The sequence below is a fragment of the Dipodomys merriami genome, unplaced genomic scaffold (assembly GCF_024711535.1).
Source record: "Dipodomys merriami isolate MVZ:Mamm:240054 unplaced genomic scaffold, mDipMer1.0.p SCAF_10, whole genome shotgun sequence".
Taxonomy (NCBI): domain Eukaryota; kingdom Metazoa; phylum Chordata; class Mammalia; order Rodentia; family Heteromyidae; genus Dipodomys; species Dipodomys merriami.
This window is the reverse complement of record NW_027202271.1, coordinates 48,265,097-48,409,275: the sequence shown is the minus strand read 5'-3', so window position 1 is coordinate 48,409,275 and position 144,179 is coordinate 48,265,097. Positions and strand designations below refer to the sequence as shown.

The 144,179-nt window shown below is 37.3% G+C and overlaps 1 long non-coding RNA gene across 3 annotated transcripts; it reads left to right on the top strand.

Moving 5' to 3' along the window:
• Positions 1-46,399: 46,399 nt before the first annotated feature.
• On the top strand, positions 46,400-125,028 carry LOC138838046 (uncharacterized). Of its 3 annotated transcripts, none has more exons than XR_011375547.1 (4): positions 46,400-46,619; positions 100,846-100,907; positions 110,540-110,651; positions 124,810-125,028. It is a non-coding gene; the product is annotated as an uncharacterized lncRNA (long non-coding RNA). The 3 variants fall into 3 exon arrangements; XR_011375545.1 differs by having other exon boundaries at positions 124,763-125,028; XR_011375546.1 differs by lacking the exon at positions 46,400-46,619 and adding an exon at positions 81,810-81,867 and having other exon boundaries at positions 124,763-125,028.
• The last annotated feature ends 19,151 nt before the right edge of the window (positions 125,029-144,179 follow it).

The following is a 144,179-nucleotide window of genomic DNA, read 5'->3' as shown; positions in this document are numbered from 1 at the left end:
AAACTCATTGAATCCTCTTGGTTCACTTATCAATTCTGTTATCTATTATAAATGAGGAAACTGAAACAATGAGGGATTAGTAATTTGCCAAGGTTGCAGGGCTAGTCAGTGTCAGAGATAAGAGTTGAAGACAAGCTTATAGTCGGCAAAACTTCTTCATAGTCCATATTGGGTCTCCACAAATTTCTACTGAGTGTATGTGTAGGTCATGGCATGAAACCAGGCTCTAAGTACGCAATGTTAATTTTTTTTTTTGGAAACCAGAGGGTTTATTTTAAATTTATTGCTTTCTCCTTTGTCACTGCTTTTTTTTTAAATTTAATTTTATTTTATTTGTGAACATACTGTACAGAGGGGTTACAATTACATGGGCAGGATAATGCATACATTTCTTACCAAGCATTGCAGCCTCCTCCTTTGTTTACCCTTCAAATTGCAATGTTAATTTTAAAAAAGCTCTCTGAAGGATTTCATAGGACAAGAGTGGAAATAGCTTCATGAATGGTTTCGGTAATTCTACATTCTTTTGGTGTATATAACACACACTTTGAGAGGGACCATAGTTCATCCATTACAAAAAAATATTAAGGGTAAATCAGGATGGAGGCACAGATGAAGGAAGAAATTACTCGATGAAAGGAGGAGTCCACACGTCTCATGGGAAGCAGCAGTTCTTGGCTCCCAGGAACCAAGGCTGTTTAGGATTTTGCTAGCATTTGAACAAATAGAAGAGCTATTTAGGGATGCTTTATTTTTTTTCTCAAGTATGTACAACCCGAAGCCCTTTCTCTTCTGACTCTGAACATTTTGTTTCTACAGAAATGATCATCATTCTAGTTATTTTAGGAGCAAGGACAGAAAACAATTAAAAAGTCCATCAATTACTGTAAATAAACTTGACAGTCAATATCCCTTATGATACTATAAACCCATAAAACTATTGACTTACTAACAGGTGAATAATTCTCTAGGATCAATGATGACAATAATGCTTCGCTATATTTAGAACCATCAAAATAAACATACAAGTACATAGGGTCAAAGCTATTCCTCATATCCACAAGGGAAATTTTCATCAAGTTAATGTGCCATGATAAAGCAAAAACAAGTGGAAAAAAATCTACTTCACCTTGAAATGTACCTTTTCTTTTCCTATAGAGAATTCTAGAATTGTTTCCTTTGTCCCTAAACTTTATGATATTTTGTACAACAATGATATTAGCTACAAAAAATGATGACTAGTCAGCATCAATACAGAGTTGCTTCATTTAAGACATTCGAGAAGGAGTTCAATAACCTTTAGCATTGCATGATTTCAGCTTAGTTATTGCAGCAATTATTTATATTCCTTAGGTTTTGTTGTTTTCCTTGTGTTATCAGTTATGTCTGCAGTTTTGATATTCTGCCCCTGAAATGTACAAGGTTTTGGAAACTTCTTTTATAGCTTGAGATTTCCAGTTTGCTAGATTCTGTTTGACCTTACATAACTATACATGTTTTTATCCTTCTGAAAGAAGAGCTGGTGTGAGGAGCAATACATTTGTGCAGCTTTGTAGATACTACAGAAATATATAAGTGCCTGGTAGAACAGAGAGAGATTTTTATTTTTACTTCTTAATTGGATAGGGTTTCTTAAAGTCAACCACGAATAAACAATGACTCCAGTGGGATGTGCTTGAGACAGACACTATTAAAACATTTAATTCTGACAGAAGGTATACATCTATGGTGATTAAAAACTTCATCCAGCAGAACATTACAATTTAGCCAAGAAAGTATAATGGAGAAATAAAATTTGAAAGGAAATTTCAGTCTGGGATGGCCTTTCCATGGGCTTTTCCCTTTAGATGTTACTAGTGACATATTCCCGCAAAATCCTACCAATGAATAAGACTGTTCTCAGCTAGGGTAATGCATTAGCCTTGCTAGACTTTCTCTCTCATGAACTCTTCATTGAAAAGGACAAACTCCGTCGGTTAAATCAATTGTCACTTCTTCTAGGACCCAGAAACATACTTCCCATAATCTTTTAGGAAAACAAATCTATCCACCAAACAAAGCAACTACCGCCTAATCTCATTACATTACTAGTGTTGGTTAGACTTTTTAGAAGCTATAGACATCAGTACTTCACATCCTTTTAGCATCCTTTTGGCTCAGTTCAAATGACCTATGAAATGTACTGACCGATCTTTAATGGAATAGTCAATTCACCTTTTCATTCTGACACCTAAAAACTTTTCCACTTGGTATTTATAAAAATTACTGTGGTAAATCATGTTGAGTTTCAGTTCCATTTCACTTCTTATTAGATGCAATGCCAAAACCTTGTTCACCCCACATTCAATCTGTTTGCACATAAAGAAACCTTATGCATCTAAGAAGGGAAAGTAGCCTTTATTTTTCTGATGGTTAAAAAAAAAGAATTGTTCCTTTGCACTTGCATCAGGGGAAGCAGCTTGCCTTCCAAATCCTGCAAATCCTCTGTAAGAAGGTGGTTTATATCCCTGCTGATAAGTGACAGAACAAGCAATTCAGTAACTATAGTTTTGGGAAGTCACAGCACAATTACTTTCAACATTTGGGTTTCTTAGGCAGTTAAATGCATTTTTAAAAAAAATAATAGGCTCAAGAAATATACCGCTTATTAAGTCAAGACTAGGGGCAAGCAACATGCTCAGGACTTACGAGATTTATCTCATTTAATCTTCCCAACGTTATGTGGTGTTTTAAAGATACTAAATAACTTCTCCAAAGCCATGCATTTACCAAGTAGTAGCTCTGGCTTCGAATTCCAGGTCTCGTAGATTTCAAAGCCCAAATTATTTTTATCCTCCTCTACCAACTCTCTCTAACAACAGAAAGTTGTTGATGCAATCAGGCTTGCATCAGACATTTCTGTATCTATCCTACTGTTTTCTTCATGGCTCTGTATTATTAAATGCCTTGATAATTGATGGTAAATCAATTGCTAAGTTCAGGCTCTGCACCATGCCAACTGTGTGACCTCAATTAAGCCTCTTAGATACTCAAATTCTTCCCCTTCTTCCTCCTCCTCCTCTTCCTCTTCCCCCCTCCTCCTCCTCCCCTTCCTCTTCTTCTACCTCCTCCTCCTCCTCTTCCTCCTCCTCCTCTACCTCCATCTTCATCTCTACCTCCACCCCTTCTTTCTTTGGTCTGTGAAATGGGATAGTAATATCTGCCTCACACTATTGTAAATTTGTAAATAATAGATGTCACTCACCCTACAGAATGTCTAATAAATTGTTCAACAAAAGGCAGTATTTCTTGTGATACAGAGTGGATATTTACCTGGCCACCTAGAAAACAGTTACAACAATTGATGCCAGTATTTTGAACCAGAAAATTTGAATGTCTCCTTCATAATGGATCAGGAGAAGGAAATGGATGAGAAATTGTTTCTTCATTCGTATAACCAGGAGCAATTTTAGTGGATGTTGAAGAATTACTAATGCAACATGCAAGGCAAATAGGCCTGTAAAAGGCTGAAATAACAAATGCATTCCTTTTCTTTCTTGAGCTTAAAATGGTTAGCTTAAGGTGAATGCTTAGGGTGAAAATAAATTTGGAGTTTTCCACTGAGACTTTTTGCTTTTTTTTCTCTTAATTTAAAAAGCCATGCTGTAAATTTAACAGGTCCTAAACTATAAGTTAGAATAGTTCTGAAAGGATAGGCCAAATTATATGCATGGCATCTAGTAGCACTTTACAGAAAAACACTAATATTACTCTAAGTAGTGTTAAAATGGGCAATTTCTGAAAAAAGCAGAAAAGAAATTGTTGCAAGGATTGTATTATAGATTTTGATAGATTGCTGGCTGAAGACTTTCAAGTTAGGATTATTCTGGGTAGTAAGAATAAATATAAGTAAATAAGCTTCACCTTGTGGATGGTACCTCTCTCTTCTCTTATTACTTGCTAGCCTAACAAGAAGATGCTGACAATTTCAACCTTAGACTTTTATTGAGGTAGAGTGTGCCTATGAAAATAATCACACTGTCCATCTAGTGGAAATCAAAACATCAAATAGTCTGACCTTGAATTTCAGAACTTCTTGCAGTGCTCAGAAGTGTATGTGCATACAATGTAGCCTGATAAAATTCACCCTCTCCATGACTCTCTCCTCCTCCTCCTCTCTTCCTTCCCAAACCAAAGGGAGCAATCTTTCTTGCTTTGTTTTCACCTCTGTACATTAAAGCATTTTGACCCAGTAGTCACCCTCCTTCACCTTTACTGTCCACCCCCTCCCCCAACTATATGCACACCATAGACAGCGCATGACTCACCCTTCCAATGGTCATTTTTGTTAACATGGTTGCTCAAAGTGGCTTTGAGGCTTCATTGTGGTTTCTCACATGCACATACCCGTATTTTAATCATATTGATCACACACATACACATGTACATGTGTTTATATATACAGGAGCAAAGTATTTGTATTGTTTATCTTTCATATCTAGCACCCACATTATGTGAGAATGCATGTGACCTTTGTACTTCTGAACATGGCTTATGCTTATAGTACTTCATATGATGGTCTCTAGCTGCACCCGTTTCCCTGAAAGCAAAATAATTTTATTCTTCTTGATGAATAATACTCCATTGTGTGTGTATGTGGGATATATATATATATATATATATACATATATGTACATATATATACACATGTGTGTGTCTGTGTGTCCCACATTTTCTTGGTTCCTTCATTACTTATAGATTATATGGGCTGTTCCCATAGCTTATTTATTGTGAATAGTGCTGCATTGAACCTCAATATGCAGATATCTCTACTATATCTGACTTTCACTCCTTTAGATAAATATCCAAGAAGAGTATTGCTAGATCATTTGATAGTTCTATTTTTTAATCTATTGAAAAAAATCTTTGTATTCATTTCCATTGTGGTTGCACTGAAATATATTTCCACCAACAGTATATAATGGTTCACTTATTTCCTACATCCTTGTCAGCATTTGTTGAACAGCCACTCTGCCTAGAATGAGATGAAATCTCAATATGGTTTTGATTTGCATTTCCCTTAAGCCCTTTTATGCAACTGATTAGTACTAATAAAAAGTAGAAAATGTAAACAAAAAGAAAGAAAAAATATGTTCCCTTACATTCTTCTATAATAGCACTGCAGGGCCAGGATAGGAGGTAGGGAAAGAGGGTAATTCCTATGGTTCTTTCTGCTTTTTACTATTATTATCATCATCATCATCATCATTATCATTATCTTTAAGTAGTTGTATAAAGGAGTTGCCATTTAACAAAGCAGTTTATGAATACAATATATATTGAACAGTGTCACCCCTTTCAACATTCCCACTTACCCATATCCCTTCTTACCCATCCCTTCCCTCACTCTTCTTAATTTTGAAGGATAAACAATGAATTTTTGACTACATTTCCCCCCCCTCTTGTGAGGTGAAATCTCCATATTATTTTGATTTGCATTTTTTATGCCCCAAGGTGTTGAGTATTTCTTCATGTTTCTATTGGCTATTTTTACTTCTTCTTCTGAGTAAAGCCCCTTTAGATTATTAGCCCAATTATTGATTAGGTTGTTGGTTTCTTGAGGGTTTAATTTGTTAAGTTCTCTGTATATTCTGGATATTACACCATTGTCTGATGTGTAGCTGGCAAAAATCTCCCATTTTTTAGGCTGTTGGCCATGTCCTTTGTTATGCAGAAGCTCCTTTTTTGATGCAGTATCATGTGTCCAGACTTTCTTTCATTTGCTATGCTTCTGGATATTTGCTCAGAAAGTTTGTACCTGTGCCCAGGGATCTTTGTCACTGCAAGAGGAAAGTAATTTTGTCATTATCATTTGCCATAGTTAAACAACATTTATTCGGTGACTTAATGAATGGCCATTTTTCCTACATCTCCTTTCATTCACCTGCCTTTCTCTCTTTCTCATTGGCCAAAATTACTATACCACTTGTTGAGGAGGAGAATTGGGAGGGAAAATCTGGGAAAAAATGAGGGAGGAAGTCACACTGTTCAAAAAGAAAGGTACTCATTACCTGACTTATATAACTGTAACCCCTCTGTATAACACCTTTACAATAATTTTTTTTAAAGAGAAAAACATTACAAGAAGCTCTGAATGAGCTGGATTGTGCATTAACCTTAGGATTTAATGACGTAACTCTCAAAGCTATACAACATTGAAGAGAGCAGAATTTAATTCAAGGATTTTGACATTCCATCCACTGCCTTTCCTTTCATGAGAACCTAAAAAGAGTCTTTTAATAAAGGACAAGTAGAAAGAGCAAGAATACTGGGTCCCTAAGGAGGCACAAGCAGAGAAAGGACAAGATAAAATGACTCCATTTTTGCCCCAGCTTAGCCTGAGCAGCTCAAACTCTAGACAAATAAGATATGAGGTATGACTTCTGTGGAGACAGCTAGATAAGATGGTGCCTTTGGAGGATCAAATTCCCACCCTTTGCTCTGGTGCAGCTGAAGAAACTTATAGAGACAGCTGACCCCTGAATGTTTGTTTTTGTTTTACCTCCTCACACCCTTTCACAGGACTGTATGGATTAATTGACTCATATAAATTGCTTCGAACAGAGCCTGGTATGGTATGATCTTAATGAATTAGACATGATAATCTTTGCTTTTTAAAATCAAATGTCCATTACTTCTCATGATGAACACACATATTCATAGTTATAGAACTCCAGATTTCCTAATTCTAGTTCATTGCTCCTAAGGGCGTCCCTAGATCTCACTCCCTTTCTGTTCTTCACTCTTCTATAATATTTCAAATGACAAAGACTTTGGTCCTTTTTAATTACAAGGAATTTGGTCTTCTTTTTTTAAAACCATTTGTGAATGACAATGAGTCACTTTTTCTTTGCTGATTTGTTCTTTAGCATCCCCTCTTGCAATGTGTCAGGCTGTCTCTCTGTTTGCCAGAGATTTCATATCTCTGTGGTTCCTCATGACTCTTTCCATCTCCACAAATCCCTCAAGATTTCAAAGCATCTTTCTGGTGAGACCCAATCTACTAACTCAGAGGGAAGTGAATTTTGGGCTGAACAAAATGGATTTAGGAGGATATCTGTAATTATTTGAAATCAATGGAGATTTAAAATAAAGACAATAGGCATGCTTAAGCACAGATAATAGGAGACACATAGAAGCTTGTCAGATTCAGGAGACACTGAAACAGATATGTGACATCTGACCGATAATGTTGAGAAGACAGAAAATGTATTGTAAAAAACAATTATTAAAAAAAACATTTTACAAAACAACATACAATATGAATGGCCTAGAGGCAGACTCTAATGACCATGCGTGTAATCCTAGCTACTCAAGGAGCAGAGATCCGAGGATTCTGATTGGAAGCTAGAATAGTCAGAAGTCTGAGGGACTCCATTTGTAATTAACCAGCAAAAGAACTAGACTGGAGGCATGGCTCCTAGTGGCAAAGCACCTTGAGGGAGAAAGCCAAAAGGAAGTACAAAGCTCCAAGTTAAAGCCCTGAGGCCGGTACGAAAAAGAAGATTAAAGAAAGTAGGCATGAACAGAGATAGAATAGCAATAATGATGATAACAAATTGTGGTAGGTAGGCCCTATGCTAAGGAACCATCGCTATATTATAACCATCTCAGATACAATCACATTATGATGAGGAAAATGAGTTTATGTAATTAACAGCTTCAGTAACTTACAGTTTATAAGCTATAAGCCTTTATAGTTTATAAGTGACAGAGCTGCAGAGGTACATTAAATTTATTTTTCTCTTGAACAAAAGCTACATGAAAAATAGATTTTTTTTTTCTGTTTAATTCACTGTGGTGTCCTATTGCCTGGCACTCAGCATGAAGCATGAGTTTACAATTAACTAGCCCTTGCAGTTCAGGTTCTGTCACTCATCAGACTTAACTGGGCCATGGCACATAATTTTTGTTTGCTGTATAGTTTGAAGGATGGTGTGGTTACCCAGCTCTTAAATCAAAATGATCAAGAGCTCCCACTCCTAGCAACAAGTTGAAGGAAGAGATAAAACTCTTAACGAGGATATATTATCCAGACAAAGCCAAACATCCAGTGAGACTGTGCGTATATCTTCTGATATTAGTGGGGTAAACCAAATGTGGTGTAGGCAGGTCAGTATGAGGAGAGGATGGCTGCCACCACACATCAGAGGAGTGACTACAGAACGTAGCTGCATTTGCGCGGCATAGTCCTGTGAGAGGCCAATCCTGTACAAATTGCTTTTATGGAGATAATAAGGATAATGGGAAAACATCTCTCTTATACGCTGTTTCCAGGATGTAAGATAATAGTAATTGCATGCAAAATATTTTAGAAGGCTATGTATTGCCATTCTGCCAAATGGGATTCCTCTACCCTGTGACTTCTGTGGCACATCTAAATGGGCAGAAATCACGGCCTCTGGTGGAAATAGGTTGCATATTTCATCAATCTCCTAGACCTTGAGACCTTGAACTTGTGCAAATACGTGTCTGAATTTTTCTGTTGAACCTGTGACTAGTATAAGAGAGAATTACTGGCATGGCAGCTAGTAGAATTTTGGGCCCATAGAAGGAGAAAGTTTGAACAATGCAGAGTGCTGACAGAAGTACGATCGTTGGCTAACAAAAGTGAGGATAGAGCTTGGTTGTGACCTTGTCTCTTAGCTATGGAGTTTCATAACACAGTAGGATAAATTCAAAATTTATATGGCCACACTGTGGTAACACATCTAATTTGTTTATTTAGAGCTATATTTACAATGTCTTATGGAATTCCATATGCACACAATTTAATATATGCAGTAAAATGCTCTTTTATTACCAAGAAAAATATACTCTACATGGAACTATATTTAATTTTGTTTTAAGGTACTGATATTAAAGATGAGGATCAAAGGAGGTTATAGTGGTTTTTACATTTTGTTTGTACATTTTGTTTCCCAATTAGATAATCATATCAACTATTTAAAAATCTATTAAAATTAAGAAAAACAAATAACAATTGGGGCTATGTTTTTTTTCCTGCGGGATTTTTCTTTTCAATATTACTACTACAAGTAATTCTTTAGAGTGCATATGTATCTAAAGTGTTCCCAAATCATCACACTTTATTTTAATGGTTGTTTTGCATGGGACTTTTACCATATTATAAACCACTGGGAGGCAAGGTAGACTACATTCATCTCTGAGACTGTGGTGCCATTTGTTTATGGACATGTTGTTGAGTAACTGTCAAATGCTAATCACTGGCCAATCTTTGGACATAGTTTCCAGTTGGTAATGCAGCTTCAGTGTTCCTTAGTTGTTGGTTGAATTCAGTTACATTCTTCCGTGGAGGTAGGAGAAGGAAGACATTGAATGAGTATACCACTTTTCCCCTGTAACAAATGTTTAAAATGTTTTTTAAACACATGCTGTAATATCTCTCCACTTATAATCTGATTTATTGTACAATTTGGTTTTGTAATTTGAGTATGGAAAAGGGGACTCGAGAAATGGTACATTACCTAAAAAGTCCAATTTAAAATTGTTTTTGAAAGAAGCCATATGTTCTACATCTGCTGTTCACCATTCCCTCCCACATCCTTAAGACTATACTTTAAGACCATAAATCATAAACTTAGTGAAAATGCAGATTACCTACTTCAGAACCCTTCACATTTGGGCAAAAGTTAACCGTACAAACCTATTAGTTTCCAGCTGGAAGAAGTCTAACTCATATAAGCCACTGTGCAAGAATCAAGTTCTGTCCTTGAGAGTGGACATATCTCTTTCCACTTCCACAGACCGAGAAGCCCTGACAAGGCTGGAATCCTATTCCCAGCTGCCACTGTCTCTACCTCCAACCGCAACTTCTTAAATGGCATGCATTTCCAAAGCAAAAATTCATCACTTCTCACACCCCATCTCTCCCAAATGCATACTAGCACAGCATTTAAGTATATGTTCCAGAATTTGCTTGGTTTCATAGTCCAAGCTCTACTATTTGCTGTCACTGAGCCCTTGGGTGAATTTAATACCAATATATCTCAGTATCCATACTGTTAATGAAGAATAATGAAAGCATCCACCAAATAGGATTAACAGATCAACAGTTGTAAATTTTCTTAAATGATCCTTGATCATGAGATGCATTTGACAAAGGAAAAAAAATCAAATACTACTGTGCCTAGAAAGCCAGCTGTCTGTACCATTTTCTCTCTGCTAGTGAGCATTTTAGGAAGGCAGGAATGTGGGAGGGGCTGGGAGCCAATTGCACTTTGGCCCCACTTAGTCTTGATATTTTTATTCCCTCACTTGTAATCAGACCTGAAGCGCTGACTGGAGAAACTTCTAAATGAAAATGTTCAGAAGGAAACATAAATGTGTCTACCCCATGCCAGAATTCTTCGTTCTAGGATTCTGGGGCTGGGACTTTGTCACAAATTTGAGCAATGGTGTTATAAAACAGACTGACAAGGCTGTGAATTGCAACGCTACATCAAGCTGGAGTCCTAAGCTGTTAGACTTTTTTTTTTTTTTTTTTGCTTTGGGATTTTACCCCACCCATATGCTTAGCATTCCAGCAGACATACTTTTAATGTGCTGAAATGTCTATTTCCAGTGGATGGGTAGCGAGGGAACTACTGTGGTTTAAATTAGTCAGGATGTTGTTGCTCTTAGGGCAAGGGGATTTTGACACTCGGGAAATAGGGAGAACACCAGGATGAAGATGTTCATCTCTTTCTGCTTCATTCCTCCCCATGTCATGGCATTATTCAAGTGTGTTTCAGGTTTTGCATTATGTCATAAGTCTTCATAGGTGAGAGCTATGTCATGTTTGGTGTTCTTTTTAAAAAATTATTATTGTGAAAATACCGTACAGAGGGGTCAAGCATCGTAGCCTCCTCCTTTGTTTCCCCTTCCCATCCCTTCCTATCCCCTCCCCCACCACCCCCTGCACCGACATTGTAAAGTTGGTTTTTCAACATAACGTCTTGTGCATCTTGTGTATCCCTATTTAAACAATTTGTTTTTTCCCTTCCCCTCCACAAATTATACCAACATCAAATACAGTGAGAACAGGCAAAGCAACAAAGAAATAACTTATAAATATGTTAGAAACAGTCACATGAAAGAAAAAAAACATTTGAGTCCTTAACTTGGGGTTCATTTCACCTAACATTTTCAACAAGTGGTAACTCTAATCTTTACAATATGCCAGATTTTTGCTGAGTCCTTTGCAGGTATTGTTTTATTTAATCATCACAGTAACACTAGCTGCTGCTTTTTCCATTTAACAGGTGGGGAAGTTGAGGCTTAAAATGGAAAATTAGCCAGCTCAACGTCAGTCACATGGCTAAGTGGTGTGGTCAGGTTTGGATCCAGGTTTTATCCAGCTTCCAAGTGCATACCTTTGGCTGGTAGATCCTCTAGGATTTTTAATCCCATAAATTACACAGATTAGTGTTGGGAAGCCAACTGAGTGAACCCAAAAATGGGTAACCTTAGCAATTTGTGAGGCTGAGAACAAGAGATGGTGGTTTTAGGCCAGAGGGGGAATGTAAGTTTCAAGTCTCTAACCCAACCCTTTACTTCAGCTATTTGGAAGCACAATGGTTGCGTACAGTGACACACCCTTGCCATCTCCAGTGACATGGATCATAGCTTTCCCAGGTCAGCCTGGACATAAAGCAGGACTGTATCTCATAAAAAACAACAAAAAAAAACAGGGCCCAAAGTAGCTGCAAACCTCTCTCAAGGGTAGAATTCCTATAAGACGTTGAGTTCAACCCACAATACCACAAAATAAGTAAGTAAATAAGTAGTTCCTCCTTGAAGGCAAGTAGATATAGAAAGGGCATTATGGAAAGAAGCATGTGTTGGGAGCTCTAAGTAGCTTCGTTTGTGTCCTTCATTCTTACAGAAAAAAAGTATATGTATACATTTCTGTTTATTGCTTCTTACACTTATTAGATTTTATGTTGAAGAAGCATTTCAGAGTAATAGGGCAACAGAATATTTATTGCACCACAATTGCATAGTATGTGAAGAAAGCATTTTGAAATCATGTTGGGCTGGGCTTGCTGTCTACTGGACACAGGGTCCAAAGAGATTGGGTTTATCTTCTTTCTGCTGATTTTGTTTTTTAATCTTAATTTTATTTTTGAATTACCATACATGAAAAGTATGAAGAGCTTTTGTTGTGATAATTACACGTATACACACACACATAATACTTCAAACATGTTCACTCTTTCTATTGTACTCCCATTTCTCCCTTCACCTTCTTTTGCAAACAGTGCATGGTGAGTTTCATTACGATGTCTATATATGCTATATAATATGTATATATCTCATATGATATATACTTTGATCATTTTCACTCCTCAGTATCCTTTCTTTCCTCCACACAAAAAGATTTTGCCCTCTACCTGTAAAAGATTTGATGTTCAAAAAGACAACTTCCATTGTAACATCAAAACACTGATATGAATAGAACTAGCTAATGGCATTTTCACCTTTGGAATTAATGATGAAACAATCTTTCTCTGGCTTGAAAACAGTTTGTCTCTCAATTTAAAAAAAGGTTATTAGTGATGTATCTATTCTGAAGACCCTCGTATTCGTTTCAGACCAATTAAACTATCAAAGTAAAGCGCTGGTGAGGTATATCAGAATCAACAAGGATAGTCATGAAGAAGGCGTTTCATTGTAGGTCATAAATTTGCTTCCCCTGTGTCTTTCTTCCAGTGAATTAAAAAAAAAATCAAGTGACTGTGTGTCAGAATCTCAGGAGTGCGGGAAAAAAGCAGGCGTCAACTGAAATGTCCAGCGCAGCTCTTGTGATAAGTTACTTCTGGCAGGTTGACACCACTGATTGATCATGGCTTCAGCACCACCTTCTTCTTGCCTGGAAACTTAACCTTCAGATTTTGGTAGCAATGAAGATTGACTTTGTGCTTCTTGTTGTACAGTCAGAGTAATTCAAAGAGGAAAATTACAGATTTCTCTCCCGTTGTGTGAGTGAGGAAACTGATTTAGAAACCTGTTTGCAGAAAGCCATTTTAACCATATTATGGCCCAAAATTGGACGTTCTTTTTGAGACAGGATGAAATTTGATCCCTTTGTCAATGACAATAGGTGGTTCATTGCCCACACAATAGAAGCTTATAGGTGGTAGGTGATTCTTCAAAATTTCTCAGCAGTGATACAGCAAACAAAATCAACTCCAAGGTAATGTGATTGTGTGGAAACTCATGACCATGTGCAGCGCACACCTTTTTCTTCAACAAAGAGCTTGACTTTACCATCACAGAGAGATTCCATTTTCCCCAATGTCTGTAATAAGACATCTTTTTGTATTGTGCAACTCAAGTTTGTCCTGGAGAGCTGGACTCCAGAAGCTGTCTAATTGACCACATTGGTTTTTATCTGAGTACAATTTAAGCCCAATGCGCTCTGTCTGTCTGTCTGTCTGTCTGTCTGTCTGTCTGTCTGTCTGTCTGTCTGTCTGTCTCTCTGCATATACTTTACTGTGGAAGACAAATAGCTTTTCCTATATTATAAATCCCCTTGGCCACAGGCAATTTTGCAAGTAGCTTCATTGTTTTCACTTCTTCAGGATGAGGAATACTAAATTCAGTAGGTGTTTTTTCACTTGAGCTCTGCTTTCTGTATCATCATTCCACTGTGATTATCTGTGTTTTTTCCAAGATTTTTCTGGAGCTTTGGATGGGCCTCACCAAACACAACCATGATGGATGTGTACCCACAATGAATGGAAGCATTGTTTGTCCAGGAGACTGTCTATCTAGCGGGATTTCATAGGCTTCACACTCTCTCAATCATTAAAATGGCACTATCTCCCACAGCAGCCTCTGCTGACATGCATAAGGTAACTGGTTGTTGTTCATGGGGATCTATGTTGCAGATGAATCTTTAAATATTAACTGGCTGACAGCATGTGTAGGAGGAGATGGCACGTGTCAGCAAGCAGGATGGCATTTTTTACTCTTGCTGATCATGAGCCAGGTGATACAGGCATGTGTCTAAGCCTTGAGTCTCTTGTCTGTATCAAGAAGATGGAGGAATGATATTTACAATCATTACAATTGTACTCAACTTTGAAATTTGGATTTCCACAACTAGTAACAGGGACCTTAGAGGGCATAATATAAATGATGTTTTCCACAACAGGAGATGCTGTATGTTTTGGGGAAAGGCTACAGTAGATAAGATCTGTAAATATTGTGGTAGAGAATGAAAATACTGGGGGCTTAGGAGCTGAGGAGATGTGAGAGGGGTGGCTTCCCATTTGTTTTAAAGCTTTAGACAGTGTTGAAGATAATGTCTAAACTTTTCTGCATTTCCTTTCATAAGTCCAGCTGCTGGGGACATTTCATGTTCACCTAATATATTCCTTTGAGGAAAATATTAGTTGTTGCATGCAAAATTATATCTCTTCTTCTACACTTGACCAGATGACAAATTTCCTAGCAGAAACTTTGATGACTCTCTATGAAGTTCTATAGTAAACCAAGAGACGGGATTTTTCTATCTTTTAATTTCAAAGCACCTGTCTCCAAAGAATTCAGCAACCAGAGGGCTTCTTACTTTAATCATTTGTTAGTGATTTTAAGGAATTATTGTAGAGCATCAGACATGAAAAAGAAAAGTCCCTTAAGCTTCTTAGACCAAGTAAGTTTGGGTATGGGTTTTTGTTTTGTTTTGCTTCAATAGAGCTTTGATTCTCCCGCTTGATAAGAATAAAATCTTGAGTATGGCTGAATCTTTTCAGTTTCTGTCTAGAAAAGCCATTTTACATTTGTAAAATGGAGGTCATACTAAAAGCTAGCACATGAGGTTGTCATATTGATTAGATAGTAAAATGTGCTTAGTCCAATGCCCTGGTACATGATAAGCATCCGATAAATAATGATGATGGCAGGGATCCTAACACATGCAAAGAATGCCTTTATGGACAAAAAAGTGCTGGATTCCAGTTTGCTTCCCATTTCTGGCTGCTAAATATAGTTCTTGGAAATAAGCTGGAATGTGGCAAATGTGAATTTTACAGAAATAGGCAGAGAACTGCTAGATTCCCAAGCCAGGCCAGTGTCTGTTATTAAACTTTCCCTGCAGTCATATTGAAGCATTATTACTCTATATTGCTTTGAAAACAAAAGCTGAAACTAGTGTCCTGAAAGTATCTTTAGGCTATGTTGGTTGGGCCAACCAATCTCTTTGTTTTCTGGTGGAATCACTGTTTTGATTATTGTGAGGCAAACGGCTAAGAATAGATAAAGGACCAACTTGCCTATTTGCATTGCCTTCATCAATGGAATAATAATCATTAAAAAAATCACAGTCCTCTATAAATACAGCCCTTTAAATTTTAAGAACCTATAAGGATGTTAAAGAATATTACACTTGGTATTAGCTTATAACAAAATTAAATTGTTTTATGTAGTGAAGGTTAGTGATAGTTGAAAATAGTGTATTGTTGAATTAAAAATGAACAGGTAAAAAACTTATCATGGGCGTTTCATTCTTACTAATATTTTTTCTTTCCACTCAAAATGGATATTTATATTTTTACTTTTAAAATTTTGTGTACTTAAACAAGTTCAAGCTGTAAAAATGACATCTGTGTTTGTACAAGACAACAGACATCATTTGAATTTATTAATATAAAGTATTTTACACCTAGAAGAATTTCAAATAACCAGTGCAGCAAACAGATGGGAAAATATAATAAATAATATGCCTTTCAATGACATTTATATCTTTTTTTCTCATTCAGCAATAGCACACTAAATAGGCAAATGGACTTTTTATAGTTATAGTCTAGAAGAGCTTCTCAGGCACTGCTTTTATCAGAAGCTCTTTTTAAATATATTGCATTGCATATCAACTAATAAAGTGATTTGTACTTTATGATGCAAAAGTTTTAAGCAATTTTAGAAAAAAATATTTAATTTACAAGGGTGTTTAAATATAAATAAAAATTCAAAATGTGTTTTTCTGAAATGGAGAACATTTTACTAAGACTGCTTCAAACTAAGGCATTTAAATCTATATTTTGCTTTCAGATCCACTCATTCTAATACGCAAAGAAAAGACATAAGAGGAGAAATCTAAATGGGCCAGAAGTTTTCAGCTTGAACGAAATAACATCATAGACAATTTTGCTTAAAAATCTTCAGTTTTGGAAAGAGATCTTTTTTTTCTTAGTCTTCTTTTTCTTTAGGAAATTAGAGTTTTGACTGAGAAATTGGAGGCATTGTTCTTTGTCTTCATTTACTTCAGAATACTTGGAAATTGAAAAACATAAAGAGTGCATGAAATTACCATCTGGGAATCTTCTTTGGAGCCTGGGCACCATTTACTGTTGGTGAGAGTTTTTAACATAGATTAGAGAATCTGCAGGAATTTGAAATAGTTTTTGTGAAATCTTTTAAAAACATGACATAATTCTTTCCTTGTAAGTGGGCTGAGTTACTCAAGAAAGACCCCTATCTATTTCCATCCTCTTTCAAGCTCAATTTGCTTTTGGCAAGGTATAAGAATTTTTCCCCCCAAATGTGGTTTCAGCAGTGTATTTAGGAGAGAGTTGGTTATCATACCGTTCTTCCTAATCTTTAATGTCTACTTGAGTGAGAGCAAATGCTGATTGTCCTGCCTGTGTCTTTCAGTTGTTTTTAGAAATATATATCACAATAAAAATGACACATTACAAAGTGATTTTTTTCTGGTTACATTGTACACTTTTGGGGGTCTATCTCATGCTAATGTTTCTTTCATTTGTTATGCCTTTAGTTTGCATGTAGGACATGATGCAGACTTGGTAACATTGAGAATCAGATCCAATGACTTGCTTAGAGTATTAGATCATCCAGATTCCATGCCAATCTTCTTTTAATTAGGTACTAAAAGAAACAACTTCATATAAGTTGTTCAAATGTTGTTTGATTCACAACAGAAGGCAACCTAAGCTTGAGTAGGCTTTCTCTGCAAGTCAATGAGTGTCCAACTTGGACCCTGCTCCTCTCAGGGAATGTCCATGTGCTTTAGAACCAGTGTTCATGGTACAGGCATTATGCATCTTGCCTTTGGGAAATTTGTTTCCTTCACGTTGTAGTGAATACGAGAAGGTAGGATAGATGACAGAGAAGGGTCTGAACTTTGTTCACTACCAATTATGAGTAAGTAAAATTATACTTTAGAACTGGTGCTTGAGACGGGCAGAAAGTGGCAGGAATTGGGTTAAGAGTCTGGTGAGAACCACGCTTCATTTAATAATCACAATTAATAATCACAAATTGAGTGGTCATTGGAAAGAGATTAAAGTATTCTTTACAATGCATAGATTTTTTGTTTGTTTGTTTTTGCAACCAGGCCAAACTACATAGTACTTCTAAAACTCATGGAGAAAATGAGGAGTTTGCGATAAGACTGCCAGTTGCTTAGTAAATTATTGACCCTTTCTATGTTTAATTTTTACTGTGAAAATAACATATAGAGGGGTTACAATTACATGGGTAAGATAATGAGTACATTTCTTATCAAGCATTGTTGCCTCCTCCTTTGTTTCCTCTTCCTATCCCTTCCCATCTCCCTACCCCCTGCCAAAGTTGTAAAGTTTGTTTTTTGACATAACGACTTGTACATCTCATTGTTGCAATGGGTCCACCTGTATCCCTATTTAAACGATTTGTTTTTTCCTTCCCCTCCACAAATTATACCAACATCAAATACAGTGAAAGCAGGGGTTATACCGTGGGGGAGGGACATAGAAAGCAACAAAGAAATCATCTTATAAATATGTTAGAAACAGTCACATGGAAGGAAAAACATTTTAATACTTATCTTGGGGTTCATTTCACCTAACACCAACTTATCTGACCTTTTCTGCTTGTCTCAGACATATAGTAGTTATTGCAAATAAGGGAAACCATGGGACCTATGTTTCTTTGGGCCTGGATTACTTTACTTAATATAATTTTTTAAAATAATTTTTCCAAGTCTTTCCATTTCCTAACAAATGGGGCAATGTCATTCTTTCTGATGGAGGCATAGAATTCTATTGTGTATATATACCACATTTTCTTGATCCATTCATCCACTGAGGGGCATCTGGGTTGGTTCCATATCTTAGCTATGGTAAATAATGCTGCAATAAACATAGTTGGGTAGCTTTAGTATGGTCTTGTTTGTGATCTTTTGGGTAAATGCCCAAAAGTGGGACTGCTGGGTCATAGGGGAGCTCTATGTGGAGTCTTTTGAGGAACCTCCATACTACTTTCCAAAGTGGTTGAACAAGTTTACACTCCTACCAACAATGCAGTAAGGTTCCCTTCTGCCCACAACCCCTCCAGCATCTGTTGTTATTAGAGTTCTTGATTCTAGCCATTCTAACTGGGTTGAGGTAGTATCTCAATGTTGTTTTGATTTGTATTTCTTTTATGGCTAGAGAGGTTGAGCATTTCTATGTTTAATTTCTATGTGGCAACACGAAGATCATTAAATGTCATAATGTATGTAAATACTAATGTGGCACCATTATTATACTGTAAATATAATTTAATGAAGAAGAAACTGTAGACATAAACCTAAAACAGAGTGTCTGTAATGGTCCAAATAAAATGGATAAAAGTGTGCAGCTTGTATAGTTTTAGTTTGGTCAAAGTCAAGTAATCAGAAGATATATATTATGAAATATTTTTAAAGATGAGGTTATATAAAATCACACCTAAGGGTGCTGGTGGCTCATGCTTGTAATCTTAGCTACTCAGGTGGCTAAGATCTGAGGATTGTGGTTCAAAGCCAGCACAGGCAGGAAAGTCCATGAAACTCTTATCTCCAATTAACCACCAGAAAACCAGAAGTGGCACTGTGGCTCAAGTGGTAGAGTCCTAGCCTTGAGCTGAAGAGCTCAGAGAGAGTGTCCAGGCCCAGAGTTCAAGCCCCACAACCAACTTTAAAAAAATCACTTCTAACATTTTCTCACTAGTACTTAGTATTACAGTAATACTATCATCATAATTTATATATGTGTGGTAATATAAATGCTTAGTGAGTCCACTATCCTGTTCCTATCACTTAGAATTTCAGGAGTCTAACTGTTGTTGTAGTTGGAATGGGAAGTCACACATTTGAAAGGCTTAACAGTAGTTCATTCTAAATGCCACCTTCTGGGCTAGAGATGTATGTCAGTGATAGCGCACTTGCCTAGCATGGTCAATCCTTAGCATCATTAAAAAAAAATCAAATTCCACCCTCTTAAAAGGACCTCAGATATCCTAAGAAGAAAAGACATGACAGATCTTCAATCTACACATAAAGTAGGTGTGTATTTGTATATGTGTATGTGTGTGTGTGTATGAGAGAGAGAAAGAGAGAAAGAGAGAGAGAAAGAGAGAGAGAAAGAGAGACAGAGAGAGAGAAGAGGGAGTTATGAAAATGTGAACTAGAATTGTCATGTGGGTGGCAAATTTGGAGCAGATGTGCTAAGTAGGTTACCATTATTTCATCATAGCAATTTTTGGTGAAAATCTAATTAAAACATCTTTTACACACTTAATTAACTGATAGAGGATTTCATTTTGACTTGGCTTCAACATCAACTAAAATTTTATTGAATTGCAAGTCAAGTCCGAACTCCAACCGAGCTTCTTTACGAATATAAATCATTTCCTAATTTCTATGACAACCAACTTATACTACTTTTGATTTTCTGTGAAACTTGAAATGACACTGACCCCAAATCAGATCCATCTTTAACAACTATAATTTAAATTGTTCACACTCCCTTGTGTGGCTTGAGTATTAATTTATCTTTAAAATTATTTTTAGGTCCACAAACTGAGGTCACTGATTATGAAGACAAAAAATCTCACAGGGCAGAGATTCCAATTTTACGGGGCTTTATTCAAGTGTTTCCATTCGTCTTTATTCTTGGCCTCGCCATGCATCTACTCAGCAGGTCCTCTTCCCTTTAAGCTGTGATAACTCAAATGATTCAATGCAGTACAATTTATTGAGTACCTACTATACACCACGCTTTATGGAAATTTTTGTGAGTGGAAAGACAAAAAGAGTTCTAGCCCTCACAGTACTTAGGAGGTGGGTGAAAACCAAAATGGGAGGAATTGCAGTTTAGTATCATGGCAGGCAGTGCTATCAAGTCTCCTGATGAGGGGATCACATACTGGGTAGAAAGACCTCCCCTCTTGTTACCTTAGAATCATAACACATGCGCACTATTCTCTCTGACTAGTGGATGTCAAGACTACGGGTGATAATCTTAAGATGAATAGTAGGTAGTGAGATGGGACTGTCATAAGAAACCATCTTACTTCCACAATGATAACAGTTCTACATGTTGAATAACTTGCCAAAAAGCTTTACTTTTTTTCTTTTTAAAAAAATCCTACTTGTCAGAACTTCTCATACTTACCAAAAAAGTTATCAACCTTCCTCAACATTCATATCCTGTGAAGAGAACTGGGGAAAAATGTGAAGTTAACTCTCCTTCCTTCCTTCCTTCTTTCCTTCTATCTTTCCTGCCTCCCTCCCTTCCTCCCCAACCTTCTCTCTTTCTTCTTTTAATGCTGTTTCTGGTAAAGTATAGGGTAATCAGCTAACACAAATAAACCTGGAAATTTACCTATGAATCTGTTTGAAAGCTTCCAGTGGGACTCAGAAGTAGCCTAGCAAGTATAAATTTCAATTTCCAGCACTACAGAAGAAAAATAAAATAAAAATCAAAGAAAAGGTTGTATTCCAGCGGCTTATTCCTGTAATCCTATCTAATTAAGAGATTGAAATCTGAGGATAGCAGTTCAAAACCAGCCTGGGCAGGAAAGACTGTGAGACTCTTATCTCTAATAAATTATCAAAATAACCAGGAGTGGAGCTATGGCTCAAATGGTAGAGTGTTAGCCTTGAGCAAAAGAAGTTCAGGGACTGTGCCTAAGCCCTGAGTTTAAGCTCCAGTAGAGAAAAGGTTCTGTGTAACACACACACACACACACACACACACACACACACATACACACACACACACACACACACACACACACACACACACACGTAAGTAAATACATAATACAGCACATAACCTATCCGATTAACAGAAGAGTGTCTAGAACTAGACAGATTCCAAGAGTCAGATATGAGTATTTTAAAAGTCCTTTGGCCCAAACCATATAAATTCACAAACTCACAGTTTCTTGGCTTCTAATTTCTCCTGATCTTCTTCCTCTTTATCTCTGTCTAAAGAACATACTGTATTTCTTTTTCCCTCTACATAGCTCTGTCTATGAAACACCAGTAGGAACAGCAACACAACAGCATGACAGAAGATTTCGTGGTATGCTTGATAGAACCCCAAACCCAAAGGTATAGCCTTCATTTTGACACACCATATATTTTCTTTCTTTTTAAAAATATTTTATTAATTGTAAAGATGCTGTACAAAGGGGTTAGAGTTACATGAGTAAGGCAATGAGTACATTTCTTGTCGAGCATTGTTACCCCTTCCCTGTTGTTCTCCCACTATCCCTCCCCCACCCCGAAGTTGTAAAGTTTATTTCCCTTGTTGTCACTGCACTTGATTTTGGTACCCTGAATCTTGTATATACATTTGTCTAATTTGGGGAGGGGAAGGGGAATAACAAAATGCTGAAACAAGTACAGGTATACAGGATGACCCATTGCAACAATGATACCCACAAGACAGTATATTGGAAATGAACTCCATGTATTTTTGACGTCATTTTCTACACACTATTTCACATGCAACTCAACTGTAGCCCCCTCCAGGTAGTAGCTTTTCCTTGGCCATGCTTTCATTATTATTCACATTACCTGTAATGGATTGAATGCTGGCTCCTTAATATGAATGACAATATCCTGGAATTTGTGAGTACAATCTTATTTGGACAGGATCTTGGAAGATGCAATGCAGTTCCAAGTTCATGCGATTATCCTAGAATATCTGAGTGAGCTCTAAGTGCAGTGTTCCTAGTGGAGAAGAGGAAAAGAAAGAGGTGGAGATTAGAGAGAAGCAGCCACAAACCAGTGATGCCTGGAGCCATAACAGTGAACAAACATGCTCCCCTAGAACCACTGGAGAAGTGCAACCCTGCTCACATCCTGGTTTCAGACTTCTAACCTCTAGAAGTGATAGAAAATGAATCTGTGTGTGTGTGTGTGTGTGTGTGTGAGAGAGAGAGAGAGAGAGAGAGAGAGAGAGAGAGAGAGAGAGAGAGAGAGAGAGAGAGAGAGAGAGAGAGAGAGAGAGAGAGAGAGAGTATCCTGGGGCAGTTTGAACTCAGGGCCTGGGTGCTGACCTTGAACTTTTTAATTCATGGCTGGTGTTCTACCTCTAGAGTCACAGCTCCACTTCTAGTTCTTTGGTGGTTAATTAGAGATAAGGGTCTTGAAGACTTTTCTGGTTTTGAAGCATGACCCTCATATTTCATCTTCCTCAGTGGCTATGATTACAAGTGTGGGTCACTGGCACCCAGCTAAAAATGAATCTATGATGTTTTTAGACAGTGCATTTGTTTGAAGAACACTAGGAAACAAGGCATTTGGAATTACACAAGAACATTGTTTCACAATCCAACTATTGTTGCTAACTGTTCTAGTTCATTCAGGCTGCTCTAACAAAAATACCATAGTCAAGACAGGTTGTCACAACAGAAATTGGTCACACTTCTGGAGGCTGGGTAATCCTAGATCTCAGTGCTGACAGGTCCAATCTGGTTTGTAAATGTTCCTTCTCGGTATGTCCTCATGTGGTAGAAGGTCAGAGTAGCAACTTGCGGGCTCTTTTATAATGGTACAAAGCCCCTCAATGAAGACTTCACTTTGATGACTCAATCTCCTCTTGAAAGGCTCTTTTAACACCATCACTTTGGGGTTAGGATTTCAGCAGAAGAATTTTGAGACATCACACACATTCAACCTGTCTTTTCCACACAATAGGGTAAGCTCTTTGAGCTTCTGTCTTGATTTTCCATTACATTCTCCACCTAGCTCTGCATACTGGATGGTGTTTTGTGTTTGTTAAGATAAAGGAGAGAACGAATAAACAGAAAAGAGCTTGACATTTCAATGTCGTGACTCCAGAGTGCTAAATGAAACTGAGATTTAGAAATGTTTGTTGACTTCACACCCTCCCTCCTCAGCCCCTCACTGTCAGTGTTGTCCTGAGTACTGTGGCACTTGCTGGGTTTTATTTAGCATCATACCAAATCAAAAGAAATTAGATGTTCATGCCTTCCCGTGCTTCCTGGGGTTCAACCTTCCTTTTGTGAGACTCTTTCCTGGCTCTCACAGCATGGAAGTGCCCACCTACCTACAACCTAAAAGTATTCTCATGGTGGGAGACCATTCTGGACACCTCCTCTTCCCTTCCCCATTTTTTTTCTTTGTCATTTTGTAAATTTTATGCTTTAAAAGCTAAACGCAAATGCTTGGTGCTGGCACTGATTCAGTATGGACATGGATGTACATTCACTCTACTGTCATTTTCCAGTTGTGTGGCATGTTCACTGCTTAATGAAAGGGACCTTGAATCCATAATCTGGGAGCCCAGCCATGGGTTTGGTAATTAGGCTTCTCACCTGTAGAATCTAAATGGCTTAGACCAACCAACTGGCTTTGGCATTTGCTTAGGTTTGATGTTCTCTGAAACTCAGTTTCACCCCATTGACTGACCAGACACAAAGTTGGGGGATCAAGAGAACTTCTGTTCTTTGTTCATCAGGATGAGTCCTTAAAGAGCAGGGAGAGATGAGGCAAGCCAGCTCTCTGTCAGTGCTGCCTGTGTTCCCATGGTGTCACTCTGGCCGTGCTTTGACGCTGTCTGCTTTCTAGATAATCTTCAGAACTCATCTGGTCAGCTATTGATTGAACACCTACTAGATGATCAGGCACCAGATGGAATGCTGAGATTCTAACAGTGAGCAAAGCAAGCGATTTCTGCAGTTCTGGAGTTTGCTTCCAGTAGGAGGAGATGGAAAAAGACATACTGATTTACCCTGGTGTTCTCTTAGAGTCTGTAAAGCTTTGCCATAAGAGTTTTATATGCCAATTTGCTTTGCAAATCACAAAACTAGTTTAAAAAATGGAACTAATGGCTATATTTCCATGTTCTGTTCAGGCATGGGAAACCCACTATGACTTCTATAGTGCCATAAGGGATGGGAGAGAAGCCCAAACTAAACATCTGCCTTCATCCTTGGGTTTTCTGGACCTGCTGTTCTAATAGCAGGGTGTATTTGGCAGCTGTAGTTTCCAGTGTGGTATGCCTGTAATACGAACGGGTGCCCACAGCTTCCCTTCTTACCTGCTTATCTTAATCAAAGCAGTGGGAGAGACAAAATTAGAAGAGTAGTGGGAAGGTTCATTGTTGAGTTTGTGTACTTTCTACTTATGACAAGCTTAGCTAAAACTTACTAAGCCTATTTTTTTATTGTGAAAATGCTGTACAGAGGGGTTACAATTACCTGGGCAAGATAATGAGTACATTTCTTATCAAGCATTGCAGCCTCCTCCTTTGTTTCCCCTTCCCATCACTTCCCATCCTCCTCCCACCCTCCCCCACGCAATCCTCCTCCCCGCCCCACCAAAGTTGGAAAGTTCATTTTAGACATAACGACTTGTACATCTTATTGTTGCAGTGGGTCCACCTGTATCCCTATTTAAACGATTTGTTTTTTCCCTTCCCCTCCACAAATTATACCGACATCAAATACAGTGAAAGCAGGGGTTATACTGTGGGGGAGGGACATACAAAGCAACAAAGAAATCATAAATATGTTAGAAACAATCGCATGAAAGAAAAAAACATTTGAATACATATCGTAGGGTTCATTTCCCTAACATCAACTTATCTGACCTTTTCTGCTTGACTCAGACGTATGCTAGTTATTGCAAACAAGGGAAACCATGGGACCTATGTTTCTTTGGGCCTTAATATAATTTTTTCCAAGCCTTTCCATTTCCTAACAAATGGGGCAATGTCATTCTTTCTGATGGAGGCATAGAATTCCATTGTGTGTATAATACCACATTTTCTTGATCCATTCATCTACTGAGGGACATCTGAGTTGGTTCCATATCTTAGCTATGGTAAATAATGCTGCAATAAACATAGTCATGCTGGAGCTTTAGTGTGGTCTTGTTTGTGAAGATTTGGGTAAATGCCCAAAGGTGGGATTGCTGGGTCATAGGGGAGCTCTATGTGGAGTCTTGAGGAACCTCCATACTGCTTTCCAAAGTGGTTGAACAAGTTTACACTCCACCAACAATACAGTAAGGTTCCTTTCTGTCCATATCCCCTCCAGAATCTGTTGTTATTAGAGTTCTTGATTCTAGCTATTCTAACTGGGATGAGGTGGTATCTCAATGTTGTTTTGATTTGCATTTCTTTTATGGCTAGGGAGGTTGAGCATTTCTTCATGTGTCTATTGGCCATCCTTCTTTCCTCTTCAGAGAAGTTTCTCTTTAAGTCTTTAGCCCACTTATTTATTGGGCAGTTGTTTCTTTGAAGATTTGTTGTTGGGGGATTTAATTTTTTGAGATCCAGGTATATTTTAGATATGAGACCCTTGTCTGTTGTATGGCTAGTGAAGATCTTCTCCCAATCCATGGGCTTTCTATTAATCTTACTAGCTATGTCCTTTTCAATGCAGATGCTCTGCAATTTCATGCAATCCCATTTGTCCAACCTTTCTTTGATTTGTTGTGTTTCTGGGTCTCTATTAAGAAAATTTTGGCCTGTGCCAAGGAGACGTAGAGTTTCTCCTATTCCATCCTGTAATGTTTTCAGAGTGACTGCTTTGACTCTGAGGTCTTTGATCCATTTGGAGTTGATTCTGGTGCAGGGTGATATATATAAAGATCTGGCTTTAGTTTTCTGCAAATAGTTAACCAATTTTGCCAGCACCATTTACTGAAGAGGCTGTCTTTCTTCCATTCTATTTTTTAGCTCCCTTATCGAAGATTAAATGGCTATAGGTCTGTTGGTTCATTTCTGGGTTTTCAATTCTATTCCATTGGTCCTGAGGTCTGTTCTTGTGCCAGTACCAAGCTGTTTTGATTACTATGGCTTTGTCGTAGAGTTTGAAATTTGGTATTGATATTCCTCCAGCACTGTTCTTTCTGTTGAGGATCGTTTTTGCTATTCAGGGTCTTTTATTGTTCCATATGAGTTTTTGGATTGCCTCTTCTATTTCCTTGAAGAATGAAGTTGGAATATTGATAGGTATCACATTGAATTTGTAGATAGTCTTGGGAAGTATTGCCATTTTCATGATGTTGATCTTTCCAATCCAGGAGCATGGGAGTTTTTTGCCACTTTCTAAGTTCTGTTTTGATTTCCTTTTTCAAGTTTATAAAGTTTTCATCATAGAGGTCCTTCACTTCTTTGGTTAAGTTAATTCAAGGTATTTTATTTTTTGTGGGGCTTTTACGAATGGAGTTGCTTTCCTAATTTCAGCCATACTTTTCTTATTGTTGGCATACAGAAAAGCCATTGATTTTTTAGGGTTAATTTTATACCCTGCTACTTTGTCAAAGTTTTGAATCAGCTTGAGTAATTTGGGAGTGGAGTCTGTGGGATTCTTTAAATACAAGATCATGTCATCTGCAAAGAGGGAGAGTTTAAACCTATTTCTTGATGATAGAAAATAGGGATAAACTGGGTGCCGTTGCCTCATGCCTGTAATCCTAGCTACTCAGGGGCTGAGATCTGAGGATCATGTTTCAAAGCCAGCCCAGGAAGGAAAGTCCATGGGACTCTTATCTCCAATAAACTACTAGAAAACCAGAAGTGGCAGTGTGGCTCAAGTGGTAGAGCGCTAGCCTTGAGCTAAAGAGCTAAGGGACAGTGCCCAGGCCAAGAGTTCAAGCCCCATGACTAACAAAAAGAAAAGAAAAAAAAGAAAAGCCAAGAAAATAAGGATAAAAGGTATGGTTAATGCTTCCCTTTGTAAATTTAAGGGAAAACATTTTTTTAATTGTATTTTATTTTATTTGAGAACATACTGTACAGAGGGGCTACAATTACATGGGCAGGATAATGCATACATTTCTTACCAAGCATTGCAGCCTCCTCCTTTGTTTACCCTTCACTTCCCTTCCCCGCCTCCCCCCTCCCCCCACCCAATTTAACCCCCCTCCCCCCACCCAATTATACCCCCCTCCCCCACCCACACCGACATTGTAAAGCTGGTTTTGACATGACATTTTGTACTTCTCATTGTTGCAACAGGTCCACCTGAATCCTTAAACGACTTGTTTGTCCCCATCTCCTCCACATGTTATACTGACATCAAATATAGTGAAAGCGGGGGTTACACTGTGGGGGAGGGACATACAAAGCAACAAAGAAATAATCTTATAAATGCATTAGAAACACATGCATGAAAGAAACGAAAACATTAAAATACATATTTAAGGGTTCATTTTCCTAACATCACATTATCTGACCTTTTCCGCTTGACTCATACCTATACTAGATATTGCAAATAAGGGAAACCATGGGACCTATGCTTCTTTGGGCCTGGCTTACTTCACTTAATATAATTTTTTCCAAACCTTTCCATTTCCTAACAAATGGGGAAATGTCATTCTTTCTGATGGAGGCATAGAATTCCATTGTGTATATATACCACATTTTCTTGATCCATTCATCTACTGAGGGGCATCTGGGTTGGTTCCATGTCTTAGCTATGGTAAATAATGCTGCAATAAACATAGTTGTGCTGGTAGCTTTAGTGTGGTCTTGTTTGTAAACATTTGGGTAAATGCCCAAAAGTGGGATTGCTGGATCATAGGGGAGATCTATGTGAAGTCTTTTGAGGAACCTCCATACTGCTTTCCAAAGTGGTTGAACAAGTTTACATTCCCACCAACAATGAAGTAAGGTTCCTTTCTGTCCACATCCCCTCCAGCATCTGTTGTTGTTAGAGTTCTTGATTTTTGCTGTTCTAACTGGAGTGAGGTGATATCTCAATGTTGTTTTGATTTGCATTTCTTTTATGGCTAGGAATGTTGAGCATTTCTTCATGTGTCTATTGGCCATCCTTCTTTCTTCTTCAGAGAAGCTTCTCTTTAAGTCTTTCGCCCACTTATTTATTGGACAGTTGTTTCTTTGAGGATTTGTTGTTGGGTGGTTTAATTTTTTGAGTTCCAAGTATATTTTAGATATGAGACCCTTGTCCGTTGTATGTCTAGTAAAGATCTTCTCCCAATCGGTGGGCTTTCTATTGATCTTGCCAGCTATGTCATTTGCCCTGCAGAAGCTCTGCAATCTTATGCAATCCCATTTGTCCAACCTTTCTTTGATTTGTTGTGCTTCCGGGTCTCTATTCAGAAAATTTCGGCCTGAGCCAAGGAGACCTAGGGTTTCTCCTATTCCATCCTGTAATGTTTTCAGAGTGTCTGCTTTGAGTTCAAGGTCTTTGATCCATTTGGAGTTGATTCTGGTGCAGGGTGATATATAAGGATCTAGCTTTAGTTTTCTACATGTAGTTAACCAATTTTGCCAGCACCATTTACTGAAGAGGCTGTCTTTCTTCCATTCTATTGTTTTAGCTTCCTTATCGAAGATTAGATGGCTATAGGTCTGTAGGTTCATTTCTGGGTTTTCAATTCTATTCCATTGGTCCTGAGGTCTGTTCTTATGCCAATACCAAGCTGTTTTGATTACTATGGCTTTATAGAAGAGTTTGAAATTTGGTATTGATATTCCTCCAGCAGTGTTCTTTCCGTTGAGGAGCGTTTTTGCTATTCGGGGTCTTTTATTGTTCCATATGAATTTTTGGATTGCCTCCTCTATTTCCTTGAAGAATGAGGGTGGAATTTTGATAGGTATCGCGTTGAATTTGTAGATAGCCTTGGGAAGTATTGCCATTTTCACGATGTTAATCTTTCCAATCCAGGAGCATGGGAGGTTTTGCCATTTTTTAAGTTCTGTGTTGATTTCCTTTTTCAAGATTTTAAAGTTTTCATCATAGAGGTCCTTCACTTCTTTGGTTAAGTTAATTCCTAGGTATTTTATTTTTTGTGGGGCTATTACAAATGGAGTTGCTTTCCTAATTTCAGCCACACTTTTCTCATTGTTGGCATATAGAAAAGCCATTGATTTTGGGGGGTTAATTTTATAACCTGCTACTTTGCCAAAGTTTTGAATCAGCTTGAGTAATTTGGGAGTGGAGTCTATGGGATTCTTTAAATACAAGATCATGTCATCTGCAAAGAGGGAGAGTTTTATTTCTTCTTTCCCTATTTGGATCCCCTTTATGTCTGCATCTTGTCTTATTGCTGTAGCTAGGCATTCTAATACTAGATTGAAGAGAAGTGGGGAGAGTGGGCATCCTTGTCTTGTTCCTGAGTTAAGAGGAAATGGCTTTAGTTTTTCACCATTGAGTATAATGCTGGCTGTAGGTTTGTCATATACAGCCTTTATTGTATTGAGGAATGTTCCATGGATTCCTAATTTTTCCAGAACCTTCATCATAAAGGGGTGTTGGATCTTGTCAAATGCTTTTTCTGCATCTATTGAGATAACCATGTGGTTCTTATTCTTGCTCCTGTTGATGTGATGAATAATATTAATTGATTTGTGTATATTGAACCAGCTTTGCATCCCTGAAATGAATCCTGTTTGATCATGATGTATGATTTTTTGGATGAATTGTTGAAGTTGATTGGCCAAAATTTTGTTGAGAAGTTTTGCATCAATGTTCATCAAAGAAATGGGTCTATAGTTCTCTTTCTTTGATGAGTCCCTGCCTGGTTTTGGGATGAGGGTTATGATGGCTTCATAGAATGTGTTCGGTAGTGAGCTTTCTCTTTCAATTTCATTGAAGAGTTGGAGGAGTATTGGTGTGAGCTCTGCTTTGAAGGCCTTGTAAAATTCCGCTGTAAAACCATCTGGTCCTGGACTTTTCTTAGCTGGGAGGTCTCTTATTGCTGTTTCTATTTCAATGCTTGATATGGGCCTGTTAAGCTGGTTTAACTCATCTTGGTTTAGTTTTGGCATGCCAATATTTGCTAGGAAAAGGTCCATTTCTGTCAAGTTCTCAAACTTATTAGCATAAAGTTTTGAGAAGTATTCCCTTATAATGTTCTGAATCTTGGTTGTTTCCGTGGTGATGTTTTCATTCTCATCTCTGAGTTTATTAATTTGGGTGTGTTCTCTCCTTTTTCTGATAAGGTTTGCTAAGGGTCTGTCAATTTTGTTAAGTTTTTCAAAGAACCAACTCTTTGTTTTGTTGATTCTTTCTATAGTTTTTTTGGATTCTAATTCATTTAATTCTGATTTAATTTTGATTATTTCTTTCCGTCTACTGGATTGGGGTTTATCTTGCTGCTCTTTTTCAAGGAGGTTTAGATGTGTCATTAAATTGCTAGTTTCCGATCTCTCCAATTTGTTGATGTAGGAGCTCAGAGCTATAAACTTGCCTCTGAGTACTGCCTTTGCTGTGTCCCAGAGGAGCTGGTAATTTGTGTGTTCATTTTTGTTGAATAGCATGAACATTTGAATTTCCTTTCTAATCTCTTCCATGACCCACTCATGATTCAGCAGTGTGTTGTTCAGCCTCCATGTGATACCAGACTTTCTTTGGTGGCTTTTGGTGTTGAGTTCTAATTTTATTCCCTTGTGGTCAGAGAGAATGCAAGGTATAACTTCAATGTTTCTGAATTTAGACAAGTTTGCTTTGTGGCCTAAAATGTGGTCTATTTTAGAAAACGTTCCATGTGCTGCTGAGAAGAACGTGTATTCTGTTGCTGCTGGGTGAAATGTTCGGTAAATGTCTGTTAAGTCTAGTTGATCTATGCAGCTGTTTAGATCTGCGGTTTCTCTGTTGAGTTTTTGCCGAGTTGATCTATCTAGTGGGGAGAGTGGTGTGTTAAAATCCCCAACAATTAATGTCTTTGGATCTATATGGGATTTGAGGGAAAGTAGTGTTTCTTTGATAAATTTGGGTGCTCCATTGTTTGGCGAATAGATATTTAGAATTGTAATATCCTCCTGAAGGAGAGATCCTTTAATTAGTATGTAGCGACCTTCTTTATCTCTTCTCACGAATTTTAATTTGAAGTCTATTTTATCTGATATTAGGATTGCAACTCCCGCCTGTTTATGAGGGCCGTTTGCTTGGTAGATTTTGTTCCAGCCTTTAACCTTGAGAATATGTTTGTTTTTACGGGCAAGATGTGACTCCTGCAGGCAGCAGATAGAAGGGTCTTGTTTTTTAATCCAATTAGACAGTCTATGTCGCTTAATTGGAGAGTTCAGTCCGTTAACGTTAAGAGATAGGACTGAGAGGTATTTGGGAGTTCCTGCCATGTTATCCACCTTCTTGGGGGCTGTGAAAGCTGGGTTCTTCCTAAGGTTCTTGGATTCTCAGTTTGGGTGCAGTTTCTTGGCCTTTGTTGCGTTCTTGTTGGTTTTCTATGTGTAGGACATCTTTAAGAATCTTTTGTAGGGCTGGTTTGGTGGAGATGTATTGTTTCAATTTTTCTTTGCTATGGAAGGTTTTTATTTGGCCTTCAGTTATGAAGGAGAGTTTAGCTGGGTACAGTATTCTGGGTTGATAGTTGTTTGTTTTTAGGGCATGGCATACGTCATTCCAGGCTCTTCTTGCTTTGATTGTCTCTGCTGAGAAATCTGAGGTGATTCTAATTGGTTTCCCTTTATAGGTGATTACCCTTTTCTCCTTGACAGCTTTAAGGATCTTTTCCTTGGTCTGGGTTGATCCTGTGTGGATTATAATGTGACAGTGGGATGTCCTATTCTGGTCTGGTCTATTTGGGGTTCTAAAAGCTTCTTGTATCTGAATAGGCCTATCTTTTTGTATGTTTGGGAAGTTCTCTGCTAGGATCCTGTTAAACAAATTTCCTAGACCATTAACTTCTGTTTCTAGGTGCTCCTCTACACCCATTATCCTTAGATTGGGCCTTCTGATGGTGTCTTCCAGGTGTTGGATAGACCTATCATATTTCTTGGACTTGTCTTGGATGGTTGTATGTTCTTTCTCTATAATATCTAGGCTGTCTTCAATCCCTGAGATTCGATCTTCTGCATGGTCTAACCTGCTGTCAAGACTCTCTACTTTGTTTTTTATCTCTTTTCCTTCTAATTGGTCAGCTTTGATGGCTTCAAGTTCTTTGTTGAAGCTCTGTTTTAGGTCTTGTATGAATTTCTTTACTTCCTTAATTTGGTGTTAAGTGTTTGTTCTCAAATCACTTAGTTGATTGGTTATGGTTTCTTTGGACTCCCATTCCTTCTGTTGGGTTCCATTCAGCATTCCCTTTGTGGTCTCCCTGACTTCCTTCAGCTCTTTGTTAATGGATTCCATGAATGCCTTTAGTGATCTTTGTGTATTCTCTACCTGGTCTCTTAATTCGTGAATTACTCTTTGATTAGTTTCCTCCCTTCTGTGGGATTCCTGCAGTTCTCTTTGAGTGTTCTCTGCCTGCTCACGCCATTCCTCCCTTTCTCTTAGAGTATTCTCAAGTTGTTCACGCAAATCCTGTATCAGTTTTTGAGAAGCTTCCTCACGCTTATGATATTCCTGTATAAACTTCTGGGATGCCTCCTCTCTCTCCCTATCACGCTCATACAGAGTCCTTTGTACATTGTCAAACTTCTCATTTATCATGTTTGCTATTAGTCTTTGTAGAGCTATTTGGGAACTCTCCTCTGGATTATCCTTTATCTGTTCTAATCCCTGATTATCAAGGTTGGGAATTGAGATACCCGAATTTGCCATTTTTCTTGTGTTTTTCCGGCTTACTCGGCCCATTTGAGATAAAGATTGCACCAGTTTTGTGCTAGAACACTATCTTAAGGCAACCATCAACCAAAGTTTGCATTTGTACAGTCAATAGTCTACAGATACAATCTAGTTCAACAGATACATCTATTCAACATCAAATGACTATATGTTAAAGGACTTCGAACCGCAGAAAAGAATTTGGAAAACCAGAAATTATTAGGATTAGGGAGAGATGTGGGTAAAAAATGGGAATAGATTGGTGTGGGGAGGCACAGGGAGAGTTAACTATGTCCTAATCACAGTGCAGGAAATGGGTTGGGTAGGATGCAAGTAGAGAGAGAGAGAAAAAGAAGAGACGGAAAGGGGAATAAAGAGAGACCAGAAAAAGAATAGAAACGTAAAAATTAATGTTATTATAGAGGTTAAAAGATCGTCTATTTAGAGAGGAATGTGAATATGATCAGAGAAGGGGAGGGACATAGAGGAGATGTGAAAATCTTTAAGGATGGGAAAGGGAGAAGAAAAGATCAGAAGTTCAGTAGAGCTAGATAAAAAACAAAAAGATAATTAAGAAAGAAAGAAAAAGAGAAAGAAGACAAGAAAAGAAAGGAAAACTCTCATTCACGTATTCCTAAAATAAAAATTATAAGATGAGAAAAAAAAAGTTACTGGAAATCAATTATTTTTTCAGAAGAGGCAAAAATTAAAGATTAATAAAAGTTTTAGAAGGGAAAAAAATTATATATATATATATATATATATATAAGGTAACAAAAAACAAAAAACAAGCAAAAAAAAGAAAAGAAGAAGAAGAAGAAGAAAAAAAAAAAGAAAAAAAAGAAAAAAAAGTCTTTTGATTTTTTTTTTTGGGGGGGGAGGAGTGGGAAGAATCCTGTATCTCCCTTTTGTCTGCAACCAGTCTCTTGTTGGAGTGTCTGGTCAGCTTGAGGTCCTGTGGCTTGATTGGTTTCTTAAGTCGGTTGGTTGGAAGAGGCAGAAAAATGCTCTGCTTTACCCAAGATTTTGAGATCCCCCTCCCAGGTTAGTTTTCTGGGAGGGTGGTCTGCTTTGAGAGTCACAAAAGAGGGGGATGTGGTGATGAGGCTAGGTTCTGGGTAGAGTTGAGGCCTTTCAACAAACAGTAGCTTTTCCCTGGGGCTATTTTGTGATAAAGCTCACAGCGCCCAGCCTGGAGCCATTCTCAGGGTTTCTGTTTTTCAATTGATTGTTGAGGCTGCTAGAGGGAGGGGCAGCCTCTGGCTCTGGTTACCCAGTGAGGCAAGGCACTCCGATGGCTGGCGCCTGAGCTGGGTGACTTTTCCCTGGATGGAGCTGAGTCTGGCAGGTCACTTCGCTGTTAAGTTCTTGTGACCTGCTAAATGACTCATTTTATTCCAAGGCCTGAGCTGGAGCTAGCAGCTCCTCCGAGCTTTGTCGGTATCCAAGATGGAGATCACCGGTGCTGGGGGGGGAGGGGTGGCCTTCCCTCCTCTGCTCCCTGAGGAGTGAGGATGTCGGGCTTGTACTCACGCCGAGTCTTGGATCCTGGGTCGTCTCTGGTCTGCAAACAGCAGGATGAAGATGTTCGCTCCTTGTCGGTTCTTGTTGGTGTTGAGTAGAATCCGCTCGTCCGCTGCATCTGGCTCCTTCGTCCCCGACTCTCTGTGTCTCAGGTATGAGTCCGCGGCGGTGGTCGCCGCCGCGACCCCGCCGCTGGAGCGGCAGCTGATGCGTTTCCTTGGCTTCCCCTCTCTTGTCGAACTCTCTGTCCTGTGATGGCACACTTGGTGTGATTCTCTGGCTTAGGACTGTTCACTGGAATTCTAAAACTACTTTCTATGCGAGAGCTTGTTCAGATTCCAGCTTCTCCTCCGCCATCTTCCCGGACAGGCAGAAATTTTTGAGATCAAGGGAAAACATTTTGACCAAAGATTAATTTGGGGATTAGTATTGGAGGGAGAACTGGCCACATATATAAAATAACCAGAAAGGTCAAGAAAAGAGAGTAGAGAATATGATACATATACAAAACAAACCACATTGGATAAGGCACATAGGTTCATGGCAATTTACATGCTAAGTATACTGAAGTGGGAGGCAGCTTGCTTGAGTGACAACAGATTTTCTGGGGTACCATAGCATAGTAGCATTGCATTTTCCTCATCTAAGAACCATTTTCTCAGTTTCAGGGTTGGGAACAGTCACAAAGCATAAGATGGATTGTGTGATTACATGAGAAAAGAGGTAAAAAGCTTCTATGAAAGTCCATCATATGTTTAATTAAAATACTAGTTACATAACAGAACTTTTCTTGAACCTTTTCTGGTTGCATCTGAGCCAGGTGGCTCAAGGGACCTGTTGCTGAATCTTTGTACACTCCACTTATATCTCTATCATAATGTGTCTATATTATCCAACAAATTAACACAGGAAAGAGTCTAGAAAAAAATTTATGGAGCATGGAAGGGATACTGAAGTCAGTTCCTCTGCCTCAGTGTGTGCAAAATGTGCATAAAAATTAGTGAGGTATTTATCTTTCCATGCTCCCAGTTACTCTAGAGAAGAGCTGTCCAATAAAAATATAATTAGCATAATATATAATTTAAAATTTGGGTGGCTATATTAGCAAAGTAAACAAGCATATTTTATTTAATCAAATTTATCCCAAAAATCATTTCATTGGCAACTCCACCTGAATTCACTGACAAAATAGTTTACATCCTTACTGTTAAGTTCTTGAAATCCCATGTATTCCAAACTCACTGCACAACTCCATGTGGATGTTACATTTTCATCAGACATACTTGATCTGTGTTTGCATTTCATGAAATTAACCAAAGGTATTGGAAAGTCACATAACAACGATGTTCATGAACAGTTTTCCCATTACCAAATTGTGTCATCTTAACATGGTTACGGATTTCTATTTTCAATAAAAATGAACATTTGAGCTCTTCAGGATGAGGTATGAGGGGTGTCGTGTGGTTGGGGCACTTTGAACCTCCTTGTACAATCAGCTGAGGCTAGGAGCACTGTAGGAGTCCCCCCTGCCTCTCGGAGTCCCTGGATCAATCTTCAGTCCAGAGCTACAGATGTTGCTGAGAATGTAAAAGGGAGAATATCAAAATAATGCCCTTTTTTGTGAGGTTCTTGATACTATAGCTGATGTTGGAAATATTTCTCCATCTCACAGATGAGTGGTGTTAGGGAGCTCCAGGTTGGAGCTGATGGGAATTCAAGAGATTCGATTGGAAACAGATGGACTCAGTTATTCAGCCACCTGAACCACAGTTCTTTGGCTAAACTGTTTCCCATATATTTGATTGGTGAGAATAAGGGAATAGCCATAGACCTAAAATAGACAATAACAAGAAGAAATAAATTTTGAGTATCATTTTTTCTTGAAATCTTGTGCTCAGATAGAAAATGAAAACCTAGAAAGCTTTGGAGACATATGGTGAAGCCACTGACTCAGGGAGTGCAGCAAGACTTGCTCTCTGGGATAGGGGGAGATGTTATGAAATACTAATCTGTATTTATCCCTTCTTGCACTAACTAGTGGGCAGAGTATCAAAGAGAAAGATACATAAGAGGAAGATTTTTGGCAAGGATAAATGAAAAGCCAGGCAAGTTGGAAGAAAGAAGTTATAATTCTCAGGCAGTTTCATGATGAGTGTCATCAGGCAAGTGATATACATACTTGACAGGAAAGATGCATTGTGATTTAAAGGAATGCTATTTAGTGTTCTAGTTTGACCCAATGGAAGGTACAATGTTAATAAACCTTATCAATTAGTAATGAAGTTTAATAGACAAAAGAAGTCATGATTATTCCACCTTTTGATCCCTTTAAAATAGAAAGAAAATGGCAGATGCTACATCTATATGTCACGAGATACAGAATTTAGTCCACATCTAGCCATCAAACTAGAATCTCCCTCTTAGACATTTTCTTGTTGATTCAAAGGCAACAGAGTTTGGGGCTCATTATGTGGATCAGGCTAACCTCAAACTTGTAATCTTCCCACTTCATCTTCATTTGTGCTGAGATTACAGGTATGTGTTACTGTGTGTGGCTCTTTTTGACATTTTTAATGACAACTTTAGAAAACAGCCATTTAATATGCTTATAAACAACTTGTTTCAGAGTTGGATATACAGCTTTATGATCATTTGTACAGTATTTTAAACAGATTTTTTAAAAAAACAGATCTTTTACTCAATGCAAAATCACCTTTAACTCAATAGCTGGCTGAAAGGCAAACCAAAGCAAAGCCAAAACCAGAACTAGTGTCTTCAGAGTACATTATTTACCCTATGCTTCTTTCAGTAGAGAATGTTCGATTTCTATTCTTTTTTTTTTTATTTGTGAACATATTGTACAGAGGGGTTACAATTACATGGGCAGGATAATGCATACATTTTTGATTTCTATTCTTAAATGTATATGGATTTAAACATAGGCCCAAATCTAAAACTACTACCAAAGGTGATTTGAAGTTTGTTTGGTATTTACAGAAAATTACCATTTACTTATTATTAGTGTTATTCTAAATATGTATTTTAGAAACATGATTATAATTTAAAAGCCATCACATAGTATCATTAATACAAAATGGCTTTGTAATCTGTATTAATGAGAGCAGCCTGATGTAGTAAAGAGATTGTACTATACCAGTTCTTAATGGGGAATTGTTCTGAAAGCCTTTCTTCACATTTCACATTTATTCTTCAAAAAATGCTTTTTTAAAATTTGTTTCCTCGAATACTTAGCAATTTGTTTCTTTCTTTTTGTCTTTTTTGTTGGTCATATGGCTTGAACTCAGGGTCTAGGCACTGTCCCTGAGCTTTTTTGCTCCAGGCTAGCATTCTACCACTTTGAGCCATAGCACCACTTCCAGAGTTTTGAGTGTTTAATTGGAGATAAGAGTCTCACAGGGACTTTTTTGACAAGGCTTGCTTCAAATCGCAGTTCTCAGATCTCAGCCTCCTGAGTAGCTAGGATTATAGGTGTGAGCCATCTGCATCTGGCTAATGCCAATTTCTAGTGTAGTATATAATTTACCTATTTATGATTTTTATTGTTTACTGTCTCTTGACTAAAATTTAAACTCTATGAGAACAGTTATTTTGAGGGCTTGTGCTATGCTTTGTATGTGTAATGTCTAATCTGCATTCAAATTTCAAGAAATTGATGACTGAAAAAGTAGGTTCACATGCACATATTGTTCGAAACATACTTAGTGAATATTTGCTCAAATTAATGAGAGAATAAGGGTTCTTTTTAAGCAAAGTAATTATTTGTAGATGACTTCATCCTTCTGGAGTTTGCTAGCACTGTGTGGATGGAGGGGGAATATGGTAAGGGTGTTGACTGTGTAGACTTCTTATCTCCTCAGTTCTTTGTAGAATCCATGGCTACATGGGAGGACAGCAGAAAGTCAGTTGTCTCCATTAGCCTGGAAGATGATAGTGCTGAGAAAGAAGCAGGGAAGAAATCATCACAAGGGGTTAGGACCAAGTGGCAGGAAGGAGATGGAGAGAAGAGGTTGAGAGAGGAGTGTCTAGAGAGAAGTTATGGTAGTTTCAGTAAATGTCCCTCCCTGTTGTGGGACTGGGAGGTGATGAAAGTTTTTTAGAAGAATGTGACTTAGTAAAAAGTAAGTTAAGTTACTGAAGATATGTCCTCAAAGGGGATGTTGGGGTTCTGGCCCATTCTTTTTCTTTTTGCTCTGCAGCTGCCATGAGATGACTAGATCTCCGCTACCATGTGAACACAACAGGGGCCAAGCACTCTGGAACCATGAGACCCCAATTCTATTCTCCTGATTCTCTCAGACATTTTGTCATAGTAACAGAAAGCTGATTATCAAGAGAGAGTCTAAGCCATGATGGTGTGTGAAAGATATAAAAGAGGAAAGGCAATCAAGCAGGGGAGATTTTAAGACCTAGGGATTCTTGGTTACAAAATGAATGTGTTAACTTTTCTTTGATAGATGAAATACTAGAATTCTGAATTACCTGGGTGGAGTCTTTCTGTTTTCAAATTAGGGATGATATCAGCAAGAAGAAGGTTTTGAGGATTAACTTCTCTTTTCTACTTTTTCCCTTACCATCTCACTTAACTAAGATTGCTCCATAACTCCAGATCCTTAACTAGATGTTGATTACATACATGTCACAATTAGGATGACTAACTTTGTTAGTTTGCCATTGAGATTTTGAGCTTTTTGTGGGCCAGGGTGTGGTTTCTTTGTCTTTATGTCTTCAGTGTGATTTGCAGGGTCTGATTCATCCTATGTATACAGTGCATGTCTGATAAATGGAGGGATGAATAAGTGAATGCATGTGTGTCATGGTGGAAGCTGACATCATAAAGGAGCAATCCTTTCTCTTCTCTTCAATCCAATTTAAACCCAAATCCTAATAGATTAACTTTGGTCCAACAATTCTCTGGTTTTCTAGTTCACTTAATTAATACATTAGTGAAATCCCACTTTACTCTGCCTTTTTAATAGACAGAAAAGGGTTACAGTTGAAGAGAAAGTGACTCCTTCCAGAGAAGCTCATATCTGCCAACCAACATCTCTAAGCAATATTTGAATTGCTTGTTAAAATGGAGAATGCAGCAAAGGTGCTAGGAATGAGCAAAGAAGAGTTGAAATTCTGGGAGAAATTAAGGTATCTCTTAGAAGATATAGACTCTGAGCTGATGGTTGAAAATGAAGGAAGAATTTGACTTATGAACAACAGTGGACATTCTTATTATAGAAGCACTGAGCAAGAACTTTGAGAGCAGGTGAAAGGTGGCAGGAAGTAAGATTGGACATGGGGAAGGTGGGATCAGATACATCTTTTTTTTTATTGTGAAAATATTGTACAGAGGGGTTACAATTACATGGGCAAAATAGTGAGTACATTTCTTATCAAGCATTGTAACCTCCTCCTTTGTTTACCCTTCCCATCCCTTCCCATCCTCCTTCCTCCCCCCAATCCTCCCCCACCCCAGGTTGTAAAGTTCGTTTTTGACATGACAACTTGTACTTCTCATTGTTGCCACAGGTCCACCTGTATCCTTATTTAAATTTCCCCTTCCCCTCCACAAATTATACCGACATCAAATACAGTGAAGGCAGGGGTTATACTGTGGGGGAGGGACATACAAAGCAACAAAGAAATCATCTTATAATTGCGTTAGAAATAAATGCATGAAAGAAAAAAAAACATTTAAAATACATATCTTAGGGTTCATTTTCCTAACATCACCTTATCTGACCTTTTCTCTTGACTCATACATATACTAGATATTGCAAATAAGGGAAATCATGGGACCTATGTTTCTTTGGGTTTGGCTTACTTCACTTAATATAATTTTTTCCAAGTCTTTCCATTTCCTAACAAATGGGGCAATGTCATTCATTCTAATGGAGGCATAGAATTCCATTGTGTATATATATACCACATTTTCTTGATCCATTCATCTACTGAGGGGCATCTAGCAAGATCAATAGAAAGCCCATGGATTGGGAGAAGCTCTTCACTAGCCATACAACGGACAAGGGTCTCATATCTAAAATATACTTGGAACTCAAAAAATTAAGTCCCCCAACAATAAATCTCCAAAGAAACAACTGCCCAATAAATAAGTGGGCTAATGACTTAAAGAGAAACTTCTCTGAAGAAGAAAGAAGGATGGCCAATAGACACATGAAGAAATGCTTAACCTCCCTAGCCATAAAAGAAATGCCAATCAAAACAACATTGAGATACCACCTCACCCCAGTTAGAATGGCAAAAATCAAGAACTTTAATAACAACAGATGCTGGAGGGGATGTGGACAGAAGGGAACCTTACTTCATTGTTGGTGGGAGTGTAAACTTGTTCAACCACTTTGGAAAGTAGTATGGAGGTTCCTCAAAAGACTCCACATAGAGCTCCCCTATGACCCAGCAGTCCCACTTTTGGGCATTTACCCAAATGTTTACAAACAAGACTACACTAAAGCTACCAGCACAACTATGTTTATTGCAGCATTATTTACTATAGCTAAGATCTGGAACATCTTTTCTTTTTAAGGAGAAACTTATATTATATCCTGAAGACAATGTGAAAGTATTGTATCTTAATAGAGAAGACCTAGTTCGTGTATTTGAAAAGAGTCCCTTGACCGTAATAAGTTAGATTGCAATGTATCCATGAGATTTGGAGATCTATGATTAGGAAAGGACATCAAAAGTCCATCTGAAATAATACTTCTGAGTGATGCTCAGGTAAGCAAATAAACAGAAAGAATTAGTGAATAATGAAAGGAAAGGGAGGGATAAATGGTTCATTTCCAAATTTCTTGATTTTAGATATTTAGGTAGTGTTTTAGTTTCTTGGGTTGTCCTAAAAAAACATGGTGGGTGAGTTAAAACAATATTTCTTTTCTTATTTCTGGAAGTTAGATGTACAAAAAAAATCATGTCACCAGGGAGATGATCTTTCTGAAATCTACAGAGAAGAATTTTCTTCTTCAAAAAGGGTATCAGTCACATAGGATTAAGTTCACTCTACCTGAAATTATGATAGAGTGGTAGAAGTAAATATCAGACAGCAGCAAGTTACAATGTTAAGGCTGGTAAAGAACAGGATGCTTTGGTAAGAGCCTAGGTCCTGTGAGTAATCCCCTAACTATAAATGGGGGAGAGAGAAGAGTAACTACAGGGAGATTCAACAAAATAGGTTACTGACCTATTGAAAACATGGAAGAGACTTCAGTTTGTTTATATGCTGATTATACCACATCAGCAGAGCAGAACAAGGAATTATGGTAAGGACCAATGTGGGATGCTCAATACTGATACTCCCTAAAGATGTATATTCCAATCCCCACGAGATGTGGTGAGTTTTCATAGAGGTGATTAAGCACTGGGTCATATGGTGGGAGATTATTCTAGCTATGCTGAGAATGTCTCATATAACCATGAGGGTTTTTATCAGAGGGAGGTTAGAGTGCTAAAGAGAGAAGATGCTATAGGCTGGCATTGAAGAGGAAAGACCTATGAATCAAAAGAAATGCAGTCTCCAGCATCTAGAAGAGGTGAGGGAAGATCGTCTCTTCAAGTCCTCAGAATAGACTTTAATACCCCACCTATAGACTTCTGACCTCCAGAACTATAAGATAATAAATGTGTGTCCTTTTAAACCTCTAAAGTTATGATCATTTTTATAGCAGCCATAAGAAATTAATACAGACTCAGAAATGAATTTCTAAAACTTACATGTAATGTTGGCCTGTAATTTTTAAATTGGGTTATTTTGTTGAGCAGCCAAAGAAGTTTAGGCATGTTACTGTGGATAATATAAAGCCAACATATACTCAGGATGGTTAAATATAAATATATTTATGTAACAGTCTACTCAAATATATAGCTGGCTTATGATTTCCCAAGAGATTTACAAGTTTTATTCTTTTTCTTATTCTAAATTTAGTTGAAATTCAAGCACGCTGGTGGAACATTGTAGGACTGAGCAGATTCTGTATTTGTATACATATACCCTCAGAGAATAGTTAGGTATTTCTGAAGTTAAAAAATGAAATCATCAGTAATGATAAAAATCAGCCCCCATGTTTAAAATTATGTAATAAGATCATCAGAGTTCAAGGAAAACAGATTGATTTGATCCTGTCTTATTACTGGCAGCCATACAATGTATTTCTGTGACAAGAACATCCTTGTATGAAACAGAAAGAAGATTGTCTTGTTGACACTTAATCTCAAGAGTTTAGATGGTTTCGTATCATTTTCTTATTTTTTGAGGGTCATTTTTCAGTACAGGAACATTGCTATAAGAAATCTCTCCTTCTTTGGAAATATAAAAAGAACACAACTTTTTATTTCATTATAAGGCAATTTTAACCTGGACCAGGCTATGTGATTCACTAATGTCCAAGTATCATGTGCAGTGGAGATAGCAATGCTAAGAGCCAGTCTTTCAACTGGAAAAATCTGCAAATGTTACTTTTATGATGATGGTTCTTCTTCCCCCATTGAACTTACAGCATATAACCAATGCTGGCTGATTTGCAGCACTAAAGGCAATATTCAGAAATGACTTACATTTTCTGATCCTATTATTGTCTATAGGTACATGCATCATGTTATTTACTTGCATCTACATTTCAAAGATTATCGCACCATTGTAAGTTCCTAAGCACAAAAAGCCATATACTTAAACTATACCTTCAGAGCCAACAGACTCAAGAATAGCCTGGAAATACTGTCTTTTAAGTGTGTCTTATGCAGATGAGAATTGACTACAGTGGCATCATGATCTTACTATAACCCACGCAATTGTTTCTGCTATTGCCTGGTTTTGGAGGATTTTTTTTCTGAATGGCTAACTTTTTAAACTTTCCTATAGAAATTTTAATATGGTGATGAATGTTATATATAAAAAACAGAAGGAGTTACTTGCATTTATGTGTTCTTATTTTTAATATAGTTTTATTATTATTAAGGCATTGTATAGAGGGTTTACCATTTCATAAACATTAATTTTTTCTTAACCAAAAAAAAGCTAGGCAACCCACAGGTAAAGATTACCTTGTCAAAGACAAATCCAAATCTTTGCTTAATCTTTTGTAGGAGTTTAATGTCTTTTCTTTTTTCTTTCTTTCTTTTTTTTTTTTTTTTAAAGGATATGACTGGAAAGAGCACACAGAAAGGTACCAGTTTGCTACCAAAGGTTTGACCCCTAACTAGTCATCTTAAACTTGAGGTTTCTAGGCCTTCCTTCTCTACTGAGGGATGAAGTTGCAGCAAAGGAAGGGATAGCTTCAAGATATGTGGCTAGTTTGGTCACACGGAACCCCATAATCAGATGGGCTATTCAGTGTTCTGCAGTCACAATCTAGAATTTCTTTCCTTTTTTTTTTTTTTTTTTTGGTCAGTAGTAGGGCTTGAATTCTGGGCTTGATTGCTGTCCCTCAGCTCTTCAGCTCAAAGCTAGTGCTCTGCCTCTTGAGCCACAGCACTACTTCTGGTTTTCTGAGTGGTTTATTGGAGATAAGAATCTCACGGACTTTCTTGCCCGGGCTGGCTTTGAACTGCGATCCTCAGATCTCTGCCTCCTGAGTAGCTAGGATAACAGATGTGAGCCATGGGCACCCAGCTAGAATTTCTTTAATCATTTTTACACATTTTTATATTTCATGTATGAAGTCTTAGAAAATGGAAAACATGCTGGGAAATTGGATCCTGGGCTCAAAAAAAGACTTGCCTGTCCTACACAAGTGCATTATTGCCCTCACAGACTGGCCTAGGATGTCTATGAATAGATACACTGTATTTATGGGTCAAGGGAAGGGAGATTAATTAGCAAATGAAGAAACAAAAGCAGTAAGTGGGAAAAAAGTGTTACATATTAAGGAGCATGTTTTTGCCAATTTTTCATTGACTCTTATATTGATTATTTTAACCAAATTGAAACAAAAACTTTAAAAAGATAAAATTAAAAAAATAAAATTGAGCTAGCAACTTTCCCCTTTCTTGTCAAGACTTAAAAAGACAAAAGAATGAGTGAAGTGTTAGAGTGCTAGCCTTGAGCTGTAGGGCTGAGAGACAGCACCCAGGCCCAGAGTTCAAGCCCCACAATTAACAAATAAAGAAGTTGTAGAGTGAGATTATATATGGTTATTAAAATATATTTACATTAACCCCAAAGCAATTTCACTGCTAAGAATAAAGGCCAAGATAACAAATGAACAGATATTTAAAGACCTTTATGCAGAGATGTTAATTTTATTTTTGTTTTAATGGTTAAAATGGAAGTGATATTATGATATGTACTCAGAATGTAAAGCCACATTATAATTAAAAATGATCACTCGGATCTATGTTTACTAACATCGAATTTATTTGTATTATAAAATAGTATTTATGGTTTGATCATATTTAAAAATTATAATCAATGTATTTATATTGTATGTATATGTTGATAAAGACCAATATCAGTCTGTAAATCATGAGAATATGTGTCTATTTATGTTTAAATCTGTAGCTGGTGAGACTATGTGACCATTACTTTCTAATTCATTCTTTTCAATATGTTTGAGATTAATTTTTATACTGGCATGCACAACTTCCATATTAAAAGTAATAGCAAAGCTATTTTCATTTGGAGGAACAAAGCCAGTGAAGACACAGCAAATCATGTGTGCTGGAAAACGGTCAAATTTTGTTTTAATTTTTTTCCATACAAATTCCTATTAGTGTTTGTTGCAGTGCTTTTAAAAATATATAATTTTATTGTTATGATTAAGGTATTGTGCAGAGGGGTTACCATTTCATAAGTCAGGTAATGACTTTTTTGGACAATATCACCCCTTCCTTCACTTTCCTCCAATTTCCCACTCCTATTCCTATGTATAAGTCACATTGTTTATTTTCCATATGGTGTATACTGAATGCACAATTTCATTCATTTATCCTTCCTCTATCCTTTTCTGTGCCTCTCTTTGTACGAATAAAAGAAACAAACAACCACCATGGCTGCTGCCACCACCACCACTACCACTACCACCAGCAAAATCCCCATGGTTCCATTTCCTGGAGTTTGTTTCAACAAGTAATATTTTAAGTGTTCAGAGAAGTTATACCTTTGTGTTACTCCCCTAAGGCTTTCCTTCTTTAGTCTGTGTGTGTGTGTGTGTGTGTGTGTGTGTGTGTGTGTGTGTGTGTGTGTGTGTGTGTGTGTGTGTGTATATCACATTTTTTTGTATTATCAACTCATATGTTGTAGGCCATCTGGGCTGTTTCCATAACATAGCTATTGCGAATGGCGCAACGATGAACGTGGAGGCTGTGCAAGTGTCTTTACTGTATCCTGGCTTGTAATGTTCTGAGTAGATGCCCAAGAATGGTATGGCTAGGTCACAAGGAAGTTCTGTGTCTAGTTTTTTGAGGAAACTGCAAACTGCCTTCCAGAGTGGTTGTGCTAGCCTACATTCCCACCATCAGTGCAACAGAGTTCCTTTATCCCCACATCCCTGCCAGGCTTTATTGAAGTGCTTTTAAGGTAGGTTTGCCGTAGAGTAATCCCATAGGAAAAAGAGCTTGTCTTAAAGAAACCCTTGTATTTTTAACTATTTTTTCTGGGCCTTGTGTGTGTCACAGGTTGGTCACTTTTTAACTGTATCTTCAAATTCTGCGTTCCTTTTTATGAAGTGTGGATAATACTACTTTTCCTATGTCTTAAGTAGTTAAGAAACTGTAAGCTATGTGCAATCAGGATTTGGCAGCTGCATTCACTGCTAAAACTGCCTCCACATTCTCCCAATCTAGAATAGTTTCTGGTGTAGAATAGGAGCTCCACAGATATTTGTTGATTGGGCAAATGGCTGATCAAGTGCAATTGCATTGCAAACTCTATAAAGTGCAAAACGTTCAGGTGTTGAAGATACAGACACACTTTAGGTATGCTGAGTTGTTATAAAATGATCTTTCAGATAACATGGAACCAATTTGGGTTCTAGAATACCAAGTTCAGGGTTCTATGGAATGTTTATTAGTAAAGCTATCCTTTTGTGAAAGTTTTGTTTTGTTTTGGTCAGTCGTGGGGCTTCTGTCTGACTTTGTTACTATATAAATGGAAGAGAAATTTTTTTCTCAAAGAACTCAGCTACCAAAAGTTGTACGGTATGCTAAAAATAATTTTGTGGGTAGCAGTCAATCCTAGTGGAATATGATTTTAATCTTTTTATGAAAACATGGGACCAAGCTTCTAGTTGCTGATTAGCTCTATGAAGAAACTACAGAGAATGGTAAGTATTCTAGTCATCTATTCTAATTAAAATTGAAATTGAAATCTGGGTTCTAATGAAGAGAAGCTTAGTGCTTAGTCCTATGGGAACTCTTCAGAAGGTAAGAGGAGAGATGTACAAAGGCAAAAAGAGATTTCACACAGACATTTTCTTCCCCTGTGTTTTATTTGAACACACAGCTTATATTTTATATGGAAGCTTGTCTTCCCTTGGTGGGAGCCAATCATATGCCAGAAGGCATGTACATTCTTAAAAACATACCTTATTCCAATAGAGCAGACCAACTCTGTCATTGTGCATCTGTTGGAATTACCCCTCTCACACTGGGTCAAAGAAAAGTGAAGTAATAGCTCAGCTTTACCGGAGGATGGATCTATTATTATCAGTCTTAAGCTTGTGATCTGGCTCCTGCAGAGTTCAAGGTTTAAGGTTACTTGTATTGGAAAAAAGTATTGGGTTTCTGAGAGATAAAAGAGGATGGATAAAACTTTAGAAAACACTTACTTAGAAAACTAAACCTTAACTGTGGAAGTCTAATTGCTTACAATGTCCCATTAGGAGCTGTCTGTTAAACACCACACGTTGTATTCATTCAGAAAATACACTGAGAGAGATCACATATTCAAAGCATCATAAATAAAATGTAAGAAATAAAGACATTTCAAAGGGAAGTTGTCAAAATGATGTTCTTTTAAAACCCAAATATATTTTTGTCATAAATATAGGAACTGGAAAATTTGAAAACCTTGTCTTTTAAAATACCCATGTTCACACAACTTCAAACAACATGACATCAACACATTTGAATCCAGATTCAGCTAGTTTTCTTAAACCATTGAACTGTCTGTGTTGCTGGAATAGGACATGATATGCATGTCATCTCTCTATCTTACATGTTACTCCCTGTTATTTTCCCCCATATCTATTCACTTGGATTAATTAGGGAAGTAAAATTAATTTTCTATTCAGGGTTCCTTCTCAGGCAAGAACAAAGGCATTTTACTCATAGGAAAATATTTGAAGGCAGAGCGTTTCTAGAAAGGTAGTAAACACTGCAATCGGCTTCTTTCTCTGGCCGTGAGCATTCCACAGATGAAAGTTAGCAACTGTCTGTTGGATACTGTGAGTGGCAGGTTGCATGCTAGAAAGAGTTCACAGCTAATCTATCCTGAACACTGTGCAGCCGTTTCTGAGCTTCCCTTGGTTACTATGCAGAGAGGGGGTTGGGAAGATCATTTCCCCAGCAACACTTAGAGGAGGAACAGCAGACAAAATAACAAGGGCAGATCTGACACAGACTACTGGTGGAGTTTGATTAAAATGTACCAAAATGGTAATTTTTTTCTTCTTCTCTATTTAACTGTAAGACAGTCAATGTTACTTAATGTCAATGATGTTAATGAAGTTGTCAGACTTGTCACTTTCATTGAATACCAACTTTACTGAAAATCTAGTACAATTACCTCCAGCTCTATATGATTAAATGCATCAGAGCATGCCCAGGCTTCAGACTATGCCAGCTTTTTGAAGACTGTCCCTATAGCTTTGGGGGTCTGCCCCATCAGAACAACTGAACCTGCTTGGTGAAAGAATAGACACTTCAGACTAATCATTGGGAAAAATTTATTTAGGACTTCTTTTTCCTTAGGGAACCAACAGGAAAGGGGAGAATTCTGTAAGGAGAGATTACCTGAGACCTAGGATTTATGACATTTTAGAGGTATTCCAAGACTCCTAACACCAGCATCTGTCTTCCTAACCCTATGGAGTAATAAAATACCACTTTTCTTTTGTTCATTCCTTCTTTCCTTTATTTTCATTCAAGTATCTTTCTTAACATTCATTGGACTATTATAGGTAGTATAAAGAATAGCTCTTCAATAGTAGGGATTCATATAAAATAGAAAGATATGTATACATCGCTAATATACTAGGTATACAATGGTAATCCCCACAGAAAGGTAGTTTTGTAAGCTAGAATTCAGTTAAGAGAGACCAGAAAGGGCTAGAGGCTAAGGTGGTATCTGAACTATACTTTTAAGAATAAATGGTATTTAAATATCAGATTCTTGCTAAATTCTCTTGTCTATCATTCCCTGATCTTCATATGGATGGGTCTTTCTTGATTTATAATTTCAGAACCAAACATCATCTGCTCAGAATCGTCTTTCCAACATATTCAATGAAATACTGGCTACCCTTTTTACTATATAACTCTGTTTTGTTGTCTTTCTAACATTGATGGGTCTGAAATTCTTGTTTCTGTTTGCCTACTGTTTTCACTCTAGAATATAAAGTATGAGAACACTTGTTCCCATAGTTTATGAGAACTTGCTCTTCATGATTCACACTGAATGTCAAGAGCTGAAAATACTGAATGGCCTACAATAAGTACTCAAAAACATAGATGCAAAAAGTTAATGAAATTTGAAAGGGTAAGGATTTAATGCATAGGGAAGACTATATGAATTGGAGGGTTGATAACATGGATGTGTGAAGGAAATAGTAAAACAGGTATAAGGTCATGGGGGAAGATACATTCTAAAGGTAGACTGAAGCAGATTTTCAGTCTCAAATCCTGTGTAAAGAATTTGGACTTTCTTTCTGAGGTACATATCCAATCTGAGATTCTGAAATTCAAAAGCAGATTTAGAAAAACATAACCTTTTGGCTGTGTTCAAAGAAGGGAGAAGGGACTGGAACAAGAAAGAATAGGGAACTATTTATTGTTTAGATGAGGACAGTGAGACACGGTTCTTTGTAGAAAGACCATGGAAGGATGAAAAAATCCTCTAACCTGTGTTAATGTCTCTGAGGTCTTATAGGAATTGTTTAGGTTAAAAACTACTTAGGAAACAGTATTCAGTAGTAAAGCAACATGATGGGGATAAAGGGATGAATGAAAGATGACTCTAAGACCTTTACAACTAAGGAGGCCAGAGCTAGTTGGAAAGGCTTTGCATGGGCTGGGAAGCCAGGCTCTGTAGCCTGGGGGAAGAAAAAAGAAACTAGAACTTAAAAAGATCTTCATATTATTTATAGATCAGAATGTATCTTTAAGTTGAGAAAAACAAGTCTGACTTCTGAGATACTTTTATATGTCTTAATCATTATTTAATGCAAAGAAAATGTCATTCTACTACAACTTAGTACAGTCTTATATCTCCTGTTAAACCACATAGCCAAACATGGTTCTTAATTCTGGCAGCTCTTCAAGAATGTTTCCATCATTCGTATATCACAAACTGTGGGTCCTGGATGGGTTCTATCTGGGTTCAAATCCAGGTTCTCTCTGGTTATCTATACTCGATGCTGTATGTCTCAGTCCCTCATTTGTAAAATCGTGAAGATAGTAGTAATACCATCTAGATTAAACTGAGAAGGAACACACTATGATGTATACAGCGCTCAGAGGAATAGCTGGCACAAAGAAATTAATCAGGAAAACTTAGCTATTACTACGAACATTCCTAGTATTTCTCTCCCTCGTATTCCTAGTATCTACTGTAGCACTTAGCATTTATTATTTCTTATTAGTAGTAATAAATAAAGTATAGCTTTCACTTCTGTGTCCAGGTTATAAGGAAACAACCTAGTAATATACATATACATGTATATATATTTCAATGTCCATAATTCTAGCAGCCAAACAAATTCCATACCCCAAACTCCCAGGTCCTTTTTCCCCATATGCAATAAGAATTCACTAACATGTCTATTTCACCACTATTTACTATGTGTTAAGTAGATACTGCTTGCTAGACATTTATGTTTGACCCAAATAGTATCTACCTGATCTAAGCCCTAAGGATGTAATAGTGGCTCCAAGAGATTCCTTGTCCTCTAGAAAACATAAAAAATTGAGCGTCCATTATTCAATTTAGACTAGAAGCACTGGATTTTTATTATTTTGGAATAGTTATATTTGCTTAGAGAGATAACTTGGGATGGAACCTAAGTCTAAATATAAAATTCATTTATGTTTCATGTGTATTTTATGCATATAGCCTCTTAGTAATTTTAGGAGAGGTTTTTCGTGTCTCTCTATTTTGACAGCAACTCGCAACCCATGGTCAGGTGCTGAATTTCTTGCAGGCAAAATCACATTGATAGTCACAAAGATTTGATTTTGGAGCCTTTTGGGTTTTGAATGTATTGTAGAAATGTATGTCATGTGTGTAGGTATGCTTTCACTTAATATCAAGTGTGGTTCCCTTTAATCTTCATAAAAGTAAGGAAGTAGTATCACTCACTTCTGTTTTAGTATGGGGAAAGCTGAGATTGAGATGACATTTTTTATAGTAAGCAAGTTCCTTCAACATATGGAATCTGTGAAGTAACATGTCTTCTTTTGTTAGTGGTTATAGCTTATGTTGGGTAAATAAGATATGATATGAACCTGAGATAAAGGGATAATCTAGCTATCATGCCAATGAAATGTTTTTTGTATATGTGGGCAAATACTTTCATCTATATGTGCATTCTGGTATTGTTGGATGCAAAGTGGTAATATGGTGTTTGAGTTTATGATTGAAAGCCAATGAAGGAAGCCAAAATGAAAAGAAATAATCCTTAGTGGTTCATATTTGTCAACCAGAAGAGGCTGGATTCAGGTGTGTCTGAATCTAGATTCTCAAAGAATATCAACAGAACTTTGTCACGTCTTTACTTCTGTTCTTCTTTCCTCCCCATTGGCTCCAACCTCAGGCAGAAAACTCTTCATGGAGCTGACTTGTCTTTGCACTCAGAATCCTGTAGTGTGAGACCCTCTTGCACCTTTCCCTAGATTCTTGGTGATGTTCTTGAGGGAGACTATTGGAAACAATTAAGGTCATGTGTCTGCTATGTTTAGGAGGGATGAAGAACTCTGCTTCTAGCTCTGTGCATACCTGAAAATGAGAAGCTAAGCTGATATTTTCTTTTGGCTAGATAGTTAAACCCTCTCCTCCTTAAATGATGAGCTGGGCTGTAGCTCAGTAGCAAAGTGCTTACCTAACAATTACAACATTCTAGGTTCAATCCCTGGTACCAAAAATGAAAAGACAAAAAATGTGCAGTGTTGGGGCAGCGTGAATCTAGTACCATTTAGGCAAGTTCTATGTTACTCAAGTTAGAGAGCAAGCAATAATCAAAAGTTCAATGAAAGTCACCAAAAGAAGATCACCATTAGTCACTGGATTAAAAGATTAATGTGGTCACTTGGGTAATTTTACCATTTTGCCTCAAGGTTTAAATTAATTAGCTGAAATTTAAAATTTTATAGGAGCTTTGCATTTCACTAGAGTGATAAATAAACCGTGGAAGTAATCCTTTGAATATAAACATATGTTCTCTAAGTTAAACCAAAAAAAAAAAACCCAGTTTCTCTGAGAGAACGTTTTTCTTTACAAGTTGCTGAAAACTTGCACCTTTCTAAAATTTCAATCTCCCCTCCCCCAAGGCAATTTTCTTGTATAAATTATAATCAAGCTGAGGAAAAAAAATCTAAGTGATAAATGACATGCAGCTTCAGGGCTCATGTGTTGTTTCATTCTTTTTCTTTTTCATTTCTCTATATTTCCACATCTTTTTTCTGCCTGCCACAGTTTCTCTTCTTTTCTCTTACGTGATGTCAAAGCACCTGTCAATAGCATTTGACCTATAGAAGTTCTTGCCACTGTGCTCGTAGCTAAGATGTTGACCACTGCTAAAACCTTGCCTGAGAAAGACTGAATGGCTCTATCAAAATTGGTTCACATATCGAGGAGAGGAAAAAAAAGTAAAGATTTCTGAGCATATTTTATGCAGTAAACTTTATCTCTGTGTGATGCAGTTCTGCCTACATTCACTTATTGTGCAGCCTTTCCCCAGTTGTGTTAGCCTGTTTATGCTGTGCATCCATAGACTACTATACACTATATGGCCTAGAAAAAATATCTTAAATTTAATTTCTTATAGTCGAGGTGACCAAGATAAAGGTGCTAGTAGATTTGGTGTCTGGGGAGGGTTTACTTGCTGAATCACAGGTGATGACTTTTCCCCTATAATCTCACATGGCAGAAGGGGCAAGAGATCTCTCTGCCTTCATAAGGGCACTGATTAGAGTCACAAAAGCCTAACTCCCAGAACCTCATCGTCTTGCAAAAGGCCCAACTCATCAGATGATATTAAACATGCTGTAAGATTATCACATTGGGAAGTATGATTTCAGCATAAGTCTTTTAGGGTAACACAAGTACTCAGACTACAGTACCGGCTTCTGTGAGCCAGCTCCAATCACCATTTTGTAGATAAATAAATGAATCTTGAAAGGACTAAATAACACATTCCAGTCTCCTAGGGGAAAGAACAGCCAAAACATGAACCACATAGGCCTGATTCCAGAACCTTTGTGTTTTCCCAGGCCACTTACTGACTAGGTGGCCTTTGCCATTTTGACACCATGCCCTCCGCATTCCCTTTCCTAAATAGCTCTTTAATTTCCAGTTCAGTTTTATCCATGATATTCTAGATTAGAACTCTATCATCTACCTCCTGGACCACAGCAGAAAACTCAGAGCTAATTTGCTTAACTCCTCTCTTGCTCTCCCCTTACTCCATTCTCCACTTGGCTCAAGTGAACATTCTACTGTAAATTTCCCCAGGCCATCCATTGAGCTGGTGGGAATAAAGGGATTGGGTAGAGAAGCTGGAGGGAGGATTGGACAGATTGAAAGGGGGCTGGTTTTACAGAGTCCTGAAGCCAAACTGAGAAGCTTGCATATAAAGGGGTGTATAAAAGGAAGTGATGAGTTTACTTGCTATCAGCATGACATAAAAATATTGTTTGAGAGAAATGGAATGTTCTTGAGCTTTTCCAAAAAGCTTGTTTCGCGTTCCTATTTTCCTTATTTTATGTTTGTATTGTAATCATTACGTGTATCCCACAGAAAAAGTAACATTCCTTTTGCAAATGTTGAGTAGATATGTAAACTTTTAACAAAAAAAAATTTACTCGAGTAAGGAAAGATGTGATTTCCTGTCACATCTCCAGTGCCTGGCACCTAGTAGGCGTGTGATAAATATCTGTAGAGTGATTCATGAAAGAAATAAGTGAATGGACCCACTAATCACTCAAGCATCCAGGAGTGGCATGATTAAGAAAGACAGAAAATGAGATGGCTATTGACAGTAGAGTAGGCGTGTTGGGGTTTTTGCATGGTAGAGTGTCTTCCTGTCAGGGTGTATGCGATAGCTATGGACACTGATACCAGAGGTGTTTAGAACCAGTCAATCTGCCATCCTTCATGACAGCTGGACTACAGAGGCTAGATGAGAAGTCAAAAGCAGGCAACTTGATGACTGATCTGGGTGGAAATGATTAATTGGAAAGGAAGAAAAAATGGTGAGTATTTTTCAAATGTGTTCCACTGGAACACATTTGGAGGATTTCCTCAAATGGAAACCTTCCATAGTTGCTGGAGAAATTGGCAGATCTTTCTGAGAAGTCAGGGTTAGAGTTATTCATTCAAATAAGAGCTTTATGAACAGACTACTAATAGCACTTCATAATAACTCATTTGAATCCTTATAAGATTGAACAGTTAAGTAACTAAAGCAATATAAGGTAATTGTTGTTTTAGAAGAGGGTACTTTTTTTAAAAAAATCTTAATAATGAAATGTCAAAGAAAATCTACTGAAAGGTCAGATCCCAAACAACGATTATTTTTCTGTGATCGTTAGCATTGTAAGACATTTTGGATTTGGTTTCCTAATCTGAGTTTTAAATAAATCCTCTAAGATATAAACTTGTCTCAAGTGGTGATAACGAGTTCTGATTCAACTATAATATTGTTCAAGGAATAATTTAGAATTTAGTACACTTTACTACATTTTCTGAAATTGCCATATATATTAAGACAAAATTCCAATTTTAGTTTCATATATACATAGGAGAGCACAGCCATCTATTTGTGAAATGTAAAGATGAAAAAAAAAGCCAAACTCTTCATCCTTTATCATCATCAAGCTCCTTTACTTTACAATATTATTTTCAGTTACATCTCAAGTGACACTTTTATTTTATAATTTAAAATAGCATTCCAGATAATATATCTACCTGGGAGTAACAACTACATCATAGTCAAAGGAAATAAATCTTGCCCCTTTCCACTCTCCTGTACTTATTCTGCAAATCTCTGTTATCTACATGGAAGCATTACGGAGGAGAAGCATTTGTCTTTCTATCACCACTTGGTCAGAGCTCACTCAGTCTTTTCTTTCTGCCTACTGGTTTCAGCAACACAATATGTAAAATGGACTCTTTTCCAAATCATATCCTCTCTCTGCTTAAGTGTGGGTTCCCCTGTTGCTCACCATGCAATTTCTTCTTGGTTTGCAAATACCCACCCACTGGTGCTTGATAGAGGAGCTCCAGGAGAAGAGTCTGGCTTCTATCGGCTCAACAAACAGCTGGATTCTTCAGCAGACCTTTTGGTTGGTGAGCAATTGTGCAGACTCCAGTGGCTTACAGAATCGGTATTATGTACTCACAGGGCTCCACATCCCGTCTTTGTTTTTGTACCTCCCGTAGTGTTTGAGTCATAAAGAGAGGACTTTCCCCCATTTTCTAAGCCCCAAACAACCTGCTTGGCTCCAGCTTTCCTCACTCCTTATGCAGGCTTCTGTTTGCCTTGTCCCTGCGGATCCCTCTGGCTCTCCACCAAGGTTTAACCATAAGACTCCCATCAGAGTCTTTAAAGAAGAAAGGTTTCCAGCATGAGTATATTATATTAATAAATGAAACCCAACCTTTTAAAAATTACACTGTCAGAAAAACCCATTAGGCTGTAAAAGAGTTGAAGTAAACATTAGATTTTAATATCTACTGCTGCTTAGATTTTTCTGAACTGAAAAATCCCCAGTGAGCACTTAAAACTTCATTACTCCACTGAAAGGTTGTGAAAGGCTATTTAAAGGTTTTCAATTTTGTTGAAGTCTAGAGGTTATTACAGCTGGAAAGAATACAAACCCTAATATTACAAGGAATGAAAGGAATGAAATTTATGTTCTCATCTTCCCTGCAGTTTAATCCAGGTCTATTAGATTCATTGGTAAAAATTAGGGCAGGTTGAAAACTTTTCTACAGGTTGGATGAAAAATAGTATTTGGATGCTATGAAAAATACTGGTGTCTATTTAAGACCAAAAGAAATGCTCGATCATTCAGTTCTCTGGTAGTCTGAAGTTATTTCAAGATTAGTCTCTGCTTAAATAAAAGTTTTGAAACTCATGCTTTATCATTTAGTTATCTGGTTGTCTGAAGTTATTCAAGATTAGTCTCTGCTTAAATAAAAGTTTTGAAACTCAAAATAGAAGCAGTGCTAAAGCTATAATGCCTACCTATAAGACTCATCGTCAGGACCAAACCTTCCATTTAAACTCAGCCTTGTAAAAAGCTGGGTGGTGATACTGTGTTTCCATGATTTTTTTTTTAGTCCCAATTTTTTTAACAGAAGGAACTTGTAGCTGATTTTCTTTAAATTTTTAAAATTATCTTTGGGTACTTGACAAAGGGGTTTCAATTCAACATGGCAATTTCTGAGTACAATTTATCTTGATCACTGTCATGACCTCCATCTTTCCCCCTCATTTTTCCCAGCTAACTTTCTTTTTTTTTTTTTTTGCTATGAGTTGATATTATTTAACCAAGGGACTATTAGATACTCTGTACATCCTTATTCTTATTTTTAAGACCCTCTTGACTTGACTTATTTTTAAGACCCTCTTGAGCTGTTCCATATCATGTAATTATTCATAGGTCCATTTATGTCCCATTTCCCATTCTTCTACCTATTCTCTCCCTCTATCTCTTTCCCTGTCTGTCTGTCATCTCTCTATCATCATCATTGTTTATGACAGACAGAAATCTGTCATACATTCCTAGCACTATGCTATATGCTAGGAAGTCATAGAAGATTACAGATAACAATGAGGTGGATAATTTAACAAATTGTAGCATGAGATGAAAAATGCTGTTCTAGAGGTGTGTCCAAGAAGTGATGAGCTCTCAAACGATGAATCTTACCTCCTTGCCTGCTAGGAAGCTTTTCTTGTTATTGTTGTTGTTGTTTGTTTGTTTTTGAGCTAGGAGAGATTATTTAAGCTGACTTCAAAGAATGAGTCATGGAAGGTATGAGACAAAGAGAACACCAAAAAAATTGTATTTATAAATGCACTGCAATATTTAATTCAGGATGGGTTAATTAGTGTATATACTCGGAATGAGATCAGTTGGGAAAAGAGTTAGAGGTGAAGGTTAAAGGACTGCTGTTGAGGGGTGTATTTGCTTAATTGAAGAAATTTGTGGTTATTTTTATTACGGTAAAAGTAAAGACACAAATGTATTATAAAATATTTTTTAAATCATCCAGAATTCCACCATTCAGTAGAAATCACTGCTAATACATGGATGTGTTCTTCCAGTCTCTCTTTTATGCTCTTTTGTTGCATAAATATTGTTATTCTTCAAATAACATCACAACACGATTGTAGGTTTTCCCTTCCTCATAAATGTAACTTTAATGATTGCATCATGATCTATTACAATGAATGCAACCATTTCTGAGTTAGTGGATTTTTATATTTTTTTTCAGTTTTTTACTTGGCAAAATAAATATTTTTTGCATAATGAAAAGGTTTCTAAGATAATATATATGAAATGTTTAATACAGTACTTGGCTTGAATATTAACTATTGTTATTGTTAGATGTGAAACCAATATGGAGAAAAGTAAGAATAAATTTAAGTTCTTTATGCTTCTTTTTCCTTTTACTATTATTATCATATTTTTTGCATTACTTGGGATTACACTCATGACCTCAAGCTTACTAGGCAAGCCTGCTACCATGTTTTTACTGTCAGTATTGGGGCTTGAATGCAAGGCCTTTGTGCTCTTGCTTGTCTTTTTATCTCATTGCTGGTGCTTTATCACTTGAGCTATGACTCTAGTTCTGTGTTTTTGCTGGCTAATAGGAAATAAGAATCTATCAAATTTGTCAACTCAAGTTCGTTTTGAACTGTGATCCTCAGATCTTAATCTCCTGAGTAGCTAGGTTTATAAGTGTGAAATGAGATAAAGTCTTGCAACCTTTGTTCAAACTGGCTTTGGTCATTTTCTCTTTTTTTCCTCCTGAGTAACTGGGATGACTGGTGTGTACAATTATAACTATCCCATGCTATAATTTTTTTTCAAAATTACTTACTGGCTTATATTTGTTTAAGAGATTATACTAGAGTCGTATTATTATAAAACCAGCTTTGCTGATCTGATAATGATGCCTTTGTTTTAATTTGTATTTCCAAATATTAACTCAATATTTACTCACATTTTTCCTCTTCTACTTCATGATCTTTGACCATCATTTGTAAAGGATTCTGGAAACCTCAGGTGACAACTGAGAGGTTTTTAAGTTTCACAAAAATGACAATGTTAGTAAATCACTCATTGCTCTTTGGTTATTAAGTCCACAAAATACTTCTATTTGGATTTAAGAAGATGATATTAGCAATAATAACGTGATAAAGGCATAATCACTATTTATTTAATGCCTTTATGTGCCATATTAAACAGATAGTTATAGAATTATTTTAACTTATCCTCCTAACACTGTAAGATAAGTATTGTAATCTCTACACCATAGCTTAATTAGACATCTTTTCTCCCTCCTGTTTTCATCCATTAGATTAAAAAAAACACAGAAGATGCTACTAACCCTAATAAGATTTCCACACATCGAAGACCATGTGTGGGATTTCTGATGTGATTTATTTAGATGCTTAACCTAATGCATCTAAAGCACAAACAATTGCATTCTATTTATGCATAACTAGACTAATTGATTTAGAAAACATTATCATGTTTATTAGGAAAACTGTCTTATAAAGAGAGCTGACCTCTTTGGGAAATCTTTCTTAGTAACATCATTAGGTAATTAGGCTGTTTAGATTAGGGAACCTTCTGATTTTTCTAAAAAAAGTTTTCTCTGTTTTAAGAAAGATTTTATGATATGTTCTAAGCTGAATAACAGTGGGATTTTTTGTTTTGAACTTGAATATGTTTTGATGTAGAGCCTATGTTATTTTATTTATTTTTTATTGTCAAGGTAATGTACAGAGGGGCTATAGTTACATAATAAGGTCATAAGTACATTTCTTGTCAAACCTGTTACCCCTTCCCTCATTTTTCTCCTGCTGCAAATTTTCTAAAGCAAAAAAAAAAAATGCAACAAAAGTGGGCTTACAGTTTGGGCTTTGAATTATGTATACTTTCATCAATATCAAATCAGTTTTCCATTCGAAAGATACATATTTTTCTTACTGGGCACTAAAAATTGGATATATAGTTGAAATTTGTCTTCATAAAGGATAAAATCAATGCAAATAAACTAAGTTTTTTCTTGCAAATTTTAATTTGTAATAAGTGTATTCATGGAAAGCTACAGGCAAACCGAAATGAGCAGTATAGAAGACAGCTTTTCCTGAAGTGTTGTTTAGCTTGGGATTTGAAGGATGAGTCAGAAATAGGCTGGCCTACATTAAGGAAAGGGTGGAGTAGGGTCCCTGAAGTGGGAAAAATAGGGATGGTTTGAGGAATGTATGCTTGGGATCAAGGTGTGGGAAAAATAAAAATGGAAAGATAGAAAGAAGGCAGAATATGAAAGTCTAAAAGACTTTAGCTTTTTTAATCCTATGTGCAGTGAAAAATTCATGATTTTTTCTTTTTAGTGGAGGATTGACATAATCCTATTTACACTTAAAAAGCTTTAGTTGGCTACTGTAAAGGAAAGAACCAGATGGAGGAAAAAAAGATGGAGAGAGGCCAGTTAGGAGAAAAGGAAGTAATTTAATATGTTATAATGATATCTTGGACTAGGGTCATAGCGTAGAAAATGGGGGAAATATGTGTATTGATTAAGATACATCCTGGAATTAAATACAAAAGGACTTAATACAGGAAAAATATTTGCAAAGGAGACATATGTGTCATAAGAAACTGAGAGGTTAAACTGCCTTTTACGAGAGATTATAGGTTGAAAGGCAGAAGTTTGGGGTAGGGATTATTCATGGAACCATCATAAAAAGAGTAGAAAGGAACTTCCTTAATCTGAAAAGATTTGGGCAAAAAATGAACAAAATATAGACCAAAAATACAAATGATTAAAAAATTAGGCTTTAAAAAATATAAACAACATGAACGACCTTTTAGTTAGAATACATAAGAACAAAGAGAGAGCATTCAAAATAAAAGATGAATGTAGGGACATTATAACAGTGCAGAAATGGAACACCTATGTAGATGCTGTATGTGAACAACTTGGATAAGCTAGGAGAATAAATTCCACACACATACAAACTACCAATATCAAATAACAAAGAAATAGAAAACCAACAGATCAATAATCAGCAATGAGTTAGAATCAGTAATATGTCTTTCATCAAAGCAAAGACTAGTAGGACCTAATGGCTACTCTGTTTAAAGTTGAACTAAAGTTGAACTAATACCAATTCTTAACCTATTCAAAAAGTTTATAAGGAGGGAATCCTTTCAAATTAACTGCACAGTTGAAACCAGCTTTACCCTGATATCAAAACTGCAAAAGGATATGTCAGTGAAAAAAAGAGAAGAAAATAAATAAATATAATAAACTGATAAAATAAAAATCACAACCCAATATCTCCGATGAACATAGAAACAAAAATCTCAACAGAATATTAGCACATTTAATTCAAAAGCACATTTATAAGATCATTCACCGTGATCACATGAGACAGATCCCTGGGATGTAAAGATGAAGAAGGGTGGGTAATGAGAACTAGTAAATGTGAGACATCACAGTTACAGAATCAAAGACCTTCAAAAAAAACAGTGACTATGTCCGTAAATACAAGATATAAGATAAAATCTGACTTTCCTTCACCATAAAACACTTGCAACAAATTGGGTATAGAAGACATCTACCTCAGTATAATAAAGGCCATATGTGACAAACCCACAAATAATATCATAACTGAATGAGGGAAAAATTGAACATATTCCTTCTATGATATAGAAGATAAAGATGCTTGCTTTCATCCTTCATTTTATTGAGCATAATACATTTTATTGAACATAGTAACAGAACAATTATATCAGAGGAAGAAATAAAGTGTGTCTAGAATGGAAAGAACAAAGAAAAATGGACAACATGAACTGTAAAAATAAGTGCAGTAAAGTAACAGGGTAAAAAAATACACACATGAAACCAGTAGCATATCTATAAATGTCAGTGAATGATCTAAAGAGAAATCAAGTGTGTAATCCATATAAAAAGCTCCAAAATATACCTAGGAAAAAATTTTAGACTAGGAGGAAAGATCTCTGCAATTAGTTCTTCCTCTTCCTCTTCCCCTCCTCCTCCTCCTCCTCCTCCTCCTTTTTCTTCTCTCTCCCTCTCCCTCTCCCTCTTGTTCCTCTCCCTCTTCTTCTCCCTCTCCTTCTCCTTCTCCTTCTCCCTCTCTCTCTCCCTCTCCCTGTTCTTCCTCCTCCTCCTCCTCTTCCTCCAATATTAGATTATCTATTTTACTAATAATATCATTTATGAACATTTTCTTCTTATAATTCCTTCCTTCCTTCCTTCCTTCTCGCTTTCCTTCCTCCCTCCCTTCCTCCTTCCCTCTCTCCCTTTCTCTCTCTCCCTGTCTCTCATCCCTCTCTCTTTCTCTCTCTCTCCCTTTCTTTCCTCCTTTCTTTCTCTCTCTTCTTTCTTTCCTTTCTTTCTCTCTTTCTCTCTCCCTTTCCTTTCTTTCTCTCTTTCTCTCTCCCTTTCCTTCCTTCCTTCCTTTCTTTCTTTCTTTCTTTCTTTCTTTCTTTCTTTCTTTCTTTCTTTTTTCTTTCTTTCTCTTTCTTTCTTTTTTCTTTCTTTCTTTCTTTTTTCTTTCTTTCTCTCTCTTTCTTCTTTCTTTCTTTCTTTTTTCTTTCTTTCTTTCTTTTTTCTTTCTTTCTTTTTCTTTCTTTCTTTCTTTCTTTCTTTCTTTCTTTCTTTCTTTCTTTCTTTCTTTCTTTCTTTCTTTCTTTCCTTTCTTTCTCTCTTTCCTTCTCCTTCCTTCCTTCCTTCCTTCCTTCCTTCCTTCTTTCCTTCCTTCCTTCCTTTCTTGTCTTGAACTCAAGGTGTGGGTACTGTCCCTGAGCTGCTTTTGCTCAAGGCTAATTCTACCACTTGAGCAACAGCACCACTTCCCGTCTTTGCTGAGTAGTTTTTTAGAGCTAAGAGTCTTAAGGACTTTTCTACCTGGGCTGGCTTTGAACTGTGATCCTCAAATCTCAGCCTCTTGCAGCTATGATTACAGGTGTGAGCCACCAGAGCCAGGCCTATAATTTCTTTATATTCTTGTTTGTTATTATTCAATATTAATTCAGCAAATATTTCTTCAGTACCTGTAATATGTACAAAGTGTTTAAAATAGTTAACAGCTCCAACTTTTCCCCCTTATCTACCTTTATAACACTTAAATAGTAATTGAACACAAGCATACATATAATCAAGCACAAGCATAATATACATTAATGCATGAAACCATCCTACATATTATAAGTTCAAAATGGGATTCACATTTGCTATAAATAGCAGAGCTGGGAATTCAGCCAAAGTCTTCAGTTTAATGCTCTGTCACTGTATCACCATCAGTTTTTCTGTGATGAATTCTTAGAGAACTCATAAGCCAGGACCAAAAACAGATACATAAAAAAGCATGTTGTGTGATAAATATTACCAAGGAGATAGCATCAAAATGCCTTGAAAGTATAGAGGTAAGGAGAAATAATTCTACTTTGAGAGGTCTCTCATCAAAGGTAATATCTGAACTGAGCTCTTAAAGATGAGTAGCAATGTGCCCAATGGGATAAAAACAAGGCTCGTGGCACAAGAAGGAACAGAAGGTGTAAAGTTATAGAAGTGGAACAGCCTGACTTATAAAAGGAAGAGAGAAAGCTGGCTGTAACCTCACCATTAGGTATATGTGTAGGTGAAGAGAAGTGAGAAAAGAATCAATAACTACCAGCCCTCTAAAAAATACAATTGTGCTTTCCAAAAATAATAGGGATGCTTGGTGTAAGGGAACACACAACCACACACACACACACACACACACACACACACACACACACACACACACACACACACACATTCAGCTGTTAGAATGTTAGAATGAGAATCCAGCTGGGAGATGTTGACATTTCAGGGCAATTATATTGAGTTATAGAAAAGTAAATAGGAAAAAATATATTTAAGTTGGAAGTGTTGGGAAAATATGACATCTATGATAGCCTTATGCATAATGGGAGGGTCTGAGCTTGATTCTGCTGACCATTAGGAGACACTGAAAGTTTGCAAGCAGCAAAGTGACAGGACCTGACTCATGTTTTCTAGCAAGGTGACTGAAGGCACTGAGGGAGTTGGACTTCGGTGGACTGACATGGCTGTGTGGAGATTTAGGTATCCTCTAAGTGATCATGAGGTCTAAATGAAGGCACCAAGTAGACCTTCATTTGTGTATTCCCAGGTTGATGTGGACTCTGCTCAGAGATGACCACAAATGTTACATTTCTGTAGGACAGAGTAACATGTGCTAGAACTTCAGGGCACCTTTCCTAAGAAACTGGGCGCCATTTGCATCATTCCCAATGGTTAGTTTTTATACTATCTATTTGCCACATCAGCAAACACAAACCAAGCACAAATCAAATGTACTTATAGACACGGGAATCTTCACTCATTTACGCAACATGAGAAGTGGGAGAAAAATTCTTCTGTGACTCTCATTTGAGAGGCAAACAACATTTTCAGCAACAGCAGCTCCCATATGATGGTGTTCAAATATTCTTCAGTTATTGAAAAAGTAGGTTTCAAGTGTAGATGAGGAAACGTAAGTCTGGAGTGGGAAAAGGGACATAACTTCTACAAGAAGAATGGCAATTCTAGAAGAAGAATGGCAATTCTAGAAGGCCAGGCTCAGTTAATCCTTTCAATCCTGTGCTAGATCTAGGCTTTGCTTTTCCTCTATGATTCATTCAGATTAGCAATATAACTGATTGGGAGAAATCTCTGGTTTGAGTCCCAAGCACCTAAAGTCAATGAGTTAATAAGATTGCTTTTCTTTGTGCCTATAGAGACAGCATGGTGATTATTTTGTTATAGGGTAGGGAATAGGGGAAATTGGTATAGAGGGACTAAAGGGCAATGAAAGGTAAATGACAAATGTAGAGTAAGAAAAATATAGGGATTTTAAAAAAAAGAACTTGTCATTTTCTCCACAGTTTGGTTTGGTCAGTCTTATTAATTAAGTAAACAGATGGTATAAATATTTTCAGCTTAAATCATTTGGTATCACCCCTGTTTTCACTGTATTTGATGTTGGTATAATTTGTGGAGGGGAAGGGAAAAAACAAATTGTTTAAATAGGGATACAGGTGGACCCATTGCAACAATGAGATGTACAAGATGTTATGTGGAAAAACGAACTTTACAACTTTAGCGCAGGACTTGGGGGGGGGGAGGGTGAGAAGGGATGGGAAGGGGAAACGAAGGAGGAGGCAACAATGCTTGATAAGAAATGTACTCATTACCTTGCCCATGTAACTGTAACCCCTCTGTACAGTATTTTCACAATAAAAAATGAAAAAAATATCCCTGTCTAGCATCTGTGACATTCAGAACATTTCTAACAAGTGTCACATGCTCTCACCTTACACACTTCTAGTGACACACATCTCTCAATTCCTGAAGACCCCTTATTCTCATTGAGGCCAAGATTGAACTTTTGTCAATTTATCTCCTAAGTGGAATACAAATCTATGTTCTTGAAATCGTTTATAGTTCCAGATCTACATGTTGTTCATTTTATTCATTTTCATATTTTCTTCTTTCCTCTATCTTTCCCTTTCTCCAAATAATAACCACACTTTGAGCACGTAAAGAATCTAATCATTCCTTCTATGTAGTTCAAATACTGGAATCTGACATCGTGACTCTTCTTAGTCTTCTTAAGAATTAAACTCCCTATTCTGTTTATTTGCCTTTTTTTGGTTTTTCAATCACAATCAAATTATGTTTTATTTCATATTATACATGCAGTCTACTTGTGCCTACATTTTTGCATCAAGCAAGGTAGACCCTCAATCATTATTCAGTGTGGGGTTTTCAACCTAAATAAGATATGAGGTAGGCTCTTGCAAATTTCTCTTGCCTCTAAGGATTTGATTTTGTTCCACAGGTGATAGGAAACTCCTTGCTTCCACAGCTTTGACAGAAAATGAGTTTCAGTTACCAGCTCTTGGAACTACAATTAGAAATTGTTCTTTTAATAACACCACACATTTACCTTTCTTAGAATACTTTGATCTGGTTCCCAGTTGTTAGTGTATAGATTTCCTAAAATCAGGATGATAACAATAAAAATACAGAAAAAAAATCATGATTCTATATACAGGATACTCTCTTCTATACTAATTATCCTCTGAAATCCCCTTCTCCAAAACTCTCTCTAGAAGGCTATAGAAACCAAACGTTTGGGCTTCCTTTGACAGTGTTGGATGTTTTGTTGCTGATGCCTGGGTTGGCTTGATCTAACATGTTGAGAAATCCTGCTACCATCTTTGCTTCATAAAAAGGGAAGTTTCAATTCTCTCAACCTCCTTACTCTCCTGTTGATGGCAGAAGAGAAAGAAAGATTCTGTTTCCTGATACCATTCTGGAGAGGCTATCTTAAAACTTAGTTGCTGAAAACAAGCATTTATGTAGCTTGTCATTTTGTAACTGGTAATTCATGTTGGGCTCAAGTAGGCAGGTCAGTAAAGGTGTCCAGTCTCATTCATGCATGTGGGTCAGCTTGGTGTAGCTGATGGGGAGATCATGCATCTGAGATGTCCATTTTGACTCCACATGGTCTCTCATCCTCTGGGAAGTTTCCATGGGCTCATTCCAAGCACAGACTGGCTTGGTAGGATGTGAAAGTGGGAATGCTCAGAGTCTCTAACAAGTCTAAGATCCAGATTTATACAACCTTGCATTCCGTCAGCTCAAGCAAGACATATGGTTGTTCAGATCCAAGTGATGAAAAGATAGAATGAGGGACTTGATGAGAGATATTACAAAGAAATATGGCCCATGTTTTTTCTTTTCTTCTAACTTCAAAAAACAAATATCAAAATGACTGTGAGGGCATCTTTGGATTTCTTGAAACATAATGGATACATATGCCGTGGTTTAAACTCAGGATTTTTTGTTTGGTTGGCACTCTACCACCAGAGTTGTACCTCCAGGCCAGCTTCTGGAGACAGATGCTCTCTGGCTTGTGTCAGGATTAGCCTGGAACTAGACTGTCAATCTCAGCCTCCTGAATAGCTAGAATCTCAGTAGTTAGCAACTGGTGTCTAGCCAATAATTCTCTTTATGGCTTAAGTAAGTCACTCTCAATACTTTCTCTCCTCCCATTCTAATAAATTCATTTTTTCCTCCAGCATTTCAGCATCAGACTTTCAAACTGAGGAAGTAGCCTTCACTCTAAGTTATTAAAAAAAACAAAAGTGTGCAAATTACTTTTTACTATCCCTGTTACATAGATGCACACATGAACACACATACACAAACACACATACACACACATGCATGTTAAGCGTTGTCTGTGCATAGGCTGAAAATAGAGACCCAGTACACGTCTAGAGCAGGAAGGACACAGGATTGCATTGGACAATACCTGGAAGTCTCAGGAAACATCAAACTGGTGGAGTCAGTGGTCTAGGAGAGAAATGACCAAGGGGAGGCAGAAATGATGGCAAAATCGACCTTGAAAGTTTTCTCTAAGATAGCTATAAGAAAGGATGAACTTGCTTCTTTAGGACAGTTGGTATAGTTGGCCTGTGAATGGCATCCATGAGGTGGTTTGGGTTTATTGAAGGGACTACTTACTGCCTTAGGGAACGATTGAAAGGGAGGTGGTGGGGTTAGAGCAGACAGACTTGATTTGCACTTCTGTCTGCACCACTCACAAATAGCTGACTGAAAGCCGAGCCTCTGTTTCCTGACCTGCAAAATAGGACCAATACTGCCTGACCCACAAGGCTGTGGTGAGGGTTAAACCTTCTGCCTTAGACACAGCCCTGAGCTGCTAGCTATGCTGCCTGGCACCTCACGGACCCCTAATAAATGGTAACTAGTAGTATTAAAATTAATCACAGTAATCAGGCCTCACAATAAAAACTGACATAGGGCTTATCAAACGAATTCTCTCCACTGCATGAAAGAAACATGAGAACAAGCCCAAATTAGCTTCCTATTTTCCAGCCTGCGAGTGGAGGAGACTCTGCAAGGTCACAGCCGCCATCTCCTAGGGAAAGAAAATGACATGGAACACTGGGTCTCTGCTCATCGACAGTGAATGCCCACCCAATTAAGCAGATTAAACATTCACTCCTTATGATGAAAAAGCCCCGTGCAGCTGAGCTAGACTCCCTTCTCTGCTTCCCCGTCCAGAGGCTCTCTCTCTCTGTTAAATCACCCTTCTTTTCCCTTCCACATTCAGGAAATAATTGGCACTTGTTTAATGCCAAATTTACATTTGTTTTGCATGGGAACAAAATTTGCTTGCAAACAGCGATGTCTGTGAGCAAATGGGCATTTGTGCTGGTAAATAAAATAGACACGCAGTTTTCTCGTTTGCAGATGTATTATTCAACAAAACAAGAAGGAATAGCCTTTAATTTTCAGTTATGCCTGAGTACTTAGGCCCAGACCGTAGCCAGAAAAGCACTCTTCTATGCCATTTATACCGATTTCTGAGGTTTTCTTTCACGTTTGTCCCAGATGCATACGTTATCAGAACTAACGAGGGTTATTTTTTTTGATAATTTTTTGAATTATCCTTTAAGTAGTTGTACAAAGGAGTTGCCATTCAATAAAGCAAGTTATGAACACAATGCATCTTGATCAGTGTCACCCCTTCCATCTTTCTTTCCATTCCCTCCCAACTCTACCCTTCCCCTCAACTTTCTTCATTTTTCTAGGATATGCATTGAAATTGATGACTGCATTCTCCTTACTTCCTCTCTTTATTTTTCTACCCCTGTCCCCTTGGTTCCCCCCCCAACCTCCACCTTTCCTGTACCCTGTTTCCTTGTGTTTATTTTGACTAACCAGACTTTCAGAACTTTTGGATGAAATCCTTTCAGTGAAACATTTTATAAGTATTACTAATAATTGCTAAGCACCCCCTATGTGCTGGTTTGTGGGGACTCACAGAGGAATTTATGGTGGCAGTCTTCCAGAGATCCTGCAAGTCTAACATACAAGTAGGCTGTGACCCCTTCTGATTCTTGTAGCTTAAATATGTCCCTCAAAGTTCATGTGTTGGGAACTTAACCCTCCACTGTGACAGTGTTGGGAGGCAGAGCTAAAAGAGAGATGATTAGGACTTGAAGATTCTGACCTCATGAATGGGTTGATGTTGTTATCACAGGAGTGGGTTAGTTATCTCCAGAGTGGATTTATCATCAAATGAGTTGGGCCCTCTCCTGGTCTTACCTTCATACTCTCTTACGCTTCTACCTGCCGGGTGATGACACAGCATCATAGACAGAGGTCTGATAGATAGATGCTGGTGCCATGCTCTTGAACTTTCTGACTTTTTAAGAGTAATGAAACTAATCAACTTCTGTTCTTTATAACCAGTAGCCCAGTCTGTCATCACACTACCAAATATAGTCATTATTAACACAGTAATTATTAACACAGTAGTAAACAGGTTAATTAAGTACTTAAGGTAACAACTTAGTGAGAAAAATATGCAGAATTATTAACTGAACCATGTAAGAGTTATATTAGTTAGCAGTAAAGGCAAAATAAATAAATACATATATATCTATATATGTGTATATATATATATATATATATATACACACACACACACACACACACACACACACACACACACATATACATAAATGACTTTCAAGCTAAAGGAAATGCAAGATGTTTTAATGAGGGATATCACTGTAACCAGAGAAGAGTAGAGGGGAAATAGGTATCTATTTCTTGCTCAGGTCCTAATGGCTTTCAGGCTTACTTTTAGACCCATATGTAATAGTCATTGATTTTACAAAAATGTAATGAGTTTTTTTGTTTGTTTGTTTTGGTTGTGGGACTTGAACTATGGGCCTGGGCACTGTTCCTCAGTTCTCTAGCTCAAGGCTAGTGTTCTACCACTTGAGCCACAGTATCACTTTCAGTTTTCTGGTGTTTTATTGGAGGTAAGAGTCTCATGGACTCTCCTGTCCGGGCTGGCTTTGAACCACGATCATCAGATCTCAGCTCCCTGAGTAGCTAGGATTATAGGCGTGAGTCATCAGTGCCTGGTGAAAATGTAATGAGTTTTGATTGGGTTCCATACACTGCTACAGGCTCCAAATTTTCAGCAGTTGATAAAAGAGCCAGGCACTGGCTTTAGAGAGCCTCCCTGCAATTTTTTTTTGCCTGCCCAGCAGGGTTCTGGGATCTGAACATGTAAATACAGCCAAGGCTTACCATCTATCTGTGGGAGCTTGCAAATAACTGGAAGCACATAGTCTATCTCCATAGAAGGACATATCAGTAGCTAAGACACTCTCCTTAGTCCTTTATGGATGGGTGCTATCTGTACTAGATTTCACTACCTTCAGCATAGGTTGTTTTTTTTTTTTTGTTTTTGTTTTGCTAGTCCTGGGGCTTGAACTCTGGTCCTGGGTGCTGTCTCTGAGCTTCTTTTGCTCAAGGCCAGTACTCTACCACCTGAACCACAGTGCCACATCTGGCCTTTTCTGAGTAGTTTATTGCAGATAAGAGCATCATGGACTTTTCTCCCTGGGCTGGCTTTGAACCACAATCCTCAGATCTCAGCTTCCTGAGTAGCTAGGATTATAGGTGTGAGTAGCTAGGATTATAGGTGTGAGCCACTGGCACCTGACTATCAGCATAGATTTTTTTTCTTTTTGCTTATGTGGTGCTGAGGCATCGAACCCAGGGCCTCAGGCTTGCAACGCAAGCGCTCTACCACTGAGCCACCTTCCCAGCCCCAAGCATAGATTTTTTTAAAGGAAGGAACCATTGAGAGGTAACATATGTACTATGATTAACACAGCTAGCCAGGGGTGGAGCTAAGATGTAAAAACAGAAAATGAATCCCAAGGTAAAGTTCCTTGTTCTACTAGGAATCTCAAAGAAAATATCTTCATGCAGAAAAACCAGCCGTGAATAAAGATGGCCTCTGCAGATATATTTGTAGAAGCCAGCAGTTGAATACCACCCAAATGTCTGCGCGTAGGAGAATGTTAAGTAAATGTGAGTGCATTAAAAAATCTGGAGGAGTCTCAATAATCACCAGAAAATGTAACACGTACCCTGTTTATCCCAGCGCCTGTATCCGCAGGTGCTTGGATGCATGGTCTTAGGACAGAGTAGGCAGAGCTGGCAGGACAGATTAACCCAGCATTTTTCTACTCTTTTCTTCTTTCGGCAGTCTCAACTATTTTTCCATTCTTATTGGTTTTTTTCTCATAGGTAAACATTGTTCTTGGTAGATGAGCTACATAATTTCAGATGCTCAACATACTGGTGTCATCAGAACTTAGGTGCCAGAAGAAGTTAGTTTCCTTCTCCTTTTAATTGCCGGTTTCCATGGTAATGGGAAGGCAAAGAGGCAGGGTCGTGACTACAGAGCGCTCTTCTGAATTGGGGCTCGCACAGACTTGGGGGAAGCATTCTTTGATTAAGTTGGGACTGGACATTACCTTACTTCCAATGGTCTAAGGTCATTCCGGTCAAATAGTCTCTATTTCATGAGATAACAAGGAAAATGGAAGACTAGTGAATAATGAAAATGTGTCACTACTTTGTCAGGAACATATAGACTGGAATGTTATAGGTCTTTTAACACGTTTTCATTAAACATAATAAAATATCCCAGTTTTTGTGACAAATTAGTGTAAAAACAGCAGATTAAAAGATTGTATGAAGAGTGGATTTTTATGATATAAGCCTTTTGTATATAATGCTGATCCAACTTTTCTTGTCTTTTCTCTGCCTATTTTTTCAATAAACTATATATGTATACTTTTTTTTGAAGAAAATCAATTAAAGGTACCTTTCTCTTTTACATTATTTTTACCTGTCCTGGGTTTCAGTCATTTTTCTCCTTTAGTACAGGTGTTGGTTCCTCAAGTCTGAAGGTTATTTTTCTTGACAGTAGGTAAACCATTAGATGTTGAAGGGGAGAAAATGTTTAAATTCTTTGCCTTTGGTGTCAAGCTCCAGCTGAAGTCAAAGATGGAAAAAGAGCAGGGAGACATGATAATCCTAAAGGGGCAAACACTAGAGCAGGCAAGACTGTCCGGCCTGGAGTTCTAAGACCAATTAGCTAGAAACTGACTGGGGGATAGGGTCATAGGTCAGGATAAAGAATCAGCCAAATCAGGTTATATTCCTGAGAGTCAGAAGTTCTAGAGAGGCAAAGATAAGATTATTTTCCAAATCGTAGCACATATATTTACTTTTTATGCATTTTTATTGTTGTTATAAAGATAATGTACAGAGGGGTTACAGTTATATAAGGCAGATTAAAAAGTACATTTCATTTTGAACAATTTCACCTCTTCCCTTGCTTTCTCCCAGGTTTTCACTCCAATCCCCATCTACAAGTTTATAGTTCATTTTCAACATAATGTCTAGTATCAGTGCTGCATTTGTTCATCCTTAGTCCCAATATTTCTGTGTTCCCCCATACTCTCCCAAAGACAGATAAATGAACAAACAAGTCAAAAGGAAAAGAACAAAAACAGCAACAAAGAAAAAAAACCTCTTGTTTCCATTTCCTGGAGTTCATTTTTGTTAACTATTATTTTATATGATCAATGCAATGGCCTTTGTGTTTCTTTCCTAAGATAATCATCCTTTGGTCTTACTGTGTGTGTGAATGCTTAGAGACCTGTATAGTTGGTTGTTTTTTTTTTATCACTCAATATGTTTACTTGCAGATTTATAGGCACATTCTAGCGACCACAGATGAGGGAAAACATGCAACCTATGTTTCTCTGGGTTTGGCTTATTTCATTTAATATAATTTTTTCCAGTTCTTTCCATTTCCTTATGAATGGGACAATATCATTCTTTCTGATGGACGAATTGAATTCCATTGTGTATATATACCCATTTTCTTGATCCATTTGTTCACTGAGGGGCATCTGGGCTGATTCCATATCTTAGCTATGGTAAACAATAGCACTTGTATTTGATTTGTAATTTTCCTTCCTCCTTGAAGCCTTCTTTCTACATTTTGGGACTTCCTGTGCAGTTGGTGACATTTTTCACCTGTTCTTCATTTTACTTTGTGACTATTCTTTCTCACCTTCCTGCAGCTCCCATAAAATCTTCCTGAAATATTGTAAGTTTTGGTCAATTGTAGGTGACTCAAGAAGAAGTGTGCTCTGTAGGCCATTAGTCTACTTGGTTCAAAGATTTCAATGAAAGAAATCATAGTACCTAACAATGATATAGATCTTCCAAAAAGAACCAGGTTAGCTGTGTATCTCCCTGACCCCTTTGGAGGCCACATAAAAGCATACAGGGAAAGGAACACTTTCTATTCCCAAATGGGCCCCAAGTAATTTCTGTGTAATGATTGTCATTTTACAACAAATGGGCTCAGCATCTCTTATATCATTAATAAAACTATGGAGTCGCTTTTAAAGTCTACTGATAATTTTCCTCTTTTCTCTGAAACATCAAAAAGAACAAGTTCCTTCAAAAGATTTGAAAATGTATCACCCAGCAGGTCTTCCTTAAAATTTCAAACAGCTCTATGTTTTAGTCCTGAGTGGAACCATCTAGAATCCTTGTTTATTCATTGATTAGCTCATTCACTCATTCATCCATTCATATACAGAAGAGAACCATTTAGTAAGAACTGTGATGTGATGAACAGTGAAAAAAATCCTTCTTGAAAAAAAATCCCTTGTTAATTTATTAAAAATCAGAAAACTTTTGTGCTGGCTATCATTCTAGAGTTGAAGGGTCAGATGCTACGCTGTACAAAATCATAGCAAAACCCAAACTAGTGGGATACATAATTCATTGGGGAGCTACTTGTGGAAGTGGACAATGACTCCTGGCATGAGGAAAGGCACTGGTGAAGGTAGAATCAGGGAATGTTGGAAGGGTTAAATGTTTACTTAACTTCTGATATCAAATAGCCAGAAAACTCAGGTTGCTGGCCTTAGTTAGAGGTTTGGGGGACTAGCAGCTCATAGAACAATTCTAAGAGTAAACTATAGTCATTTACTGGAACAACAGAAGGGCCGTTAGATCAAAGGTAGAGAAAGTGGTATTGTGGAGAGGCAGAATCTATCTGGTACAGCTAGGGAATCAACTTTTCTGAGAAGTGGCTCTTCTCACTAGTGAGAAAGTGACTACCTGAGACCATCTCTTTGTGATGATTGATTTGATTGTCAACTTGTCTGGATTAAGAAACATCTGAGATGAGTCAAGCTCACCCCTACAATGTATAGGATGACAGATTTAGAGATGGTTTTATCACGAAAGCTGTGACCTAATGACTTGATTAGCCCCTTTTTGGATACATAATACTTTGATGTTATTGGGGAAAAGTAAGAGGTGGAGACTTTGGCAGAAGTAGATGACTGGAGCTGTGTCCTTGATTTAGTTAAATTTTGCCCTGGTTGCTTCCATATATGGCTGTACTTTCTACTTCCTTGCTGCCACGATGTGCACTGATCTGTTCCACTAACTCCTTTTTGCCATGATGGATGGAACCCTCTGAAACCATATACAAAATACCTAATTCCTTCCCTTAAATTCTCTTGTCAAGTATGTTGACCACAGTGATGAGCAAGTGACTAACACAGTGTCCATACAGCGGGGACATTTTGTCTTAAGTAACAAATAGATTACCCCAATTACCAGTGGACTTTGAAATGTAAGGGCTGCTTTAACGCCAGATCATCTGTCTTCCTTCCAATACAGCTCCTGAGGAGGATTGCACAACTCAGAAGTGTTTTCTGATATATAAGGGAAGGGGGGGAATCAAACAGCTTCTTTCTTAGGTGAAAAGGAAGTGAAGAATAATGAGAGGAGGGAATGTTTTTTAGGCATGCAATAGATAATGACTACCAACAACCAGTGCCCAGCTGAATGCAAAGGAAGCAACGGAAGGATATCTTCGAGAGGTTCTTTACATTGGGGACTTTATAAACAGCTTATTTGTTTAGCTACATTTTGAAAATCAGGGTATTTAGCCTCTCACTCTGGCCTTGTGCTCTATTAGTCTTAATTAACAGTGTTCTCCTGGGTGAGCAGTTCCCCTGCCAGGAGCTATCATGGCCTCTGCTGCTTTATCCAGCTGATGCTTGCTGTGCTGCCACCTTTTCCCTGCAGCCCTTTTCTGGCCCAGGAAAGAGTGTTTAGGTTGCTTTCTCAGTGGCCACTCTATGATCGCTCTGCAGTGACATGGCAACACCATTTCCCTTCTGCCAGATGCCAGCTGCTTCTTGCTGGGAAAATAAGAACTTGAAATTGTACTTGGCTGAGTCTTTCAGTTGGCGGCATTGGACTTACAGATTTTGAAACCAGGCCCCACCCTACCTACCCCACCTGCACTTTCTTGGTTGACACTAAAATGTTGGAAATAGTATTCATTCTAGCTAATGTAGCTTTTCTAGTGAATTTCTTCTTGCTCTTTGAATGTGTCCTATTTGGAAGTTAATATTCACTAAAATGGTTGCAATCTTATGGGAGAGGCTGTTGGCATAAAGATGAATAAAGACATGTTTTGATCTCTAGGAAGTCTTGAGATTATTGGGATCATAAAGCAATGAAGCACTAACAAAGGCAGAGAATGATCCATACCACTGTTAGAAGCATAGTTTACAATGAGAACAAGGGGTGGGAAGACATTGAGAATAACCAGTATTGGTTGGATAATGTGGGGACTGCAGTACTCTGCTTCCCAGAGTACTGGGACATTCAGAATGGGTACTTGATGAATAGTTGCTTAGGTAGGAGCCTAATTGGAACTGTTGGGCAAAGTCACTAGGGTTAAAGAATCTATGTACAGAATGAGGGCACAGTGGTGTTAGGGGTGCACAATGATTCTGTATGCTTGTAACAGAGAATGTAGATGGTTGAGGTGGGGCAAAGCTTGGGAGAATGCTAAGAGATGATATTGGAGAGAGATGAAAGGGATAAGTCACAAGTCATTGATAGCCATGCTATAAATAATGATTTGGGGATTTGTCCGTATGGTAACAAAGGAGTGCTGTGTCAGATTTTCTCTTTAGAACATGTGCTGCTGCAAGGTGGAGACTAGATTGGAAGAGTCAAAGCAGAGACAAGGAATCCTGTTGGGAGTTTATTGCAGCTAGCCAAGCAAGAATTATGAAAAAATCACAGGAGTAGCTACATAGAGGAGAATAAAGAATAAGCATTCAAGGGGTTTCTAAGAAGGTGGATTTTATGAGATTTGGTGATTGACTGAACTAAAGGGAAAAAAGACAAACACAGCATATGAAATTTCTTGGGCAATAGAACAACTTAACCCTCTCTTTGAAAATAAGTTCCACCAAATATACTCAATCATATTGTCACATTATCTCCCAAGACAACAAATTTAATTTCCCTTAAATTCCTTGTCTTGAAGTCTGGAAGTTTCTTTCAGATGAATGCCCTTTAATAATATTAAGTAAACCCTTGAGCCTGAAGGATGTTCTGTCATTGTCAAAAATCAAGCATCCTGATGGGTGTTTATAGATTATCCATGGCCACAGAAGCCCTTCTCTCCAAATTCAGGAATCTCTTCAATGTACAATGATTTGATAAAGCGTGGTTGTTTCCCCTTGGGGTGAATCGTGTTAGTTTTGACACATCTCTATGCTGAGAAGAAATAATTCTAAAAGTTTACTAAATCTTCTCTCCAGCAAAATACTTACCAGCTAACTGGATAATCAGTCAGTACCCTTCCTTCTCAAATAAAATGATGCCTCGTCTTCAGGTAAAAATTGTGTAGTCCTATCAAGTACTCCTTGCAGCCTTTGCTTTTTTCCATCTCTCTCAGTGAGAGTCAATTCCATTCATTTTGTTCATTTGTTTCATTAATTCTAGGATTTATTTTTACCCTGTTCCAGGCATTGGTATTGTCCCTGAACACATTGCAGGAAACAGAACAAAGGTCTTACTCATGGATCTTACATAGTGAACAAATCAACAAATCGGTGAGCCAGATGATTTTAGAGAATGAAAAGTCCAAAGGAAATAAAAACAGTGCTGTTGGGGCTGGAGACCTGGGAAATCTTTACTAGTCAATATGGAAGGCTTGATTCACGAGTGTTCAGAAAGACACCAGCCATGCAGTGGTTAAGCAGAAACAGTCTCTTGGTAGATGTCCTAAGGAAGGGATAAATTAGGCTTTCTCAGTGTAGATGAATGCCCCAGTATGTCTGTAGCATAGTTTATATCCCCTTGACTTATTGTATTCTCCACTTTCTGTATTTTCACTCTGTGGGTTTCCTGGCTAATTGGATTATTTGCATACATATTGTTTCTTGCTAAAATTCTACACTCCTCGAGGGCAAGGGTATATCATATACTTCATCTCTTTCCCCCACAACTTCTAGCACAATGTTAGACAATTTACTAGGTGCTCAATAAATTCTTGCTAAATTCAATTGAATTAGCAGTAATAGAGTTATTTTTCATAATATAAAGAGTGAGCAAAAGACATACCTGGTGAACAACACAGTGACACTATAAATAAAAACTTCAAAATCAGATAAGTGGTTCCATAAAGACTTGAAGGGTATACTTCCATTTTAATAATTGTCACACCCAAAGTTGTTAAAGAATCAACTGAATTTAGACAAAAGTCTTTGTCTGTGACAGTTTTCCGCAGTTTTAAGAGAGAGGAATTTGCTAGGGTATGGCTTTGGTGATTATAAATGATGCTGAAAAATCAGAGCACTGTGAAGTGTTTATATGAGGTCTATCTGGTAAAAAGATGGTGCTAGAAGCATATACCTACGTTGGTGTATGGTTGCATAAGAACTTGATAAAAAGAGGGCACTGATTGAGAAAATTCCAACACTGTATATTCCAACATTGTATATTAAAAATGTTTGGCTTCTGAAACATAGGAAAGAATTACTTAATCAAAAGTGCTATGAATTATTATTCCCTTGGCACTTGGTTCAGTGAGAGAGATTACAAAAACAGAGTAAGAATGCAACACAATGTCGACTAGTGATGTCTACTAAGAAGGAATAATGATTTTGAGCAAGGAATACATAATAAAAAAAAGTGTTCTCTTTCATAAAGGTTCCAGGAGGTCACTCTGAGGAGGCAATATAGAAAAAAAAACTGAATAAAGTCAGAGGAAGCTGTGTAGGTGTTTTGAGGAAGGGTGATCTGGACAGAGGGAATCACAATGATGAATGTCATGCAGTAGACTACTTATTACAGCAGGCAAGGAGGAGTTTGGGGCTTTGGGGACGGTGTCAGGGCCAGGATTGTGCAGAACCTTATGGCCTTGCGTAGTTGAAAGAAAATGAAAAGTCAATGTGTGGCCACTTCTGGTTCCTTTTTTATTTGGTTCTGTATTTTCCACCAATAGTCAAAGTGTCATAACAATACTTCTTCCCTCATCTTCTAGCTCTTCCTTTTGCCCATAACCATCCTTGACCAAATTTCATCATTCATTTCTTTTTGTTTTCCTCTAAACTTGGATGGACACAAGAGCCCCATGCTTGGTTTACCAGAAATATATACCATCCCCAACCTCTCTTGGGTCTGAATGTACAGACCTTCATTCATCTGTCATTATCTCCCTATAGCGTCCATCACAGAAACAATTCCAAAGCTCCCCCTGTCCCTTAGCACTGCCCTTCCACTCCCACCACACATTAGCTTATGACCTTGGCTCCTGCTTTAACAAGAACTGAAGCTACTCCAATGTCCTTGACCAAAGAACTCAAGATTACACTTGAAGTTTACACCCTTCTTGCTGGTATGTCTCTCTCTTACTGGCTTAGCAGAAGCAAAGCTAAAAGTTGGAAAGTAACATATAGTAAAGAACTGGGGACAGCTTCCAGTTGTCACATAGGAAGAAACTGAGACCATCACTATAGAACTTACAAAGAATTGTGCACTGTCAACAGCCACATGAACTTGGAAGATGATTCTTCTCCAATCAAATCTCAAATGAGACCAAGATGTCTCCCAAACCTGACCCATAGGAACAGGAAGACAATAGACATATGGTATTGTTTTAATCACATTTCTAGTAATGCCATTATAGAACAGATATCTAATAAATTACCTGTCTATACTCTTAACATTCCATCAAGCCATCATTTACTACTGTATCTATTTCTTTTTTTCCCTTTTGCTTTTTCTTTTCTTTTCTTTTTATTGTGAAAATACTGTACAGAGGGGTTACAATTACATGAGCAAGGTCATGAGTACATTTCTTATGAAGCATTATTGCCTCCTTTGTTTCACCTTACCATATCTTCCCATCTCCTCCCCTCCCCCCTCCCCCACAACCCCCTCCCCTGGCCAAAGTTGTAAAGTTTGTTTTTCAACATAACATCTTGTACATCTCATGGTTGCAATGGGTTCACCTTTATCCCTATTTAAACAATTTGTTTTCTCCCTTCCCCTCCCCAAATTATACCAACATCAAATACAGTGAAAACAGAGGTTATACCATGGAGGAGGGACATACAAAGCAACAAAGAAATATCTTATAAATATGTTAGAAACCATAGCAAGAAAAAAAACATTTGAGTCCTTATCTTGGGGTTCATTTCACCTAACATCAACTTATCTGACTGTTTCTGCTTGTCTCTGACATATACTAGTTCTATTTCTTGCTATAGGAAATTTCTGCCTGTTTTTTTGTCTTCCATCTAGACTTAGACAAAATGAGGGAATGGCTATCTCTTTCTCCATATCCTGAGATCCTTTTGCAATACTGAGGACCTTGTTCAGTCTATGTTCATTGATGACCCCCACCTCTGCCCAATACTTTTCAACACTAGATACCAAAATGGTTAGACTCTTGATGGGTACAAGAAGATGAAAATGTTTTGAAAATGTAGAAATAGATCACAGAGGGATAAAAATGACAACTGTATGGTGATATGCAATACCAACTTCTCAATGGAATTGTCTTGATTAATGAGGTCCTTCATCTGTACAGTCACTGGGTATATATTTTTTGAATGAATTCCCTCTTATGGTCTATTTTCAAAAGCACTACCCTCTCATTATGAATAATCAAAGTCTACTCAGAAGGAAGGGAAAATTTAAAATAACTAACTTTTAGCTTTTAAGACCTAATTTCACATGAAAAGTAAAATTGTCCTTTGAGAAAACAGATGCTAGGCTCTTACTTGGATAATTGAATACTTTAAAAAAATGGCAGTGTTCTTATTCCATCTTTGGGCTAACCAATCCTTGTTGAGAACATTCTAGTGATTCTAAAGTTTTTTGAAGAATTGATGAAACCAATTGATGAGACAGTGTCCCCTTTATTTATTTAATTATGAATTTATTTGTATTGTAAAGGTGATATACAGAGGGGTTACAGTAACATAAGTCAGGTAACAAGTACATATCTTTTTGCACAATGTCACCTCTATCCCTCATTTTTCTCCCAGTTTTTTCCCTGATAACCCCCCTCTCCCATAGATGTGTAGTTCATTTGCAACATAGTGTCTAGTGAGTATCACTGCTGCTTTGTTCCCCATTCTCCCACCATTTCTGTGCTCTTTTTATAAAAAAATAGATCTGTTTCCCAGAAGATTAGAACACAGAATTCAGACAGAAACCGCATGTGGATTAATATAATATTTGCTTTTACCAGAAGGTCATCAATAAACACTTATTGACTTACTCTAGGGAGTGAAGGACATTACAGTCACAGTCCTAACAGGGTGTGTGTGTGTGTGTGTGTGTGTGTGTGTGTGTGTGTGTGTGTGTGTGTGTGTGTGTGTGTGTGTGTGTGTGTGTGTATTGTGAGTTTGTGAACTGTGACTCTGGTTCTATACTCTGGATGAAAAACAAAGAATACAGATGAGCCGATATGTTCTTGAAGGAGAGATACTACATGAAAAAGTAGCATACAGATTTTCAAAACTTACTATATAAGAAGATTAAAGTAATTAAGAATATGTATCATGATTTCAAGAAGAGACAAATGAGATGCTGGAGTAGAGCAAGCCAGTGTATTGGTATATAGAAAACTAATGACGGAACTGGCATTAGAGAGTTGTGAAGTAATGATAGGTCTTGCAAAAATAGTTCTAGGAGAGTCATCCATAGGGATAATAATGATATTGAGTTTTTATATCATACATGCACATAAATCACTTCCAGGTTGATTATAGAATTTAAATATGAAAGGAAAAACTATAAAACTTTTGGAAGACAATACAAAAAATATATGTGCAATTTGAGGAAGAGAAAATATCCTTAAACCAATTTAAAAATAGAATTCATAGAGGAAGTTATTGATATATTTGACTGAATTATGTTTTAGCTCTTTTCTTAATCAAAACTGACCATAAAAGAAAAAGAAATTCAAATTAAAAAGTCAGTTATGCACTGATAGATAATATCAACAGTCATAATTATCTCCACAGATAACTAAAAATTAGTTGCTAAGATGTTTATCATTCATCTATCTGTGATCTACCTGTCTATATACCTATAGAAACATTTAGGAACATAGACAGAGAAACAGAGAGAGGTAGAAGGAAAGAGAGAGAGAAGGGAAGAGATATAACTAAAAATCAAGTAATCTGATAGAAAAATACACAAAAGGCAAAGAAATAATAAAAATAACTAACAAATACATTGAGAGAAAATGTGTTCTATTTCAAGAACAGGCACGTGGATATCATTTTAATCATAATGGCAATGAACAGTGGAATGGACCAATAATTAGTTTTAGTTAGTTAATAAGATAAATTAAAAGACAATGAACTGAATGTAGCTACCCAGCACAGTCTATTGACATAATTCACAAAATGTTCTATTTCAGAAATTGCATATTATATACACAGGAGTCCACTGTGCTATTATTCTTTAGAACTTTTACATGCCTTATAAATACACTTCTACTTCTAGTAAACATTGAATCTAAGCTAAAATATGATATGAGTATTTTTAGGCATGAGGTTCTTAAGTCCTGTCCTATAGGACTGTAAATGAGCAGCTAGGTCTGAATAGGAATGCTATATATGAACCAGAGGATTCTTAGGGCTGTGGAGAGAATAACTGTTACCTCAAATGTACCTTCTTGATACAAAAACTGCAGATATACTACATGTAATTTTTTTTGTTTTTTTTCAAGCTGGTATTGGAGTTTGAACACAGGACATGTACATAATCCTTTAGTTGTTTTCACTCAAGGCTGGTGCTCTACTGCTTGAGCTACAGCTTTCCCCTCCCCCCTCCACTCCCCCCCCCCCCCCCCCGCATTGTTGGGCTTAAATTCGTGGCCTGGGCTCTGGCCCTGAGCTCTTTTACTCAAGACTAGAAGTCTATCACTTTGAGCTACAGCACCACTTCCATTTTTCTAGTGGCTAATTTGAGGTAGCAGTCTCATGGATTTTCCTGTCCATGCTGACTTCGAACCATGATCCTCAGATCTCAGCCCCCTGAGTAGCTAGGATTACAGGGATGAGCCACTGGCACCATGCCACTTCCAGCTTTTTGGTGCTTAATTTGGTGCTTAAGAGTTTATGAGCTTTACTCTCCAGGCTGGCTTTGAACCATGATCCTCAGATCCCAGCCTCCTGAGTGGTTAAGATTATAGACACAAGCCACCCAGTTGTGGTTGTATTATATGGTTTAATGGAAATGCAGGGCTTTGGGATCCATAAGGGAAGTCATGGGACCCAGTGATATCTCTATGAGAGGAGGAAAGCTGTATTGCTCTATGCTGTGATTTGAATGTTTGTACCCCAAATTTTTGTTAAAATAGAGGTAGGGCCTCTAAGGGTTGTCTAGGTCATGAGGATGGAAAGGATGAGATTAGTCCTTGCTCAATGAGCTGAACAAGCTGGGTCCTTGTCCCCTTCTCTCCTTCCAATAGGTGAAGAGATCTTGTTAGTCTCCTCTGGAGGATGTAGCAGGAAGGGATCACCTTGAAGTCAGTAAGTAACCTTTACCAGACACTGAATCTGCCTCTACCTTGAACTTGAACCTCCTAGCCTTCAGAACTCTGAAAAATAAATTTCTATTGTCTATAAATTACCCAGTCTCAGGTATTTGGTTATAGCAGCATATTGTAAAGGAAGACTGGGAGAGAATGAAACATGTTCATGATTATATACCATAAATTCTGTTCTTTCAACCAGTTTGATAGGGTGGTTGAGAAAATCAAATGAGACAATGACTATAAAATGACCTGACACATGGTAAGTACAAACTATTAGCTCATATACTTAGCATTATCTTATTATAGTGTGAAATTACAAAGTGATTTATTATTTTCTGTGCATTATTATTATGGGGACTTGCACATATATGGATCTACTAAAATGTGATCATTGAATCTAGGAGAGTTAATATTACCAGATTTATGATCCATGGAAAATTGTGGGTATTGAGGTTTTTAATATTTGTAGTGTTCAGACAATTTGCTTAATTCAGAACAGCCATTAGAGACCATAAATCTCCTCTGGGAAGGAAACTTGTGGAAGCAACAGTGGCTGTATCTAAGTTGTCACACTACCAATTGGTAGTTGACCTTTATTTAAGGATAAGTAATCATTTGTATAAAATATATTCATAGGGCTGGGAAGGTGACTCAGTGGTAGAGCGCTTGCCTTGCATGCATGAGGCCCTGGGTTCAATTTCTCAGCACCACATAAGCAAAAAGAAAAAAGCCGGAAGTGGCACTGTGGCTCAAGTGGTAGAGCACTAGCCTTGAGCTGAAGAGCTGAGGGACAGCACCCAGGCCCAGAGTTCAGGCCCCATGACCGGACCCAAAAAAAATAAAATAAAATCATATAAAATGTAAAATAAAGAATAATTATTTAAGGATGCTGTCATCCCACTTTTAACTTTTTCTTTGTAGCTCTGTCTTCACTTCCTCATTTATTTTCTTTTGTTGGGAGAAGAGAGAGGTGAAGAATTTGAAATGTTTCCTCCTCCATTTCATCTCTGTTTTGACTCTAGTACAATCAAGTAAACAAAAGCTAGATGGGAATTGGGAGCAAAAAAATAAAAAAAAAGCTGAGTCCCCAGTGTGACCCCAATACAGATGATAATTACATCCCGAACTAATCACAGACCTAATGAGAAATGTTAAGAATACATATTTGTTTAAAAAATTAAGATAGAAACTTAGGCCATTAAATGGTAGCTGTCTATACTCTATTGTATTACTTTTGGATCATTTAGGGGCAATGAAAACCTTGAAATGATTTCTGTAATAAATAATTTCAAAAGAAAAATCAGACAGCTTTTAACAATGTGATAAAATGAGAGACATGCTTTGTGTGGTCTCCTTCCATATTCTCACTTGGCAGCTTAATATTTCTACAGGGAGAATGACGTAAAATATACAAATATCACAGCCGACATATGGCTAAAACATTCCCTTTTTTGGTACACTGCCTTTTTTCCCTTATACTCTTATTTTTATGTCATATGCTCCCTGATTATGTTCAAATCGAATCTTTCTAGCATTGTAGATAGAATAAGAAAAAGACAAAAACTATACATGTCTTGATGACCTGATTCCAACATGAGAAAGAAAAATGGTATTTCTATATGTTTTATGTATTTCCTAGGGCCAAAATGGTGATTTTTTTCCCCAGCTGTTATTGTCTTGCAGAAGTACATATTCCCTACAGAGCAAATATGCTTCCATTGTGCTCCCATTGAGATAATTTGCTGATTCTGATCAACTCCAGGTCTGGAGTCTAGCAGAGAATTATTCAGATGATTACCCTGATTTCAGGCTGTGCCTAGTTTAGGAACACTCAGCTCTATGCTATCTCCCTGCAAATCAGTCTTGCCTCCGACTTATTCACCAGCTCAGTGTGCCCTAATCCACCATTTCTTTGTCATTGTATAATCGAAGCATATTCTTCTCCATTACTGTTGGAGAATGTCAATGTTGTAATCTGTTTGTAATTAGGACCACTCCACAAATCCACCTTTTCTTTATCCCCTTTCCCTCCATGAACTTTTCTAGAAGAATAAACATGCCAGTATTATTCTTTCCCACAAACAGAAATCAATCTATAGAAAATTCCCTGGTGTAATGTGTATTAGCTTGTCAATGAAGACAAAATTTATATTTACCTAAAAGATGTGTCACTTCACACAAAGCTTCACAGACCTGCAGTAAATAAAAATGCATTGCATGCCTGTTTAGGCATTTAAAACAAAACAAAAGAAATGAATTGTTTTGAGAAATAGAGTCTACTCACACACTGAAAAGTCATGGGATAAATGTACCATATGCCAATACTAACTTGCCTCCAAGAGTAATGGGTTCCATTTTGATATGCTTGCGTTAAAGTTCATTGACATTAGAGCTGATGTATTTACTGTTGGCTTATGAACAAAGGATTTTGAATAAGGATGTAAAAGAAATTCATGGCAGGAAATGTTGTCTGAGAGTTTGTGGATTTTATGTGTGTGTGTATGTGTGTGTATGAATTTTTTGTTTTTTAAATGTGGCAAGATTACCTGACAAATTTTATTTTTCTGTTTACTTTGTAGAAATTTGGCTTAGAAAAATTCATAAATAAAAGGTTATCTCAACAATTTATCCTGGCTTATCAACTTTAATGCAAGTCAGCCCATTTATTTAAAAAAAACCTTTATATTATTAATTGAGACCAGATAAATTCTTAAGACTGGTTACATCTTTGAACATAGATATTAACCATAGGAGGGTATCACCTGCACTGTTTGCCTATGGCGATTAGTATAATTTTCATTCCATTACAACTGTGCATACCATAGGAGCAGGATAAATGTGTGCTGCTGAAATCTGCAATGTTATGTTTTCCTATTAAAGAGTTTGGTAGTCAGGATTTTAACTGGATTTTAACTTTTAAATCATGAGCTGAAGTCTCCAAATGCAAAATGAAATCTACAGCTGGATATAAGAGATTTCAGATCTTGTGTGCTGTCTACCCAAGTACTGTGAAATGTAATTAACTCTTCTCTTCAGGAGAAAAACAAAGCAGTAGCAAACAAAAAACAAAACTAATTAGAAAACTGAAAGATCTCCTAACCACAGGCTTCAAGAAACTAATTATCAAAAGAAAAGAAAACATTATATGAATGTTAATAGTATCCATTTAAGCGAGGTATCTTTTTAAAGTGACATCCACTACAATTATACCAATTAAACTGATGTCAGACTTCTTTCTGAATTAGATTCACTAAAATTTTTTTGCTCTTCCTTGAATATTTCATAAGCCAATTTTCCTATGTCTCGTCTTAGAGGGGCATGGAAAACTGTCCTTTCTCAATCTCTGTAAATTGTTATTTGCATTGCTGGAACTTACAAGAGAATATTTGAAAGAGTTGATGTCTAAGGTTTCTTATACATTCTGTATCATGTGTTTACATGCCAAATGTATTCATTCCCTCAATTTTTTTTGCCAGTCCTGGGGCATGAACTCAGAGCCTGGGCACTGTCCTTGAGCCTCTCTCTGCTCAAAGCAAGCGCTTTACCACTTGAGCCCAGCGCCACTTCTTGCTTTTTCTGTTTCTGTGGTACTGAGGAATTGAACCCAGGGCCTCATGCATGCTAGGCAAGCACTCTACCACTAAGCCACATTCCCAGCCCTCCCTCAATTTTTATTGACACTCTCCAAGCTCCATATTAGGTACTGGGACTGAGGATTTACGCTGATAAATGAGATGGCAATGCCTCTTTCCTTACTGAGCTTAAACCCAACCCTAGTGGTGGGAGAGACACAAACAGAAAGAAAAGAAATACATTAAAGAATTGCCAGTTGTTTAGTTATTAAGAAAGGAAAGAACAGTGTGGTTTGGTAAGTACTTGGATTAAGTATTTATGACAGCTTTTCAAAGATAAGCCATTTAGATGTAACTGGAAAGAAGAGAAGCTAATTGGTGAAGAATGATCTAGATGGAGGTAGCATGGTGTGTGGTGTTCTGGGAATCAGCACAGATGGTAGCCAAAGAAAACGAAGGGTCAGTGGCACACATGGAGGCTTAAGAGCAAGCTTCAGGCCTAGTTCCACAGAGACTTTCAAGTACAGTTTGTTTGAGGCTATTTTAAAAGCGCTAAGGATGCCATTGAGGCCTTCCTGGGGACAGGAGAGAGTGACACCAAGTGACATAAACTTGATGACACAATTACTAGGGGGACTTCTCAGAATGCACTGAGTACCAGCAACAGAAGGGAGAGCTCAGTCAGGAGATGCAAAAGTGATCGAAATTGGGGGGCTTGGGTTAGACTAGAGTGGTCTAGGGAGGGAGCAATGAGACTGGGGAGCAGTGGATGAAAGTAAGTTATCCAAGAGAAGCTGACAGGACCAACCAAAGACTGGACAATGAAAGATGGAGACAAGGAAGGGACCAAAGGAGGGTCCAGGTTTCAAATGGCCAACTTCATTTACAGAGGAGAGAAAGACTAAGTTGAGTTAGATGAGTGTCAATGCCTAGAAACACCGAGATAATAAAATATTGATAAATTGAAAGGAACTACTGCAGACAGTCCTGTATTTTTTAATGGAGGAAAAAGGGACTGTGCATCATTATTAGCAGAGCATTAGTTTTCAGTTCCCAATTCCGCTATTTTTTTAATTTGGGAAATTACTTAATATTCTTGTACTAAAATTTATTTTTTCTGTTACATTCTAATGTGCAAGTCCTACAATAGTTTATATGAAAGTATAAATTAGATTATTGAGAGAAATAAGTTTTACATAAGCATTTCAAATATTGCAAACATACTTCAAATTATGAACATTTGAATATGTGAACATATAAAGGAAACATTAATATGTCATCACAAAAAGGAAATGTATATGTATCAATGGCCACCAAGAATTTTCCTCCCTTTTTTACCCAAAGATAGTCTCTTAATGCCTGCCCTGTATTTTTAAATAAATTATATATAGAAACCCAAATGAGAACAGTGCTGGAGGAATATCAATACCAAATTTCAAACTCTACTACAAAGCCATAGTAATCAAAACAGCTTGGTACTGGCACAAGAACAGACCCGAGGCCCAATGGAATAGAATTGAAAACCCAGAAATGAACCAAAAGACCTATAGCCATCTAATCTTCGATAAGGGAGCTAAAAAAATAGAATGGAAGAAAGACAGCCTCTTCACTAAATGGTGCTGGCAAAATTGGTTAAACACCTGCAGAAAACTAAAGCTAGATCCTTATATATCACCCTGCCCCAAAATCAACTCCAAATGGATCAAAGTCCTCAAAGACAAAGTAGACACGCTGAAAACATTACAGGAAGGAATAAGAGAAACTATAGGGCTCCTTGGCACAGGCCGAAATTTTCTTAATAAAGACCCACAAACACAACAAAAGAAAAGTTGGACAAATGGGATTTCATGAAACTGCAGAGTTTCTGCATGGCAAAAGACATAGCTAGCAAGATCAATAGAAAGCCTACAGATTGGGAGAAGATCTTAATTAGCCATACATGGGACAAGGGTCTCATATCTAAAATATACTTAGAACTCAAAAAACTAAATTCCCCAACAACAAATCCTCAAAAAAACAACTGCCCAATAAATAAGTGGGCTAAAGACTTAAAGAAAAAAAAAATCTATGAAGAGGAAATAAGAATGGCCAATAGACACATGAAGAAATGTTCAACTTCTCTAGCCATAAAAGAAATGCAAATCAAAACAACATTGAGATACCACCTCACCCCAGTTAAAATGGCTATAATCAAGAAATCTAAATAACAACAGATGCTGGAGGGGATGTGGCCAAAAGGGAACCCTACTGCCTTGTTGGTGGGAGTGTAAACTTGTTCAACCACTTTGGAAAGCAGTATGGAGGTTCCTCAAAAGACTCCACATAGAGCTCTCCTATGACCCAGCAATCCCACTTTTGGGCATTTACCCAAAGGATCACAAACAAGGCTATACTAAAGCTACCAGCACAACTATGTTTATTGTAGCATTATTTACCATAGCTAAGATATGGAACCAATCCAGATGCCTCTCAGTAGATGAATGGATCAAGAAAATGTGGTATATGCATATGTATGTGTATGTTTAGATAGATAGATAGATAGATAGATAGATAGATAGATAGATAGATAGATAGATAGATAGACAGACAGACAGACAGACAGAATGGAATTCTATGCCTCCATCAGAAAGAATGATGTCACTCCATTTGTTAGTAAATGGAAAGACTTGGAAAAAATTATATTAGGTGAAGTAAGCCAGGCCCACAGAAACATAGGTCCCATGGTATATGTCTAGGACAAGCAAAAAGGTCAAAATCTATGTATATATGACCATATAAGATGATGTTAAGTGAAATGAACCCCAAGATAGGGACACAAGTGCTTTTGTCTTGCTTGCTATTGTTTATAACATATTTAAAATGTACTGTGTGATTTTTTTGTTTCTTTTGTATGTTCTTCCCCCAGTAAACCCCCTGTTTTCATTGTATTTGATTCCGGTGCCCTGCATCACATATATACACTTTTCTAATTTGGGGAAGGGAAGGGAAATAACAAAATGCTGAAATAGAGATACATTATAGCAATGAGATATACAAGACACTATGTTGAAACTGAACTTTACAACTTGGGGGTAGGGAGGGAGGAGTTGGGAAGTGGGGAGTGGAGGGATGGTAGGATAAAAACAAAGGAGGGGGTTTCAGTAGATGAATGGATCAAGAAAATATGGTATATATACACAATGGAATTCTACGCCTCCATCAGAAAGAATGACATTGCCCCATTTGTTAGGAAATGGAAAGGCTTGGGAAAAATTATATTAAGTGAAGTAAGCCAGGCCCAAAGAAACATAGGTCCCATGGTTTCCCTTATTTGCAATAACTAGTATATGTCTGAGTCAAGCAGAAAAGGTCAGATAAGGTGATGTTAGGGAAATGAACCCTAAGATATGTATTCAAATGTTTATTTTTTCTTTCATGGGATTGTTTCTAACACATTTATAAGATTATTTCTTTGTTGCTTTGTATGTCCCTCTCCCACAGTATAACCCCTGCTTTCACTGTATTTGATGTTGGTATAATTTGTGGAGGGGAAGGGAAAAACAAATTGTTTAACTAGGGATACAGGTGGACCCATTGCAACAATGAGATGTACAACTCGTTATGTCGAAAATGAACTTTACAGCTTTGGTGCAAGGGTGGGGGGGGGGAGCGGGAGGATTGGGTAGGGGGCGGGGAGAGGACAGGAAGGGATGGGAAGGGGAAACAAAGGAGGAGGCAACAATGCTTGATAAGAAATGTACTTACTATCTTGCCCATGTAATTGTAACCCCTCTGTACAGTATTTTCACAATAAAAAAAAAATTTAAAAAAACTCAACAAAGGAGGGGGCTAACAAAGCTCGATAAGAAATGTACTCATTGCCTTACTCATGTAACTGTAACCCCTCTGTACAGTATTTATTTGGTAAAAATATTTCAATGGATCCATATCTAAGTAAGGATATCATAATATAGCATAAATATATGAATAAAATATTATATGTTAGAATATGTAAAAGTTCATTTCTTTTCATGTAACTTGTTTCAATTCTAAACCTCACCTGGCTTTTACTCTTGACATTTTTTTCTTTCACAAGGAAAAGATAACAATTAAAATGGAAAGCAAGCCACAAATTACGAGCATCTAAAGGAAAAGATGTCTGTGTATCTGTGTGTATGTGTTTGATCCAGATATAGCAGAATGGATAATTTCAAATGGAAAATGTCTTAAAGAGAATATAATTCTGTGTTGGACCAAGCCTTTGTGAATATAACCCATTAACTAATTATACATGTGCTGGAATACATTACTGAAATCTATTATGTGAGATAAAAGTTAGCGTTGAAGCATAATTTCCAAACACCATGGATAGTTAATTATTAAATACATTGTTCATTGCACAAAAAACAGTATGAGTTATATGTTTTGGTAGGGCCCAAGTGTGAATGACTGAAAACAATTGTCACCATCAGTCTATTTCACAGAGATAAAACCATTTCATTAGATTTACTTCAATGGCATACTTAAAAAAACTAACAAAATGAATATATTCACATTGTATGAAGTTGAAAAGTATAAGAAACTATTACCAGGAAACCCTGTCCTTTAGAATCTTAATGTGGTAAAATGTTGGAGTCTTTCTTTCATGTATTGTATACGAATCATTTCACTCATTTTATCTTAAGAATGGTATATATACTTTTCTATTCTACTTCCCTTACATCACATTGTATTGAGAAAATATATCTACATGATATAATGTTCTTTGTTCATTTTTTAACTAATGCCATTTTGTTTTTATTATTAATATGTTATACAGAGAGATTATTATTTTATAAAGTCAGGTAATGAGAACATTTCTTTTTGGACAATGTCACCCCTTCCTTCACTTTCGCCCATTTTCTCCCTCATGTCCCTGCCCACAAGTTGTATAGTTCATTTTCCACATAGTGTATACTGAATATCATGATTGTGTTTGTTTAACTTCCCTCCCTCAGCTTCCTCCCCTAAAACAAAACAAAACAAAACCAAGAAAAACCCAAAAGCAAAAGCAAATACTAATACCTCCACCAATGACAAAAAGACCCATGTATGTATTTCCTGGAATTCCTTTGGAGTTATACCTTTGGGTTCCTTCCTTAGTGATATCCTCCTTCAGTCTGATTGTTTATGTGTAAGTGATTAGAGTCTTGCATAAATTATCATGTCCAGTCATATTTTAGATCTAGCTTCCCCATATGAGAGAAAACATGAGCCATTTGTCTCTCTGAGCTTGGCTTACCTCACTTAACATGATTTGTTCCAGATCCATCCATTTCCCTGCAAATGACATAATTATAATATTCTTTTAATTGCAATTTTAGGTGATACATAATTTCCTCAGAAGTTGTGTAAAACTTTCATTAGATGCCAATTTATTTCTATAAAATTAACATCTTCATAGAGTACATTGTTCTCATCCAAGTAGATAACATTTTTCTTCATTGAAATATTCCTCTTTGCATAGGAGTATTCTGTTCCTTGTGCTTCATTGGCTTCTTCTTTTTTTGAGGGGGGGTCTGGTTGTGAGGCCTGAACTCTGGGCCTGAGTGCTGTCCCTCAGCTCTTCAGCTCAAGGCTAGCGCTCTACCACTTGAGCCACAGAACCACTTCTGGCTTTTTTCTTTTTGCTTATGTGGTGCTGAGGAATTGAACCCAGGGCCTCAGGCATGCAAGGCAAGCGCACTACCACTGAGGCACCTTCCCAGCCCTTCATTGGCTTCTTCAGTTTACTATTAACATTTAAGTTTAGTGTAAGTTTACTATATTTACTTATATATTATATCATCCCATATTTACCTTTATATTTCTTCTTGCTTTTCATGTTACAGCTCATATTCTTTTTTAATTTCTACTTGGTTATTGCTAAAGCAGAGAGGAAATATTATTGATTTGACTATTTATGTTTTATATTTTTTTGTAAAGATACTGTACAGAGGGGTTACAGTTACATGAGTAAGGTAATGAGTACATTTCCTATTGCATTGTTACCCCCTACTTTGTTTCCCCCACACACAAACTGTAAATTTCATTTTCAACATAGTGTCTAGTACATCATTGTTATAATGGGTCAACCTGTATCCTTGTTTCAACATTTTGTTATTTCCCTTCCCTTCCCCAAGTTAGAAAAATCTATATACAAGATGCAGGGCACTAGAATCAAATACTGTGACAACAGTGGTTAAACCATGGGGGAAGAACATAAAAAAGAAACAAAAAAAATCACATAGTGCATTAACAACAATAGCAACAAAGAAAAAGCCTCTTGTGCCCCTATCTTGGGGTTCATTTCGTTTAGCATCATCTTATATGGTCATATAGACATAGCTTTTGACCTTTTCTGTCTGGTAAGATTATCCTAGATTTATACTAATTATTACAAATAAGGGAAACCATGGGACCTAAGTTTCTTTGGGTCTGGCTTACTTCACTTCACTTAATAGGATTCTTTTCCAAATCTTTCTATTTTCTTACAAATGGGGTGGTGGCATTCTCTCTCTCTCTCTCTCTCTCTCTCTCTCTCTCTCTCTCTCTCTCTCTCTCTCTCTCTCTCTCTCTCTCTCTTTTTCTGCCCCCCCCGTGTGTGTGTGTGTGTGTGTGTGTGTGTGTGTGTGTGTGTGTGTGTGTGTGTGTGTGTGTGTGTGTGTGTTTGCTGGTCCTGGGGCTTGAACACAAGGCCTAAACACTGTCTCTGAACTTTTTTGCTCATAGTCTAGCATGCTACCACTTCAGCCAAAGTCCTGCTTCTGGCTTTTTGGTGGTTAATTGGTGATAGGAGTCTCATGGACTTTCCTTCCTGAGTTGGCTTCAAATGATGATCCTCCTGAGTAACAAGGATTGAAGTGTGAACCACCAGCACCTGGCACTTTTGTTATTGTATCTTCTCTTATTTGTACCAGCTGGAACCTCTAAGACAATTTTAAAAAGAAATTATATTTTTGTCTATTTTTACTTAATAAAGTGAAAATTTTCAATAATTCGTTATTATTGACATCCCATTATTTGCTAATAATTATTTGCTACTAGTAGTAATTTATACTACTAATAATTATGCACTAATAATGTATTTTAGATATTATTTACCAGACTTAGATAATCCCTTACATTTCTAAATTGATTAGAATTGATCAATATCACATTACACGGAATACTTTGCTTTTGTCAATGGAAATGATAATACATATTTACTCTTTTTTCTGTCCATGTGGTGGTTTATTGGAGATAACAGTCTCATAGACTCTCCTGCCCAGACTGGCTCTGAACCTCACTTCTCAAATCTCAGCCTCCTGGGCTGGGAAGGTGGCTCAATGATAGAGCGCTTGCCTTGCATGCCTGAGGCCCTGAGTTCGATTCCTCAGCACCACATAAAAAAAAGAAAAAAGCCAGAGGTGGCGCTGTAGCTCAAGTGGTAGAGCGCTAGCCTTGAGCTGAAGAGATGAGAGACAGTGCCCAGGTCCAGAGTTCAGGCCCCAAGATCGGACCCAAAAAAAAAAAAAAAAAAAAAAAAAAAAATCTCAATCTCAGCCTCCTGAGTAAGTAGGATTACAGGCATAGGCCACTGGAAACAGGCTTAAATTTATTATTGTAAGTTCATAATGCTCTTATTTCTAATACTGTGGATGTAAACAGCTGCTTCCTATTTTATTATTGATAGATTATATTTTTAAAGTGTTTTTCCTTAAGTATTCTTGCTGGAAGGAGTTATCATTTGGCTTTATATTATAAAACAAAGGAGGGAGTAACAATGTTTGACAAGAAATGTACTCAGTACCTTACTCATATAACTGTAACCCCTCTGTATAGCATCTTTACAATCCAATAAAATTTTTTAAAATGTCACTATTTGCATTGGGTGGGGGGGGGGTGGGAGGGAGGCTGGGAAGGGATGTGAAGGGTAAACAAAGGAGGAGGCTGCAATGCTTGATAAGAAATGTACGCATTATCCTGCCCATGTAATTGTAATTGTGTAAATGTTCACACAAAAAATAAAATTAAATTAAAAAAAGAAATATCAATTGTAAATAAACCCTACTGAAAGAATTCATCTATTTAAATAATAAAACCCCTTACAAACAAGGGGTACAAACTACACTGGTTGTATATTAAATCTGTACAACTGATAAGAATTGTGCTAAAAAATATAAATACAGGCTTCAGATTATTATTCTCTCTTTAATAAATGTGTGGTTTTTAAAAAAGTCACTATTTGCTTATTTTAAAAGAGTTAAAATATATAGCAACTGTTAATAAAAGAAGTGTTTTGCTTATATACAGGAATAGTTACATATTAATTAGAAAAGGACAAACTGAAAGAAAACGAAAAAAGAAGAAAACAGAAAAAGAACAAGTGTTTTTGGTCAAAAATATTTACAAATTTACAAATATTTATAAATTTACTAGCAAATTAACAGGGAAACAAATTCAAATGAAGAATTTAGTAGAATATTTTAAAGTTGGTATCAGTACTAGTAAGGGTTTGTAGAAATAGGCCCATACGTTCACAAAGTAAGATTAAATTTGTGGGGGTTTTGTTTGTTTTTTATATGTATCAGGCTTTAAAAACTTTATTTCCTAGAGTAACACTTCCACATTTTACATATAAATACAGAAGTCTTCACTGTGACATTGTACTCATTCTAAGATGGTAATAACAGAAAAGCTATTTCTAGAAAGCTGATTAAGAAATATTAGTTGACTCTTACAATCAACAACTATTATGCAGCAATCAAGGGAAAAGGAGAGAGCACACAAAAAGGAAAAATAAAGGAATATTGTTGATAGAGAACGATATTAAAGGTAAATAGAACGTTCAAAATTAAGTTGGAGAGCAATTATAAAATATCTAATTAAAATATTGTCAATTGAATTACTTAGTAGATCAAAGAAATATGAAAGTAGTTTTCTTTGGGAGTGATAGTTGTTTTCCATAAGTTTAGTTTTATTATGTTTGGAGTTTCTATAACTTTGCGCTGAAGTTGTGATTTGAGGGAAGTATATGACATTACAAATGATTTCTGGGTTTTATTATTTCTAGTATTTCAGCCATTCTAGAGATTGCTTTTCAGTGCCTTATCACAAGGTACACATGCAAGCAAGCTCATATTTGTTTTATTGTAGAGCTGAGATGAGAACAATTAGTTCTGTCCTTATTAGATATTTGAGGACAATCATTTCACAACTCCTCTGTCTTTCCTTTTGAGTATATAATAGTTCATGAATTCAAAGAAAAGTGGTAAGATAACACTTTTAACTAATTGTGAAGCTCAGCTAATTAACTTATTTTAGATATCAAATTATCTTTTACTCTCAAGTATGGACTAGAATAGTAAGCAATAGACTAATTTTCTCCTTTAATTATTTTTGCTCTTTGAGCAATATTGGTCCAAACCTAGCTGTTAAGGGAGTATTATGCAGAAAGATCTTTTCCTCACATAAAAACCCATTTGATTCTTTGATGGTATGGATTCAAATATGTAAATGCAATGTGTACCTTATAGATATTTCCAAAAATGATCACTGCAAACCAAACAATTTATAAATCATATTTACCATACATGATGGCTGACATTGTCAGCTTGATTGGTTTGCCAGTGGCTAAGAGATTCATAAAGCACACTTCCAGCTGTTTCTGCAAAGGTATTTCCAACCAGAATTAGCTAAGGGTTAAAGACTGTTCTGAATGCGGGCAATCCTATAGGTTATGGGGTCCACGTGGAACAAAAAGAGAAAACAGAAAAACAGGTAGCAAAGGCATTCTCTCTCTCTCTCACTCCCTCTCCGCTCCCCTCTCTCTCTCTCTCCCCTATCCCCTGTAGGACATGATGGGCCAAAAGTTCTGAAAAAATGATCAAAATAAACCCTTTCTCCCATTAGTTGTCTTTCTGTAAAGGAAATTGAAAACTCTGATTGATACACTATGTATCTCTGTGTATAAATATAACATTAGAGAGCTGATGTGTGTACGTCCTGAAGACATTGTCCTGATTACTCCATTTTGGTGAGACACTATATTTTAGTACTTTTTTGGGGGGAGGAAGAGGAGGGAATCTTGTGTTTCTAAGACACTTTGCATCCCCATTGTAAGAATCCAGCCATCCTTGTTCAGAAATAACTACTGCTAGAATTCAGATTTAAATATTTATGAGGGTGGAAATTCAAACTGTGTCCTGTTGGAAGAGGAAGCATGCTTTCTTGCTTGATTTTTCCCCTGGGATCTAGGAAGCACTTTTCTCCCCTTGTTTTCTCATCTAATTTGTACAGATACAAATTTCATTAATATTTAATCCTAACTATGAAAAGAAACAAAATTTCTTGCATAAAGCCTTTGATGCAAGGGTTTCTCTTTGGAGATCTGTAAACATTGTCAGCATTGTTCCTTGACAAAACCAGCAATGCTGCCTAAAATTCTTCAACTAAGAGTTGAACATAGGCTGCTGTGGGATTATGTGATAGTAGCCTATCCATTTGAGTAAGAGAGTTCTGAGTAGTTTGGATCTGAATTGTAAAGAATAGAGAGGCATGCATAGGGTGGTTTATTTTATTAGTGTGTAGGTGTGTGTATAGGTGTGTGCGTGTGCGTGTGTGTGTGTGTGTGTGTGTGTGTGTGTGTGTGTGTGTGTGCTAGTCTTGAGGCACTGTCCCTAAGCATTTTTGCTCAAGGGTAGCCAACTCTACCCCTGAGCCATACTTTCAGCTTTTTAAAGTTACTTAATTAATTAATTAATTGTGATTAATTGGAGACAACCTCATGGAGTTTCCTGGCTGGGCTGGCTTTGAACTATGATCCTCAGATCTCAGCTTCTGCAGTAGCCAAGATACAGATGTGAGCCACCAGTGCCTGGCTTTCATGGGACGTGTTTTTGAAACATACTTCATAAGAAAATGTTGTTAGTATGTGAACACCATAAAATGTATGTACACAAAGGAAAACAGCCATCACTGTAATTTTATCTTATAGAAGTGCCATCAGCACATCATATATGCAATCCATCCTTGACTGACATCATTATGCAGTACATAATTATAGTCTAGATTCTAGTGTCCCTTAGAGGGGAAGAAAGCAAAGTACAAAAGATATTATAGGCAAATTGCCTAAGTTCAGTTTCTTGGTAAGAAAATAATAGAACTTGTACAGAAATCAGACTGGAATCCAGTATAACTAGGCAAGTTTGAAGAATTTAATGTTTATAAATGCTCAGATTTCCTCTAATGTTCTCTTTCAACTATAAACACTGTATTAACTGAAGTAAACAAGATATTCAGGCTCTTTTATGGGTGTAGACAGAAAGAAAAAATGAACATCAAACAAATAATTCTATGGTGCTGTAATTTTACAAAGATGTAGTAGGCAGGCAACCAGTAGCTCATGCCTGTAACCCTAATTACTCAAGAGGTTGAGGGCTAAGGATTGTGGTTCAAGGCCAGCCTAGGCATGAAAGTCTGTGAGTCTCTTATTTTCAATAAGCTACCAAAAAAGCTGTGCCTTAAATGGTAGAGCACTATCCTTGAGCAAAAAAACTTAAGAACCACAGTGCCCAGGCCCCAAGTTCAAGCCCCAGGATCAGTACATAACAACAACAACAACAACAAAAATAGAGCAATGGTTAAAGCAGTTATGATACTCAAGTACCTATATGCAAATGGAATATAGAATGCTATGGGAAGATCAAACAGGTGGATCTACCTCTAGCTGCAGGAAATATTCTCTGGAAAAAATATTGTCTATACTGAAATTTAGAGAGTAATTAAGCATTTGCTACTTTAGAAGAGGAGGGAACAGACATTGTAGAAAATGAGTGCCGGATGGATCAAGTGTTGGTACAGTTTCATGGAGCTGTATATGTCCTATTGGGTTTAGTTATATTGTGCTTTAGTGTGTTGCTCTTCACAAAGAATGAATGTAGATAAGGTCCATGTGTCTTAATGACTGTGACAGCTCCATTGCCAACTGCAGTGCCTGTAAACAATAGATCTTCAACACCTGTTTGTTGATTGAATATGTAAATCTCAACCTTCACTAAGAGATCTATAAGAATGCTCATTATTTTGCTAGTACTGGGACTGAATTTCGCCTAAGTTTCCCTCAAGCAGACATGAATGCCTTAGCTCTGCTTATCCTTATTGGGGAGTATCCCAAAGGGGTGATTATTGATAAAGACACATTAAGTAGTATAATTTTCTACCCATTTATCATCATTCCATTACAAATTAGGCCTCTAGCACAATATCTATGATTAAAGTCTGTTAATTAAAATTAATCAGCATTTTGAAATGTTGTAAACTCTTTAGAGAGACATTATATATCTTAATATATAAAATTTTATTTTAAGATAGGTGGTTTTCATTGATCATTATCTTAACTTTTCTTCTTAATTCTATGTTTCTATAAAGTGATTTATGAATTAATGATACAAACCAAAATACACATATTATATACACAAATACACAAACATACATGTATACATGTGTATTTGTGTAGCCATTTTGGGCTTCAGAGGTGTATAGAATCAAAATCTTCTAGGGAAATTATCTCTGTTTAGAAACAACTACTTACATATTAGAAAAAATAGATCAAAGAGCTTACTAGTAGTTCTTCTGACTATGTTCTCTCTCCTCTTAGAAAAATAGAGAAAGGACAAATATATAGTATGAATCACTGGCCAAAAAGGAAAGTTAGGATGGTCGTTGGTTGTTCAATCATAGTTATCTTGATTGCTTAAAAAAAGCCAAGAATTCAATTTGAAATATCCTCCAACATCCTCTCATTTTTACCTTAAAACAAAACACACATTTAATAAGAATATAGGGGCTGGAGACATGGCTTAGCTGGCAGAGCACTAGCAAATGAGCAAAAGCATCAGGTACCAAATTCAAGTCTCCATCTCAGACATAAAGAAAATGCATTTAGTAAGAATATTATAAAATATTTACTACTGAATTGACTATTAAATTTACTATTCCTGATTTACTCCTCAGGAATCGCTTTGGCTCTTTTTTTATTTAAAATCTTCATTCCAACAGCTTTTACTTATAATTCTACAAGACAAGGATGTTCTTTTATATACAATAACTACTCTGCAGGTTAAACTAAACCAAACTTAAAAATAGTTTCTAATGGGGGCTGGGAAGGTGACTCAGTGGAAGAGTGCTTGCCTTGCATGCATGAGGCCCTGGGTTTGATTCCTCAGCACCACATAAGCAGAAAAAGCCAGAAGTAGCACTGTGGCTCAAGTGGTAGAGAGCTAGCCTTGAGCTGAAGAGCTGAGGGACAGTATCCACGCCCAGAATTCAGGCCCCATGACCAAGAAAACAAAAAGAAAAAAGAAGAAAAAGAAAATAGCAAATAGCTTCTAATTAAAGTTGTTTCAGTCCTAAATCATCTGCAAATGGCTTTGTCTTGTCCTTATTCATTTTTGAGCTTCCAGTGATGAACCTGTATGCAGCCCATAGTAGATATTTGATAAATTCTTGTTATATAAGTGAAAGTATAGACTCTAGAGGGGACAAGTCCTTTAGAATACTGGCATTATTGGAATTTTTCAGAGGTCACTTATAAGGTTTTTTTTTTTGAGATTCCCAATAAGAGATGCTATAGAGTCATATTCTTAATAATAGTAACAAACTTATTCTTTGCGAATGACAAGATATCTGCGATTCTTTTAATGACTCATGCCACAGAACATAAAGTTTCTGTTTGATAATGAAACATTGCATCTTCTAGACAGTATGCCAGACATGATGATTTAAATGGCTGAGTTTAAAAATAACTTCCAAGCAGCCTCCCTAAATGAGCAGTACAATGAAGACTAAGTGAAATGTTTAGTTTGCAGGTTGAAATTATTGGTAGTAAGTCGAACCTATTTTTATTGAGTGTAAAGAATTTATATGCCTATAATTTTACTCACTGATTTGAAAACACAAGCTTCATTAGAATAAAGTAAAATAAATAGGATAATAGCAGTTTCTTATCTGGTTTCTTATTTTAAAACATGTGATATATAATTCTGAAGCAAGGGTGGATAAAATATCTCTACTTTGGCTAAGGAAAAAAAATCTATCTGGGGAAAAACACCAAACACTGCCACACTTAAGTAATATTTCGTTCACTCAAATTGCACACAAGATATGTATATAGCTGTAGATACATGTATGTATGCACATCTCAACATATGTATATTTGAATATATATGCTATATATATATGCATGGTGAGATATAGGTATATCCCAACAAAACACAAGTACATTGTCAATAAAAGAGGGTAAAGGAAAAGAGTTTGCAACTAACTCCACAGTTACTGAATGTCCATTATATGATCATTTTTATCTCACAAATTCCTCATTCTTTACAGAAGTCTAGTAAACAAGGAAAGTAAATGAGTTTAAGTGGCTTGCCTATGTTCTCCCACCAGGAAAGCAGGGGAGCCAAAATTCAATCCCAAACACAGCTCTGTGTTCTCCAATCCTGTCCCACGTTACCAGTCCTTTAATAGAAATCTTGCCCTATTCATTACACAGCAATTGCTTAAGAAAGAGGAATCCTCCTAAAGCAAAAGCCCATACCAAAATAGACTGAAAAAAAATGTAAGTTTCAAACATGGAAGGACCTATCACTGCTCAGTGAACACTGAGAAAGAAGATGGGGTTAGTAACCTGCCTTTTCCCATGACAGCTTGAACTCCCATTGTGGGAAGGACAAAATATTTTGATCACTGATGAGCTGTCCAGTTCCAGAACTGGATTGTACTCATCATATCCCAAACAACAAAAAAATAAATCTGCAAACAGCTCACACAACTATTGTCATCATGTACATAAAACACACACACACACACACACACACACACACACACACACACACACACACACACACAACACAACACAGTTCATTAAGTGCATTTTCTCAGATGTAACATCATGGAAGAGCTGCTCACAAATAAGCCCAAGCTCTACTAAAATGTAAATTAGAGAGAACAGTACAAATCAAATGGAAAATGAGCCTTTATTTCACACTGACTGGAAGACCTATTCTGCTGCCTGCTTATCTTTTAAAGCTTAATTGTCCACTGCTAATGTATCCAAATGCCAAAGGGTATGCAAACACCCAACTTTGTACATCAAAACATCCACCTTACATTTAGATAACTCTTGCACTTCCTAAATACGTGATTTACCACTTGAGCCCCTCTTTTTTTTTGCATTGGTTATTTTTGAGGTAGGACTTCACTTTATGTTGAGGTTTGCCTGGACTCCAATTCTCTTACATGTACTATCCAAAATAGAATAATACAACCATGTACATAATTTGCTGTGTACCACATATACTTGGAGATACAGCAGAGCCTCATCAGTTATGTTTGATTGAGTTTCCCTTCTTATTTCACAGAACTGCCAGTGTGGAATCTTTTCTCCTCTTCCTCTGTGAAGAAATTCAACCACCAGACTGAGGTAAACAATAATAACTCCCTTCATTGAAGGCGTATCCCACATGTGTATTTCTTTACAACAAAAGGCCAGGGGGATACCACTTGGCCATAATTCTAAATGTAAAATCAGGTCTGGTATTCAATGAGGATTTTTCCTCCTTCACTCTCTGAAGTTATCTTTCCATTCTTCCTTTCCTCCATTACTTTCTCTCTCACACACAAGTTTTGTATTTCATGATCCAAGGGAAAGTTGAGATGCCCTAGGCATCTTGATATTAAAGAAGGCAATAAAAGCTTAATGATATAGGCATAATGATGTTAGGCATAGTAGTGTTTAGTTTTGCTTTTGTTTGCAAGTTTGGAGCTATGTTGAGTAATGGAACTTGCATGGTGCTGAACAATGAGGCTCTGTCTCCATCACGGACCCCAACTAGGAGAGGAATTATGTCTGCTTACTGCACAGCACAATAGGAAACACATAAAACAGAGGGGGTTAGACAGTCTGAGATGAACAAATCATGGCTGTAAGCCTCCTGAGGAGCAGATCTGAGGGCACCAAATTCCCCATTGATTGATAAAGGATACTCAGAGCAACCTTCATGCCAACCTATCTGCAGAGAGTTGTAAACTCTGTGACGGTACTGTCATCTTCAGCACAGATTATGAGAAACATACATCTGACTCTGGGAAAATCTGAGTAAAGAAATCAATAATGGATCAAAAGAGAGCTTTTCTTTTGATCTTTTGATTAAGGGTTGTTATCAGATTCTAAGTGAGGACAAATTTGTCTTTTGTTTTGGAACCTAATTTGCTCGCCATTTATCGACTTTCTTTTGTATGTTCTAGTATGATTGTGTATATATGACGGTATCTATTCATGCTATTCTAAGCAATATTCAAGAAGACCCAGGTTCTTTTATGCTCAGATTTGGAGGAAACTCTGTAAGAATCTACTAGGAGAAGGAGGAGGAGGGAGGGTGCTCATGGTGGCATTCTGTTTTGACCAGTATAGTATTTTACTTAATTAGAGTAACTGAAAGCAATTAAAAACTTAAGATATGACTATGGATTTCTAGAGCCTTCAAAGGATATTTCAGTTGAGCTTCAGAGATCCGGAGTGGGTGGAGATAAGCAGGGGGCAGCCCAGTGCTGACTTACTAAGGCTTAGTCCTGTGAATGTGTGCTACCTGCAGCAGCCTCCACATACTGAGTCATTCAACTTCCTGGTGAAACTGCCATTGTTTTGTGTAACAAGGATGCACACTCACAGAAATTTCCATCCTATTTTCTTCTGGCATTTAAATAATCTCTAGCTTCTTTATCTGCTACCAGGAGGCAGAGGAATTATCTCACACATTTTAGAAAAGGGTAAACAGGCAGATAGAAGTAAAATGACTTGCTTAGAGGCACAGTGAATTCTCTGGAAAATGAAAAACTGCTATCAGAAGTCCTTTCCCTTAGGGCTAATTCTCTGCTTCACTGTCTTCCTGAGCAAATATAGCCTAATCAAATCACCTCGCATCCTTGTCTTAACAACATCTACTTATGTAAGCACTGCAAATTCAGAATCCCGACAAGAAAAAGGACAGAGCATTTATAGTTGTGACCCACACAATTTAAAGTTAGCTGGGAGGCTGGCAAAACACAGTATCATGCTGAAGTTATTTCCAGAACAGCAGGCATCTCGTCAAGAAAAACCAGCTCAAAGGATGTCGAACTCGCCAACCTATGTTCTCTAACACAGTTCTTTTAAGACTAACTAGATGGGAGAAAAATTTTATCTTCCCATTATTCAAATTAATTAACCAGGAAGTATTTATTACTTACCTTAAGCCTGACTATAAAACAGAGACTTCACTAGTAGCATAGGATCTGAAGTTGGACTTTATGAGTTTGAAACATGACCTCTCTACTTCCTGTCTGGGCAGCCTGAGACAAATTACTTCAGCTCTCTGTGCCTAAATTTCCTCATCAGTAAAAGATGGATAATTATAGTGCAATTTTCATAGTAATACAGTGAAAAGCAAAGGTGTTAATTTGCTGCATATGGTTAATGAAGCATATGGTTCATAGGAAAGACATCATAAATTCTATTAATTATGATCCTGGCCTCAGCCCTTAGTCTGAAGTTTGGCACATGGGCAATGCAAGCTGGAACCTCACTTTCTCAAGAAGCTTTTCTTCTAGATGGGAAATATGAAAAATGCATAAGATGAGGGTAACCAAGTGGTATGGAAAATATTCACATAAGAGTGTGTTTGTTATACAGGAATAAGTCAAATGCGGGAACTGTTATGGGTGGCGATGTAAATATACAAAGTTCTATGTGAGAAGCAGGTGATCTTAGATTAGCCAAGTGTCTATGTGAGGGGTTATTCATTCAGCAGGTGCCTATAGGGCTCTTACAATATTCTAGGCACTATGTTTACAAGTTAATTTGCTTGACACTAAAATTTTATTTAAAAACTTCAGTGGAAAAACAAAAGGAAAATTGTCATGAGACATCAATTTCAAATTACAGAAGAGCAAATTTCATTGACTCTCCTTGAACTTTCATATGTTCAGATCTGGAGGAAAATGTGTAAGAATCTCCTGCAGGAGGTAGATTAGAGGCTGGAGAGGGTGTGCCAAGTGGCATTGCATTCTTGCTAATACATTGCTTTAATTATTTAAAGTTATCGCTATTAATTAAAAACTAATGACATCACTCTGGATTTATAGGGTACTTTTATGCCTTAGCATAATGATATGTAAATGATATTTTTGTTGGATGAATAAATGAATGAGTCAAAAAATCTTTAAATGAATTAGAGAAGCGTAATTATAACATTTCCCTATCTAAAGCATTAAGCAAACAGTGGTGTCAAAGAAAGCAAAGATTGACTTGAATGAGGAAAAAGGCACAAAATTCACTAATGCAAAAAGCTTTGCCTTGTAGCCTGGAAAGTGTTATAGGAAAAGGTAACCATTATATTCTTTTTTTTTTTTCTTTTTTAGAGGTCTGAATAGACAGCTTGGGGCAGGGGTGGGCAGAACAGTAGTGACTGGAGAAGAGTGTTAATGAGAATTTACTCCAACATTTTAAAAAATGGTAAGGAAGATTATGTTCAAGGCTATTGCAGTAAGTAAGGGTCAGCACTATTGCAATAAGGAAGAAAGATTGAACTCAATACTAAATACTGAAAAAGCATCTTGGGATTTATGGCAAGAGGGAAGGGTCAAAAGACAAAAAAAAATACTAAGAGGAATTATCAGGGAAAGATAGGATGATTATTGTTAAATTGGCCTAACGGAACTTTTGGTAGATTAATAAAGGTGAGTGGTGAGGAATTTGATCAGGTATCAAAAGTGAGAAGAAACTAGCTAACATGCCTTAGCAGGATTTTTGTTAAAGGCAGGCCTGTCTAGACTGGTTGAGAGAAGGACTCAGATCATTCTGATTAAATGTGGTCAAAGAGGGACTCTTTATCAGAAGTGTGTTTGGAAGCTAGTTTTGCAAAAATACATTATATCATAGTAAAGCTGTATGTCATTATCTTTTGTACTCATATACTAGCTATTATCTTCTGGACATACTTCTGAGGGACTAAAACATGAAGCCAGTTTATTAGGTAACCACTGGAGACTCACATTCCACATTCTTCTTTTGGAGAAGCATCCTTACAGCCCACATCTTTATATTCTTATTGTTATTTCTGTGTTCTGACTCTTCTGATACTACAGGTACCATCCAGAATGTTTGTCAGAGGTCTCTATAGCAATGAACATTTGTGTGTGTTCCTCATTTAGGTCTGTGTTGTTTCCTCTGAGAAAACTGTGTCCTAGATACTTTAAGAAAGGTTATTTTGTAGCAACATTTTTCTAATTTACTGGAAGAAGATTATTTGGCTCATTTGTTCAACAAAATGATATTGAGGATCCAACATTCGCCCATCTTAAACTAACAAAGTAGGTATGCAAGAACCCTTCTGGGCCAGGACAAAGTTGGCTCAGTGTGTGGAACTGAAAACACTCCAAAGTGGAGCATTGTTCCTTGGCTTAATGTTATGAAGACAGGGTCAGAGTAGTGCTTTATTGGGACAAGAGAGAGTTCACAGAGAGAACATCGCTCATTGTTGATTCTTTATATTCTCAGAGCCAGTCATCTTTATATTCTCAGAGCCAGTCAGCATAAACTTGGCTAAACCTCCTACATATGAATCCTATGAGCGCCTTTAATAATTTAGTTAATTAGGAAGATTTTGGCTCTTTGCAATGAAATGTGGCAGGAGTCACTGCTTTGGGAAATGAGTGGTTGGTTATCTACACTTTTTTTTTTTCTTTTCTGGGTTTGTCACAAAGTACTTTCAAAAGAACATTACATCAATGAGGGCTGAAAGGTAATCTAAAAAGAGATGGTAGAAATCATTTTATTTATACTCTCTTCATGTTTGTTTTCATTTGTAAACTCAAGCTTTAAGAATCTCTCTAGGAAGAAAAACATTTAGGTCGATTAGTATCCAAAATCATATCATTCCAATCAAGGGCCTTATGGATGCTACAGACTGTCTCATCTTCTTTCTATCAAACCCCAAGAAAAGTCAGAATTCTGATAGTCCAGGAAGAATGGATATGCAATGGGACAGGCTCAAATTACTGCCTATAATCACCTATGGTCTCAGCATTTGACATACAGGTTTGGACCAAAGACATTAGACAGCCTGGCTTCCCTCCCTTTTCTTCCCTTGAGACGTGTTATCCCAAGGCCCAATTTAACATTTGCCATATGGCAAAATCTTATGAATTGTTGATATGTATTCTAACGTTATGTGCCCAAGTGTCTTTTGCTTTAGGGAATGGGGGAAAACCCAACTGATTTTTTTTTTAAAGATATACTCACAATAGCCCTGATTTTGAACTTTCACAGAGCAGGGGAAAATAAGTTTAAGGCCTTAAAAAAGGACTTCACAATGGTAGTTCACTGTAGAAATCATGTCTGACTCTTATCAAGTGTGTGATTTCACTGTGCTAAAAGCCTGCTGAATTGGGTCCATTTCTGAATAAAGATTACAACTACTCTCTCAAACACCTCTGCTCTGCAGGAGACCTAGTCCTCAAGTACGCTTTCTAGTCTTTTTAGATTCCTATCGCATTTGCTTCTCAAATGCCTTTTCTTTCATGAAAGCCCAGGTGATAAAGGGCAGCAAATATAACCACAGGTTTCCACCATGAAAATGCAAGCAGGGGAACGAGTTTCTACAAGGACAGCTTCAGCATCCTTTCTCCGTGGAGACTATCTCCTACTGTGATATTAATGAGAAGGTAACATCAGCCAGGAAAGAAAAAGATGGGAAAAAATAGGGATAAGCTGAAAAAGGGAAAGGCACCAGGCATTAATATTTCTGAGCAACAGGGCATTTTCTGCTAGATTGAGTAGATGTCCCATTAGTTTACTTGGCTTTATTTATTTGTGGATAAGCATACTGCAGCTGCCTTTACTAGAGCTAGAAAGAGGAGACCCTCACATAAGAAACCAGATATTATTTCTAACAAGAGTGAGCTTGTACAAAGAGAAAGCTGTCCTTCAGGCAAGGAATGAAAACACCAGGATATGGTGATGGCTAATTATGCAGTACAGCAACATTTACAAGACTCCAACCTGGGATTTTCATAGCCCAGTTGAAGCTTATGTTATTTAATTTAGGTCCCTTTATGGAACTGGGAGGATGATAGTTACCAACAAAAATAATTAAAATAATTTGTGTGTTGATCAATTTCTAATAAGAAAAAATGGTCACCGTTGTCCATTAAAGAACATACTGTACTTTGGTGAGATTACAATGCATGTGGATAGGGATGGGATTGCCGAGGATATCAAAGCCAGCTATCAGTTCTGAGTTGGATTGAAGTTGAAAAAGGGAAGTATGGAGCATTCTAAGTTAGAAGCCTAAAGTACAAGTAAGGTTGTGGTCTGGAATCTTGGGGTCCAGGCATTCTGGAAAATACTCCTAAAGAGATAGAACTTTCTGATTGAAACTAAAGCCAAATATTTATTTACAAAGCTAAGCAAGTGGCATCAGGAAGTAGTTTCAGGTAATATGACATTATCAGTCATTGGGCATCAGTTCCAGGAATAAGACATCATTGCTCTTGGGTGTGGGGGCTTCAGAAACCAATCAAAGGATGTTAGTCAGCTCATTTTGGTCACTGTGACAAAATAACCTGAGAAAATAAACTTGCAAGGAAGAAATATCTGTTTTGGCTCATGGATTTCAGAGATTTCAGTCCAGTTAGTTGACTGTTGCTTCTAGGCCTAGAGCAAGGCAACGCATCATTGTGGGAAACATATGGTGGAGGAGACTGCTTACCTCATGGTGGCCAGGAAGCAAAGAAAAGATCAAGAGCAAGACATCTTCATTATCTCCTTCAAGCACTCATCCCAAATGGCCTAACTTCTTTCCACGAGGCTCAGTTTCCTACAGATTCTATATCTTCCCAAGAGTACTACAGGCTGGTGACCAAGCTTTTAATACCTGAATCATTGTGGGACATTGAGAAGCCCAAATTATAACATAAAGAGACAACACCATAATAAAATCAGTCATTACAGAAGGGCTCAAAGACCACACTAAAACTGTACGGAAGAAGACACAATGAGGCCCAGAAAGAGCTACTAGACAAATTCTTCTGGTTCCCAGTTTGAACTGATTCTGAGGGTAAGGATATCTCTATTTGTAAAGAGCAAGAGACAAAGAAACCAAGAGAGGTCTGATATTCTGCACAACTCTTTTGTTCTGCATTGCCAAAGGGGGATGCTGTGTATTCAGAGAATGTCCTTCTGGATTGAAGAGAGAGAATGAGAGCCAAACTGGTTATTTGACTTCTAAATCTGCTGAGAGATGGTTATCTGGATGGTATTCAGAATGAGATGATTCTTTTTTCAGGCCAAATCAGATAAAGAATTTTCCTTTGATAATAACATAGTAAGCCCCAAAGGATCAGCTATCCCCCCCAAAAAAAATCCAAAATAATTATGTGTTAATATAATATAATAAGAAACCTGGATCCTAAGTAATTTTGAAGAATGAGTACAGATAAATTAAAGGTGCAATAACTTCTTACTGGATCATTTATGTTAAATTATATTTCAAATGCAAAACTTGGGAACTCATATTCTAAAAAAAAAAAAAAAACCAAAAGGCTAAAATTTGTTTTCCTATGATTACATCCCAATGATAACAAGTGATTTTAATGCTACAAATCCTAAGATTTGTTTGTACGCACAGGAAAGAATAACCTTAAGAGAAGTTTTACATTTAGGTGAAAAAGCTCGTTTATTTTCAGAAGGGAAAAATTAGAAAGCTTGCCCATAGGTGAACACTTGATCAGTTTCAGCGCTACCACTAGAACCAGAAACATTTAGTTTCTGAAATTTCTGAAAATTCTCTCTCAGATGAGAGCTTTAAAGTTCAATCTATGCCAAAAAATCTCAGCATCTTTCTTCTCTTAGTCTTAACTAGAGTTGCTAAACAGGTCATTTTAGAAAATATTAACTCATCCCTTATACATTGAGAAGGAGGTGGAGACCAAAGAATGACCATCCCAATTTCCCCCTGTACAAAGCAATAACAGGCTCTGCCTTACACTCTGTGCTGGGTTTCTGATTGGCCTCTGAGGTCCCATAAGAGTTCCTATTCTCAACTTGCTACCAGGAACTAATTGAGCACTAAGTAGCTCTGGATTTTTATCTGTGGAATGAGCATAACCTCTGATTTTAGAAAATTACTTCAAAGTGGAAAAACAAAAACAAATTCACCCAATTCAGGAAGGGAATATATCTGCTAGGTTTTTGCTTACCATGAAGATTAAGCCTTTTGTAGATTTGGTTCTATGGTCACACAACTGCAACCCTTTTAGGACTCTGATGACCCCCCCATGTTTAATTCTTCTAAGATTTATCATATTTAAATCATATAGGATTCTAGACACTCACATACAGTGAGACCAAAAGAGAATACTCTTTGAGGAGAAACACAAAGGCACAATGCCTATGTGCATATGTGTGTGTGTGTTTGTGTGTGTGTGTGTTTGTGTGTGTGTGTGAACTTCAAGATATGGAAACAAGAGATCTCTTTTTTATTTCTGTTTTTTATTTTGTTATTGGTTCTGTCTTATTTTCTTTCTGTATGGTTTATTTGTGTGTTTATCTTTGGGAAGGTGGAGGAGTCACAGAACTTGAGGGAACAGAGCAAAAAAGTGTAACAATGGAACTCACTGGTCACTATGATAAAAGTGAATTCTACACTTTGTGGGAAATCACAGCCACATTTTATTTACTGAGTTTCTATTGTATTTGTTAAGCTCCCAGCTTCTTATTTCTTTTCATGCATTTGTTATTATTATTATAAAGGTGATCTACAGAGGGGTAACAGTTAGCTAAAAAGAAAAAGAGTACATTTCTTTTTGGACAATGCCATTCTCTCCCTTATGCTCTCCCAGATGAAGATGGGAGGGAGGGATTTGGAGAGAGTGAGGGAAGACACTATACATAAGGAAATGTGCTCATTACCTGTCTCAGGTAGTTGTAATCCTTCTGTACATCACCTTTATAACAACAATAAAGTAAATAAAAAGATTTATCATAGGAAGACTGGCAAATAACTGTCTGAGATTAGGATGGTGAATTTGTGATGTTTCCCACTGGCGAAAACTGGCACGAAGTGATCGAACCCCTTTCCTCTGCCTCATAACCCTATTCTTATCGTGCACTGCAGTCAGTGTCTTTGACCTATATTCGATTCCCTTCTGCAGTATGTTCTTTTGATCACAAATCTGCTGAGAAAACTCTCCTAAACCACAAAACAAGGTAAGCTGTTCCTTATTTGTTTGAATATACAGGAAGCTGGTGACAACCCAATTTTCTTCGTCTATGTCTAAGAAATCGAAAGGTCAGGTGTTAGGACGGATTATGGAGAGTTTATGAGGCAAACAGCCCGTCCTGCCACAAACCTTATCAGAAACATGCCCAGCTTTCCGTGCTAAGCCTCTGGTGGGCGGTTTGTGCTCATGGCTGGCGGTCTGGGGTACACATTGCACAGTTTATCATCCAGCAGTATCTTTGAAATGCCAAACTTTATTTATTGATCTTACAATTCTATGTTATCTCCAACAAGCCATGGGAAAAGTAATACATTTTGTATGGATTAATCCTTGTAATTCTATACAACGTATACTCAGAGATAACTCAAACGCTTTGTCTTCTCATTATCTAAACAGACATGGCTTTCTTTAAGTCATCCATGGAGGTCATCTCCCAAATGCCCTTGTGGAATATTCATTAATCAAATAACTAATTTGAAATGGACCTTCAAAGCATTATTCATTTCCCCATCATTCTCCCAACATCAGTTTAAATGCTTTGTGGGTATAATGATTAGGTTGATGTTTAATTAATTGTGAAATTGTGAATTAAGGCTAAGTTAAAAGATAAATCAGGGTTTTTTTTTGTGTGTGCATGAGAGAGAAAGAAACCCAGAAAGAACATGCAAACTTGATTGGTGGTTTTAGTTGAAGATTCTATCCACATGAATAGAATTCACATGACAGCATTAGATTTTAAAGTGAACCTTCATGAAACAAATCTTATCTGTGCATTTGTTCTTTGGTGGATTTCAGATTCATCACCACATCCATGAGAAATACAAATATGAAGATCTCAATGTGCCCTGCTATTCTCAAAAAGTTTTATTGTAGGAAGAGTAAAAGGAAACAATCTTTGAAGACTTAGGTATGGAAATCACAGCCACATTTTATTTACTGAGTTTCTTTCTATTGTATTTGTTAAACTTCCAGGTTCTTATTTCTTTTCATGCATTTATTATTATTATTATTATAAAGGTAATCTACAGAGGGGTAACAGTTACATAAGTTAGGTAAAGAAAGAGAACATTTCTTTTTGGACAATGCCATTCTTTTCCTTATGCTCTCCCTTTTTTTCCTTCCTACCCCCACCTACAATTGTATAGTTTATTTTCAACATAATGTGTACTGAGTACCACTGCTGCATTTGTTCATTTTTTATCCCAGCATTTCTGATTCTATTACATGAAGAATGATAGATTGTGAATGAAATCAACCATGAAAAGCAGATCTCAAAGATAAAGAGTTAGTTTTTTGTTATTATCAGCTGGATCCAGACATATCTTAAGCAAACATATTCATGGGGCACTTCAGTTTGTGGAGGTGGTTCAATTCCTGCTTATTTTTGGTCATTTGTGTTCTATTTATTTCACTGTCAACCAAATGAAAACTTGACACATACCATCACTTGTAGGCCATTTATATGCTTATTTTGTTAGGACCTATCTCCTTAGAGTACCACTTAGTTCCCTTTTGTGTTCTGCCCTTATGCTTACATTTGCTCACCACAAAGGCACTTCAGCATCTTGTCAAGACCATTTTTTTACCCTTACAATGTATCTAGATACCAGAGTTCATCTCTACTCACCCATATCATCTCACAGATTATCTGATGTTTATCTCCAATTCTGACATTTCTGGCTAGTAAAACCTGACCTGAAATACCTTTTTTGCTCAATTGAGTCTCTAGAAACCAGCCATAGTATCTTGCCTGTTCTGGAGCTATTAAGCTATGATCCTGACAGAGTAAGCCCTCAGATGCAGAACACAATAGCACAGTGGTATTTGTCCCGACCCGCAGGACTTCAACGAGGGCAGTGAACCTAAGCGAGAAGGAATGAAGGGACAAGAGACACGAAGAATGACAGCAAGACAGGGGTTCTGATCAAGCTGCCAATTTTTATTTTTCACACAAGGAAGCTTTTTCATTGGCCGTTAAGGAAGCTTTTTCATTGGCCGAAGCAGCTGTAGGATGTTTGCTTAGGGCAAGGTGAAAAGGTGGTTGGTCTTTAGCAGCTGCAGGGTGTTTACTTAGGGCATGGTGAAAAGGTGGGATTCTGTAAACTCAGCCTCAAGATGTTCCAGTGAGATAGTTAAGCCTATTATGTTGAGAGACTCAACTTTTGGCTCCCAACAGTATTTACAAAGGATCTGGTGTCAGCTACCTGTATGTGAGCATTAGCCCCCTACTTCCTTGCCATATAGCCTTCTGCAAGTTGCTTATCAGCACTTTCTGGTTTCAACATCTGCAAACCCAAAATAGTAACATGGCTTGTCTCCTGGGGCTCTAAATAAAGTAACATACTCAAAGTACTCAGAATAGTGTCTGGCTCATAGGAAGCAGGTAGTATTTGCAGGTTTTGTTTTTATTTTGATAGAAGCAACCCTCCGATGATAATGAAACTGTTTTATATTATTATCATGTGCTTCTTAATGGCATACTGAAAGCATGACCCTTCTTCCCCCACCCCCCAATCGTTAATATGTTTCTCCTTGTAGCTTCAGCTCCATGATGATCATAAGAATAGATACAACTGTTCTTAGTTATTAAAACCCCTAAATTGATCATCATTATTAGTATGGATAGATGTTAAGCTTTATTAATGTTGAATCAAGGTAGTGGCTGACTGGTCTTTTGTTGTTGTTGTTGTTTTCACCCACTGAGCCTTCTGTAGGTGTCAGGGGACACAGCTATTCTCTAAACCCTTATCTGCTTTCTCTCCCTGGGGAAATGGCCGTGGAAAGTTACACTTATGTTATTTTTTACTTTTCTCCCTCAAAATAGTAAGCCTGGAGCAAGGTCTCATTAGCCAGTTGGACGTTTCTTCCCCTCCCCCCTTCTCTCTCCTGAAATAGAATCCTGGAACTTGCTGGACTGCTTGGAGGCCAAGAAGACTCTCAAGGACCCTCAGGACATCAACCATCTCAACACGAGGCTGAAATAAGCTTCCTAAAAGCCTCTTCCTTTTGACTTCATTTTGATGACTTCTCTCTCTGTCCCAAGGGCTTACAAAAAGAAAAACTTGCATAAAAGTTACTACTAATATTGTGATTGTTTTTAATGGCTCAATGAGTAAATAGCTCAGCCAATTGAAGAACGAAGTAATGAAGATAAGTGGAGAAATGCTGTTTCTCTTTTTTAAGGGGGGCAGGCAAGTGGGCATTGACCTACTAGTTTACCTTCATCTCATTTCTTCAATGGATTTTAAATCTTTTTAATCCCTTTCATTCCTCAGCAACTGACCAAAACATGAAGAGGCTAAGAGATATGCAGAGTCTGGATCTAATATTGCCAGCTAAAATTAACCCTCACTGGGACACTGATGGATTTCTAATATATGCTTCTCTTAAATGTCTCTGCTTTTTTTAAATTAGGCAAAGATAACTTGCCCTAAATCCTAGGAAAGATTTTCTTCTGTCTGATGGTTCCTTAAATAAGCCTTTATTACAACATCCCTCTTTCCAAATAATTATTCTAACAGAAGTGGATTGGAAGGAGGAGGGGTCACAGCCCTGGATTGTACTGTAGGATGGATAGCTCAGATGTCACCAGCCTAGAGGTTTGGCGGAAGCATGCTTATGGTTAAGTTGGTGTCTGTAATAGCTGTTATGGATAAACAAATCAAACTCAAATCCATGGGTCAATTACTCTGAAGAATGCCTGGCTAATTTCCCTGTTTGAAAAAAAAATAAACAACAACACATAACTGTAAAGCTTTTCAAATGAATTAGATGCTTTCAACTAAATCAACAGCTTTGGCTAACAAGTGGTCTTGCATTTTTAAACATTTAGGATAATGATGATGAGGTTCCTAAGCCCCAGGTGTTAAGGAGGAGCCACTGAATAGCTCACTTCAGGAGTGACCTCCATCCCTTAGCAACCAATAATGCACCTAACAAACTCCATCTCAACTTCAGTGAGATTGAGTTTTCTTAAAACATAACCAAGAACAGTAAAAATCTATTCAAAATCAAGGCCATCTGCCTCTTAAGAAAATGTGTTCAGGGTAGTCCCTTGTGAATTCTCACCAAAGATACTCAGCCCAAAGATTACATACTGAAATGCAGCAGTTGGTTGACACTACAGAACGCAGACTTTTGTATGTCATACATTAGTGAAATCCCTTCTCTGTCCAAAAAGAAAAAAAAAACAATATGGGCTGCCAACAGTTTCAGGTGCCAAATATGGAGGCCAAAATGAAATGGAAGAAAATGATTTACAACTATGATTGTAATTTAATGAAATAATAACAAATTTCAATGAAGGAGAAAGGATATAATTTCAGAAGAAGAAAAAACAGTTGTCTGAATTGAATTAACTGGGCTGAAATATAAAAGGTCTTATGTGATTCTAACTTCATAGAAGAAGGATAAAAATATGGGCCCCAATAGAGGTCTTCAAGAAAGCTTTCCAAACCAGAGGTATAACTTCTAAATCTATATGAGAAATCCTTACACACATTTAAGATATGGCTAATGTGGAGTGTGCTTTGAAGATCACCCAGGTGTCCTGCATTGACCTGCTCTCTGACTGATTTGTCCCTGTCTCAAGTACTTCCTGCTCTCTATATGTAGCTAAGGTGCATCAACATCATGTTCTTCCTGGACTGTAAGGATCCTTAGGTCATGTCCTTCCTGTCCTTCTGGTTTCTGACCTATAAAAATGGATGGGGACCAATGCACAAACTAATTTGTAGAATATATTTAGTTCTGAATTCCAAGGATCTTTCCATGTCATACCCAGATGCCTCCTCCAGTAAGTTGCAGGATATCTTTCTCTTTTTTAAAAATATATTTTATTACTGTTAGCTGTACAAAGGGATTACCATTCAACATGTCAATTTATAAGTTGAAAAGGTTGATCGTTATCAACCTTTTCATCCCTTCTTTCCATCTCTCCCAACCCAAACCTTCCCTTGAAATTTGCTAGTTTCATAGGATATAGATTGAATATGATGATTGCATTCTCCTTGCTTATCCTCTTCATTCTTGATATATCCTCTTTCATCATTCTTTGAAGAAGCAGATTAAGTGTGAATTGTGCTTGGAGGCAGAGATCTTCACTCTTGATCTCAGTCAAGAAGCCAGCAGCATCCTCAAGCTTTACACGATGAATGCTCCTTTTTTCTCTATTATTTGATTTCTTTTTCTTTTTTTAAAATGATATTTTTTGTTTTCATTATTATCTTCAAGTAGCTGTACAAAGGAGTTGCCATTTAACAAAGTCACCCCTTTCAACTCTCTCAAGCATTCCTCCCCTACCCACCTCTTCCCTCACTATTCTTATTATACTTTGGAGAGCAGAAGAGTTTTATTATTGGGAACCCAACTCATGTGGTTCTGTGGGAACTGAGCTCCATGGCCCACCACTTCACTATAAGTAGACACATGACTCATACCAACTGACTGCTGTGGGAATTTTGTGCCATTGTGACAGTGGGAAAATATGCTTTGTTGGCTACAGCAGGTTGAATAATATCCCATTGGTATTCATGTCTACCTCAAAACCCTAGAATATGAGATTTGGGAGTCATTTTTTGCAGAAATAATTGAGTGAAGGATCTTAAGAAAGATTATCCTTGATTTAAGGTGGCACCAATAGCTCATGGTTGGTGTCCTTATTACAGAAAAAAGATTTTTGGCATAGAAACACAGAAAATTGAAGACAAGACAATGGCAAGATAGAGGCAGAGATAGGAATGGATTTAAATGCAAAGGAATGTCAAAGATTTTCAGCATACACTAAAATCAAGAGAGTCATGCAAAGGTTTTTATCTTGGTGCCACCAGGAGGAACACATCCAGGTGACACCTTGATTTCAGATTTCTAGCTCCCAAGACTGTGAGAAAATACATTTCAACTTTTTAAACCACCCTGTTTGTTGTCACTTCTTACAGCAACCCCAAGAAACTAATAAATTGGGTGTACTGAGACACGGCTTGTTCACCAGAGGGAACCCAAGCATGAACTTTGATCCTTCCATTGAATCTCTGGATTCAGCTAGGATTGGAATCAGCTCTACCTTTGGACTTCCCTATGTATGAGCAAATAAATGGCTCTCACTTCTTGTTTAAGAACATTTGAGTTAAGTTTCTAACACAGCTGTACTATTTCTGAAAAGACACAACTCAGCGCAGAGAAAAATCTTATTCACTAGGGCCAGGCATGGTGGCATTTTCTCTTTAAAGCCTTCCCTGGGCTGCTTAGCCTGGAAGGCTCATTTCTTTCTGTGAGTTTCTATAGCTCTGTTCTCCTCCCATGCACGATCCTATTAAACTCATCTTATCTCTCCTGTGAGACCTTTAGCCTTTTGAAGGCAAGAACCTTGTCCTTATCTCCTTTTTTCAAGTGCACACACTCTATTCCATTTATATCACAGGTGCTTGATGCATCTATGATGAATGGATAAAGGAGGAAAAATGAAGACATAAAGAGCAGTGTTTCAGGGTTCACAGGAGACAGTACAGAAAAATAATCTTATGTTAGGGAGCCTCCCCTGTGTTTCTAATCGTACTAAACACACAAATCCCCATTCTAATTGTCCATATATCGTCCAACTAGAAAAAGCAGCCAAAGCTGAAGACTGCTGTGAACGGACTGTACGTTGATTCCTTTGCCAGCATAATAATGGCTAGGCTTTTGTAACGGGCAGTTGCTCCTCCAAATCTGAAGTGTCTATCATATCACGCCTTCCTGCTTGCAACCTTTCAATGACATCCCACTGTTCTCAGGAGAAAGTCCAATCTCCTGCTGATGGCATACAAGGTTCTTTGTGACCTGGCTCCTCCGGACCTCTCTTATTTCTTAAGACATTCACACCCTGAGTATCTGCTTGGACATTGCACAGTTTCCTCACCAGGCCAAAAGCTTCACCTGCTCTTTCTGATTCTTTGTCTCCCTCTTTTGTAGGCCTTTATTTTTGTTTTTTTTTTCTTTTGCAAATCCCTGATCCCTGGTTCTTTTCTTTTTCTTCTCCTTGTGATGAGCCTAGGGCTTGAACTCAGATGTGGGAGTTGTTCCTGAGGTTTTGTTCCCAAGAATAGCATTCTATTACTTGAGCCACAACTCCATCTCTGGCTTTTAATTAGAGATGAGTCTCATAGACTTCCTTGCACAGACTGTCTTCAAACTGTGATCCTCAGATCTCAACTTCCCAAGTAGCTAGGATTACAGGCATGAGTCACAAGCTTACAGTTGTGTCTATATTAGGCCTTTTCTTGGATATTACTCCCTTTTCTTATGACAGGGACTCCCTAATTATATGCTTCCAGAGGCCTCAGAACCTTTCTAGTATAGCTTTTAACACCCTGCCTTGTAAATCACCCATTTACAGGACAATCTCTCTTATTCTCTCACTTGGTCCAAATTTCATTGCTAGCACACATTATATAGTAAAGGTACTCAATACATGTCACTATTTTCATAAATAAATAATGATGGAGATATTCATCGCTTTTCTCATAGACTAGCTTGGTCTTAATGCTGTCCATTTTTGTTCATTTTTTTTTACTCTCAAGAAATAACCAGAGGTGGGTGCTGGTGGCTCATGCCTATAATCCTAGCTATTTAGGAGGCTGAGATCTGAGCACGGTGGTTCAAAGCCAGCCTAGGCAGAAAAGTCTGTGAGACTCTTTTTTTTTTTTCCCAAATTCTTTATTGTGATTAAGTGATTATATAATTTCCCAAATTTCACAGTATTGTGGGATAGTAATGCTTAGTTAAAGTCACAAACACATTCTAACTTTCATGGGACAAATTATCATGGTCTATAACATTTATGAGTTTTATGAGCTTTGCAATACAGTTATTTCTTCCACATTGGGTGATATGTACATTTCTTTTGTTTTGATAGCATCAGCTGTTCCCTCTTTCCCACTCATTCCCTCCCTCCCATTGCTGCCATTGAGTTGCTTAGTTCATTTTGATCAATGTCCAGTGCAGTTGATGGGTCCCACTGTGGTATGTTTTCCCCTGATTCCCTCTAGTTCTGTGTCGTCCTCCTGGTTTCCCTCTGGTGTGCACATATATACCATATATGTGATCAGCAGCATGGGGTTATTTAGTAGTGATTTGGCCAGATGAGTAGAGGTCCTTTGTTTCTTAAGTCTTGTTAATTTTGTCATATCACCTTACATTTTGGATTTAACGTCCACTTATCAGGGAGACCATGTGCCATTTGTCTCTTTGCTCTTGGCTTACCTTGCTCAACATGATTTCTTCTAGCTCCATCCATTTCCCTGCAAATGCCATTATTTTGTCCTTTCTAATGGCTGCATAATATTCCATTGTGTATAGATACCACGATTTTTTGATCCATTCATCTGTGGTGGGATATCTGGGTTGTTTCCATATCCTGGCTATTGTGAACAGTGCTGCAATAAACATGGAGGTGCATGTGTCCTTGTGTACTGGTTCCTGTTTTTCAGGATAGATGCCTAAAAGTGGTATGACTGGGTCATAAGAGAGGTCAATATTTAGCTTTCTGAGGACCCTCCAGATTGCTTTCCAAAGTGGTTGTATAAGTGTACATTCCCACCAGCAGTGTAATAGGGTTCCTCTTTCTCTGTATCCCCTACAGCATTTGTTGTTGCTGACTTTAGGATGTGGGGTAAGGTAGTGTCACAGGGTTGTCTTTATTTGCATTTCCTTCACCACCAGGGATGATGAACATTTCCTCATGTGTTTCTTTGCCATTTTTATCTCTTCTTCTGAGAAGTCTCTCTTTAGTTCCCTTGCCCATTTAGTAATTGTTTTGTTAGATTTGGGAGGGATTCATTTCTTGAGTTCCCTGTATGTACTGGATATTAATCCCTTGTCTGATATATTGCTGGTAAATATTTTTTCCCAATTAGTTGGTTGTCTTTCTAGCTTGGTTGCGATAGCTTTAGCTGTGCAGAACCTTTTTATTTTAAGGTAGTCCCATTTGTTGAGTCTCTCTCCAATTTGTTGTGACCCTGGGACTCTGTTCAGGAAGTTCCTGCCTGTGCCTATAAGTTCAAGTGTCTCTCCTACTCTGTCCTGCAGTAGTTTCAGAGATTCAAGTTTGGTGTTAAGGTCTTTAATCCATTTTGAGTTGATGTTGGTGCATGGTGATAGGCTGGGGTCCACTTTTAGTTTCCTGCATGTGGCCTCCCAGTTTTCCCAGCACCAGTAGTTGAAGAGGCTGTGTTTCTTCCACTGTCTGTCTTTGGCTCCTTTGTCAAATATCAGCTGACTGTAGGCATGTGGTTTTATTTCTGGATCTTCTATTCTATTCCATTGGTCTTCGGGTCTGTTTTTGTGCTAGTACCATGCTTTGTTATTATGGCTCTATAGTAGAGTTTGAAGTCTGGCATCGAGATCCCTCCCATGTTGTCATTTTTGCCTAGAATTGTTTTGGCTATTCTAGGTCTTTTGTTGTTCCATATGAATTTTTGGACTATTTTCTATATTTCAGAAATATATGTCATTGGGATTTTAATAGGAATCACATTGAAATTGTATATTAATTTTGGCAGTATTGCCATTTTCACTATATTAAGTCTGCCTATCCAAGAGCATGGAAGGTCTTTCTATTTCCTGGTGTCTTCTGTAATTTCTTTCTTTAAGTTTTTATAGTTTTCATTAAATAGTTCTTTTACATCTTTGGTTAGGTTAATTCCTAAATATTTTATTTGGGGGGCATTTATTGTGAATGGGGTTGCTTCCTTTATTTCCCTCTCTGCTTATACATTGTCAGTGTACAGGAAGGTGACTGATTTTTGTGGGTTGATTTTGTATCCTGCTACTTTGCCAAAGTGATTTATAATTTCTAAGAGTTTGGGGATGGAGTTTTTGGTATCATGAAGGTATAGTATCATGTCATCTGCAAAAAGGGATGGTTTAACTTCTTCTTTCCCTATGAGGATCCCTTTAATGTCTTTTTCTTGCCTTTTTTCCCTGGCTAAGGGTTCCAGGACTATATTGAAGAGGAGTGGAGACAGTGGGCATCCTTGCCTTGTTCCTGATTTTAGGAGAATTGGTTGTATTTTTCCCCATTAAGTATAATATTGGCTATTGGTCTGTTGTATATGGCTTTTATTGTTTTAAGGAATGTTCCTTCTATTCCTATTTTCTCCAGAGCCTTTAACATGAATGAATGTTGTATTTTATCAAAAGCCTTTTCTGCATTTGTGGAGATAATCCTGTGATTCTTGACCTTGGCTCTGTTGATGTGTTGGATTATATTTATTGAGTTACGTATGTTAAACCATCCCTGCATCTCTGGGATGAAGCCTACCTGGTCATAGTATATGATTTTTTTATGTGTTTATGGATTCTGTTAGCTAAATCTTTGCATCTGTGCTCATCAAGGAGATTGGTCTGTAGTTCTCTTTTTTGGTTGGGACTTTGCCTGGTTTGGGGATGAGTGTGATATTGGCATCATAGAATGAGTTTGGGATAGCTCCCTCCTTCTGTTTCTCTGAAGAGTTTGAGGAGTATGGGTATTAGTTCTTTAAAGGTCTTATGGAATTCTATTGTGAATCCATCTGGTCCTGGGCTTTTCCTTGTTGGAAGACTTCTGATTGCTTCCTATATCTCGTTGTAAGATACTGGCTTATTTAATTGATTTACTTCTTCTTTGCTCAGTTTGGGCAACTTGTAATTCTCTAAAAATGCATCCATTTCTGCTAGGTCTTCTTTCTTTAGAGAGTATAACTTTAGAAAATAGTTCTTTATAATTGTTTGGATATCTTGGGTATTTGTTGTGATTTTTCCCGTGACACCCCTGTTCTTGTTAATTTGGGTTTCCTCTCTTCTTTTCTTGATTAATCTTGCCAAAGGTATATCAATTTTATTTATTTTTTCAAAGAACCAGCTTTTTATTTTATTAATTTTATTTATAATTTTCCCATTAATTTCCACTTTTAATTTGATTATCTGGCTCCATCTAGTAACTTTAGGTTCCATTTGTTCATGTTTTTCTAGCTGTTTTAATTGCAACATGAGATTATTTACTTGGTCTGTCTCTATTTTCTTGATGTGGGCACTGAGGGCGATAAATTTGCCCCTCAGGACTGCTTTTGCTGTCCCACAAGTTTCTTTGTGATGTGTCTTCATTTTCTGTAAGACTTATCTCCATTTAACCACCAGAAAACCAAAGTGGCACTGTGGCTCAAGTGGTAGAGTGTTCGCCTTGAGCTGAAAAGCTCACGGGCAGTGCATAGGCCCAGAGTTCAAGCCCTACAACCAACAAAAAGAAAGGAAAAAAAAAAAGAAATAACCAGACCTTTCTACCTGGAGTAGAGGGAAAGTGAAGGTATGGATATGGTATCTTTTTAAATTTTTTTTGTCCATTTGTGGGGCTTGAACTCTGGGCCTGGGCACTGTCCCTCAGCTCTTCATCTCAATGCTAACGCTCTACCACTTGAGCCACAGCACCACTTCTGGTTTTCTGGTGGTGAATTGGTGATAAGAGTCTCACGAACTTTCCTGCCTGGGCTGGCTTTAAGCTGAGATCCTCAAATCTCAGCCTCCTAAATAGCTAGGATTATAGGCATGAGTCACCAGTGCCCGGTGAGATACATATCTTTAGTGAGAATGAGTGAGGTGGATAATATTTTTACAAGAGTCCTTGTTCCTTTAATTGACCATGAAAATTGTAATGGGAATTTCAAAGATATGCTTACTATTTTAAAGGCTTTACAGAAACACACAATGCCCACAACAAGCTAATAAAATAAGAAAAGATTGGGGTAGAGGCAAACTCTGATAAACAAAAGAGTGTTTTGTTTTTCCTTTTGCCTGGATGGAACTGTTGGGAGTTTGCACTACTATTTGAGGATAGGTGTAAGTACGTAAGTAGAACTTTGTGTTTGTTTTTTTTTTTTACGGAGGCATTTAATTACTTCTGTCACGCTTTCCACTCTGGTCTTCTGTCTGGGAAAACACAGAAGCCTGTGTTACCATGTAGGTATCATGTGGTATCTATACCTCACATACTATGAGAGCAAGAAATACACTTTTGTTGGAATAAGCCATGTAGAGGAGTTTAATCCTGGTTTTTACAATAACAAAGCTGGGTCTATTTTGACTCAAGTATTGTGCTATTTTCCTTCCAATCTCCAAAATCTGATATGAGACTTGTCACAGAGGAAATGCGCAATAAATATTTGCTAAACAAAATGAAGGAGGAAAGGAATAGAAACCAATTAACTCTGAATCAAGTTTTTTTTTTTTTTATTGTGAGCCATTGTAAATCAGAATACAGACATCGAGGATTTAAAAATTGGTTAAATAGATGTCTTCTGGGGATGGAGCTCAGTGGTAGAGCCCAAGGCTCTTGTTTTAATCCTAGCAGTTAAAAATTGTTTAACATATAATGTCTCCAAGCATTGCATCACAGAAATGTTTGCCTGAAATAAGAGTAACTTGGGAAACAGAATTTAGTTAAAAACATAAACATTTGATTAGAGCTATTGCTTATAAATCTAAGTGCTTTGATTGTTTCAATCATGAATGGCCTTGTTCAAAATATCACTGATGTTGATTTTAGTTGCTTAGTTGGGGTTGACTACTCAATAAGGAAGCCAGGAAGTGGTTCAAAATTCACTTGATCAAACAAAAGCCTCCAATAAACAACATGAAACAATGTGGGGACTAATTCCAGACTCTCTTGGTAGAAGTCTGTGATGACAGTCACCTGGTTTGAAAGTAACAGTGTACTATATAATATTACATGCCCTTGTCCCTCAGGGAACAGATCCCACAGCCATAGTGATTTCAAAACTGAATGCAGGGCCCTTCTTCTCTAGTACAACCATTTTAAGTTAAATTAACTTTGATCTTTGAGTCATCTTCCAGATAAAAGCCAAATGCCTCATTAATAGTGAAAACAGTAGGGGTAAAATGTATTGAAGCAGGTTGAGTGATTTAAAAATGCTTTGAAATGCAACTAATACAAAAGGAAGGCATTATAAACTATCTAATTAAGGTGGTTTTCAGATGTGCAAAGAACTATTTGAGAAGATGATTCTTGGGAAAGAGTTCAGACCTTCTGATGTTAGGTCCCTTTTTGTCCTCTCTACTCAGGTCAGGTTTTTTGGCTGTGATATCATGAATCTCGTTTTCCACTTGAAGCTTTCTTGTCCTATCCACTTCTACCACATTATTCACTTCCAAAGAGTATATACCTATGTATCACTGCCTAAACAATTTTCTCCAAATATAGTGGCATGAAACAATGGTTTTCTTTTCTCATAGTTTCTGCAGGTCAGGTATCTGTGTTCTGCTTAGCTGAGTTGTTAGCAGAAGAGGCTCTCATAGGTAGCTCTGCACTAGTTGGAGCTGCTGTCATCTGCAGGGTTAAAGGGGAAGGATCTGCTTTCAAGCTCAATTGTGTGGTTGCTTTCAGGTTAGCGCTTCTTGTAGGCTGTGAAACTGAGAGACTTCAGTGTTTATAGCTGCTCAAAGCCTCTTGAAAGATGGACAAATTCACAGAGAAGTTCAAACCAAGGTCACTTGCTTTGGTCATGAGAAGGAGCCACAGAGAGAAAGAGCAAGAACAAAAGTGAGAGATCTGGTAAGAAGGTGGAAGTCACAGTTTTATAATAAAATTTTAGAAGTACCCTTTACTTATTCCTTAGATCCATTGTTTACTTACAGGAAGGCAGTTGTTGTCAAGCTACTTGCCATCAATGGTTGATGCAATGAATGCAATCTCACTTGCATTAGAAACAGGATAGCTATAAGAACTATAAGAACAGAGGAAACCCTGCCCTCTCTCAGCATAAAAAGTGGTGGATATAGTAAATAATGCTGCAGTGAACATGGTTGTGCTGGTAGCTTTAATGTGGCCTTGTTTGTGCTTTCTTAGATAAATGCCCAGGAATTGGATTGCTGGGTTATAGGGTAGTTCCATATTTAGTGTTTTGTTGTTGTTGTTTGTTTTTTAAGGAACCTCCACACTGCTTTCCGAAGTGGCTGAACAAGTTTACATTCTCACCAACAGTTTAATAGAGTTCTCTTTTTGGTCAAATCCACCCAGCCTCTTGGTATTGGCCATTTTAACTGGGGTGAGGTGGAATCCCAGTGTTGTTTTGATGTGTATTTCCTTTATGGCCAGAGATATTGAACATTTCTTCATGTGTCTATCATCCATTTTTACTTCATTATTTACCATAGCCAGTATATAGAATCAGCCCAAATACTCCTCAATGAATGAATGGATCAAGACAATGTGATATGTGAACACACACACACACACACACACACACACACACACACACACACACGTGCGCGTGCACACAGATACAATGGAATTCTACTCATCCATTGGAAAGAATAATATTCTGCCATTCATAATGAAATGGGAAGACTTGGAAAAAATTATATTAAGCAAAGTAAGCCAGAGCCAGAGAAACAAAAGTTACATGGTTTCCCTCATTTGTGGTAGCTAGAAGGTGCCTATAAATCTACAAGTAAACACACTGGGTAGTAGTAAGCAAGGGGTTATAAATGAATTAACTGAAGTGTAATAGACTCTATGGAGAGCATAAATAGTGTAATTATTAAAACAGAAGAAGTCAAAGCCCAATAAAATAAGTACTAGGAAATGGGTACTTGCAAGAGGGGAAGGTAGGCCAAGGGAACTGGGTTAGAAGAATGAAGGGGGAAGTGGAGAGAATACACGCAAGAATGATGCATTGTATATACCACAAAATTGAGAAATATAAGGAAAGGGGTTGGATGAAAGGGGGTGAAGATGTAGACGATGACACAGATCAGATCAAGATGCATTGTATACATAAACTGCTTTGTTACATGGCAAAAAAAAATCAATACATAACCTGGATGGAAATGTTGAAAGGGGTGACATGGAACAAGATATACTGTATTCATAAGCAACTCCTTTGAAAACAATGTAAAGAGAATATGTGTGTGTGTGTATCTATCTATCTATATATATATATTACAATCGTGCTAATGTGTAAAACCATCATTGTGCTTCTTGTTTCCTAGTGCCTTGGGATCCTGCTCAAATGCTTTTTCTTTCCATAATGTCCTAGATGTCCATTCAACCAATGAAAAGAGATGAAATGGCTCATGCAGAAGCCACCAAGCAATCAATGCAAAGCCAAGGGGAAGAAGATATGGAAGAAGCCCTATACAATAATAATTTTCCTCCAAGAGTACTCCACTGGATGCCTCTTTGAGGCCCCTGTTGAAATGGAATGTCTCAGAATTTCCTTTCCTGGTTTTCCTTTTGCTTTCAAATAAATTTACTCTGTTAGCCTTAAAAAAATAGTACAGAGGAAACATCAATTTCTCTGCATTTTATATTAATCTGATCACATTTAGAAATTAATAGTATAATGTTCATTGGATGATATGAAGTGTAGGTGAAACGATTTTGAAAGAAATGGGGACATTTAGAAGATGAGAGGACACTCTACGTGCTTTAAATTCTTATCATTCTTTCATGTGGAGAAACATCTCAACTCGGTAAGAAATCATAGTGAGGTAAATTTTAACTCAATAAAACCTGAAAGGGCTCCTATGTACTGAACTATGTTCTCCTCAAAAATCATATGCTGAAGCTTTCAACCTCTGAATGACTGTGTTTGGAGATAGAGCTTTTTGGAAGTAATTAAAGTTAAATGTGTTTGTAGGGGTGAGATTATAATTGGATGGAATTGCTGGTGACAGAGAACCAGCTTGACCTGACCTCAGCCATCATGAGTTGGAACTCCCATGATCATTCGAGTCACCCTTGGTCCATTTTTCTCTCATACTGTACCAGCATACCACAGAGTCAAAAGCATTAGAGTGGTAGGAGTAGTTTTATGACCGTGATCTTGGCACCATCAGAACCTGGAATGTATCTGACATCCTTGATGTCAGCTTGAGAGAAATCAAGTATGTCAAGTATATTCTAGCTTTGGTCTTGTGATAGAAGCCATTTCTTTCTGACTCAAATAGTAGGAATTCACCAACCATGCTCCTGTCAATCAGTGCCCCAGAGACTGTACTCTATAATCTTGTCTCTTTCTTTAGTCCCAAGACACACTAGGGCCACAGGAACCAACAATTACTCCAGAATAGTGGCCTTATGAGAAAGGAATGAGCCTTCTTTTTTCCTTCTTCCTCTCTCTGCCTGTCTCATGCCACACCCCACAGAGAAAGTGTTTGAGAATATCATTAGTGGATAGTCATAGGCTAGCAGGAAGAGTACTTTCTTGATCTTCTGGTATCTTGACCTTGGATTTACCAAGCCTACAAAATAGTGAGAAAATAATTTTTTCTTTCTGGTTTAAGCCACACAGTCTATGGCATTTTGTTACTGGCAGCCTAAGTGGTCACAAACGAGGTATAAAACTAAAACTGAGCTAGGCTGGGGTTGCATCTCAGTGGTAGAGCACTTGTCTAGCATTGTGTGAGGTGCTGGGTTCAATGGTTCAGTCCCAAATACCACTAAACAAAAATGAAATTGAATAATTTAATGAATATTTCATAGCAAGCAGAGCCTCTGATGTGTGTATAGTAAGGCATGCCACTGTAGAACAGCTTAGAAGGTGAAGTGCCTTCCCTTTTATGGTCTCTTTTCCCTCTAGTTTTTTTATAATTCTTCAAGTACTTGAGGCCCTATACATACAGAAATACTAGTCCTTCCGCATGTACCACTGTCTTCTCATTTTATTAGGGATGGAGACTTGACAAATTGGTTTCATCTCCTCTGTCAACTCTGATTAATTGGCAAAGTCTTCCTAGAACACTGTTTTGAGAAGTATTTTTGAGGCTACGGGGAAAAAATAATGAAAAGAGCTAATAGTTACTGGGCACTTGTCATGCACTCTTCTTAACACACCATTTGTATTGATTCTTTGTACACTCATACAACTAGAGTTGGATTAACATCAACATTTTTTAAAAGACATGCTAAGAAACAGACAAGCAACTACTCAAATGCTATGCGGCTGATAAATAGTAGTGTCAGGCTACAAACCCAGTAGTTGTCTTGAGGGTTTGCCAATAACTGTTATGCTATAATACCTCTCCATCAATCCATTTGCAATATTTATTAGGAGTAATGAGGGTTGAAGGAGTACATGCATGGAAGGCAATTGGTAAGAGCTTTAGGGGAAACTCAAAACTAAGACAAGTGAATCTAAAATACTTTTATTTGAATACCATCATTGTTTAGATGCAAATCAGAAAAAAAATACCAAGGACTCCTTAATAATCCAGTAACAGAGTAGTGCTTAATAATCTAGACACTATAAATTACAGGCAAGTAAAATGTTGAGGATTCCATCTTATGTTTTAAGTTTCTTACAGAAAAAAATCCTTTCAGAGGCCATACCATGTAAGTTCATGCTAGGATGGGGAGCCATGTTTCTTTCTTTCTTTCTTTTTTTTTTTTTTTTTTTTTTTTTTTTTTACAGCCATACACAGTTCCAAGAACTTCTTAATTAAATGTTCCCTCCTACATATATATTTAGGAAAGTATATTGGAAATCACATATGCTCAATATTTACCCTAAGCATCAAATTCCTTCTATTAGTTTCTTCTTCTCTATCTCTTGCTCTGGCTCCTGACATTATTTTCTCACGCAGCCTCTTGCTCAGAATGCTTATGGCTAAAAACCTATTTCCTGCCCCTACTTGTTATTTCTGCCCCATATTGTATCTGCTGAAGGTAATGTTATTGTCTTTGTCTTCTGTGTTTCAGGCTTGGTTGGTCTGCTCAGTTAACCTTGTTTGTTGAGTACTCTATCAACAGACCCAAATCTGACAAGTAACACTAGACTTTTCCCTCCACACAAACACAACACTCTCTCCAATTAACTCCAAAAGACAATTCCTAGTATTTCATACCACTTGATAGCTGACAGATTTATGAGAAATGGGCAAATGAAAGGCATTGGTTTATAAAATCTTTCCAAGACAAGTATTCCTTTGAATATGCCTACTTTTTAAAATACTATTTGAAAAAAAATCCGTCTTCCTGTATACAAATCTCAGTGTGTCTTATTTTAGAACTTATTTAAAATAATGCTTTCTACCAAATTGGCCTCAAGAGTCCTGCACCATTTCTCCTTCCAAAATTTCTTTGTATTCTTTTTATTCTAAAGAAGACTAAGGATCCTGCATTTTTAAAATGCAAGATGTGTTTTTAAAATGCAAGATGTGAAAATCAAATCAAGTAGGTCAAAGCTTCCCTGTATTAGCAGAGGCTAGCAATTTTCCTACCAGCAAATATTAAAGTTGATATGTAATCAAAAGTGTTATATCTTTCTTTAGTATAAGAAAATGTTATCAAGAGGTTAGCATTCTATTTTTGTCTTAGCCAAAGAAATAGAAAAATTCAATACTACAACTTTATTACTTATAATTTTATAGATGACTATTTTGTGCATTTCAATAAACCTTCTTTATTTTGCATTTATTTAGACACTGGGTAACACTGAAACACATTCAACCCATTAAATATGAGTGAAGTCTGTTTTAATGCAGCCCTTGGTTAAGCTTATAAACCTTCAGGGATTTGAGGCAATATTTAAAGTTGGAAAATCAAATAGAACAAAATGGAGGACTTTACAAGGAGGAATAATACTTAAATTCAGGACTAGAGGTACCTGAGGGAAAACTTTAAGTCATTGGTTTATTTTGAGATTCAAAAAGGTTATAAATATCCCCTATTATTCTGGGAGATAATAGTATTCAGTTGAACACATATAATAGAATAGGTAAGTAAAATTAAATGATGGTGCTATTCTTCTTACAAATAGGAACTGTAGTATCTATGATGCATGCTGTGTTCATTTAATGAAAAAGAAAAGTGTGAGAACTTCTAAAGCAGGCCAGCATTATTAATATAATGAATTCTTTTTAAAGAAAATTCACCTAGGGGCTGGGAAGGTGGCTCAGTGGTAGAGCACTTGCCTTGCATGCCTGAGGCCCTGGGTTCAATTCCTCAGCACCACATAAGCAAAAAGAAAAAAGCTGGAAGTGGCGCTGTGGCTCAAGTGGTAGAGCACTAGCCTTGAGCTGAAGAGCTGAGGGACAGTGCCCAGGCCCAGAGTTCAGGCCCATGACTGGACCCAAAAAAAAAAAAAAAAAGAAAGAAAGAAATTCACCTATTAATGAATACTTTAAATAAGTATTTGAAAGATAAAGAGAAGATGCTGTTATTAGTTCATGAAAAGATATATCGAGATGAAGGATATCATCATGGAAAGGATCATAAGCTGAAGCTTCTAGTCATTCATCTTCCAGTTCTTCTACATGCCTCATTGAAGTACATGAAGTTGAGCCTTTCTTATACCCAGATAAGACTGGAACCATTCATTGCTTGATAAGGCTGCCATCGATATCTAATCTTGGAACTATCTAAGGTCCTGAACTGTTGGAGTGCCTGCTGTTTGCTCCTTATGAGGAAATCAACCCTGTTATGCCTACGGAACAGCAAAGCTAACCCTTCAAGTAGTGGATACTGGGTTTGAAACAATTCTACTTTCCAGGGCACTGACTGGGTCATCTTGCCTCAGAGTCTTCTGTGGCTCACAAAACCTGACTTTTGTTTTTTCATTTTTGCTATTGTATCTATTTCTGGTTTTAATGGAGGATGTATTAAGTCCATGACTGAACATTTCTGCTAGACTCTGCCTTCATCCCTTGTAATTTCTAATTTACACTCTAGATGTGTGCCTAGTGCTCTAACTGTGTTCTTAGGCTTACTGGAACTTTATGGCTATCTAAATTGTCCTCTGGTAAAATAACTTTGATATACCCATTTCCAACAATTAACAATTTGGCTTTGATATTTTCCCAGTTGTAATTAGAAGGTCTTGTATCAATTTGTCCTGTTTTGTTCTTGGGTACCACAAAAAAAGAGCAGCTCCAGCTGAAATGCAGGTTAACTCTCTATGAGTCAGAAGACTTTCCCTGGTGCATTTATTTATCTGTTTGTCGATTCCTGATTTCCAATCTAGTTTTCTTTCACAAAATAGAAACTAATAAAGGAGGAAATGGGGAGAAAAGAGGAAGTAGGAGAAGAAAAGGGATAAGTGTGGGGGGGGGGGAGAGAAGTAAAAATAAGAAAAGGAAGGAGGAACAAAAGGAAGAAGGAAAGGGGAGGAGGAGATATTACACAACAGAGGTTGCTTTGAATATCGTTAACAGAATAATGTGTGTGGTTTGAATGTTAACCTCTTACTAAGGGAAGTTAAGCGAGTAGTCAAATGGTTTCTTATGAACTAAAACTCCACAAGTGATTTTTGCTAGTTTCAAAAAGCTGTAAAATGTGTGTCTCTATAATATCAATGCACCTGATGTAAAAAGTACAGATAGTTGCAAAACAATTAGCATATGTATATAATATTGCTAAACCACAAGAATAGGGTACATATATTAATGCCAGAGAGAGAGAGAGAAAGAGAGAGAGAGAGAGAGAGAGAGAGAGAAAGAAGACAGACTTTAAATTTCTGGAGGCTGAAAATTACAATTTACCAATTTAGGGAACCCACTTTAAGAAAAAAGAATACTTAGTCATGAGAATAAATATTAATATATTTATTTCAAATGAATATAGAAGTTATAACAAAATTAAAATTTAAAGTTTCTAAATAGCATAAATATAAAAAATAAAATCATGTTCACATCTCTAATAATTTTGGTTATATAGGCTGATTGCTTTTTCATCTAACAATTAATTTTAAACTATTATTATTTCCATGGAAAATAATCAGTCCTTTAGTATTATTGAAGGTTATTTTCTTCATTATCAATAATTTAGAAAAAAATCACCAACAATATCTGAGAAACTTTGAGAGAAGTGCTATTAAGATTCTTTTAGATGTGAGCTATTTTACTTGTACTCACTATTTGTCATACTGACATATTTTTGGGTTCTATTCCCATGAGAATCCTGATAAATTCAATTTCTAATCACCATCATTGCAGATACCATGGTATTGTGATTATATTCCTGACAGGAAAGAATTTCTATTCTCAGCAGACACTGATGAGAAGTAAATCCTTCATTTCCAATTTTATATATCTGCTGATGGGAAGACTTTCCCACAGACCTGCTTCTGACTCCCTATGGTGTTAACCTGTTTCTCCTCTAGACCCCACATGATTCCTGTCACTTAGGACATATTCATGTCATGGTGATTATAACTATCTGGCCCTGTACCTTGGTATCTTGGAAGTAAGTTAGCACAATGAATATAAAAAGAATGTGAGCCATTTTATCATTAGGAAGACTAGCAATACTTCATTCACAGCAGAGACTGCCAATGTCATAAAGCTGATCCTGTCAAGCAAAAATAAGTGAATGAACAGCTGGACTTCCTTCTAGTTAGAATTCCAAAATTCCTGCAGCTACATCCACACTATCTGATTTAGAGGGAAAAGCAATAGGATTGAGATTGGAGAAAGTGGCCTTAAGTCATTTTGATTCAATTAACCTATTCTGCAAAATTTTCACATTTATGGGATCTCAGAAGGAACCTTGTGCAATTGAAGGTTTCTAAAGAGTCACTTCATCAAGGTAATCCAACTCTTCGACCAGTGTTTTCCTTAGTGTATGGAGTAGAAGAGTAGCTAAACTGAACATGAAAGGAATAACAATGAGAGAACAATGCGTGAAGCTCAGAGAGTGAAGCCAAGAAACTCAGTGGAAACCTAGGAAGTTAGAGATGCTCTGAATATGAAGCATCTGTTGAGACAAGTTTCAGAGAGAGCTCAAGGGTACAAAAGCCCAACCATGGGAACTACACATGGCAAAGCCATATGGGTAAAGCTCCAGGAGCCCTTTGGAGCCAACATCTTACCATCATATGGCTTCTATTGAAGACATGGAATGGCAGGATTTAATATTTGCCCTGCTGGGTTCAGTCTTGCTTTGGTACCATTCTTCCTTTCTAAGCCTCAATTACTTCTTGAGGTTGGTGGCATGTGCCTTGTAGAATGTTTATTCTGTGTCATAGTATCTTGGGAGTATAGAGCTTTAGCTTTGAAACAGAAAGTGGCCTTAAGTCATTGAAGATATGAAAGTAACATTCTTGTAAGTATAAGAACATGAGGCTAGGAATGTGACTTAGTGGTAGAGTGCCTAGCATGCCCAAAGTCCTGGGTTCAATTCCTCAGCACCACATAAACAGAAAAATCCAGAAGTGGTACTGTGGCTCAAGTAGTACAGTGCTAGCCGTGAGTAAAAAAGAAGCCCAGGGACAGTGCTCTGAGGTCAAGACCCAGAACTGGCAAATAAATAAATAAATAAATGAAATAAATGAAATAAATAAATGAAATAAATATATGAATGTGGGATCATGTCTGGGTCTTGAATTCTATTCCATTGGTCCTCAGGCCAGTTTGCGTGCCTGTACCAAGCTGTTGGGTTTTTTTTAAAGACTACAGCTTTATAGGAGAGTTTGAAGTTTGTTATTGGTATTCCTGTAGCACTGGACTTTCAGCTAAGGATTGTTTTTGCTATTCAGGGTCTTCTATTATTCTATATGAGTTTTTGGATTGCTTCTTCTATTTCATTAGAGAGTGTTATTGGGATATTGATGGGTATTGCATTGAATTTGTAGATAACTTTGGGCAGTATTGCCATTTTCACAATGTTAATTCTTCCTATCCAGGTGCATGGAAGGTTTCTCCACTTCCTTAAATCTGCTTTAATTATCTTTCTTAGGTTTTTAAAGTTTCCATCATTGAGGTCCATCACCTCCTTGGTTAACTTAATTCCTAGGGATTTTTTTGAGGCTCATGTTCTATAATATAGGTTCTAGTCACTCTCAAATTTTGCTGTTGTTTGTAAATTGTTCAGACAGAATACCAAACATGTAGAAACTACATAGCTCAAGTAAGCCCTGATTTTTGTCCAAGTTAAATTAAACCAGGATAATTAGCCCCATATAGACTTTCATTTTATTAAGTTTTTTTTCTTCTTGGTAGCATTGGGAATTGAACTCAGGGCTTTACACTCTCATTAAGTCTAATTCATTGAGCATAGCATAAGTGTCAGAAGAAGAAAATACTTTTAAGGATGGAAACAATTGTTTATATTATAAATACATTGTTTGAAATATCTAAAAATGGATAGCCTGAGCTGAGGCTTAATTATGCAGCATCATGGCTTTTCAGGTGGCTCAGAGAAATTGGAGCAAATGAAGGAAATGACAACAATAGATCCTAGAAACCAATGGGAATGCTCTATAATTAAATTTAAATAAGATTTAAAAGTTAATTATGCAGTCTATAACTATTAGCTGTGGAATAAATCAGTGTGATGGTTAACCTTGATTGTAACCTTGATTGGATTGAGAACCATGGGAGATTAGTAAAGCACACTAGCAGGTGTATCTGTGACAATGTTTCCAAATAAAATTAAGCAAGCAAGGAGGATGCACCCAGAATTCAGGCAGCACCACTCAGCAGGCTCAGGCTCAGATGGAACAAAGGGGAAGAAGGAAGAAGCTGAAGCACAGGTATGCTTTGTGGCCACCATGAAGGGAGCAGCTTTGATCCATCATGCCCTTCTTCCATGACAGTCTGCTGTATCACAGCCTGGAGACAATGGAGCCAACTGACCGTGGATTGAAACCTCTGAAGCCACGGCTAAAACAACTCTTTTTTTCCAAGTTGTTTCATTCAAGTATTTTCTATCTTTTTTGAAATTATCTCTAAATAGTTGTGCAAAGATTATTTGCCATTTAACAAAGCAGTTGATGAATACAATGCCTCTTGTTCAATGTCAACATTCTTATCCATCCCTTCTAACCCACCCTTTCTTCAGTTTCCTTAATTTTGTAAGATACACATTGAATTCTTGACGGAATCCTCCCCTCTTCTGTCTACTCTTCATTGGTCTATGATGAAAATTGTCTAACAAGATTACTCTTCTGTTAGGAAGGTGACATATAGAAGCACAATGAGTCACTGGGGAAAATGAAGATTCCTTTATTAATAAAATTAAATGGAGACATGTTAAATTTATGATTCAAAATCTGGACTCTGAATTCAGAAAAACAGAATCATAAGTTACTAGGACAGTTGTCTAAAGCCCATCATTTTGTTTCTTAAATGCCTTAACCTAATATTGAAAGAATCAGATTTGCTTTATATATTTAGCCATTTCTTATGTGTATGATTGAGATCTGTTGAAGTAATATAGGAGTGACAAACAGAAAGAAGAGATTATTTAGCTTATTTTTTTCTGTGTAATAAAAACATATCTAATCCTAGAGAGAAAGGTATTTGCTATTCTACACAATTTCTAGAAGAGAACATTCAAATTCATGTTTAGAAAGAATTCTAGTGTGTAATGATTTTTATAAAGATACATTCATCCATGCAATAATAGTAGAGTAATTTTGAGTTGTGTTTCATTCTTTCTGTAAAAGAGTGAAGACCATCTTATTCATAACCCTCTGCATATTAACTATTCACATGATTTTGCTAACTCTCTCTCAATTCTGCATTTTTAGACCAGAAATATAATCTCTTTTTTGCTGTCTCCTCACATGACCTTTAATCTATTCTTATGACTCATTTTAATCCCTCTTGTTTTGCAACTCAGTTTATATCCTTTAAAAAGCCATTTTTTTAGTCAGAAGTGTGTTTATCTGCATAACAACAACCCCAGAAAACCTCAATAAATCATATCTTAAACAAGAAAAAGATTTGTTTCTCTTTTGCAATGAAAGTGTAGTGATCTCCAGGCACTAGTGTCTCTTGCCCGTAATCCTAGTTGCTCAAGAGGCTGACATCTGAAGTTGCCAGTTCAAAGACAGCCCAGGCAGACAAATCTGAGAAACTCTGATCTTCAATTAACTAGCAAAAATCTGGAAGTGCAGGTGAGCCTCAAGCTGTAGAGCACTATCCTTGAGTGACAAAACTAAGGGAGAGTATAAGACCATGAGTTAAAGTCCCAGTACCAACACACACATGAAGTGATAGATAGTAAAGAACAAGCTAGTGGCTCAAAGAAGTCCTTAATGTATCCATCTCCCTTCCCACCCCATGTTTTCTCTCTACTGTCCTTAGCACGAAGCCTTCAACAACCACATGTGAACATCATCTAATTTCATAGTCACACTAAGGGTACTGCACATCAGGCTCATGTTCCCTCCAGAATGATAGAGAAGAATGAAAATCTTCCCCTCAAAAGGTAAATCCTATTTTCCCATCCATTGAATTGTAAGTTGTCATGAACAATAGACTGTGATGGAATTAAAGATATTCCAGCCTCAAGAAGTACTTCATGCTTTGCAAGTTTAGGGATGCTAGAAGCTATCCTAGCTTAACCTATATTAGGTTAGTCAGTGAGCCACAACTGATCCATATCTGATCACAAAGGTGTGAAGAATATCCAGCTGCGCTCCACCAAAATCAGTCATCTAAAGAATCATGAGCTGAATAAAGGGCTTGTTTTTTAAGCCCCCTAAGTCTTGAAGTTTGTGTTTATGCAATAAAAGAATTTAATACGTGTGAGGTTTTCAGAGTTTCACCATGACCATTGCATTTCTCCCTGTAGTTCCCTCAGCCTATTTCGGGCTGAATATTTACATCTTGTTCTTCAGCAGTAGGAATTGAGTCGCGGCATTACTCTCCTTCTACCAAAATCCTTACAAGTTTGGACAAGGTAATAGTGAGCCCATGTGGCTTTTGCTTTCCCATATGGTACCATGAACATATGGCATCACATTTTTTTTTGTTCAGATTAATTCTGGGAGAACAGGCTGCCCAGCACATTCAACCTTCTTGCTGTGGTATATTGCTGTGGGTGAAAGATCCAAATGTAGCATATCTGGCAAACTTCAGAGCATTATTATCAAGCTCCTGGAAGCACTGTAAATGCTGATGTTTGAAGCAAAGGAGAAAACACTCTCCTCACCTCAGTAAGCGGGTGGAGCTCACCGCATACTTACTGCCTCCACTAGTCTCTTTGCAACCTCCAATAATCCAACCTTTGACTGCTTCCTGGACAGATTGGTTATTGGTTATTGTACCCCTTGAAATTCTCACAGTCTTGTTTCTCACCTACCGTAGGCATGGATGACCTATGTCCATGTTAGGACCTTGTACCCTGAGATAAAGTAGTCCCAAGCACAGATCCGTTTATTGGAAATTACTTAAGTCATTTTGGGCTACAGGTAGAAGGAGGTAGGGAGGAGAGGAAGTTAGTCAAACATTTTCCAGAAGTTGGAACTTGACAGAAAACTGTGCCACATTTTAACTCTTTTTAATCACAAAGGTTGCAGTTCACCTGAGCATCATCTTTATCCCTTGAGATTCCAAGTTACCTGAAGGACCAGCATCATGAAGAGAATGCCAAGGAGGAGGTGTCAGAAAGGAGAGAGGATGCCTGGTGGGTACTGCAGAAATCAGTGCCCTACAATGTCTGTTCTTATTTAACATCTTCATTCATAGGCAGAATAGGGAACAGACAGCACACTGATGAAATTCACAGATGGTACTCATTTGGGAGATATTATGAATACCAGGGATATCAGGGAAATGATACAAAAGGACCTAGAGAAGGAATAACAATGAGATTTGACTTTGAAAATGCAAAGTGATGTGTCTGAATATAAAAAAAAACCCTTCAACATTTAAATAGAGGGTAGAAAGCTAGAAGTCAGTGTTGAAAGTGACATCAAGTCAGATAATGGAGTTAGACTTAAAAATAGGCTCTTTGAAATATAGTAGTGAATTTAGTAGTGTATTTCTTAATATATTTTTTACTGATCTTGGAAGGCTGAATTATCTGTCCTTCCTATGTTTTCTCTTTTCCTTATAACACATTGGCTTTGTAAGTTATTATTCAATTTTTTCTTTTCTTTCTCTCTCTCTTTATTTTAGTTTTGGAAGTACTGAAGTTTTGAACTCAGAGCCTCACACTTGGTAGGCAGGTACTCAACTACAGAGCTATACCTCCAGCCTTCTATGTATTAGTCATTTATATAAAAGAGTCTCACTTCTTACCTCAGTTTATACCCAGTTCACAATCCACCTATTTTAGGCTTCCCATGTTATTTGCAAGGAAAAGTATATACCATCAATCTTCGCTTCTTTCCATTGAGAAGGGGATCTCAAAGATTTTTCTTCTCAGGCTTTCCTGGAACTAAATGCTCCTCCAAATTTCAACCTCCCACATAGCATAGGATGATAGGTGTGTACCATTATGCCCAGTTACTGATTGAGAAATGGTCTTAATGAACATTTCTGTCTGGAGGTAAGAATGGCAAAGAAACACATGAGGAAATCTTCATCATCCCTGGCCATAAAGGAAATGAAAATCAAAACAACTCTGAGATCCCATTTCACCCAGCATTGTAAATTGGCTAGCATTGTAAATTCGAACGACAAATGTTGGCAGGGATATGGAGAAAAAGAAACCCTATTGCACTGTTGCTGGGAATGTAAACTAGTACAACTACTCTAGACAGCAGTCTGGAGGTTCCTCAAAAAACTAAACATAGATCTTCCCTATGACCCATACCACTTCTGGGCATCTACCCAGAACATCACAAGTCAGGATACCATAAAGACACTTGTATTTCCATAACCCATCCCTGGGTTATGGAATCAGTCCAGATCCAAGATGAGTGGATCCAAAAAAAATGTGGTGCCTATATACAATGAAATTTTACACAGCCATCAAAAAGAATAATATCATATCATTTGCAGGACCTAGAATAAATCATGTTAAATGAGATAAGCCAAGCTCAGAGAGATAAGCAGTGAATGTTTTCTCTCATATGCAGAAGTGAGACCTAAAATGCACCAGGACATTATAAATTATGCAAGACTCTAGGAAGTCACACACAGTGAGACCAAAGGAGGATACTCTTAGGAGAGGAACACAAAGGTGCAATGCCTATGTGCAGCTGATCATATGAAATAATATTTATTGACATGAACTCCAAAAATGGAAATGAGATTTCTTCTTTTTTGCTGTTTTTTGTTTTCTTTACTTTTTGTCTTGTTTGACTATTTATCTATCTTTGGGAGGATATGGGAGCCACAAAAATGGAGGGACAAAGGGTGAAAATACCGAAGGGTGGAAAATGAACCATACAACTATACAAGTTGTGGGTGGGCACATGAGGGAAAACCTAGGAGAGAGCAAGGGAAGGGGTGGTAATATCCAAAAATATTACTCTTTTCCTGACTTACATAGCTGTAACCCCTTTGTACGCCACCTTGATAATAACAATTAGAAAAAGAAACTAAAAAATAGCTATGTAAACAGAATTTCTTTGTATAAGGTGAAAGCTTAACAGGTAACATTGGTTTTAGAGTTCTGTGAGTGAGGTGAGAAAGAGAAGGAAGAGCTATAGAGAAGCCCGTGCTATAGCTTACATCATGAATGTCCTCCAGAGGCCCATGCGTTTTAAAGGTTTGATTCTAATGTGGTGCTATTTGGAGGTAGTGGAAAGCTTTGAGAGGTGTGGACAAATGGGAGAGAGGTCTTTAGGTCATGGGGGACATGGTTTACCTCAACCCCCTCACTGTTTTGCTTCCCGGTCATGAAGTGAATGACTTTACTTGTCAGACACTACCACAGTGATAGATTGCTTCATTGCAGGTCTAACAGAAGCAGAGTTAACTGATCATGCATTGGAAGCTTCTAAAATCATGAGCATAAATATACCTTTTCTCCTCACTACTCAATCTTGAGTATGTTGTTACAGTGAATAGTAATAACAATAATACCACCATTTTATAGATTTTTTAAAAAAAATTACTCTTTGAAGAGGAAGAAAGTTTAATGCTCCTATTCAAATGAGGCAAAGGGGATGAATTCTACTGTGGAGATAAGAACATCTGTTGAGATTACAGATGTTCCGTCTGATGTGTAGATGATTATTGTGTCCATGTGAACATTATATTAGACTGTAGAACATGTGAGCACAGATGCAGTGCTATAGAGCAGAATGGAGGTGCTCACAGTAACTTTTCTCTGAGTTTTACTTAGGAACTTCTACCTGCTCACCAAACTTTTAGAGGACACACAATAAGAATATTTTTTCCCTTGTCACTACCATTCTCTCTAAAATTTACTGTAGAACATTCTGGAGGATAAATAATATGTGATAGTACCACCCGAAGACTTAATGGACCACTTTCCTTTGGGATATTTTGTTCTAAGGCTTGCATAGCTTCAATTTCAAATCCAATAAGCATCTATAGCTATGAAATGCCAAAACATAAAATGGGTTGGGGCGAAAATTTTTGATTCTTTACTAATTTTTTTAAAAAATGTAATCATTGATGAGACCAAGAAAAAAGAAAAGAAAAGAAAAGAAAGAAGTGAAAACTCTTCATATGTTTAGTCTTTGGACTCAAACATGCATTAAAAAACCCTCCTTTGTTGTTGAAAATGGACTATACAACTTGTGAGTACAGATGGGAGGGAAAAACTGGGAGAGAAGGAGAGAAGGTCTGACATGGCCAGAAAGAAATGAAGTCTTTACCCTCTGTACATTACCTTTATGAAAACAATATTTTTAACATCTTCATATTATTGGTTCCTCCATTATTTAGTGTTTCTAAAATCCTTTGTTCCTAGGCATAACAACAATATTTCTCTCAAAGAGTTAATTGTGAGAATGGAGTAAGGAAACAGGAGCAAACACTAGCGCTCAATGACATTGTCAAGTCTTAAAAATGGTTTAGCATCTTGCAAGGGAAGGACAGCTAACACATGGTGACTTCCAAGAGTATCCTATGACCTTTTGAAAAACAAGCTTTCTGTGCAGTACTCCATTTCATCCTCCAAGGACAGGAGAGGCAAGGAGGAAAGAGGGCAGAGCCTTTCTTCCTCCTTGAAATCAATGAGAAATTGATGATTCTGCTGCTTCTGACTTCTGGAAGCCATGGGTTCATTAATTTCAAACCTGCAGCTAGTAGCTCCTATGTGTAGCTCAGAACATGAAACAGATATCTCCCCTCTGGTGGTTGGAGGAGAAAGGTCATCCATTTCAAGCAGGAGCTGCAACAGGGCTGTGTGCTTCTTAGTTATGGCCTTCGCTGTGACAAATCCCTATTTCCCATGTGGTCCCAGGTAGAAGGTGTCAGCCGCACACTCTTTCCTTTCTTAGAAAAAACTGCTTCCTAAGGACAACTGCATTTAACATAGTAATAGGGTAGTTGCCTCTTATGGGGAATGTCACATTCCTTACCCACAGTCAACTTCTGAAAATACCAGGTGGAATATTCCGGAATTAAACAATTTCTGTGTTTCAAATTTTACGCTGTTCTGAACAGCACAGTGAAATCCCAGACTGTCCTGTTCTGGCACGCTTGGCATGTGAACCATCATTTTGTCCATTGTATCCACATGGTATATACTACCTACCCTCTATGCTACTTGTCCATTACTTACTTCATAATGATCTCAGGTGTCAGACCAGCTGTGGCAGTTGTACAGGGTTTGTATTTAGTCTCAGTAGCATTGGATTTTCAAGTAGCTATTAGAATGGGGTTTTGGAATGCATCCTTTTGAGGATGGGGGGATTATTTTACCAATAAAAATATTGAAATTCACAAGGGCAATTAGATTTACATTTCTTTAAAACTTCCATTTAACACTGTCATATATATATATGTATATATACATATATACATATATATGTATATATATATATATATATATATATGGATCATCTACCAATCTGAGCTAGAAGGATCTTGTTGATTGCCTGAACTATGTCACTTGAAAAGAGATGGCATGATGCTGGCTGTAGCAACTTGTGTCTATAATTCCCAGCTATGGGGGGGGGAGGGTAGAGGCAGGATGATCAATGTTCAAGACCAGCTCAACCAAAACAAGTTAGTAAGACTTTATCTTAAAGACCAACCTGGGTGTGATGGTTCATGCCTATATTCCTATTCTATAGCAGGCATAAGTAAAAAGATGATGGCCTAAAGCTAGCACTGGGGAAAAAAGTGTGAAACTTTACCTAAACAATAGCTAAGCAAAATGAGCTAGAGGCATGGCTCAAATGGTAGAGGGATAATAAAGGCAGGAGAGAGAGACAGAGAGACAAAGCCTAAGGAAAAGGGTCCTGGAAAACTTCAAATAAAATCCAGGTGATTTTCTCAGGATTATGTGAGTAACAGGGGAAGAACATGTTCTTATTAAGATAAATAATGGCTTAATTAAGCGCAGAATGGATATCACTTATTTTACCTTAGGTGTAGATAAAAGAACTGAGAAACTCTTTCCCAAGAGTTTCCTATTGAATTTGACCAGAATTCAAATCAGGGTCACCCTTGGTTACCACTTTGTCAATAGAATGATTTGTATGGTCAGGGACTCAACCTCTCAGAAAGCACCTGTGAGGAATAATAGTTCAGGAAATATTGTTACTGGTACCAGCATGAGGCACTTGCCTTAACTTCTAGATAGTGCAAACGAGCTGCTTGGTGGAGGACTAGAAGAAAGAACACTGAAGGATTGATGACACAAAGGTTGTGGAGGAGGGGGGTGGGGCGCTACATAAAGGATCTAGGGAAACAATCACACACCAGCCATATGACAGCTTTGGAGATCAATGAATACTGTTTTTATAGAGAGATCACATTGGAGGGAACTATAGTAAGACTTCCCCCTAATACCCAGCACCCTACAGTTTTCTTCTTCTCCACTAAAAGATCAGTCATGCTGGGCCTTCAAATGGCCCTGAGGTCTCAAGAGTTCTCAGTGTGTCCCAATGGTCAAGAATTGTCTCTGTCATGTAGAGCTGGTGACACTGAGGCAAGAAGCATTGAAGATGAATTTCCAAATTATTCAGCTACCATGTTGATATCATCATGGAGATGCCACCCCCAATTCATTCATTTGTATTATGCTTAAAATTGACCCTAAAAGAGAAATGTCCCTTCTGCAGAGTGACGTGTGAGCTAGATTAAACACCATGGTAGATTAGTTCTATATGGAAGTCATCAAGGAATGGGTGGCTATGATGAAAGCTATTCTGATGGGTATTAGGGGAAGTCTTACTATAGTTCCCTCCAATACTATAAAAACAGTATTCATTGATCTCCAAAGCTGTCACATGGCTGGTGTGTGATTGTTTCCCCTGGATCCTTTATGTAGCCCCCAGCCCAACCTTTGTGTCATCAATCCTTCAGTCTTCTTTCTTCTAGTCCTCCACCAGGCAGCCCATTTATCTAAGTTAAGGCAAGAGCCTACAGCAGGTGCTGCTCCATACAAAGTGTGTAGCCAACCATAGTGCCCTCCTGCCTCTCTGGCCCCTTGGAGACCTCTAGGGTCACCTCTGGTGTGGCTGTCAGGAAGTAGCCATCAATTTCTGCCCTCCTCAACGTGTTTTCATGACCCATCTCTGCACTGTGTCTGAATGCCACGGCAGTAGGAGTGATGGAGGTTGTTCTGGAGGACATATTTGCAAGGCAGTTGTTAAAGCTGGTGAGATAGTGTCTGGTGGAGCCATAAAGACTGCCGTGGCGGCTGCGTTGCTGGTGAAGATGACTCTGAATGGATACACCATCTGGGTTTTACACAAATAGTGTAGTGTGTTCCACACCATTATTTGACCATGGAGTAGAGCCTACTCCTATTTTGAGGATCCGGACCTCTGAGGAACAAATTTTGGGATGCACTATTTACTAGCACATTTCTGTTTCTGAGTACTGAATAAGTTTGAACTGTAAAGATGCATTATAAACTCCCACGACTCAACAAAACGAAGACTGGCTTTCAACTTGTAACAACATTTTCATTGTGGGTTAGTGATGGCTACTCTCAGTATCCTGTGCTAAACCACTCTCAGTTAATAACTGTCCCATCTGAGACATTGGCTTCCATCATGCTAGTAGCAGAAGAGAGTTCTACAGAGGCTTGTACCAGAAATTAAAACCTTTGGCCAAGAAATAACATGTATCACTTCAACCCACAGTCTGGTGACAGAGTTGCCCTCCTGCATTCACTTAATGGCATAGTGCCTAGATGTCATGGAAGAGACCCAGGGCACACTCGCTGAATGAGTAATTAAAGAATCAATCAATACAAATATTAATATGTACATCACATTGGTTCTATGTGTTCCAAATTGTGATTTCAAAGCCCTATCCTTTTTGTTGTTTAATGACTAACTGGATACAACCAGCTATGCAGTTGGCCATGAGTACTGGTACAGATACTGAGTCCTTTTCTAACATTCACCTTTAGTCTTTTACATCATTTCTTTTCTCTTTCGCAGCATCACTTTGGAGGGGACCACTCTGAAGTCTTGAAAGTCTGGCATTCAGTTTGCCTCATTTAAAACTATTCACAGGAATGTGAGGATGGCCTTAGGTACCCCCATCACAGCGTCACGGATCAGCTAATGCGAGCTAGCTTTCAAGTCCAAATCTAAAAGTCCAGGTGCATGTTAGTGCTGAACCCTTTGAAGCTAACATATCCTCATTTAATGTGATAATGTAATCTATATGTTCAGAAACCATTTACGCGACAGGACGGGGGGAAAATGGCATGCAGAAGGATAGATGAACTGCTCTCAGGGGTAAAAATCTATCTCATCCATGCATTTATCTTGGGCAGACCCTGTTGTTCAAACTTAAAAAAAAAATCTCAGCCAGTCTTGTGACACTAACCTGCTTAATTCCTTGTGCCTAAAACCAGGAATAAAAATTAGGACAAAGGTTAGCAGGAATAATGAAGATTATTTTATTTTCATGCTAACATTGTTTCATGTCGCCTCTAAGAAAATGGTACTTGTGTGTCAGAAGAGCGTGTTGATTGCTCAAGTTATAATTAATACAGTCTGTTGTTATATAGAACAGCTCAGAAGGCCGAACACTCTGATGTCTCTTGCAATGCAGTCGGGTTACTATTTAGGCTCAGAAAAGATTCTGCCATTACTGTAAACTCATGGTTTTATTCAGAGGGCCCTGCCTGCTCCTTTTATTTTCCTTGTCTTTCACCATATTCTAAGTATAAAAAGGTAAACATCTTAATGGACTTACTATATTCTCCTCTACCCCTGAAGAATGGAAACAATAACACCTAGCCTGGAAAAAAGACAAAGGAGACAAAAACTCACTGAGGAAAAATTAAGGGGAGAGGAGTAATCAGGGGAGAGGGAAGTGAACAGAAGGGAAAGAAAAGAAGCTGAAAAATAGAATTTGCATAATGAATAAAAGAAAAAGGTTAACACCTTTTATTCCCAAGCCCACTTAGGAATGCCACAAGGATTAGAAAATGGGCTTTAGTCACATTCATATCAAAGGTAAGGAAAACAGCCCGAGGACCTTCTTTCTTTGTTACATTTTTCAAGAAACAGCAATTATTTCTTATCCATAGGAGAAATCATTAGAGATGGGAGAAGGAAGGGAAAACACAAGTTAAAGATATACATAATAAACATTTCCTCCGGAACCCCAAAGAAGTAAT